At 40.0% G+C, this 120224-nt stretch overlaps 2 protein-coding genes across 2 annotated transcripts; both read right to left on the reverse strand.

Moving 5' to 3' along the window:
* Positions 1-22090: 22090 nt before the first annotated feature.
* Rfx6 (regulatory factor X6) lies at positions 22091-76179 on the reverse strand. The gene is made up of 19 exons (XM_032888719.1): positions 75972-76179; positions 75560-75716; positions 72282-72405; positions 70515-70576; positions 56150-56227; positions 54912-54939; positions 44451-44558; positions 41384-41461; positions 41180-41293; positions 39356-39405; positions 37448-37607; positions 35136-35280; positions 33289-33398; positions 31755-31872; positions 30259-30381; positions 29224-29430; positions 27198-27710; positions 26130-26342; positions 22091-23006 (listed from the first exon to the last, which is right to left on the reverse strand). The coding sequence occupies exons 1-19, from the start codon at positions 76177-76179 to the stop codon at positions 22831-22833; spliced, it is 2772 nt and encodes a 923-aa protein (XP_032744610.1). The 3' UTR covers positions 22091-22830.
* A 6751-nt stretch (positions 76180-82930) lies between these two features.
* Positions 82931-83661, reverse strand: LOC116887271 (elongation factor 1-beta-like). Its single transcript, XM_032888841.1, has one exon. It carries the CDS (start codon positions 83644-83646, stop codon positions 82969-82971), a length of 678 nt encoding a protein of 225 aa, XP_032744732.1. The 5' UTR covers positions 83647-83661; the 3' UTR covers positions 82931-82968.
* Between the last annotated feature and the right edge of the window lie 36563 nt (positions 83662-120224).

Here is a 120224-nt window from a genome sequence, read left to right on the forward strand (position 1 = left end):
GAATTTGCTAGCATATAACATATTTTTTTGAGAAACTGCACACTTATCCATGTGACAAATTCTTTTTATGTATATCGTAGAGTTTTTCCATTCATTCATTTTTGCCCAAAATGTAACTTGCTCCCACTTCATTAGAATTGTGCTTATGTGCGTGTATTTCATGGTATAAAGGTATACCCACTTCTATATTTTTTTTCTTCCCAGGGTTATTCAACAAAGAGGACCCGAGAACTGTGTGCTCCATAGCTCCCCGAAGCCCCATGGAAAACCCTACCGCACCCGGCAATGCACAGCTCTGGTTAAACATTGTCCTAGGGTTTGCCCTGCTCCGTCTGTTGTTTTTACACTGAAGGCTCAGCCCAGGTTGGAGGCAGTATTGACTTTGTAATTAAACCATTTTACCGTCAGAATTTTGTAATCATTGCATTTAAAACCATCTGTTGTGTAAAAAGGTAAACTCTTCCCCCACCTCAAGGTACAGGGAAAAAAAAAAAAAAAGAAAAGAGAATTAGCAACCTTTATTTTTAACTTCTGAGTCCCAATTTTAGGACCTTGTTTGTCCAATAGAACCAGCAGGAGGAGGGAGAGGGGAAACAGTTCTCCCCTGGAGAAGAACCAGGGGTGGGGGCTGTCATAGAATTAAAATTAACTGTCGGTTCAAGCGTCTAGTTACCTGCAGCTCCTTTTCAAAGACACTTCCTTTTATCCTGTGTGTGCAGGGGCTCCTAAACATTAGTTTATTAAAGAAGGGATGTAATGATATTAAAGGCACATTTCGATGTTTCCCAACATTAGAAATATTTCTTGCATGTATTCTGTGGTCTCAAGAATCTAATAGGATGGGTTAGCTATAGAAACTCGTAGTGGTGAGTAAAGGGGACTGGCAAACAAAAGTAGAATGTTCGGGAAAGAAGAAACTACTTTTTAATGGACAACCAGTGCTTTATGAAATACACTGAGAGTCAGCAGGCCCTACCTCAGAGCTCAGAAAGAAGCTGCAAGTGAAAGGTGAGCAAACTCCATCCTCCCCACACTCTGACCCTGAGGCTGGATGTGTGAGCGTAGCACCCTGTCAGCCTTCCGGAACCGCTGCGCACAGACCAGCCCCTGTACCCGCTGTGCTGCTCCTTAGGCCCTGGGCGACCCTTTGAACTAGCAAAACCCAAGGCCCTGTCACTGATAATCACCGAAAGTTAAAGGGCTTGCATTTTGAGGTTGTTCAAAGTCTTCATGAAATAATGTCTTAAAGTGTCCGTAGCGAAGATGCAAAGCAAACTCTTAATTTCTATGGGGTCCGGTTGACCCTTTGGAAGACAAACACTGGAGGCATTAATCTTTAAGCTCCAGTGCACATCACTGACAAAAAAAAAATTGGTGCTTGATTTAATAGTCAACCTTACAAAGCAATCTTGTAGTTTCGATATGCATTATATATGTCTATTTCAGACAAGGAAAATTAAGAAAATAATTACCAATGATGATAAGAATCTCTCTCTCGACATAGCCAGAATACGGCAAATACAGAGGCGAATGCCAGCAGCAAACAACTGAACTGAGAACGGGACCCCCGTTGAAGGAATCAGAGAAAGGACTGAAAGAGCTTGAAGGGGCTCGAGACCCCATATGAACAACACTGCGAACCAACCAGAGCTTCCAGGGACTAAGCCACTACCTAAAGACTATACATGGACTGACCCTGGACTCTGACCTCATAGGTAGCAATGAATATCCTAGTAAGAGCACCAGGGAAGGGGAAGCCCTGGTCCTGCTAAGACTGAACCCCCAGTGAACTAGGCTGTTGGGGGGAGGGCGGCAATGGGGGGAGGATGGGGAGGGGAACACCCATAAAGAAGGGGAGGGGGAGGGGTTAGGGGGATGTTGGCCCGGAAACCAGGAAAGGGAATAACACTTGAAATGTAAGTAAGAAATACCCAATTTAATAAAGATGGAAAATTTTTTAAAAAATTCTCTCTCTCTCTCTCTCTCTCTCTCTCTCTCTCTCTCTCTCTCTTTCCTTTTTCCCCTCCTCCCCCTCCCTCCTTCTTTTTCTTCTTCTCCTTTTCTACTGAATAATTCGAGGACTCTCAGTAGAAGGACAGATCAGATATTCCTCCGACATCGGTCCACAATAGCTGACGGTAGCATGGGTAAGGTGTAAGGAAAAGAAGAGGGTGGGTAGCAATAGGTCAAAACTTCAGTTCTAGGCAGAAGCACAAAACCCCAGAAGACATGCCTTAATGTTAAGGGACCCAGTTTTAACTCTTCTTACCAGACATGTAAACACCTATCCTCAGTGTACAGTTCCCTCATTTGTAAAATGGAGATGAGACTGTCTACCAACTCATGGGCTACTAAGGTAATAACATAAAGCACACTGAGCACAGACCCAGGTACATAACAGACATTCAGTGGGCTTCCAGTGCACTGCTCAAGTGAGCACATATGCTTCTTATTTCTATTTTAAATTCACTTTTTATCATTTTAAATTAAGTATATGGACTACATATATGTGTGGGCATGTGCCCATATAGGCAATTGTCTGTGGAGGCCAGTGGCAGCAGATAATCCAAGAGTGGGAATTACAGACACTTTTAGTAAATCACATGTGTATACTCAAGTGGGCACACACACACACACACACACACACACACACACATATAATATATATATATTCAAGTGGGCGTACACACACATACATATATATATATGTATATATATATAGAAACAAACCTTTAAAGACAAGCAATTTTTTGCAAAATTTGTTTCTACTTATTGGAAAAAATGTATATTTTAAAATTAAAAATAATATAAACTGGTAAATATAAACTCAAACATATTTATTATAACAATTCTAAAATATATATAAACGTATTACATAAGCTCTAATGCAGAACCACACTAGAAAATTTATGAATCAGAACCCGTGGAACCATAGCTCCATCAAGTGCTTGAGCTTGAAGGAGATCTGCAGAGCACAGGAAAGGAAGGACGGAGGAGCGGGATTATCTTGGAAATACCTGGATTTCTATCAGAACTGTGCAGAACAACAAATTCTCTTTCACAGTTTATCGTCAGTTCAGAAAGCAACTCTTTCTGTATGCTGAATGTCACAGAGGGGGCCCTTATCTTTAGCATTATTAACTTACAATTCCTGTGAGCTAAAATGGCCTCTCGGGTGTACCAGTGCGTATGAGCCTGCTGCTAGCCTCCCGTCTGACCGTTCCTCCAAAAGGGAGAGATCTCTGGTGCATTCTTGGACCTCAAACAAATTGCTTCTCCTCAGTCTTGGAAGAGCACAAAAAGATTTCCTTACTTCTTAGGGGTTTTCGTTTATTTCCCGGGATTTCGTGTGCTCATATCTGAAATATCCTATCACTGGCCTTTGTCCAGTTCAGATCCTTTCCTCACTCTTATCAGCACGTGTGAAATGAATGTTATCAGATGGGAGAGCGCACGGGAACCCATCAGCTGTGCCTCACCCGCCACCCGATTGTTCTCTACCAGCTGTACTCTTCTCTTGCGAGATTGGCTCGCAAAGGTTGACTTTGATCTGACTTGACTCTGTTTGACAAAGCCGGTTGCAGACGCTCTTTGAGGGGACAGCGATTTCAGACAATGCAGCGTGCACAGAAACACGCGTTTCTAGGAGTCCTAGATATGAGGTGACTGCAACGGGAAGCATCTATTTACCTGAGTTCTAGCAGCTCTCTTGAGACGCACCAAATTTAGCAGCAACCACTGAGTGACGATTGTATGCTTTGGGATCTAAGAGTCACGCTTGTGGGTTTAGCTAGTAAGGCTGCTACTGAACTCAGAGGAGCAGTAAAAGTCGTGCTCCGGTTTATACCAAAACACCTTCAGCTGTTGAAAGAGAACAGAAGTAGAAACATGGCTGAAAGGGAAGTTGTGTAAAAATGTGATCTGAGGGGTTAGGGATTTAGCTCAGCGCAAGGCCCTGGGTTCGGTCCTCAGCTCCGGAAAAAGAAAATGTGATCTGAATCTTGAAATCCCATTCTGACTTTTGCTACAACATAGGCAGGGCATTCAGACTTTATGCCCTGGGACTATGGGAATGAAGAATACCAGTCTCGCGCATACGAACACATCCTGCAGGAGACACGTTCCAAGTGGCTATTCTAACGGTGCAGCTCACAGGATCTATAGACTCTGGGTCTGGTTAACTTTGTGGTGTGATGGGTTTTGGTTTGTCTTTTTTTTTCCCTATTAACATTTATAAAATCCTGAAAAAAGAAATGATGCCTTCAAAACTGAGTCTCTGAATTTGTCAGTGTCATGAGGATAAGTCACACGGGAGCTGGTGAATGGACAGGATAGTCAATAGCTGTCTAAGTAGAAATATATAATGACTATGTTCTGTAATCACGCGTTTTTCATACTGATTTGGAAGCCTTCGTCACTCTGCTTGTCGTTCAAATGTGAGGGCTTCCCACATCCTGAGTTTATTTATTTACCTCCACAGACACATTCTTAAAATATTTTCTTCTGTTTTTTTTTCCAATTTAAGTTTTACTTTGAGACAGTCCATTCAGTCTGCTATTTTTTGCAGCATCATCTGGAAAAGTTATTATGCACACGTCTTTTACTGGCCACTACGTACCATTGCTAAATGGTTTTTCAAAGGCTGGTATTCAGGCTTTGGCTTTCTCAGCTCTGACTAATGAGATTAAAACACAGCTTGCTAAGCAGGCTTTTCAAGGGGGCACTGACCAGTACCTGGTTATCAGCAAAATGTCAAGACTCCATAGGAGATATACGCCAACACAATTTAATGGCCAATTTTTTCTTTTTTTTTTTAAATCAGACATTTTTTATTTACATTTCAAATGTTATTCCCTTTCTCAGTTTCTCATTCATAAGCCCCCTATCCCATCCCCCTCCTCTTCTTCTATAAGGGGGTTCCCCCTCGCCAAACACCCCCTTCCCACCCACCCCCAACATTCCCCTGCACTGGGTGGTCCAGCCTTGGCAGGACCAAGGGCTTCTCCTCCCATTGGTGCCCAACAAGGTCATCCTCTGCTACATATGCAGCTGGAGCCATAGGTCTCTCCATGCATAGTCTTTGGGTAGTGGTTTAGTCCCTGGGAGCTCTGGTTGCAAGCCCTTTCAGCTCCTTCAATCCTTTCTCTAACTCCTCCAATGGAGAACCCATTCTCAGTTCAATGGTTTGCTGCTAGCACTCACTTCTGTATTTGACATGCTCTAGCTAAGCCTCTCAGGAGACAGCTATATCAGGTCCTGCCAGCATGTACTGCTTGGCTTCATCAATATTATCTAGTGTGGGAGGTTGGGTGGGGCAGGCTCCTTTAAGAAGGAAGCATCCGCACTTTGGTTGTCCTTCTTCTTGAGCTTCATGTGGTCTGTGGATTGCATCTTGGATAATTCAAGCTTTTGGGCTAATGTCCACTTATCAGTGAGTGCATACCATGTGCAGTTTTGGGATTGGGTTACCTCACTCAGGATGATTTTTCTAGCTCCATTTAATGGCCAATTTTTAACACAACATATAGTATACAATATTTTAGGTTTTTCAAATTATTGTAGCAGTTAATAGATTCACATCAATAGATCACTTAATAGATTCAGAAAATATTAAACACCCAGTCTCTTGTCATTCCCCACCATGGAAAATCACTACCAATAGTTTGGAGCTCAGTTACTCTCTCCTCGTTTATATTTATAACGAAGTATTTTTAAAGAAAAAACATATTATCACATAGTATTGTCGATTGTTTTCTCATACATCCCTACTTTTACCTATCTTTCTATATGTCTCACACGAAATTAAGTTTTAAAAACTCATACAGAGAAGAAATCCTTAGTTTTGTGTTCTGTTTGTTAGCAGAGGTTTCTGGGTAAATCCTAAGAGCTAGCAAATGTAATGAAAACAAAGAAAGATTGTTCAGTGATGATACAATACTCCTTAAATGATAATGCCCCGAAGGCCAAAAGAGTATGTCTCATTTTCACCATCATTCCTCCAACTGGGAAGTCCACGGGGTGGTAGTCCCCGCATGTCTGCATTCAACAAAGACTCGGTGTATGAAGTCCTGGGAGTAACTGCTGTCTGCATCGCCCTTCTTCTCACCCCACATGCTCTCCTTCTTTGTGCTTATCCAAGCTTCCAGTACTTTCTATGAATTTTATTTAATTTTAAAAGTTTTATATGCCTTTATGTTTTAATGTACCTTAAAAAGTCTTTCTGTGTACATTTCTAATTTCAGTATTTCCAATTCCTCTCAGAAATTGGTCGTCTTCACTCTAAAAAGACAACAGAACTTTTTGGGAGCCATTTTCATCTCATTTAACATCTTTTTTAAAACTAATAATTTGGACACGTATAGCTTGCTTGGATTTTTAAAAATGCAAATGTATATATCTATCTTGCCCTAAATTCTCTGTCTTGCCTGCTCTTGCCTCCTTCCTTTCTCCAACGGTAGTAACCAGGGCATAGGGTACCTGGAACATGTGGACTTTTATTTGATCAAAGCTAATGATCAACCAGGCCCAGAGGAAGATAGGTCAGCTGTCCTACCTGAGCTGCCGGATAGAATCTTTGTGCATTCTCCCCAATTGTGAGTCCATCTGTGTGATCACCACGAAGGGAAAAACTCTCCTGAAGTAGAGTGGCCAGTAGACCAGGAGCAGGACTTTTAAAATGAGTTCAGATGTGTATTGGTAGGAGTTGCCAGTCTATGATTAGAAATCTGTCCTTTGTTCATTCCTCTGACTCAATCAGAGCTACAGAATGCTCACCTATGTCTGTTTGCTCACTTCTCTATGATTTTCTTCTCCTACACCACCATTTTGATTCTATAATATTTCTGTTTACATTGTAAGCAAAGTGGGGCATATCCCAACTTTATGCCAAGAGACTTTAAAATGTGCTAATACACTCTACAGTATATCTGATGTATATATGTATATATGTGTATATATATATATATTCACTACTCTTGGCTTTTGGAATAAATATAAATGCAATTAAATTTTTATAAGAATGACATGGGGTGAATTTATTTCAGGATGCCCAGGGGGTTTGCTGTGTTAATTTGTTTCTCTGAGACTGTAAAGGAAATGTATAAAGATGATGGAGTTTCTATGAGTATATCTTTTGATTGTATGCTATTTAAGTGGTATTAATACTCCACTGCTCTCAAAAAGAGAGAAGTGTCATTAAGATTTTGGGTCATTTTGGTGGTACAAACTAATTTATTCCACATGTCTGACTCCTCGCCCTATTTCTGGATCCCAGGACACAGATCTTAGTCGCTTGTATTACAGTAAAGCACCAGAGAGGAAAATGAGGTCTATTAGTCAATGGCTGTTGCCTCTGGAAACTGTCTTCCCTTCTTAGATTGAAGGGGAATATCTAGTAGGACTTGGTGCTTAACAAAACTTGTTTGAGGCGTTGACTGATCTATTCATAAAAGAACTTAGAAAAGCTAGTGAACCATAAGGATAGTTGACAATGTGTCAGGTAGAGTGGATTGTCATAATAGTCAAATTTGTCAAAGGATAAAGGTGGGGGGAAGTCAGGAGATGTTTATCGATTTAAAGAAATGTGAGCATTTTAACAATACAGAGAAGTTAGAAGAGAGGAGCCTAAGGAGGTCATGTGCACTGGTAAGACTTTTAAAATAGCTATCTCCACACTCCGACCATTTATGTACATTCATGGAATTAAAAGGACAAACTCTTAAACCTTCAACCCATAACAACCAATACCAGGTCATGAGATTACAGAACACTTCGACACATTTCTAAGCTTTACTCAATCCTCTAAACATCAGCATCTCTCAGAGACTTTTAAAACATGGCTGTGTCTAATACACATACTTTGCAAGAGCAGTAAGTTTACTACTCATGATCATTAGACAGCTCACCTTAACGTCTACAAGTACAAGGGTGTTAGAATGGGTCTCGAAGATGAGCTGGAGATCAGCAATTAAGTGGGGGGGGGATGGGGGCTCCTGTATCTTTTACTGGGTAATAAAAAAAACCCTTCTAAATGTCTGTCAAGCCTGCTCGAATGTATCTGAGGCTTCTTGCCTTATCAGAACTTTCTGCTTTATCAAGATGGTGTTCTTTCTGTGTTCTCAGAGTCCTCTCTAATTCAGTTCAGATACACAGTGAATGTGATGGGACCTTCACTTGGATTTCATTGCAATCTCTGCCTTATGAAGATTTTTGTGGCCATGTCCCTCTGATAATGGGGTTTGTCTTTTAGATGAGAGCACTCAACTGTGAGGGGGGAGTGTGCAATCTGGTTACATTATTTTATTGCTGATGTAGCAATTAAGAGATAATCGATCCAATAAGGAAGTAGACGTGATGTGAGTTTCCACCTTCCCCCACCGATGTCCAGTTTTCATTTACTAGTTCCTGCACTGTACTGTTTCGTTTTCTCATGGGGACTTCAAAGAACAAAGCTCATCAACTGACAATGTTTCAAGTGTTGGTGGGTTGCAAGAAAATACGGTCTGCCCACAGCATGGCCAGAGGGTGTCAATGGTGGGGTTGATACTGCTCAAGATTTTAAAAAACATATTAAAGGGGATGAAGAGATGGCTCAGTGGTTAAGAGCACTGAATGCTCTTCCAGAGGTCCTGAGTTCAATTCCCAGCAACCACATGGTGGCTCACAACCATCTGTAATGAGACTTGATTCCCTTTTCTGGTGTGTCTGAAGTGTACTTCAGCTACAGTGTACTTATAATAAATGAATAAATAAATCTTTAAAAAAACATATTAATGACCACATAAATCCAAGAGTTCCAGAGTGAAAATACATTGGTAAGGGTGTGCCCCGAAGACCCATCAAGGCCCGTCTGTTTAAAATGGCTAGGCCTCTTATTGTACAAGTTTGTTCTTCTTCAGATATGGCTGCAGGAGTGCTCTGCTGCCTTCTGTAGCCGTTAACCAGTCAACAGCATCACATGTACCATTTCCCAATCTCCCCTCCTATCTACCATCACCTTCTTTAATGCTCATCGATTAAATATTCTCTAGGGTTTCTTTTTATTCCTTATTTTTACCCACTGTGTAGCCGAGGTCAGCTTCAATCCTGTCTCAACACCAACTGATGGTATTACTGACATATACCACCACACCTGGCTAGTGTTTTTATTTATTCATTCATTCATTCATTCATTCATTCATTCATTCATTCTACTTATTCACTTTGCATCCCACTGCTACTCTCCCACAATCCTTCCCTCTCCCTCTCCCCTTCTCCTCTGAGTGGGTAGCACACACATACACACACACACACACATACACACACACACACACACACACACACACACACACACACACACACACACACACACCACCCCACACCACCCCCAGTTATCTTAAGTTTCTGCAAGGCTAGATGCCTCTTTTCCCAGTGAGGCCAGACAAGGCATCCCGGCTAAAAGAACAGTTTTTTGGGACAGCCCCGTCTATGGTTGTTCAGGACCCACATGAAAGCCAAGCTGCACATCTGCTACATATGAGTGGGGAGGCCTAGGTCCAGCCCATGTATGTTCTTTGGTTGGTGATTCAGACTCTGAGAAACTCATGGGAGCAGATTAATTAACTCTGTTTGTCTTTCTGTACAGTTCCTATCCTTTGGGGGGCCAGAAATCCTCATATTCTTCCATAAAAGCCTCCAATTTCCATCCATTGTTTGGCTGTGGGTGTCGGCATCTGTCTGAGTCAGCTGCCGGGTGAAGCCTCTCAGAGGACAACATGCTGCTGTCTGCAAGCATAGCAGAGTATTAGTAGTAGTGTTAGGAAATTGTGCTTGTCCATGGGACTGGTCTCAAGTTGGGACAGTCATAAGAGGCCGACGGAAGAAGAAAAATGGGATGGAGAGGGAAGAGGAGGAGATGTGGGATCACACATGGGGAAGGACAGGAAGGACAGTTACATAGCCCACGAAAATGAATGCAAAGCTGCAACCAACAGGGGTGAGGAGGTGGGGGCATCTTCAGGATGAGACAGAGATCTGGGATAAGGGTGGTACCCAAGAATCAATAGAGATGGCCTTAGCTGTGACTCACTGCATTGAGGAAATGGAACTTGAAATAGCCACCTTCTGTAGCCAGAAAGGAACCCCAGTGGAGTGATTGACACAACAACCCACACACAAAACTTTCAAATTTATTCTATCTACACTAATGCAGGCACAGAAGAGGATGTAGTGATTGAGGAATGGCCCGCCAATAACTGGCCCAACTAGTATTGTTTTTTAAGTTATCATATTTATCGCAAATCATATCACAACTACAGTACTACAACTTATTCATCATTGATCAAGAAATTCAAGGGGTTGGGGATTTAGCTCAGTGGTAGAGCGCTTGCCTAGGAAGCGCAAGGCCCTGGGTTCGGTCCCCAGCTCTGAAAAAAAAACAAAAAAAAAAAAAAAAAAAAAAAAAAAAAAAAAAAAAGAAATTTAGTACCCAGAGAGCTTTTAGGAAATCAATACAGCTTTTATTTTACTTTAAGGCTTTGACCTATAATTTTCTTCTACTATATTAGAAACTTGAATATAAAATTGTCTCCAGCAAAAATAGTTCAAGCAAATGATTTATCTTCAAATAACTTGGACGAGTATTTGTCAAACATTGTTCGCTCTGACCTTCGACAGGAAGTTGGCTTTGATTCCTTGGAAAAGTGTAAGTGGGAGATGTGTCTGGATAGTTCTTTTATCTAAGGGAATGTGAGATGCTCATCTAACATTGAGAGCAGAAAGCAGATCAGTTGCTAGGCTATCGAGAAGTGTATTTGCATGGAGGGATGATTCCAAGGGATGAGCCGTATGTTTATAACCTCATCAATACTAACTGAACTTGAAACTCTGAATTGTGACATTGCTATTGACAGTGGGTCAAACGATGACCTCTATGGTGCCTGGATTGCAATAAGCATGCGTGCTTGTTGCTATGTACACTTGCTTACCGTGTAATTGCAAATGCTGCCCATTCTGTGTTGCACTAGTAGCCTTCTATTCACTCTATTACCATTGCTTCATAGATCTCGCTGTCTGCAAAGATATATGTGCAGTTAATTTGAACACAAAGAGATGTTTGTGTTTTGAATATCTTTTTGGGGGATTCAGTCCAACAAAGCTATTGATGATAATCATTTTAAAGTATCATATGGGGGGGGAGCTGGACTCTCAGAAGTACGGACAATCCTGAGAGCTCAGAGGAGACAACGACTTCTACTCACATTCTTGGCCCAAGAGGAACCCACCTAGTGCCCTCTGTGCCCTCTGGGCACAGGAACCTAGGAGCAGTCAGGGGCAGGACCCTTCCGGTTTCTGTCTGCACCCAGAGCTGAAAGCCAGTTGCCAGGAGCACCAACACATATGAGAGCAGAGGTAAGACAAACTCTTCTGCTCTAAGCAACTCACCTGGAGACTTCAGGACACACAAAGGCAGGAGCGTCTGGGACAGCCCCTTCCAGTTTCTGCCTACACCCCGAGCTGACCAGGTCTCACAGCTCACTGTACCAAGATCTGGCTGAAAGAAAACAGGTCTACAAAAATGCTGGCACACAGGCATGCAGGAGGGTCAAGCCACTGTCAGAGACAGCTAGACAGGCTAACACCAGAAACAATCTGATGGCAAGAGCCAAGCACAGGAACCTGAGCAACAGAAAACAAGACTACTTGGCATCATCAGAGCCCAGCTCTCCCACCAAAGCAAATACTGAATATCCAAACACACCAGAAAAGCAAGATCTGGATTTAAAATCACATCGCATGACGATGATAGAGGACTTTAAGAAGGACAAAAATAAGTTCCTTAAAGAAATACAGGACAACACAGGTAAACAAGTAGAAGCCCTTAAAGAGGAAACACAAAAATCCCTTAAAGGTTTATAAGAAAACACAATCAAATAGGTGAAGTAATTGAACAAAACAATCCAGGATCTAAAAATGGAGATAGAAACAATAAAGAAAACACAAAGGGAGACAACCCAAGTGATAGAAAACATAGGAAAGATATCAGGAGTCATAACTCAAGCATCACCAACAGAGTATAAGAGATAGAAGAGAGAATCTCAAGGGCAGAAGATACCATAGAAAACAATGATGCAATTGTCAACAACAATGTGAATCAAAAAAAGTTCCTAACCCAAAGCATTCGGGAAATCCAGAACACAATGAGAAGATCCATTCTAAGGATAATAGGTATATGTGAAAGTGAAGACTCCCATCTTAAAGGACCAGTAAATATCTTCAACAAAATTATAGAAGAAAATTTCCCTTATCTAAAAAAAGTGATACCAATAAACATACAAGAAGCCTACAGACCCCCAAATAGATTGAACCAGAAAAGAAATTTCTCCTGTCACATAACAGTCAAAACACCAAACGCACAAAACAAGGAAAAAATATTAAAAGCAGTAAGGTCAAGTAACATATAAAGGCAGACCTATCAGAATTACATCAGACTTCTCACCAGAGATTATGAAAGCCAGAAGATCCTGGGCAGATGTCATACAGACCCTAAGAGAATACAAATGTCAGCCTAGGCTACTATATCCAGCAAAACTCTCAATTAACATAGATGGAGAAACCAAGATATTTCATGACAAAACCAAATTTACACAATATCTTTCCACAAATCCAGCCCTACAAAGGATAATAGATGGAAAAATCCAACACAAGGAGGGAAACTACACCCTGGAAAAAGCAAGAAAGTAATCTCCTTGCAACAAAACCAAAAGAAGAGAGTCACACAAACATAATTCCACCTCTAACAGCAAAAATTACAGAAAACAACAATCACTATTCCTTAGTATCCCTTAACATCAACAGACTCAATTCCCCAATTAAAAAACATAGACTAACAGACTGGATACATAAAAGAGTACCCAGCATTTTTGCTGCATACAGGAAACACACCTCACAGACAAAGACAGACATTACCTCAGAATAAAAGGCTGGAAAACAATTTTCAAAGCAAATGGTCCCAAGAAACAAGCTGGAGTAGCCATCCTAAATCTAATAAAATCGACTTTCAACCAAAAGTTATCAAAAAAGATAAGGAAGGACACTTCATATTAATTAAAGGAAAAATCCACCAAGATGAACTCTCAATCCTAAATATCTATGCTTCAAATGCAAGGACAACTATATCCATAAAAGAAACCTTACAAAAGCTCAAAGCACACATTGCACCTCACACAATAATAATGGGAGACTTCAACACTCCACTCTCAGCAATGGACAGATCATGGAAACAGAAACTAAACAGAGACACAGAGAAGCTCACACCAAATGCATTTAACAGATATTTATAGAATATTTCATCCTAAAACAAAAGGATATACCTTCTTCTCAGCACCTCATGTTACCTTCTATAAAATTGACCATATGATCAGTCACAAAACAGGCCTCACCACATACAAGAAGGTTGAAATAATCCCATGCATCCTATTAGATCACCATGGACTAAGGCTGGTCTTCAATATCAAAAAAATGACAGGAAGCCCACATACACATGGAAGTTGAACAACACTCTACTTAATGATAACTTGGTCAAGAAAGAAATAAAGAAAGAAATTGAAAACTTTTTAGAATTTAATGAAAATGAAGGCACAACATCCCCAATGATAGGAGGAGGAGGAGGAGGAAGAGGAGGAGGAGGAGGAGGAGGAGGAGGAGGAGGAGGAGGAAGAATAAGGAGATCTCTTATTAGTGACTTAAAAGCATACCTGAAGCTGTAGAGAAAAAGAAAAGAGTAAGCATGCCCAAGGGAGTAGATAGCAAAATATGATCAAACTGGAGGCTGAAATCAATAAAACAGAAATAAAGAGAACATAAAGAATGAATGAAATAAAAAGTTGGTTCTTTGAAAAAAATGGAGAAGACAGACAACTCTTATCCAAGCTAAGTAAAAGGTGAAGGGAATATCCAAATTAACAAAGTCAGAAATGGCAGGGAGGGGGACATAACAACAGATGCTGAGAAAATCCAGAGAATCATAAGGACATACTTTAGAAATGTGTATTCCATTAACTTGGTAAATTTGAAAGAAATGGAATTTTCTTGATAGAAAACTTAAATCAAAATCAGATAAGCAATTTAAATAGATCCATAATCCCTAGTGAAATAGATGTAGTCATTAAAAGTCTTCCATCCAAGAAAAGACTGGGGCCAGATACTTTCAGTGCAGAATTATACCAGATTTTTAAGGGAGAGCTAAAACCAATCCTCCTCAAATTATTCCACAAAATAGAAATGGAGTAACATTGCTCAATTCATTTTATGAAGCCACAATGATCCTGACACTCGAAGCACATAATGTACAAAGAGAGAGAATTATAGACCAGTTTCCCTTATGATCATAGATGTAAAACCTCTCAATCAAATATTTGGAAACCAAATCTAAAAACAGGTCAAAAGATCATCCACCATGATCAAGTAAACACCCCAGAGATGCAGGATGGTTCAACATACAAAAATCAATCAATATAATCATATATATATATATATATATATATCACATTGTTATATCATTAGATGCAGAAAAAGAGTTTGACACAATCCAACACCTTTTCATAATAAAAGCTCTGGAGATATTAAGGATACAAAAGAAATGCCTAAACATAATAAGGGCAATTTACAGTAAGCCTATAGCCAACATCAAACTAAATGGAGAGAAACTCAAAGCAATCCCAGTAAAATTAGAAACAAAACAAGGCAGTCCACTCTTCCCCTGTCTATTCAATATAGCGTTTGAAGTTTTATCTAGAGCAGTGAGACCACTAAAGGAGATTAAAGAGATACAAAGGAAGAAGCTAAAGTATTGATGTTTGCAGATGATAAGATAATACACATCCAAAAAATTCCACCAGGGAATTCCTATAGCTGATAAATACTTTCAGTGAAGTAGCTGAATACAAGATTAACTCAAAAACATTCAATAGCCCTCCTAAGTATAAACAACAAATGGGTTGAGAAAGAAATCAAGGAAACCACAATCTTTACAGTAGCCACAAATAATATAAAACACCGTGGGGGTAACCCTAACCAAGCAAGTGCAAGTCTGGTGTGATAAAAACTTCAGGTCTTTGAGAAAAAGAAAATGAAAAGATATCAAAAGATGGAAAGAACTCCCATACTCATGGATCATTAGGGTCAACATAATAAAAATGACTATTCTGCCAGAAGCAATCTACATAGTCAATACAATCCCCATCAAAATTTCAACACAGCTTGTTTGCAGGCCTTGAAAGGACAACTTTCAACTTCATGTTAAAAAACCAAAAACCTAGGATAGTTAAAACAATCCTGGACAATAAAAGAACGTCTGGGAGTATCGCCATCCCTGATTTCAAGCTGTACTACAGAGCTTTATTAACAAAACCCCTGTGGTATTGGCATAAAAACAGATATATTGATCAATGGAATCAATTTAAATCCACACCCCTATGGATACCTGACTTTTGATAAAGAACCCTGTAATACACACTGGGGGGATAAAGACGACATTGTCAACAATTGGTATTGGTCACAGTGGATATTCACATGTAGAAGAATGCAAAGATCCATATTCATCACCCTGCACAAAATGCAACTCCAAATGGATCAAAGGCCTCAACCAAAGGCACATGCACATAGTCTGATAGAAGCAAAAGTGGGGAATAGCCTTGAACACATTGAGCAGGGGATAACTTTCTTAATAGAACATCAATAGTGCTCGCAGTAAGATCGACAATTAGTAAATAGGACCCCATCAAACTGAAAAGCTTCTGTAAGACGGAGGACACCATCAATCAGGAAAATAGCATAGATTTTATGAATGGAGGGGGGAACAGTGGACCTGAGAGCAGGAAGGATCATGTTTGTGGGGGAAGTGTGGTGGAGTGAGTACAGGATGAGGCAGGTGAAAATGGGGAGCATGTGGGGAGTGGTTGAAAATACAGTGCAGTGGAAACTTCCTGCAATCTATGCAGGTGACTCTAGTGAAGGTTCCTCATAATGGGGGAAACAGAGTTTTTAGTGGTCATCCCTTGTAGCCCGGCAAGTTCCAGTGATGGGACTGGGTTGCATTCAGTTGAGTTACTGGCTAAGAGGGTCCCATGGAAATCCCCAAACAAACCTAGCCTAATGCAAGGTTTGTTCTCCTCAAACAACAAGGGTTGTTCTCCTCAAAGTGATAACGCAACCCCATTTCACAGGACAATATCCATACAAGTCCCTGATCAGAGAGAAGTTGAGCTGATGCATACATGGAGCCTTCACTCCTACGTTCCAGTCTCTTTTGTATGGGAAGGAATTACATAAGGTACTGAAAAAGAAATGTGGACGTCAATCCAGCCACAAAACTTTAGACTTAAAATATGTCTTGCATGCAAAATATGTTAGGGCAATGGTTGCAGAGCTTATAGAAGTGGCTTTACCTATCTCTGATTTGACTTAAGGCCCATTTCATGAGAAGGAACTCATTCACGACACTGCTTGGGTAACCAAAAACCAAAGACTGCATAGCCCAGAGACCTAGGGTCAAAACAACTGTGTGGAACTCTGTCATGTTTTAATTGCTGTGTATAAATGACACGTGTATATAAAAATACCATAATGAAATATTTTGTTTCATATGTTAAACTAAAAATTAACAGAAATAAAGTAGTCTATGTATTTGTCCTACTCTGAAATCGTTTTTGCATCAACTTGGGCTTTATTTCTTACTAAGCACCCAGGAATTCACTTCTGTGCCATTGAAGAGATGTGTCTGGGACTTTGGGGAGCTGTTTTTCTTGGGGTTTGGCCATACTTTACCAATGCGATCTGCTCCCTACTGCAGCCTTGTTGACTCTCAACTGAAATAAACCCAATACAAGCTCCACGGGCATCACACTGGGTCCCGCTGACTAGCTTGGAGAGGAAAGGGAGTGGTTGGGGAGGGGGAACACCCTTATAGAAGAAGGAGGAGGGGGATGGGATGGGGGCTTATGGATGGGAAACTGGGAAAGGGAATAACATTTGAAATGTAAATTTAAAAAATCCAATAAAAAAGAAATTTAAAAAAAGAATAAAATTCAGGTTTAATTCGTTTTGAAAAAGAGAAAAGGAACAACCACTCATTTCCTAGCTGCTTTTCCCTTGTAGTTCCCAGAGAATGGCCACATGTCAGAAACACAGCTGTGCCAGGAGCTGTTTCTTCTGGGTGAAGAAGGCTTTCTCTGAGGGTCTATAATCTCCAGGCAAGCGACTACTCAGCTTCCTAGGAGAACACAGCGAGTACCACTTTCACGTAGTCTCTAGACTCTTAACAGTTTCCTCAAACAACAGAAAGTCAAAATGAATGCTATGAATTGTACAGGCGTCCGCACGATAAATAATAAATGAAAAACAGTATTATGTATCAGGTGGCACAAATGCATCACCGTGTACACAAATACAAAAGCAAGAGGTCACCTTGTAACCTGAAACTTGGGAATGGTTTTCTATCCCATAGAGGTCATGTGCACAGCATTAATAAGCTAAAGTACACACATCCAAATGATAAATGTTGATTAACAAACTCCCCACAAAGCTCATATTTGCTGCAGTGTGTTTAAAGATGCTTGAAGGCTGTAAATTTCTGGCCCTCGTGGTGACTATTGATTGGTAAGAACAACACCCTTGTTTTGAGCTAATAAAAAGGAATAGTTTCTCTTTACTTTAGAGCGGATATCATATTCAGTAGTTAATTTTTCACTTTTGCAAATGTGTCCACTGGCTCCTTGAAGGTCCTACAACAATCTTAAGAAAAGATGTGAGGGGTTGGGGATTTAGCTCAGTGGTAGAGCGCTTGCCTAGCAAGCGCAAGGTCCTGGGTTCGGTCCCCAGGAAAATATGAAACCATAGTATTATATGAGAGATCTTGGTTTGGGCCTCTTTATCTTCGGTTACCTTCCGTTTTAGGATTAAAATCGTACCAACAATGTAACAAGACATCCTTTGAATGCACTAACATTTATTTTGCTTCTTTGCTACTTAGGTTTGTTTTTGCAAAGAGGTACACTAAGACTGAATTTGTGGATACACAATAGAGAGTACAGGGGATGGAGAGGGAGCTCAGGTGGTTAGCGCATGCCAGGAAACATGAGGACCAGGGTCGACTTCCAGCACCCACATAAAAGATGGTGGTGTGAATCTGCAATCCTGGTGTCGAGAGGCAGGCAGCTGGTCTAGCCAATAAGGGAACTGAAGGTTTAAAGAGAGAGTCAAAAAAATCAAACTGGAAGGCAATATAAAAAGACATCCAACTTCAAATTCTACTCTCACATGTACACTCAAACATACATGAGCATCTTTACACACACACACACACACACACACACACACACACACAGGTACACATAATACAAATCAGACATGCACACACACAAAGAATACATGATTTTACGAAAAATTGCTTACATTGGCTGAAATTATTATTTTTGAGATTTACTTGGACAAGACTGTGAATGCCAGAGACCCCAGCACTCAGGATGCTGAACCAAGAGGACCGTGATGTAAACGCCAGCACAGGCAACTTCGTGAAGGACTATCTCAAAACAAAGGAGTGTGCTGGAAAAGCTTTTATCAAGACAGACAAGGTAAAACTCTTTTTAAACATTAAATACCTTAAAATTAGTGGCCACATTCCTCCTATGACGACTTACGACATGTTTTCAGCCATTTGTCCTTAAAATGAGAAAGGGAATGAAAATATTTTCATTTGATTTGGCCAATGTGATTTTGGAACAGACAGATCATGCTTTTTGCCATTTATAAACCTGGGGATTTATTTTAAAGTTTGAATAAGATAATATAATGACATTTCATATCTATTCATCATTTCTTTTTTTTCCTAAAGAACAAAATGTTCCATGTGCCATAATCAACATTGTTTACCTTTCTATAAAGTCTTTGCTGAAATTTCTATAAACTTACCCTGTATTATACATCTGCCGCCACAATGTTTTGTTAACAAGAGCTCAGAGCTATTGTGGTGATTATGTGGAAACTAGTATCTCTCTGTGTTAAATAAAAATTGAAGTTCTGTAAGATCCCTTTCCATGGGGTTTAAGCATATCACTCTCAAGTGATTCCTGCTTAAAACAACAAAAACAACTTGGGAACTTTAGATTTTGAGTTTCACAATTTATTTATGTCAAATGTTTTCTCTTTCTCTTTTACTTTGCTCCTCTTTCTTTTCCTTAGTTTGTGCGTTTTAGAGTCATAGAGGAGAACACATATCTTGACTTTCAAGAACTACACATTGCAAGGTGCCGGAAGGACATTTAGAGATGTAGGTCAGAAGCAGAGCTCTTTCTTCTCTTGTGCAAAGCCCCAAGTTCGATCCCCAGCACTTAGGTGAAGGCACCTAGGATGAGTAAGCCTGAAAGTTCTTATCACTGATGATGATATCTGCTTGATCAGACACATGTACTTAGATGGACTGAGGTCGATGTGTTTATAAAGAGACCTTCTCATGTGGTATCCCTTTAACGTCCTCAGCTTTCATCGTTTCTGTACGTTATCAGTTAAGAATAAAATTAAGAAAAATGTAGTAGAATTTGTGTTTATCCTATTGTAGATTGTATGGGACAGATTTCATTTGAAATGATGCATCTGCCTAAATCTCACGCTGACCCACTTTATTTGCAGAGGGCTCACACACCGTGGTGGGTTGAACGTACCACTGAGGCAACTGTATCTTAGACAGCTCAACGGACACTACATACAGGAAGGGCTTAGGGCTGGTTGATGCCATGGGCCCAGGAGACCCAGCCAGTGTACCATACTGGTCAGGATGACACTAATGCTGTTCCATTGCTTTGTTGCATGCCTGGAGACCTGTCCTGTCAGCGTCCCATGGGAGGTGCCCACACATGGGTGCCAACTGGAGCCCCTCTCACAACTTAGCTTCTCCCCAGACCTCCCATCTCCACCTGCTTGTTTCTTGGGACTGTGTTGTTAGAGTCTCCGATTCTATGGAGATTATTGAATTGGTTAGAGGCTTGTCTGGTATAGAGATCTATTAGCAGGCGAAGTTTGAGGGGCAGGAATCTCACAGTCTACCAGTTTACTTTTTTATGCATCCGTAGAAGGGTTCTTTTTTTTTTTTTTTTTTTTGAAGTCAGTCTGTTCTTTCATGTAAATCTATCCCGCACATTGCCATATAATCACAGCCTTGCTCCCTAACACCAGTTACTGGTGCACTCGCCACTCAACACATCATGGCGACTCTATTTTCATAGCTCTCATTGGGTACATAACTCTCATTGGATGGGGCTTTCAGCATCTCCAGGAGTCTCCTCTCTTAAAGCAGGAACAGAGAATGAGTTTTTGGCATCCCAACTACCTCTGAAACTTGTCTTTAAAGTACAAATCTACCAATATTTCATTAGAAAATATACATACTTGGGTGCATCTAACTTGAGCGATCTCTGTTTTTCCTACTAGAAAACTACCCAGAGAGAGGAAAAATAAGCCAGGTCCATTATGATCTGTGATTTGGTATTAAAGACAAAGCTGGATTTTTGGCAGATACGTTGCTTGTTCTTGATCTTAAATTTATCTTAAGATGTTCGCTGAGTCAATTGGAACATTTTACCTGCCTTTAACAGTGGCCACAGTCATGTACAATTTGAAAAGAAAATTCCTGTAAGTCAAAAGATACATGAGGTATTCAAAAACAAAACCTTGGCTTTATAGCCTTAATTTAATGTAAGCAATAGCTCGAACGGCTACGTCTTCATGATGAATGCTACACAAGCTGCACAAGGTTCACTTGAAGATCACACAATTACATTGTATTTAAAATTAACAAAAATGTATTCCAAAATACCTTGAGCATCCAGTCTTTAGACCTATGAGGGAGCAACTCTTAAATGATGAGTGCGACCAAGGATAGAGAAGTATGCCATCTAATGGTCCCCTGCCAGGAAAGATTCAAAGCAGTTATATAAAGCAGAACCATCTTGTGTAAATACAAATAGTCAAGATTGGGAAATACTCTCACTCATGTAACAACATGAACTCCAAGCCCATTCTCCGGGACAAAGGGAAAGTTAGTCACGTGTTTCCTCTTGAAGTCAACATCAGCCAGGAGCACATGAAGCCCAGCACTACTTCTCACTGTCTTTTGGGTTTATATACACTCCTTGGTCGACTACTTGATACCTTGCAAATAAGCCTAGAGAACAATCATACACTACATTGTCTGAGAGTGTGTTCATACATCTTGGAAAACACTATTATACTTACGTCTCCTATATCTCCTTCTATACTCATCTGCTGGGAGATTACATGAAATAGTCTTTCAAATAATTCTCAGGTTAAAGGTTCCCCTAGCCAGTCTGTCTGTCCCCACACCAAGCTGCTACATGCTCCTGGAACGTCATTTATTTATTCCATGCAGTTTCTCTCCCCTCGAATCTTTAAGCTTTAATTTCCCATCACCCCACCCCTTCGTTTCCACACAGGAGTGCTTTATTGGACAGGGTCACCTTCATCTTTGCATCCCCATGTTATGTAACAGCATCTGACAATGCTAAACAGGCCTGGAAATTTTGCTTCCTAAAGCTCAAATTTTGTGTTCAAATGCTTCTTAATGCTGTTATTGCATTCCAAGCCTATGGTTTCATCCTTCTTTGCAGTCATACCAAATTATTAGTGAAAGGAATAGGACACTTCATTTCATATTCCTTGTGATTTGCTAATACTGCCAACTTTCTCTGCTCATCTGTTAGATCATACTGTACACTGCTAGGTGGGCACAGAACTTAGAGATTCTTGTATAGTTAACGGAAGTCTTCTAGGATAGGCCATCAATCTTAGAGCTACAACACATGGAAGAGAAAAATAAACAGATGTAAATAGAGGGTGCTGTCGGTTGTGTTAGCTTCCGTGTAATTCACTCTGAACCAGTCTCTGCACCAGATTATCCCCGGACATTATTCCTTTCCAATTTATTAGAAAAATACTCAATAAACAAGTGCTTTTAAAAAACAAAAAAGTTAAACAACTAAACCTAATTTATTGACATTTATAGTCAGGAGTCTGATATAAAACACTCTTGAATTATAGTATCTTAAGCAGCAAGCTTTATTTATTTTTTTCATTTCATATCCATTGTACTTTGGCCTGAAGTCTTCACATTCTTCAGAAACAGAATCAATCCCCAAAGCAATCACAGCCTTGAGAATGTTTCCGCACACTCCTTTTATTTCCTCTTATCATTTTAAATAAAGAAGGAAAGCGTTTATCATTTCTTTTCAGTTACATAGAATAAGAACACTGCTATGTAACAGAAATCACCACACTAGTGCACAGGGATAGAAGGTCAAGTCACTTGGATCTAGGCTACATACGAGAAAGTCTTGACCTTGTAAACATTCTCACAGGAGGTAGAACTTAGACATTTGACTTTGGTCAAAAGGTGATAGTAAACAATGATTATAAATTAAAGATTTTGTGAAGGCATCGAATACACTTTTCTTCTTTTAGAAACCAAAGGTGAAGGAAAATAGAGAATTTTCAATAAGTTAGAAAGTGAAATATTACATCTTTGTAGTGTCTGCATCTTTAAATTTCCATTGGTTTCATTTGATAGTCTTTGAAATTACGATTAATAATGGCTTCACATTTTTGCCTAATTGTGTGCAACACAAGTATTTCCATTCACTCTGGAGTTGTCCAGCACAGCAGTGAACTGAAAATAACATTCAGCCACTCCACCTTCCACCGTCTCTTCTCTCATGGCAGCTGGGGGTGGACAATGACACCAATGCAGTAGAGCCTTGAGTTTCGTCTGCATTCTGCATTGTTCATTTAAGTGCCTCCAGCTGCTGTCCCCATAAACACAGTGTTGATGGGAGGTAAAGAGGACACCATTTCTCTGTCACTTGCTCCATTGGAATCCAGATTATCTTGCACTGGATACTGACCGGAAGTTCCATACATACACTGGGATGAAGAGGAAGGAATCTGGGTTTGCAAGTTGGAAGCTACAAGGGAAAACACAAACCATTAAAAACCAATGGATGCATTCCGTTCAAAGGCCATGCATTTTGAACCTTTCATGGTTTGGGCATCTAGCACATATAAGGTGTTTTCAATGCAAGTGTGCATGATTCACCAGAACAATAATATTTCCTTTGATTTTCCCACTTGTTGTACTCCTATGTATTATTTCTACATATTTCACAGAGAAGACAAATATTATATTACATTTTGACACTAAAAGATGTCTTCACTACTTCTACCTCCTGTTCGCACCTCTGATCACCATCTCTCCCTAGACCCATATGGCAGCCTCAGTCTCTCACCCTTGCTTCAGTCTTTCACCCCTTGAAGAGCTAGAAAGACGATGCTGACCTGTAAAGCAGTTCTATTCTTCTGTCAGATGACCATGACTTATACTCTAGGAACAAAATCCAGTCTTCTTGCTGTGGTTCACAAAATTCTACACAAACTGACTTTTGAAATTTACTCTCATATGCTTAGCTTCGCAAGGCCCATTGATTTTTCTTTCTGCTCAATTTTTCCCCCTGAATTCAGAGGCCCCGTAATGACTGTTTCTTCTGTCTAGATCTTCTTCGTCTGACTTTCAGTGTTTCTGGATTCCCCAGCTCTCAATTCAAATGTCTCCACCTCAGGATTCCATTCCCGACCTCTGCCTCAGAGAGCTCCCACTTTGCCAGTCACCACTTTACATATTTCAAAAAAAAAAAAAACTTTAAATTATCTTTTTTTTAACTTGAATATTTCTTATATACATTTCGAGTGTTATTCCCTTTCCCGGTTTCCGGGCCAACATCCCCCTCCCCCTCCCCTTCCTTATGGGTGTTCCCCTCCCCACCCTCCCCCCATTGCCGCCCTCCCCCCAACAGTCTAGTTCACTGGGGGTTCAGTATTAGCAGGACCCAGGGCTTCCCCTTCCACTGGTGCTCTTACTAGGATATTCATTGCTACCTATGAGGTCAGAGTCCAGGGTCAGTCCATGTATAGTCTTTAGGTAGTGGCTTAGTCCCTGGAAGCTCTGGTTGCTTGGCATTTAAATTATCTTTTAATAAACTGTCTTAGTTGAGTGTTTCAAGTAATGGGTTTATAGCGTCTTCAGTACATATAGTCCTTACACTTGTTCTGATTTGTTCCCATCCCCCACTGACTTCCCCATAGTCAGTTCCCTCTCCAGCCTGTTCCTCCTTCCCCAATTAGTTCCATCACATGTATTCCATTACTATATATTTCCATGTCTATTAAAAGCTCTTCCTCCTTTCTCATGATCCTTCATGACCTACATGCACACACATATATAAATGCATCTCTCTACATATATATATACATATATAGATATACATATATATATAATGTTTCACATATGAGAGAAAGCATGTGGTAGTTACCTTTCTAATGAAGTTATCTTTGTAATGTATTCATTTGTATGTTCATTACTCTTCCCCTCCGAGAACATAAACCTTCTCCAAGAAGTAACTCTGTCCTGATTACCTCGGTATCCTCATACCCACAATCTTATACACAGTTGCTTTAAAAAGCCTTCCTTAACAGGTTCAAACGGTCTACTTCCTTCTTGCATGGTTGATGCCTTCTCTTGTCAAGGCAACGAGCTCTCTGTCTCCAAGGATCAGGCTTCCTAACTGAATGAGCACTGAATGAGTCCAGGCCCCACTGGGATTATTCACTTGTTCTCTTTCCTTTCACTCTGATGCCCAGTTTGCAATCTGCTCATTAGCCAGCTCTGACAGCTAAAGCTTAGAAGCCACCATACTTCCAAGCCATGTTCCATCAACGCTTCCATTATCTCTACGAGTAAACAGAACTAATAGTAACAATAGCAACACGGTACATTTTAGTCTGATGGTGAGGACACTTCCTGAAGTGGAATTTTCTGCTTCATTAGAGTAACCTAGAAGCAATGACTATTAGCAGATAGCAGGAGATGAGCTACTAGACTGCTCAGGTGCGTTTGTGATGGCCACAGGAAGGGAAGAAGTACTTCCTATTGAGTTATTGGAAAAGTACACTGAGTGATGAGAGATGGAATGTATTTCATTTTCTCGGTGCTTCTATTGGGATCACGTGTCTTTCACTGACACTAGTATAAAAATAAATTCCAGATTTATTTCAGGCGTCTCATGTAAACATCAACACTCTCTTTTGATATGTGTTGGTTGCAAACTTTCTTGGCGATACTTCGTTATTAGTTTTCCAAACTAAATGTAAACATGGCTTCAGGGTCAATACCTATGCTATCAGAAATAACTTGTTAACGTCGACTAAATGTATGTATAGATTTAAGGTTGTTAGCTTGGTGCTAGAAGTCAAACCCTGGGCTTCGAGTATGACAGGCAAGGAAATGTTTTGCTGCCAGAGTCATACCTGAAGCCCCTAGATTTATTTGGATTTGTGCTTCCCTCATCGATTTGCTAAGTTCCTCTGTGCAGCCAACTAGGCAGTGCATCCAGTCCCTGCGTAGATGAGGCTAAGATTGGAAGAAGCAGGTAGAAGACTTCCTAGCAGGCTCATGTTGACTTGAATTACATGCTATATATAACGATTAAAAGTAGCGACAGTTACTGCAAGGCTATTCAATCCCACTTTACAATTGAGAAGATACTAGCTGCCACCATTACAGGATTTCTGTTTGCTACTGTAAGCATTCAGAGTGGTACGGGGTGCTAATGGTGATGATGGGGTCCAAAGATCACTCTTGACACTTTCTAGTGAGTCCAATGATGGTTGTGAAAAAAAATGAGGAAAATGTGTCATTTTTCTTCTCAGATAGTTCACTATCATTTCAAATGCCTTTGACAAGCTGTAGTAAACTTTTTATACATAGTACATATAAGTTGTTATTTCTGGAAGAAATAGCAGATCTTAAAGAGGGTGTGTACTTAATCATGTCAAAGAATGCGAAGTGGAGATGTATTCTTTACTCAAGCACAAAAACAAACATAAAATGATGATAAAATCACTTTAGGGCCATGCATGCCTAGTTCACTGAACATCTCCCTACCCCCACCTCACCCCTCCCCAGCCAGGTCATTCTGCATAGCTAAAGCTCATGGCTTCTTAAAATGCTTCCAAAGACTAGGAAAACAATTTACCCACTACAGGAGTCCGACATGTGACAGGAGAGGATGTGTGTGCATAAAACAAGTTGCTCTGCTTCCGGCCGCTGTCATCTAAAATGTTAAGTGGATCATGGATGTCACTGTAGGGAGGCAGGGAGCGAACACTGCTGATGACCGAAACGTGTTGGTTCACCATTGAGCCGAGCCTATGTGCCTCTGGGTAGTTTATATTGTTTCCATAGTACCCTGGAATGGAACAGGTTGAAAATGTTCTATTTGCTTTCTGCTGAATCACCCCAGGAAAGGCAAAAGAAACAACATCGCTGGGTAAAAATATTAAATAGTCAGGATGATTTCTATTAGCTCAAGACTTGAACTCACGCCTTATTTTATAGCATGGTTAAAATTAACTATAGTAGTTGTTAGATAAAAGGTAACTGGCATATTCTTCATTTTGAAACTGACTATATGTTTTTCATATTTTCTATAACTAAATTTATAAAGTATATCTATGAAGAAAGGTATAAGTACTGCTAGCCCTTTAAACTGCAATATTTCTCAAACAAAATTTCTCCTCACAAAGCCATGTTCATGGAAAAATTCAGGCCTACACCTAGGAGAACGTCTTTTTAAAAGTTTAATAAATCCAACGGTCTTTCGATCTCCTTAACTTCAGGGTTTTTAGGGTTTTTTTTTTTTTTTTTTTTTTTGGTTGGTTGGTTGGTTTTTTTTTTTTTTTTTTTTGCTTTCTTTTTTTTTTACAGAATTAAATAATATGGGTTTTAGAGCCAATCTTTGAAATATACTGTTAATTCTCTGGAAGACATAATCTCCATTGAAAAAAAATTTTTTCAAAGGACAGGTTCTTTTTTAATGTATCTAGCATAAGGTTTGACTGTTTAAAAATCAGGTATAAAAAAACCTTTAATAAAACCACAAGAATTAAGGACTGTGTCGGGGTGTGGCTCTACAGCAGCTAAGATTCTGGGATATTTTACATTTTTTACTGTATATTATGAAGCTCAGCAGGTGACACTCAACGTCAGATTTTTGCTTTGCTGCCTTCTCAAGAGCCAAAAACCCACTTTAGAGGTTACATACCATTAGGAGAATTAGAAGGTAAGGCTGCTCCTTGGCAGCTGCCAGTTCCTGCGTTACTGAGGAAATTGAAGCTCCCTGTGTTCAAAAACTGCATGCTGTGTGGCTCTTGTGTTGGGGGGGATGGCCCATAACCGGAAGGCGGCCTGGAATTATATGGAGACCCAGCACAGCTGCCCCCGAAGAAGTCTCTAGAAAGCTGCTGTTCCGTCCAAGCCATGCATCGCCCGTTCTCTGCACGGTGAGCATAGAGACTTGACGCAGGGTGAGACTGTGCCCTAAACACAGTCTGATAGTTAGAGTTGGTCCCGTAAAAGTCGTGGTTGGCTGGAGGGAGGGTAGGATAAATCGGTTCTGCGTACGTCGGACAGTGCGTTGGAGCTGAGAGAGCTGTGCCCACGCTCGAGGGTCTGCCTGCCATTGGCCCTTGGTTAATAACACTTCCTCTGCTTGCTATGGCTGGAGAAATAGGTGGCGTCATCAGATGGCCAGTACTTTGTGAGAGCTCTATTTGACCTGGAAAAGAGAGTGAGACCATCCTATGAGTAACACAGTAAGACAGGGGATCATGTCTTTTAAAGTATTCGAATGATTTATTAATGCACCCTTTGTTACAGCTAAGCGACCCCTCCCTTGTATAAATAACTGGCGAATATATGTGCACACAAGTTTACAACACTGCTATTTCACAGCAGTGGTAATCTGGAGTCAGTTATAGGGAAATCCGGGGTTGTTTCAGTTTCCCTCAGGGGTTGGGGGAGATTCAGGAGGATGGGGAAGAGCTGCGAGAGGAGAGGGGCTGTAAAGAGGGGGAAGCACGTGATCAAAATATATTGTATAAACTATTTTAATAAATAACTCACAAGTAGGAAGGGAAATGCACTATGAGGCCGACACTGTACCATAACAAACAAACGATCACAGTGCCGTCGTTTCACAGTCAGCTGAACACAGCACACGAACACCACAGGTGAGCACGGATTCACTCGCGTCTTCCACGCCCTGGGCCTATGGCTTTCAACTGGGATAATCAGGCCACAGCATCGTGTGTCTGCTTTTGTTTTTAACATTCTGTGTGCCCAACAAATTAATCTATAAAATGAGACTGTGGTAACAGTCCAGTAGCCAACACTATATTCGAAATATTCTCTGACCTCTTGTCCAAACCACTGCAGATTTATTTTGCTGCAAAGCATAAAATCACCACATCATTATTCTAAAGTGGCTGGAAGAGAAATTGCACTGAAGCCAAAGTCAAATACGCAACCCATTTTCTAACATTTCTTTCTTGTTATTTTGTTTGTTTGGCCTGCATGTACATCTGGCTACTCCATGCATGCCTGATGCTGGAGGAGGAGGAGGAGGAGGAGGAGGAGGAGGAGGAGGAGGAGGAGGAGGAGGAGGAGGAGGAGGAGGAGGAGGAGGAGGAGGAGGAGGAGGAGGAGGAGGAGGAGGAGGAGGAGGAGGAGGAGGAGAGAAGAGGAGAGGAGGAGGGAGGAGGGAGGATGTGAGTGCTGAGTGCTGGGAATCAAACCCAGGTCCTTTGTAAGAGGAAGTGCTCTTAACCACTAAGCCAATGCTGTGCCCAGCAACAGTTTTTACCGGGGTTTTGCTGTCCAACCCAGCCTGGTTGGAACTCATGACCTTCTTAGCTCAGTCTCGAGTGCTGGGCTTACAGATCTGTGCCACCATGCCTGGAAAGCTGTCCGCCTTTTATCTTATAGGTATCTTAGGGATTTTATGCATAGCTAAGATACGTTTTATTCTATTAAAATGAAGAGACCTAGTCATATTTGAAATGAGCTGCCATCCATCTGTGTGTGGGATAACCATTTGTAATGGTATAAATATGAATGATAAAGGCAAAAATCATGAATAGAAACCCATAAGTTTAAAATATTTTTTAGTCAGCTAAAATAGTTTCCTCCGTGGCATTCCTGGAAGTTAGCAGTGTTGAGAGAAATGAGGGGGTGGGTCTTCCGTGAAGTACTGGAAAGTCTGTGAAGGCGCTCTCTGCCCCCCCCCATACCTGAGAGAGGCATGGTCTCCGTGTTCTCCGCTGGGAATGAGTGCAGAGCAGGGGGTACGGCCAAAGGCTGGCTGGAAGGCAGGGGAGCATAGGAGGCCTCCTCGTGGCTCTCGTTCTTCACAGCGTCACCGGAAACTGAGCTGCCCTTATTTCGGTTGGCCAGAAAGCATGAGCTCGGGGAAGCCGTGAAGGCAGCTTTACTCGCCTCTGCAAAGATTATTTTAAAGGGACACAGACGAGTTACAAAACCCTCCTTGTTGACAAGCCCAAGCCAAAGACACTGAACGTGGCTCCTGGTTGAGTAACGAATCTGGAAACTCCTGCATCATGTTTTCCATAGGAAACAGGCTGGAGGCTTTGATGGTTCGTGATGGTGCTGGGTTTATTAGTTCAGGGTTTGTGGGGAGGTACATCTCTGAAGAGCAGTGAACAATCCACTCTGGGAGAAACAGTCTTCGGAATGCACGCTTCTAACCAGAAATGGGCTAGCCTCTTTTTCACTAGACTCTTGTATTTCTTTCTTTTTTTTAATATTTTGTTTATTTAATGTGTATGAGTACATTGTAGCTGTCTTGAGATACACCAGAATCTGTTACAGATGGTTGTGAGCCATCATGTGGTGGCTGGGAATTGAACTCAGGACCTCTGCAAGAGCAGTCAGTGCTCTTAACCACTGAGCCATCTCTCCAGCCCCACTCTTGTATTGTATTTCTACATATGTTGCCTTGAGTTAGAATGATATGTGGAAAGAGTATGGCAGACTTCTTTTTAACTTCATTGAAATTAAAGAACATAGGTTCTTCAAGAAATTAAGAACATACGTTGTATAAATTTCGAGTTTCCATTGAGGAACTTTTACTGCTGTGTCTAAATGGAGGGGAGAGGGCGCTCCCCATCAGTATTCAGACATGATACTAATGGTCCTGAGCGAGGAGGAAAACTGAGACGTCTATGAAGTCCACTGTGTACCTGCAGTTCCTTAAGCTTAGACCTAAACAAAGAGATACAGAAAGTATTTACGGCCATTTCACTTACCCGAGTTCTTCATATACTTGTCCAGTAAATTCTGTAGCTCCTGCTCTTTATCATTGTTAAACTGAGTCTCCATAGCCAGGAGAATGTATTCATCCAGAAGCATCCGGATCAAATGGAAAGAACCTAGTTCATAGAAGAGGGGGCATGTACAGGAGAAAAGAGGGGAGGGAGAAAGGAAAGGAAAAGGAAGAAACCTTATCTCTGTGACCATCTCACCTCACTTTACAAGGAACAACTGAGATAAACAAACACGTGTTGGACTTTCAATGACCTGCTAAGACCAACATGCTTAACTTGGGTCTCTAATCTTTCTGTGTACCTCCTGCCCAGCTCCCTGTGTGCACTGTCCTGCCGGCCCTTTGGCCACTAATTACATCAAAGGGAAATTCGGATGAAAGTGAGACAGGCTTTATGTTTTAAGAGGGCACACGGCAGGGCATGATAAGCTCTAAGCAGGGGAGAATGAGCTCTCTTCTGCTTGATTCCTATTTACTTTGTACTAAATAATTAGACAGCAGCCAACACTGTCTGAAAGTTTTATCAAATAAGGTGTCTCTTTAGCCTGAACCATATTTGATTTAAAAATAAAAGCAAATGAGTCATTTTCCTATGAAAGGTGAACTGGAAAGTCTAACCTTCTTTGAACCGTTCAATGGATTTCCCAACGAAAGTCTTTTTTTCATGCTAAAGTTGGGCTTGGATGCTCTGAATTTTTAGAAACTTGAAACATAAGGACAGCTATTCTATTAAAATAAATTATAAAAATTTAAAACGAAGTTTAATAATTCATTTCTTGTTGACCTTTCAGCCCATTTTTCGACTTTAATTCGATTGAACACTAAAAACTGAGTTGACACTAATACTTGCATAGTATTATGGAAAATTCTTAAAATGCAATTTGATATCTATAGGGTTGGTATTGTAATTCAGAATTAGCAAGTTGAAAATGTTCAGGGCAAAGTAGATATGCAATTTTTGCAAAAGTGAAATTAGTCCAATTTACTTTGTTTAGAGATCAGGCAAGTCAGTTCAGAAACTGTGCCTGTGCCTTCCAAGTTGCACATTGGTTCCTCAAGCTTAGCTATCTGGGTATCCTGGAGAGATGTACATGATGGCCACACTATACCTAGAACAGTTCCTCAGGAGACTGTCTCAACTACTGGCTTTTATTTGCTTGTTTTATACAGAAAATCTAGGCAAGCACTTCTACTCGTGTTTTCTATAAACTTTTCATATGCATCATCTCTTCAAACACTTGTGCTCTGTGTACGGAACATTCCTCAGACTGGTTTTAGGTAACGCCTCAACCACAGAAACAGTGTTAATGCTACCGGAAGTCTGATGGGCAAAGGTAGCTCATAACTACCGTTCTCAATGTGGCTGGTACCCAGATACATTTTGAGAAGGAACGAGTGAGTAGTAAGCGGTTCAAAGTGGACAACGAGGGAATGAATGAAGTCACTGAGAAATCAGTCATTGTAAAGCACACTGGATACCAAAACTCGATGCGTTGTTCAGGGTCAGATTATGCATTACGCGGGCACCAAAAAAGCTCCATTTGAGCAGGAAGTCTTGAGCCCTCTTCTTCAGAGATCTTCCGTTCTGTTTGCTCATCTAAAATTCAAAGATGAAACGGAAGCTGTGAAATCTGTCTTCTCACTGCACATGCGCCCTGATCAGGTGACGAGGTAGAGAAACTGACACGCAGATAGATGATATCACTTCATACTTACTTCATCAAATAAAGTGATTTGTCCGGGGATTTTTTTTTTTAACTTCAGCCTGTGGTTGTGTTCATTCTAATTTGTCATTTTAAAGGTACTGCATCTCTATTCCTTATACCTTAGTGTCCTATTAAAATTAGACTTTAAGTTGAAATAATTTACAGGCTATTTTTATCTTCTTTTTTAAAATAAAGCTTTAAGAAAGACAGAAAGTAATGTATGAAGCGAGGGTGGTTCTTTTCTGTAAATGATTAACTGGCTTCCCTGGCCCTGAGAGTATGTTTTCCTTCCAGAACAAAAAGTCCCCAGACTATAACCAGTTTCCTTGATATGGAGTGGCTTGGGCCAGCCAGCGAGGGGCATATTTGTTCTCAATGCCTCTCTTCATGATGGATGACTTGAAGGTTAACTGAAAGAGTTGAAGAAACCAAATAGAAAACCTAAAATTGTGACCTTGCAGAATCAGAATTTCTAATGCGCAAGATCAGGGTTCCAGTCAGTCTTAAGGCAATTTGCTCTTTTGGAAAGACTCAAATCTTTTCAGTTTCTAAGTTTGTTTTTAACCTAAATTCTCTCACACAGGTGTAACTTTAAACATTGATACAGGAAACAACAGCATCCAGTAGCCTTATATTACGAAAAGAAAACAGCCTTATGTCTAGTGCTTTCAAACCAGTCATGTTCCCAATTTTGATGTTTTGATCATTCAATTTTATAAAGTTTCAAACTCTTTACAAAGCATTTTAAAAATTTCAAATTAACTTATATGCTATTAAATATCATTATGGCATTGTTAAACAAAATATATTATTTCTACAGTTGAGTTCCCTGTAATCCTCCCAAGTCTCCTACCTCTTTTTCTCACTTGTCTTTTTCCCACCTCGTTCTTTCCATCCCCTGTTTTCACCCACTTCGTGGCCTCCTTTCTTGGCTTTCTGGACAATTATATGTGATGCACATGCATTTTCAGGCCCAAGCTCATGCATGAAGAAGAACACATGGAATTGCTTTTTTGATCTTGGATTGCCTCACTTAATACCATGCCTTCCAAATCCACCCATTTTACAACAAATTTCATTTTCCTTTACAGATGGAAAAAAATTCCACTCCGTATATGTACCACATTTTCACTACCTATTCATTTCTCAGTGGCCATCTAGGTCGGCCCCATTTTCTTGCTATCACAAAGACACGAAACATGGTTTAAAATGCACTGTCTGAACCTTTCTACAGCCGTCAAAAGATTACATCCAGGTTAACATTTTTCTCTTAAAAGTATTTTCTGAATTGTTCATAAAAGTAATACCTTAATAACTCTCTGTTCTACCACAGTATCCAACCATTCAATAAAAGCTTCCACTGTCGCATTCTTCTTAAGGAGATCCTTCAGCTCTTGGAACACAATGATGGAGTCATCTACCATGTCAAAAACAAGAGGAGGATGAGGGGGAAGAGGAAGAGGAAGAGGAGAAGGAGGAGGAGGGAAAGAGGTGGGAGGAGAGGGAGGAGGTATTGGAGGAGGAAGAAGGGGAGGGAAAGAGAAGGGGGAGTAGAAGGGGAGGAGAAGGGGAGGAAGAGGAAGGAGTAGAGAGAACAAACAGTAGTAAAGGAAGGGTGTCAGTGTGAGTGGGAAAGAGAAGAGCAGTTAATCAGGGGAAATACTAACAACAAACATCATATACATATGTGAAAATCTTACGGTAAACCTTGCTATTACGAGCAATCAGCGGTTGGCAATTAAAAATTAAAATATATTCCAACCACTTTGAACCCAAGATACAACCTTGAACTATCAAACATTAGTGACCTTATGACATAAAGGGGAAATGGAGATGGATAACTGTGTGGAATTAGTTAATGTTTTATCCTGATAGTGGTAACAAAAATACTTAATATAATAATCAGGATACTTGTCTTGGGATAGGCTGAAATATAGGCTTATACTTTAAATATGCACATTTGACATGTTTTTGATGGGGTAATTAATATAATGAATATTTCTTTTTAATTCATTACTTTCATTTGAAGAAAGTAACTCATTAGATGAGGCAAAGCTAACGAGGCTCGTTGGTTTTCTGCCTCTGAAAGACTCTTTATCTTGTACAGATTAAGTTCAGCACTGAAGAACTGAGCCATTTACATAGATAGCGACCTTAATAAAATTGAAGGGGACAGACTAGGATTATCACTGAAGAGTTTGAGGTCTTCTAAGCCACAAGATGTAGCATAGCATTTCTCCCAATAGAAATGAGGCTCGATGCTGAACTCCAAGAACAAGTCGTTGCCTGAGCCATATCCTATGGAGAGGGTAGTTCTGTCAGGCGGCAGAACGGGATGGGAAAGCAGTCTGCTGCTGCCCCTCGATATTGACTATAGCTGTGTAGTCACACACGTGGGCTATGCTAACTGCCAAGCAGCCTAACTCTGAATCGAATCTCTGCTTTTAATAGCATTGTATTGACACAGTCTTCATATGTTTCACGTGCTGTACAATGACAGAAACATAGAACACATACAAATGTGTTCATATGATGTAACAGTGGAAAATTTTTCAGAAAACTCAAAGCTGTTTGTCTTGCTTCTGGGTTAATGTGGTTATTTATTTCTAGACAGTGAAATAATCAGTTATTTTTCTTTTCTTCAATATTTCCCACAGTAAGTATACCTTTTCAAAGAGAGCATTTTTTTAATTAAAAATGTCTCTGAAAGAGTTTCTTCAATAACTGTGATTTTGCTGTCAGAGACCTTCAGTATCACCTAGCGCAATGGTTCTCAACCTTTCTAATATGGTGGCCCTTTAGTACAGCTTTTCATGTTGCAATGACCCCCCTAACCATAAAATTATTTTCATTGCTACTTCATAGCTATAATTTGTTATTGATATGAATTGTAGAGCAAATCTCTGATATGCAGGATAGCCAAGATGCAACCCTGTGAAAAGGTCACAAAAGGGGTCACAGCCTACCTGCAGGTTGAGAACCTCTGATCTAGAGACAGTTTTGGTTGTTACAACTTTTCTCATAGCACCTAGTACAGAGACGAATGATGCCCTTAAATATCCTACAATGCTTCGCATAACCTCCCAGTTCCGTTACCTACCAAGGTCAGGAGGGTCAAAGTTAGGAGATTCTATTGTTGGCTAAGCAGACTCACATTCGCTGTAGATGTCGGATTCCGTGTCTGCGCTGTTGGATATGGTAAGAAGGGCCTGAGATCCAATGCTATTTAAGTCAACCTTTTCAATATCAGATACCATGGCGTTCACCACATGCTGGTCAAAGAGAGCTGGTCTGGCAATCTGCACATAGACAAAAAAGACACTGAACTGTTTTAAAGAAAACTTTAGCTCCAATAAAAATAGTTTCTTGAAGAAAGACAGCCATAAATAACTTCTCTTGAGTGCGTCTGTGCATAAATACATGTTTGTATTTATGTATATGCGTGTGTGTGTGTGTGTGTGTGTGTGTGTGTGTAGGTCTGTGGTCTATATTGGGTGTCTTCCTCAGACTGTCCCCACACTGTTTTTTGAGACAGTGTCTCACTGAACCTGGAACTCACTGATTCAACCAGCCTGGCTGGCCAGAAAGCCCCTGGGATCCATGTCTCTCAGTCTTTGCCACACCAGCTTTCCAGGTGTGAGCTTGGCTCCTGTGTGGGTGTTGGTCCTCTAGTCTGTGTGACGAATACTTTATTGGCTGAATCATCTCCTCTGTCAAACCCCTTACTCATTTTAAGATAACTGAAACACATGATTGTTTGTGAGACAGATTTGAAATCTCTTTTAAGATTTAGAAAAGGAAAACCATATTTTTGATCTATCATCACAAAGCAAGGAATATTAAAGTGTCTATTTAAAAATAACATTTTAAAGCTGGGTGGTGGTGACCTGTGCCATTAATCTCAGCACTCAGGAGGCAGATCAAGTCTAGCCTGGTCTATGAAGCAAGTTCCAGGGCAGCCAGGGCTACACACACACACACACACACACACACACACACACACACACACACACACACAGCAAGATATCTGATATGCAACCCTGAAAAACCAAAGCAAACAAACAGAAAAGAAAAAGAAGAAAGAAAAAAGATAGAAAAGAAAAGAAAATGCAACATTTAAAATATGTTATATTTCTTCAGCACCAAAACTAGATAAGATTGATGAAGCTAGAAAATGCATGCGGAAGGGACCGGATATAGATCTCTCCTGAGAGACACATCCAGAGCATGTCCAATACAGAGGTCAATGCTAGCAGCAAACCACTGAACTGAGAACAGGACCTCCTGGGGGAATTAGAGGAAGCATTGAAAGAGTTGAAGGATCTTACAACCCCCTAAGAACAACAATGCCAACCAACCAGAGCTTCCAGGAACTGAACCACTAACGAAAGACTATACATGGACTGACCCAAGGCTCCAACCGCATATGTAGCAGAGGATAGTCTTGTTGGGCACCAGTGGAAGGGGAAGCCCTTGGTCCTGCCAAGGTTGGACCCCCAGTGCAGGGGAATGTGGGATATATGGGGGGAATACCTGTATGGGGGGAAAGGGGGAGGGGATGAGGGCTTATGGACAGGAAACTGGGGAGGGGAATAACATTTGAAATGTAAGTAAAGAAATATATCTAATAAAATTTTTTTTAAATAAGAAAATATGTTATATTCTTATCTGGACCTGTGACTAGGTCTTTGTTGTTTTGTTTTGTTTTGTTTTTATTCAGGACACAGAGGCCAACAGTATGGCACAGTAATAACTGTGTGTGGTATTTTCTGTGTTTGCTGCTCTGTCTGATAGTGACTGTCAGTAGCAGTTTCAAGTGCAGAAGACATGGAGGTTTGAGAACTTTAAATATCACACAGACAGGCTAGAGAGATGGCTTGGAGGGTAAGGGCACAGACTGCTCTTCCAGAGGGTCTGAGTCTGGTGCCCAGGACCCAATGTCAGTCAGTTTACAACCACCTGTGACTCCATCCCCAAGAGTACCCAATGTGCACGTGCTCCCATACAGATGAGAACACACACATCCCATTTAGAAGCTATATCTAAAAGAGGAACCAGACAGCCTTGCTACTCACAACTTTAACTTGTACCGGACAGTACAATCCTTTTGAGATTGCAATATCGTTATTTTTTTTTAATTTTTGAAATAAATTGGAATCACAGAAACTTTGCAAAACTAACGTAGAATTTCAGAATTCTTTCCACCCAGCTTCTTATCACACTATACAGCATACTATCCACACCGCGTCCTTTTCCAACTAGGAGATGAATGTTTGTACTGTGTAGTTAGAAGATGTAGGCCTACAGATTGAATTCTGTGTCTACGCGTCCTCTCAGGGCTAGCATCTGCGCTAGGTTACCTGTTACATCTAGATCTTGTGCACTGTGTTTCCTTCACATTGTGAAAGACCCTTAATCAGAAGAGTCCTTTTGGGTGACTCGGATTCTCAGCTGACCCCCCCATACCTGAGCAAGATGCAAGAAAGACGTCTGTCGCTTCAGAGAAGATACGAATCTTCGCAAAATGGGGATTTTCTTGTCAATGAGGGCTTCGGGCAAGTTTTCCAAAGATGAGACAACCCACTGTTCCCAATTTTTAGCAAAATTTCTTATATCTGCTAATAAGCTGCAAAGGAAACCCTGGGTTAAGTGCTACATTGCTCAAAAAAATGTACTGAAAATGCACATTTCATTAGTTCGCCTATGCTTCCAAATGCATGAAGTCAAGGCCAAAACAGAATCAACCTGGGGCTGCTCTATATGATCTTAAATGCAATGCCCAAGTTTCTAAAACTCCAGTTTTCTTATCTATTAAATGGGAGTAAGAATGGGTTTCATTTGATTATTTTGAGAATTCTAACAAATAACTCATGGAAAAGACCCTGATTTGAGCCTAGCACAAAGGTAGCAAGCCATAAATACCATATTATGATTCATAGTTACTTTCTGTGAAATACATTTCTTGGAAAGTATGTCAGCTTTGCCTTCCATATTTCAACTCCCTGGATGATATTACCCTGACAATATATTATATTTAGTATCAGTTTTATTAATACATTAGTATCATCTACATTTTATTCGAGAGGTGACCAGAAACATGCAACTTACACTCAACTTAGAAAATTGCAAATTGTGGCAGAAGTGAATATAAGAGAGTATTTGTCTCATAGCAGCAGTCTGAGTACAGTCGCCGTGGTTTGTGTGTGGGCAGTGGTGATAAGACCGAGGGGAAAGACTAAGCAAAGCTCCTCTAGGTCAAACCGTGGGGTTTAGACTCGGGGACATTAATAAAGTTTCTCTCTACTTCAGGTTCCCTGCTTGGTAATTTTGGGATTATGATGTCTACTCTTGAAAAATATTTCGGTGTTTACTTATCAGTTAATGAAAAAGAATTGAGTGCATGCTGGGAAGGTTTGTCATGGAGGGTGAAGAGCCAGTCTTACTGATGTGGGAATGTCCTTGGGGGAAGGGCTGTAAGGTTAATATTATGCTTTCAGTTTTTCAAGTGTGCATAGTCACATGATTAAATATATGATTTAATTCATCTCAGCTACTACTACTGTTTAAGCAGTCATGTGACCAGCTGCTGACCACTAAATTAGTTTATCAATTTGACTGTGACACTGAATCCTTGTTTATAAGTAATTGCGAATACAGAGTGGATGTGTACAGTACACTGGGGATTATTAAAGGAAACCATTGACCAGATCATGGCCAACTATTATATAAAGAAAGAAAATAATCCCATGAAATTTTGTCAAAGGTGGATATTTTTATCAAGCAACATGCGTTGGAGCACTCTGTCAAGGCATAATGTGGCTGTTGCCTCTGTTTTAAAAGAACTTACATTATTATTAGACTGTTTTTAAGAGAAAATTTTGCTCATTTCCCTCCAAAGTTCTATGTTTTCGCCCAAGAGAAAAGGCTGCGTGAGAAATCTTCCCATACATTTTAAATACATATTTAAAAATCTTTGCTCTTGCTGAAAGGTCATAATTTCACTACACCTGACTGATTACTTCCTGATTGTGCAGAATAAGTTAGTCATAAACGTATAGTAATTAAGGATTCTCCCATTGGCTATCTCACGTGTCCACCATCTAATCTCCGCTGAAGAAATCCAGGAGCCACTCGAGGTCAATCATGACCATGGAGGTCAACACTAAAGGGACTTTAGGTTTTGCTTTTACCCATTTTATCCACTGATGCTCAAATACAGAGCCCATGACACACTCCTTCCAGGTGAGAGAAAGCTACAAAAAAATGTATTTTTGATGAAAGGAGGAGTTCCAAGCCAATGGTTTGCATCAACAGTGTATGAGGTAAAACCATCGTTCTTACGGGGGACTGTCCTGCTTCGTCAGCTGAACATACCTTTCAGGCATTTCTTGCATGGTTGCAGGAATGAGGACATCTGTAAGAACCTTAACCAAAGCAAAACAGGGTTAACATAAAACTTTAGAAATGATTGTGATTGGCGTTCTGGGAGAACAAGGTTTGTGCTTCACCATCCAGGCAGAGTTGGGAACTGAACCAGGGCCTCCAATATGCTAGGACAGCACTCTGCCTGATGAACTGCATCCTTAACACCAGAAATGATTATTTCCAATGCCAGGGACAGACACTATTTGTCGATTATTTCTACTTGTTTCCTTCCTAGAGAGTAACATGTTTCCTTTCTGAATGTTAGCTTTTTTTTTTTCTCCAAACCGAGTGCGAGTGTCTGTGAGCACATGAGACAGTAAATTAACACCCCTGGCGTGAATTGCCCATGCTAATTAGCCTTGCTAATCACACAGCTTTCTGGACTAGACATCGGGTACTTTCTGTAAGTGAATGAAGACCTCACAGATGCTCAGTTTACAGTTATGTTTGCTGTGTCCTCTGCTTCTCTCTGGCTCTATTTATGAGGAAGAGAACTAAATGTACCTAGTGATACTTAAAATCAGGACATTGATACACTGGACTAAAATAAAAAAAAATAATTTGTGTGTGGGGTGGACGTGAAAGCCGTTTCTCAGAAGACCTGAGTGGTAGCCCCAACATTGTTGCTGTGATGGTAACAGCCGTGTACCTGAGCCCAGGTCTTTCCTGTGTTCATTCAGAGCTACCTCTCACCTCCTAACAACTGCTTTTTGTAAGTGGTAAGAATTACAATCACATTTAGTGCAAACTGAACCTTTCTTTGTAAATACTGGCCTTTATTCAATTATAGCAAAAACAAAACTTGACAGTCCTTGCTCTCCCTTGTCATTCAGTGTGAGCTCGAAGGCAGAAATACCCTGCACTTAGCTCTGCGTTCTCTCTCACTCTGTTGCTACTGAACAGGGGAAGAAAGCGTGATTCCTCGTTTCTCACTCTCCAGTCAAGTGGTCAGACGCTTGCAACGTTGCCTCTGAGTGATGTAGCTGGTTGCTTCCTCTAGCTTTCTGCAAAGCTGAGAATGCAGAAACAGCTAATTTGCCCAACGGGTTTGAGCTTTCTCGCCAACTCAGATGATGGTTTCAAACTGTACTTTCCTTGTGACAATCTGGCAGGTAAATGCATGCTCATTTAAAGAGCCCATATTGCATTATCATTCTACCCTCCTGTCTGGGCCTTCTGACTGCTCAGCTGAGGAAGATACTCTCCCCATTCCCACTAAATGTTTGCCTGGGCCAACCTGGTCCTCTTTCCCAGGATCACTTCTTGTAACCATCTTAAAAGACATCTATAGGGGTTGTACAGAATTGAGTTTAGCTCAGTAGGTTTTAGGGGTTGCCTGAGCAAATTCTGCTAGGCCCCTGGGTTAGATCCCCAACTCGAAAAAAAGAAAAAGAAAAAAAAAAAATGACATCTATAGACTGTCTTATTTTTAGATAGTTCTTAAAACAGAAATTGAGTATTAATTAATGTACATAAACTAGAAGTTTTAAAGGTGTTAATTCTGAGGGTGTCTAATTCTGCTATTCCCTGAGAAATTAGATGTCATATTATATAAATCTGAATAGACCTCACAGAGACAACAAGAATTAATGAATTTTTTTCACATATTAGCTACCATGTCTTATTTTAGATAGTTCTTAGCTGTAAACAGAAATTGGGCTGGTTTTGTTTACTATAAGGTGTTTTTTAAGTAATTATAAATAAGTTACAAGCATTAAGAGTGTTATTTAAATATATAAATTATTTATGCCTAAGACACCCCAGAAGGCTTACCTTATACAGAATTGAGTCACAAACACAGAAAATGTCAATGATTACAGGATTTTCAAGCAGGGGAAGGAGGTGGTCTGGCATTCCTTGCCAAAAGTGCAGTAGGAAATGCTGGATCTGGTCGTAGAGCAAAGAGCACAATGAGCTTCTCAGGAACAGGATGCGAAGGTCTAGGTAATGTCGTAGAGAGGCACGCAGTTGACTCACCTCCTCAAAGTTCCCGTTGATGGCGTTGTCGAGTATGCACTGGCAGTGAGTCTTATACATCATTATGAGAGTGTCAACCTGTGTCACGGAAGAAAGAGCTTGACCAAAGAGTCTCCTGGTGTTTGCTATCTGATCAACCCACACTTTAAAGCTCCTGTTGTATACCAGGCAGAGGACCTGGTGCAGAGGTCAAACCATTGTCTCAAGGACCTTGCTCCCCAGTGAAGGAAAAGACAAGGAAACTGGTGACCTGACACCTTATGACTTGATAGGATGCTCTCTGGTTGTAATAAGAACATTTTAAAATCTAGTAGCAAGGGAACTAAAGCAACGTCTTAATTTTCTGTATAAGAAAAAGTGTTTTATTTGGAAATGAATATAAGATATTAGCATGCATCATTTTCGTGGTTGTCGTTTTGGAGACAAGGTTTCTCTATGTAGCCCTGGCCAACCTGGAGTTCACTCTATTGACCAAGGTGGCTTCAGACTCAGAGATCTGCCTGCTTCTTCCAGGCAAGTGCTAGAATTAAAGGTGCCCTACCACATAGCTGGCCTAAAATACATCAACTCTTGGCTTCTGGGAGCAGTGTGGTGTAGTGGTTTCAGGTTTTGGGTCAGCAGTCACCTTGTAAGTTCTAAATGAATTAACATATACTAAGTGATTAGCAGACATTAAAAAAGATGAACTCTTTGAATCACAACAGCAGCATCTACCGTGGTGTAGTCATTGCCTGCCCTAACATTTTCCATTTCCCCCCTTATTCTGGGGACAGCATCTGTCTTTGTGGTCTAGTTTGCCACTAGATAATGATGACATACAAACTATCAGTCTCTTTCCAAGGAATTAGGCTGACTTAGGATATCTCCAGCCGACTGCTTTTATCAAAACAAATGAAACTTGCTCTACACTTTAGGCAAAGTTATTATTTTTAGATAGATCACCAAAGCAAACCTTTAATATGAGACTAAGGACAGCAAAAAGGATGGGAAGGAAGTTATAACACTGCCAAAACGTAATGTTTTGATACTGTTACAGAATTTGAAGGGGACCAGTAGGATGAGGGAATGGGAAAAGGTGTAGGGAAATTGGGAAAAATATGATCAAAGTAAGTTATATACATGTATTAAAATTCAATTGATTGTTTTATTCAATTAACATAAAGTAATAAAAAGTAACCCTTTGAGCATCAAAATCTACTGACATAAGTATAAAACTCTAGTTCACAAGTCACTATATATACTTTTTCAAATCTGCCACTTTATACACAGTTCATCAGAAACTTTAGATCCTATCATTAGTATTTCTTCTCCTTATTTGACATTTGCAGGCCTTATGACATTAAACTTTAATTGTAGTATACTCGTGTTCTTCAGAAACACTATTTGATTTGATTTTCTGAGAATAGATACCATTTGAGAGAGTGCCAGAGAGAGGCAAGGCTCAGCTCAACTGCAGACAGTGAACATGGAGGCGAGTTGACCACCACCTTGAGTGCGGACAGCAGGATGACAGAGCAGCCCTTGCCCCAACTCTGTGGCACAGTTATTTACTGAGATTGGCTTCACGTTGAGCATGTCCCAGTCTCTCTGCCTTAGTGAAAAGGGTGCTTCAAGTCCTTTACTTTAGATCCAAACTCTTTCCAAGAGCCAATTGGCCACCTGTGGATCCTGGCAACTGTAGGAAGGTAAAGGGGCTAAGTTGTCCTCAGGAAAACTGGTGTCAGTCCCTGGAAAAACATCCAGGGGGGATGAACTTAGAAACGAGGGCTCTCACAATCATCTCTGATACCTGAGTGAGAAATGATCTGTCAGTGTGAAAGGTTAGAATTCCTTGGAGGCCGGCAGAGAATCGAAAGGAAACCATTGGTGTAGGTTCCTCACCATTCTATTTTTCTTTGTCACTTTTCTCCCTCTCTGGCTCTCACCAGGCAGATTTATGCAGTAAACGTCTTCATGGCATGTATGTATGCAAACAGCCCTATCCACAGAGGTTAACCAATACCTCCAAGAAAGGAAGACCCATTGATTTGCACCACTCTCCCCACAAGCTGCCACATGTTAACATTTACTGGCACTTTCTCTAGTATGAAGTCACTATAACTATGAAGAAAACAGTATGTTAACCTTAAGTACTGTAGTTGGAGGAGAGAATAGAAGGAAATGGATGTATTCAATGTGAAAATTAACTTCACTACGTGACCTATTCTTATCTAGTGAGGGCCATCTGTCATCCAAATGTGTCCTATGGTTACTCTGCACCTCTACTTATATATCAATAGCTTAAAATTCATTTTTCTATTTTTATTTCCTCTTTCTGCAAAATTGCTAAAATAATTCAGTTTGGTTTACAACGTTCCTGTGTTTGCATCTTAAAATATAAATTGTGTCAAAATCACTTTTATTCGATCTGAGTATAATGAGCTTTACTTGAAGGAAACATATAAAGATTATTAAATTCTGATTCAATAGTGGTATATGCTAATAAATGACAGTAATTCCCCAACAAATGACTCTAGAAGTGCAGAAATAGAAGGAGGTTTAGTGTAAGACTTTATTAAAGAAGCTTTGGGAATTAATATTGAGGAATATCCAATGAAAATGCATCTCCCTTTTGTTATCTTGTATAACACTTACATTTAATTAGTGTTCCCTCTCAGTGCTAGGAACGGGTTTTATCCTAGAGAAATACTTGGCAATATTTATTGAAATAACAATTGAATTAAAACCAACCAAAACTATAAAGCTTACCATTGAAAAGCAGAATGCAACTCCAGTCACACTCTAGTACTTTTTTTACCCTCTATTTTGAATTTTAAATAAAAATAATCTTTAGCCCTTGGGATTTATTTTACTACCTTCTGATTACGCACTATTATAGACATGGTAAATAATTAATTGGAAAGTGCTTAATCAATGTTAGTAAACATTAGTCTCTCCTATAAATCAATCAATTCTGTATGATAATGCAGATTTCTGATTGCTTCCTGCAAGTGCCATAAGATTCCAAACAAAAGGAGATATGGAGTCAACATATCAGAAAATCGATAGAGAAGTGTCGAATTGATACCTTATCCTTAGCAATGCATCCTGGGTACACAAGATGTTGAGCGCTGGGGAATTCTGGAAGAAGGGTTCCTGTTTTTGAGCTGAGTGAGTATTTACGAGTAAAGCCACCCTATAATTAAGAGAGGCACAAAAAGAAATGTCAAATTCCAAATTTGGTAATGAAACAGAAATGCACATTGAGAGTTTTGTTTTGAATATTTGTCAGTTCTTAACAACTTTTAGAGTAAATTTCATATGTATTAATGGTGTATTTTTAGAAGATCTACACCTGGAATTGCTAAAATTATTTTAGCTACGAAGTCAAGGATTGCTGGATCCCAACTCTGCATTTGCTAATAATAAATCAAGATGGTGACAAGTAGAACCAGTTGTTCAGTCTCAGGTGGGTTAACTACTGCTAGGATTTTACTAGAATCTAAGTCATTTGGTCTCCAAATCATTCATCTGTACTTGTCTCTGTCAGAGTCCCGCACACAGAATTTGGGTGTTTGTCATTCCTTTGCATTTCCAGAAGAAAGCAGTTTTCAGCAAATTAGAAGGAGAGCGCAAATACATATTTGTAATGATGCATAGTGCTGCAGAACTGGCACCTTAGGAAACCTGCATGGGAAGAGAGAGTGCTTTTTTACAACGAACCTGAAGCCTCCTCAAATGTCTCACAGGACAGAACTGATTGCCCCAGTTCCAGAAACAGACTTTAACCAACTTTTCAAGAGCAGTTAATCCTTGGGAGGAAGAAACAGAAAAACTAGGAATTCAAGAACAGCCTCTCCTCTACAGAGAGCCTGAGGCAACCTGGACTACCTGAGACACCGTCTCAGAAAACAAAACCAAAAACTGAAAGAAAAAAGTTTAAATAAACAAGTTTGTAACCAAAAGTTTGAGTTAGAAATAAAATTGTAAATGTGGCAAACAATAGGAAGATTGGAATTCATCCTTCCTTCTAGCTTCCCACACTTCTAGGTTTCTCATGTCCCCTTGTTTATCTAAGTCATATTGAATATGTTTACTAGACTAAGGATTGATTATTGGCCTACATAAGTGGGGCTTTCTCCCTGTCTTATCAGTTCCAGGCTTTCTGTCCTTCTAGACTTTCACAGTAAAGCAGGAAAAAAGCTGGGAAGACCTTTGAGTCCTTAACAAATATTTTAAAGACCACTGGTTGTATAAGGAAACATTCTGTATAAGCATTTAAACTAACTTTATGTTAATACAAAAATCAAATATTCATAATTGCTATAAATTTTAGCTCTCATCTATATTTTCAAGCATGTGAAGTGTTAAGTAAAAATTTAAAACTAGTCAAGAACTATTATATGACTTAATCCTCGTATGCTGTTATACCTACAAGTAGCTCTCAATCCACTCTATTTAATTAGACTTCATCATTCAAGATCTGTTTCAAAAATTTTCTCTGTTTTGGGTTTGCCATATATGAACACTGCCAGTGAACCAACAAAGATACTCTAAGCCAAAAAAAAAAAAATGCTGACTTATAAAAATAAAGAATTTGGTTTCTAAGAAAAGGCCAAGTTATAGCCTCAGTGTAAAGCCTAACCATCAAAACTTCTAGAAAAAAAAAAACATAAGCATTACTCTGGAAGTTCCTTGGAGTCTATGGAAGTGACCTTAGCTGAGACTCCTAGCAGCTGGGGAATTCCAGTGGAGGGTGGGGAACATCAACCCAACCGTAAAACCTTTGACCCAAAATTTGTCTTGCCTACAAGATGCAGAGGGATTAAGACGGAGCAGAGATTGTGGGAATGGCCAACTAATGATTGGCCCAATTTGAGACCTATCCCATTTGAGAGAGCGAACGCCTGACATTATTAGTGATTCTCTGCTATGCTTGCAGATACCCTGCTAGCCCAGAAGAACTATCTCCTAAGAGGTTTCATCCAGCAGTAGATGGAAAACAGATGCAAAGACTCACAGCCAAACATCCATCAGTCAGTGCTCAGGGAGTCTTGTGGAAGAGTAGGGGACAGGATTGAACAAGCAGAAGGAGTCAAGGACGCCACAAGAAGACTTACAGAGTCAACTAACCTGGGCCCATGAGAGCTCACAGAGACTGAATCACCAACCAAAGAGCATGCAGGGGCTGGACCTAGGACTCCTATACATTTGTAGCAGACATGCAGCTTGGTCTCCATGTGCTTCCCCTAACAACTGGAGCTGAGGTTGTCTCTGACTCAGTTGCCTACCCTTGGATCCCCTTCCCTTAGCTGGACTGCCTGGGCCTCAATTGAAGAGGATGTACCTTGATGTTCCAGGGTAAGGCACTTGAGTGGTTTCCCCTTCTCTGGGAAGAAGAGGGGGTAATAGGGGAGGGACTTGAGAGGGCAGGACTGAGAGGAGAGGACATGGGTAGGGTTCAATCAGGATATGAAAGAAAGAACGAAAGAAAGAAAGAAAGAAAGAAAGAAAGAAAGAAAGAAAGAAAGAAAGAAAGAAAGAAAGAAAGGGACTTTCTGAATAGGACTTCATTTGTCAAGGAGTTAAGATCAACTGGGGACATCATAAAATGAAAAAGCATCTATTGTTCTAGGAAACAATCAACCAAGTGAGGTGGAAAGCTCGTAGGCAGTGGGGTCAGGAGCTACTGTTGTTTTGCTAAATGGACTTAAGGTGTCTGCCAGTTGTCTTCTAAATAAGTATGGTTTTTTTTGAAGATTTTTATTTATTTTACATATGTGAGTACACTGTAGAGTGAGTACACTAGAAGAAGGTTTCAGATCCCATTACAGATGGTTGTGGCTGCTGGGAATTGAACTCAGGACTTCTGGAAGAACAGTTGGAGCTCTTAGCCACTAAGCCATCTCTCCAGTCCCTAAATAAGTGTGCTTACAGTTATGCTTCTTTCCGTTCTGGTTAGAGAAGAATTTTTGCAATGAGCAGTAGTATCTACAGAGACTCACGACTGATCAACTTGCAGAAACTAACTGGTCCTGCCCCAGGCTCAAGAACCATGAAAGATACAGGAGAAAGATGCTAAGAGATAGGGGAAAGAATCAAGTGTTGTGAAATGCTGTCTTCTAGGCATGGCAGACCTGCACATGACTGAGTCTTTCTATATTCCATCATGGTGTTGAGAAGGACTCACAAGGCCCTGTCTTTACCTGAATATTTGTAAATACTATATAGTTGGTGTTATGTATGGTTGGGGCCACAAGTCTCTGCCCCTTTCTACAGCCATATCTATAGGTAATTAGTGGTTTTTAGGAATAAATGAGATATTTTCTTCAGTGGCAAGCCACTAATAAATTGTTCAGCACCCTGTAAAGAACCCAAGATCCTAAGGAACTCCAATTAAACTCATTGGCTCACTAAAAGATAAACACAAAGACACAAAAGTAGACGAACAACTAGAGAAAAAGACAAAGTGCATCGTCCGGTATGGAAGGGAGACATCAGAGAATAATAAGGTAAGAATGATTTTCCATTGAATAAGAATCCCTACTTACACAAAAGATAAATGTGAAAAGTTTAAAAGATGAAAGTTATAAAGGATAGCATATGTTATTAAAACCACTCAATTCCATATTGCTCCAAAAACAAAGTCAAGCATTAATAAAACTGCTTTCTTATAGAAACCAACACAGCTACAAAACTGTGGCCTATAATCTGTCCTGCCTGAAAAATATGCTAGAGCAATGGGGACACCAAACTTGTGGAAGTACCCAACCAATGTCTGGTTTGACTGAGGCCCACTCTATGAGAAAGAACCCATAACCAACACTGCTTGGGTAACTAAGAACTAGAGACTTGTAGCCAAAAAGACCTAGGACAAAACTAAACACTACTAGTCTGATAAAAAAGTATCAATAAATGACTCCTAATAATATTCTGCTACACTCATAGATCAGTGATGTATTCAGTCAGAGAAGCTTCCTCAGGTAGCAGAGGGCAACAGGTACAAAGACCCTCAGCTAGACATTATGCAGAGAGACAGAGACAGAAAGAGAAGAAGAGTCTCTAATGGGAGGTCCCCATCAATTCCCTCCTGTCAGAGTTCAGGAAATCTCATGAAAGAGAAAGTTAGAAGATTGTAAGGCCCAGAGTGGGTAGAAGACACCAGAAGAACAAGGCTCTCTGAATTTCAACTATGCAAGGTACAAAAGATCTCACAAAGAGTGAAGAGGCCAGCACAGGGCCTGCATGGGTCTACTCCAGCTCCTCTGAGTGTATTTAAGTATAATCATTTGCTTAGTCTTTCTGCGAGACTCTTGACTTAGAGAACAGTGTGTCTCTAACTCTTGGGTCTGTTCTTGGGTCTCTTCTTCCTGTTGGGTTGTAATGTCCAACTTCAGTATGATAGTTTTTGCTCTATCTTATTATATTTTATTTTGGCATATTTGGTTGTTGTCTCTTGGAAGCCTGTTCTTTTTAAATGAGAGACAGAAAGGGAGTGATTCCAGAGGGAAAGGCAAATAGAAAGGAACTGAGACTAGTAGGATGAGGGGAAACTATACTTATAATATAGTGTGTGAGAAAATATTCTATTTTAAATAAAAGGAGGTTAAAAGTATTAAAAACTGGTTTCTAACAAAAGCGATAAAATGTATTTCTTCACCAGGACAATATAATTATGTTTTATTTTATTGCAAAGGATTAAAGGTTTCTGAGAAGTTCTCCACGATTTTGAAATTTAAAACATGTATTTATAAACCAAAATTTTAAGTCAATGTAAATTCATAAGATTACAAACTAATTGTGCTTTCTGCCCTATTTCTGAGGTTTTTAATTGTTGTTCAGCTTGCATTGTGGCTTTGCAAAGCTACGTAGGATAGATAATAAATATACTTATCATCCTGACTAAGACATGAGACACTCCCTATGATAAAACAGCCTTTGCAGCCATCCTTATTTAAGCTACCTTTTCTTTCCTTTCCTTTCCACTAGAAAAAAAAATCAATCATCTGGGTGTGTCCTAGATCACCACTATTCATACTTTAAACTTTGTTTCCTATAAATAGATTCTGAATCAATATTTATTGTTTAAAATTGGTACCATACATAATGTATCCTATATTGATGTCCTCTATAATCCACTCACTATGGTTTCAAAATTACTCACATTCTAAAGACAGTTCCCTCATTCCCATTAAATCACAATAGATATTTAAATTATTTTCCAGCATTTAGATACAATGGATAAACAATGTTGAAATGAACATTCTTCTATGTGCCTCTCTGTTCTGTGAGAATTTCTTTAAGAATTCTATTAAATATGGTACCTTTGACTTTATCAGATATTGTCTCTTCTAATATTCAAGGGTGTTTTTTTCATATTCCTAACTACAGCATTTCTTCAGACCCTGTGAAAAGTTACTTATAATAGTTCTAATAATTTTGCATTTCCTTTTTCTTTTCTGTTTTTTTTTTCAAGACTAGAATTCTATGTGCAACCCTAGCTGCCCTGGAACTCACTCAGTAGATCAAGCAAACTTTAAAATACCAAGTGCTGGCTGTGATCATATGTGTACATCACCAGGCCTGGCTTTCATTTTCCTACAAATATTTGTATTGAGTAATTTTTATTGACAAAGATAGTATTCAAAATATTATTTTTTCATTTAGTATGGATACTAGCCATCCAGAATGGGTGTCTTGAACATCAATATTTTATAGTAGTCATTCTTGTTATTGTTATATGAATATATTATCCTTGGTTATATGTCTTTTTAAAAGATTTTAAATTTTTTTATTTAATTATGTGCATGTGTGTGGTTATATGTAAATGAATGCAGGTGACTGTGGAGACCTGAAAAGGTGTGAGCCACCTGATGTCAATTCTGGGAACCAAGAATTGGGGTCCTCTGGAAGGGCAGGAAATAGTCTTAAACTTTGAGACATCTGGTCAACCTCACTCTGTTACATTTCTAATGCATCACATTTTTTACACATCATGGAACAGTGCTGCTCAGCAGAACTTCTGTGGTGTTAATGTTCTGTAAATTCTATCTAAAATAGTAACCATTCACTGCATATAATTTTTAATCAATTGAAATATAGTATGACTACAAATTTCGATTTTTAATTTTTAATGACATTTTATGATTAGTAGCTACCGTACCCCAGAATATACTTATAAATACTATCTCTATCTAGAGAAATCAAAAATCCTAGATGAAAACACAATGCTGTCAATTGCTAAATGTACATAGTATTAAAGTAACTCCTAATGACTTATCTCTGTACACATAGATTAGTGTGACTCTCATTATTTATCAGAAAAGTTTCTTTTGTATTAGATAGTTATCAGTATAGAGACCTACAACTGGCCAATGTGCAGAGCATGAAAATCTGTGGAGTACTCAGCTTTCATTAGGACATCTATATCACACCTCTTTTCTTCCAGGCTTAAGGGCCATCCTGATATAGCATGTAGAAAGATTGCAAGTGACAGATGTCATGCACATCGATAGCGAAACAGTATTTGCTAGAAATGTTAGTTCCTTCACACAAATAAACTCACAACTTCTGTGACTGCCAATCAAAGATCCCAGCATGTGCTGGAGAGGAACCCATAAAGCCCCACCCTAGCTCAGGAGCTATTTGTAATTGGTGGTATCTGGGGGAAAACGAGTCAGTCTCTGATGGGAGGCCACCTGGGAAAACCTACCCAAGTTTTATTTGAAGAAGAGAAAGCGGAGTACATTTTATCAAAAAACAATCTATGCATGTGTGAAGTTCTCAAACAGTAAAAGAAGAAAAAGCAAGTAAACAAGGAGAACTAACAACAACCAAAACTATAGGTTTGAGATGAAATAAACTACAAAACTACTATCATCATGTCTTTCTCTCTGGCACATGAAGTGTGTAAGAGATCAATATGTTAAGATTATTTTAAGATCATTATCAAACGTATTAGTAGAAAAGCAAAACAACAGTAACAACAAAAATAACTGTTTTTCTCTTGAGGAAGCATCAAAGCAGGCTTTGTGTAGACAGAATAATTTGTGGTACCTTTTGCTTTGATAACCCAACTTCCTCTAGTAAGAACTTGAAACGAGTCTTTGAAAAATATCTTTGTCCCTTTTTTTACTGTAGTCAACCCTAACCACTCACTCAATCTTTATTTATACTAGAGAATTTTTTCAGCTACTGAATCTCTATTGCATTTTTTCTGTTTATAGTTGAGTCCATATCAGATACTTGTAAGATTTTGGTATCTATTAGATATGTCCTTTTACGGAGTCTTCTGGTTTATACTTCTCTTAACTATTACTTTCTATATAGTCTATATAAAGTTTATACTTATTTTGATTGATTTCAAAAATTAATTACCATGGAGGTATCTATTAGAATATATATATAAAGAATGACATAATATCTAGTGGACCTAACCAGTAGTATCTCTTATAATTTTAATTTTTGATATATTTGTGCTTTTTAAAAATTATGACTACTCTTTAAAACTCCTGCAGGCTCCTGTCATCCAAACTCTGTAATTTCCTATATAATTCCCATTCATAGTTTTCTAAGACTCTGTTTCCACAGTTCTCAACAGAAAATCCATGAGAAATGAAGAAATTATTTGAATTTTTCTACTTCTCCCAGAAAGACATGTAACTAATATGTGTCTTTCAAAAGAGTTCTACATACAGTGGGCACCTAGGGACATTAGGACTGCATTCCCAACCCTGGGAATGGTGCTTGAGGACAGCTGATTTTCCTTTTTTTTTTTTTTTTTTTTGACAAATGTATTTTTATTTAGAATTTAAGATTTTAAAGCACATAATAGTTTTTGATTGTTATATAAAGAGATGGAGTGAAGATACATACAATGAGAGACAAACAAACAAACAGACTAGAAGATGATTATATGTCTCATATATGGAGGGAACCACTGTCACTATTTTGTTGTGGATGTGCAGTGCCTTAAATAACTAGCACATATATTTGTCATAGCCATGAGTTAGCACACTTTTTTTTTATTTTTATCACTTAATGTACTCTTAAAACACAACCTACTCCACACTTATACAATTGTTATTAATGCAAAGAAATATGGTAATTCAAAACAGTCTGAGGAACTCTGAAGTAGACCTTTATTATACTGATAAATTTGAACCTCATGTTTTAAACAATATGCTTAATGTCAGCCTATTAACAAGTAATGAAAACAGTGAAATATTGACAGTGCCCATGACCTTCCTAAAGCTCCTCCAACCCATTTTTCCCAAGTTGCTTCACAGCTGGTGACCTGACAGAGAAACAGCGTGTTAAGGAAGCTACCTCAGCCCACTGTCAGAGAGTTTGCAACATCCGTCTGATTTGTCTCTCCATGTTCTAGTTTGAATGGAAGACGTGCACCTTCATTCTCATGTCTTAGGATGATGAGTACATGAAATTTTATTATTTATTATACATGTCTTTGCAAAGCTTTAAGCACTTCAAAATGTAAAGGAAAACAAACACTGGACACACAGAAGCTAAACAACAATTAAAATGAAAAAGAAAAGATGGAGAAGTTAATAAACATAGCGGTTTATAAATTTTGATTGTCTTAAATTTTTAATTCATAAATATATGCTTTAGATTCCACACATATATCTAGATACTACCTTGTCCTCTAGAACCTGTAGTATTATAAATATGTAAATTAGTTGCTTTGACGGTGGATTTAAAAAAGCAGAACCCCACCTGATGTTTATGCCCATGAATCTCTCAGCCTTGTTTGCTTTGGCTGTAAATCACCAGGATTGGCAGCTACTCAATCTATGTCAGAATTATAAATATTCAAATAACATAGTATACATGGATAGTATACATAGATTTGCACTGATTATATTTTGTCCTTAACAAATAGGAATTGTTGATCACCTTAAGCACAAAAATAATTTTGAATTTTTCAACTTTGTGGTGCAAATATCTTATCACTTTAAAAATCACTTTAAGGGTTGGGGATTTAGCTCAAGCGTAGAGCGCTTGCCTAGCAAGTGCAAGGCCCTGGGTTCGGTCCCCAGCTCCGAAAAAAAGAAAAGAAAAAAAAATCACTTTAAGCAAATGGGGGTTCCACTCAGTGGTAGAAACTGCCTGAGTTCAGCCCTCTGCCTGCAAAAGGTTACTCAACTCTGAGCTTTTGGAAAGTTCTTTCATGGTCAGTCATCATCACAAAAATGTATGACTATTGGTGCAGGTGCTTATAGAAAATACATAGCCCATATAACACGCCAAGAAAAGTTTATTAAAAATTTTATTGGCTAAATGTCGATTAGTAACATAGTTTCCTAAGGAGGAACAAGTAGATCTCAGATGTATTTTCCTTTTACTGTGTGAGCTAAAATGTGCTGTACACAGGGCAAGTCACTGAATGCATCAAAGCTCAATGGTCATCTCATCAGACTGGAAGAACACCTGAGTGAAATCACTGACAACCCCTTTGACCTAATCTTAAATGAGCCAACGTGCATTTCTAAGTCAATATTTTTGCAGTTTCATCATTGTTTATTTAATAAAAGCTATTATTTCATTGATAAAAAAAGGCAATCTGGAGTTTATTGTGTAATTAACCATTAACTGTTTTAAAAGTACTGGAAAGAAACTGGTCATTTCAGAGGGTTGGGGCCTTTTATTATTTCTTACCATAATATGCTTGTATTATTCCATTAAATTAATGGAGTTACACTTTAGCTTGAGTTACTCTTTACCACACAACACATTGTCATGAGCCTTGAGTTCTATGGCACCTTGTTTTAATGATTAGTTAAGCTGAAGATAATGAAGGTCTTATCATGTGCCTAATCAGCCATGCCGTCCCTAATGGTAGTATAACTCATTTAGATAAAGTCAGTTTACCGATCTGTTCTTTAAGGAGAGGTTGGAGAGAAAGCCAAGGGGAAAAGATTCATATAGTGAGTTGCATGCATGTATAAGTGCATGTGTGGTTGCAAGCATGCATGCATGAGTGCCTGTATGTATATGTGTACATGTGTGTGTACACATGTGCTTGTGCAAGTGTGTGTATGTAAGCATGTGTGCCTGTGTGTGTTTGTGTGTGTTTGTGTGTGTGTGTGGTGTGTGTGTGTGTGTGTGTGTGTGTGTGTGTGTGTGTGTGTACACAGAGTAGCTGAACAAAGAGCAGGGCTGTACAGCATTCAGGCTTCTTGACAATTATGAAAGCTTTTCCCTGAATCAGTATATAGTTCAATTACCAATTCTTTCTATATTCTCTACTTAAGCTTTTCTAGTCATTGAAGTAGAAGTTTTTAGGTCAGTAGAGGCCTACTTTCCAATTTCTACATATATGGCATTAAACCACTGAAAATTGTCTTCCAAACAAACAGGAAGTGGTTGAGCAGGTCCATGCAAAGATTCTCACTCAAAGTCTGGCCTAACTGTATTTGGAGTTCTTGTTTTTAACCAGCTCCCAATAAATAACATTTGCTTTCATACTTAGGTAAAAAGAACTTTCTGACCTTTTAAGACACAAAGCAGATGTGAAGAGCGTTCTTACCTCATTCTTCAGTTTGCTCCCCGAAAACCTTAAAAACCATAAACTTCTCATTAGTTTGAAAGAAATGAACATTAAAGCAAGACAACCCAGAGAACATTAGAAGTAGTCTGTTTCATAACATCATTACTGTTCAAATATCTATAAAATGGTTTGGGAGAAGAAATTAAAATAGAAGATAATCTTGGGAAATTGAATAAGATTTGAGACAAGCAGAAACACTATACTAAAGTTTTGTATGTGTCCTAGCCTGTATTTACATTTTCTTATGGGTATTCACTAGTAACATATTACTGTAAATATCCAAATTAATCTCAAGTGACTAATTCTCCCTAAAGATATTTTGCTATTAAATTTAGTTACTCTAAGAGTTAATAAATAAGTCTCCATAACCACACCATGAGGAAATCTCAGGTGAAGTTTTAATTAGTCTGTTCCAACATTCTTCTAAAACTTGTGTTCCACCTGGTTTTATTGATTATAATCCCACATATTAATATCCTGCTCCTGATAGTTCATGGCAGTTAAAACAATGTGCTCTTTATAGTAACATGGATTTTTATCACAGAGACTCAAATGCACCATCATATCAGACTGTCTTAATAAATAATATGGTACTCAAAGATTATGTTTAGCAATTATTATAATAACCTTTTTGTATTGTTTAAGGTATTATTCAAATATACAGATTTTTAAAACTACTATCTTAAAAAATCACAATTTTAAATTTATTTTTATTGAAAATAAACTCAACTCTTTGAGTAATTGAAAATATTTAAAAAGTTTATTTATTTTTATGTTATTTGTATGTTTATGGCTGCATGTATGTCTGAGTGTCATGGAGGCCATAGACAGCATTGGATCTTCCAGAACTGGAGTTTTGGGTGGTTATGAGAGGATGTGAGTCCTTTGCAAGAACAAGTCTTCTTAACCCTTGAGCCGTCTTCCCCAGCCCCTGAGTAAGTGTAAACTTAAAGGCAATTCTCCTTCCTTGGATTCTTCTCCTCATCTCTTGGGGGACCCTTGCTCACCATTACTTTCTCATTAACCATTAAAATTATATAGTTTACCAAGTAATCTAGACTATATTGTGATAATGTTCATACTATACTGACATTAGGTTTGATAATTAGAAGAAAACATTTTCATAGTGAAAAAAACTAACAAAGCAATTTATCGAATAGATATCACGTATACTTAAAGAAATTCAGAAATGAATGTTTACTATGTCATCACCCTACCTTGTCAAGCCCTTTCCAGAGTAAACGGAGTGGTAATAGGCGCTGCTTTCTTTGATGCCAATCCCATAGTAATGATACCTACGTTAAGATAAGAACCATTTCTGAATTAATGAAAGAGAAGCAAAACTTAGGAATAACTGCACTAACCCATTAAGTCCTGCCACCCACAGAAAACCATCCCTGTGAGGTACCACTGCCCATCTTCCTGCCATGCTTTCCCATCTATGTGCACTTAAAGTCACGAAGTAGATAAAACTAAAATATGACGACACTTCTATTGGACCCAAGACTAACTGTACTTTAAGATGTCACTTTTTGGCATTACCGTATGAGTTTAAAGTGGGTAGAACAATGGCAGACACACACTTCAAGCCATTCTTATGACATTAGTAATTAAAGAAAAAGAACTTGGTATAGTTGTTCTATTCCTAAAATTTTGCATGACCTAGAAAAGATGTACATATAAGAGCTTTAGGTAGCATGTCAAAATACTTAAAAATATAAATAAATAAATGAGTTGGCTTCATAGGCTATTCCTGTGCTATTACATTTCTAGTGCATGCCCATAATGACCTAGCAATCAGACTTTGGGATTCTTAGACTCATGGAGGTCCAGGTGAGAGCATGGTAGTGGGGAATGACCACCATTCCATCACTTATCAGTTTTGCTCTGTTCACTGTGAGGGACGGGTACTGCACATCCCAGATCCTTCCACCACTCTCACATTTCCCATAGCCACTCTTTAGCTCAGGGTCATATGCACAGGGAGGGTATGGATGATTGGTAGGGTAAGGTGGCCTCCCGTGTATGATTAGGAGAAGCTCCCCAGAGCTCAAGGGAAAACAGAAAGGTCATGGCTCCAGGGCCCAAAGGGAAAGATGTAGTCTTTGGATGAGGGCATTCACTAGGGCTATGGACTATCTGACAACTGAGGGATCAGAGCTTCCAAGCACAAAGATTGTGGCAGCAAGTTTGTCGCTAGTGACTCAATGTCGCTTGAGTTATACATTGGTTTTAAAACTAACACACGTGCACGCACGCATGTGCACTCACACACACACACACACACACACACACAGTGTTATATGTTTTAAAAAAGGAAGAATGATATTTTGTAAGCCTGAAAAGAAGATTTACGCTATTAGTTTTGGTCAAAGGAAAACAGTATCCTATGAGCCTGAACAGAAGACTGCCATAACTATTCCACCTTTATAGATGGTAAAAGCTATACGATATGATATGAGGCAAGAGGATCTCTAAGGTGTATTAAAACAAGAACGGAGATGGAAAAATAGGAAATGTCAGAAAGCTCAAAAATACTGAACTGGCTTTACTTGCCTATAGTAAAAGAAAGAAACTTAACTAGTGAAGACCCAATCAAAGGAAATGCAGTGATAGAAATGATCAAACAGTAAATAACAAATAATAAACAGTATCAGCCGGTCTTAAACTATGGGTAAACTAGCAGATTTATATGCATTTGGGCAGATAAAGTAGCAGAATGCAGATTATGAGCTTAGAGGTTTGAAGTAAGTATCAATATTTCCTTTTTTAAACTTTAACACTAAGATACTGGTACAATGTCACTGCATTAGAAGAAATAGTGGTGGTGTCTAACGTTGAGAGGCTCTTTTTAAATGGAAAAATATTGTAATTCCGTCTTCTTTTGCTCTCCAAACTCTGTAGTTTAAACAACTACACTTGCTAAAACAGTATATGCTAAGTGTCATTTCAACCATCGATAAACTTCTCTTTGTTTCTCATTTCTAACCCCCCTTTTCAGCCTGTAATAAAATAATTCTATCCCATGGTAAAGTGGTCTGCTATTGCAGTAAATCTCCAACCCCAACAAGCCCAAGCAAAGAACACATAACTCAGTTATAATATTTATAAGCTGCGTGCCTAGATTGGGCAGATTCACCACTACACTGCTCTGTTCCCCAGCTATGAGATCCCTTGCTACTTGTGGCTTCTCCAGGCCACATTGTTCTGCTCCATCTTCCTTCCACCCTTCTCAGGCTTCCTCTGTCTCCTCCATCCCCTTGTCTCCCTCTCCAAAACCTCCAGCCCCACCTTTCCCTTCTACTGCCCAAGCACAGGCTCTCGCCTTTATTTAACCAACTAAGATGGGGGAAAGGTACACATGAAATCACCTGTGAATGTTATCCACTCCTCCTTGGGGCAGCACCAATTAGCATAAAAATACAAACAGCACCAGGGTAAAATACAACAGTTTGCCACACAATTTATAAAGAACTACACTGCCTTCAAAGGTGACAGGCAGCCAGGTAATTCCAAGAGGTAGCCATGAGTTCAATAAATACCAAAGCATGTCTATCATGTCTGGCCACTGGGACAGTTGTCAGAATCATGATGAACGAAATAGACACGAAAAGTAAGGCCAGCTCTTCACCCCAGTTCATGGCCTCCTGAGCTAGATGCCTGCTAGACCTGTTGTAGTGATCACACCAATGGACACGGAGGAAAGTATATTTCCAGGTTTTAAACTTACCTGCATTGGGAATTGGGGGGATTTGGGTGGACAAGGAACAGGGAGGGGAAGAAGGGAACATGATCAGGGCTTAGGGGAGGGAGGAACAGGACTGAAGCCCTGAGGGCCAGCGGAAAGAGTGGAAACAGACAACCTCAGGAGGTAGGAGGAGGGGGGACCCTCTAGAATGTACCAGAGACCTGGGAGATGAGAGTCTCTCAGGACTCAAAGGGAGGAACCATAGATGAAATGCCCTACAGTGGGGAGAGGGAACTTTTAAAGTCCACCTCCAGTAGAGAGACAGGACATCAAGTAGAGGGATGGGGTTGCCGTCCCACAGTCAAAAACACTGACCCAGAATTATTCCTGTCTGAAAGAACTGTAGGGTCAAAAATGGAGGAGAGCCTGAGGAAAAGGAGGTCCAGTGACAGGCCCAAAGTGGGATCCAGCTTAGGGGGAGGCCCCAAGGCCTGAAACTATTACTGATGCTATGGTGTGCTTACAAACAGAAGCCCAGCATGGCTGCCTCCCCCCCGAAAGGCCCAACCAGCAACTGAAGGAGTCAGATGCAGATATTTACACCCAACCAAGGGACAGAAGCTGGGGACCCCTGTGGTCGAATTAGGGAAAACCTGGAAGAAGCTAAGGAGGAGAGCAGCCCTAGAGGAAAACCAGAAGTCTCAACTAACCCGGACCCCCAAGATTGCTCTGACACGGAGCCACCAACCTGGTAGCACACACCAGCTGATATGAGGCCCCCAACACTTATACAGCAGAGGATTGCCTGGTCTGGGTGGAGGTCTGGGGGGATGGGGGTTGGGGGTGGAGACATCTTTTTGGAGAGGAAGGAGGGGGAAGGTATGAGATCTGGAACAGTCAGAGGGCAGACCAGGAGGGAGATAAAGGCTGGACTGTAGAAAAAGATTAAAAACTTAAAAATGCAATATTAAAAAAATTATCTGACAGTTGCATTAATTGCAATTAACTATAGTTGCATTCATTATTTTAAATTGCAGCATCCTTCAAGACCTTCACTAGTGTGGCTTTGTAATTTGTTTTCTTATTTATGTCATTAAGATTGTTATCATATACACTTACCAGTAACTTATTTTTAGAAAATGATTTCATTATTGTCGTTTATTACCAATGCATGTTAATTACAATTAGAGTATGAAAGTTTACAAACTCGAATTCAAAGTCAAGGCCTTGTGTACTTTATTCACTAGTCAAATGTAACTGACATATCAACCCAGACACCAGGATTCTGACCTGGTATCACAATGCAGTCTCATGAGCTTGCCTGGTGATAGGGAATCATTGAGAGAGTCTTCTTCAAATGCTTTTCCTCCGTGTGCTAGATTGTGAAGATCCAGAGCCAGATAGGGGAGGGACTCAGACCCTGGGGAGTCACCAGTCTTGGAGCAGAAGAGCATGCAAAGGAACTCCCTTGTCTGGCCTCAGTGGGAAAGGATGTGCCTAAGTCTCTAGAGACTTTATGCCCCAGGGAAGGGAGGTGGGAGTTGAGATAAGAATGGATGGGTGAGGGGCTAAGTAGGTGAGAGGTGTGGGAGGGTGGGTGGGTGGGGAGCACTCTGTCATAGGCAAAGGGGAGAAGGGATGGGGTAGAGAACTCTTAAGAGAAGGGGGGACGCGTAAGGGGGGCAACATTTAAAATGTAAATAAATAAAACAATTTTTAAAAGGAAGAAAGGCAACTCTGAGTTGACACATGCTGCACCAGTTGAAGACGGTGACAGCAAACGGTAATAGTAGTTGCCTACTGCTACTGTAAGGGACTTCGTACATGCATGATTTCAAGTGACCACAGTCTGTAATGTATTATCCCAACTTCATAACAAAGCTTGAAAAAGAAATCTGTGATTTTCAAAACAACTCTGAGATTCCACCTCACACCAGTCAGAACTACTAAGATCAAACACTCAGGTGACAGCAGATGCTGGCGAGGATGTGGAGAACACTCCTCCATTGTTGGTGGGACTGCAAGCTGCTATAACCACTATGGAAATCAGTCTGGAGATTCCTCAGAAAATTGGACATTGCACTACCCGAGGACCCAGCTATACCTCTCCTGGTCATATACCCAAAAGATGCCCCAACATATAACAAGGACACCTGCTCCACTATATGCATAGCAGCCTTATTTATAATAGCCAGAAACTGGAAAGAACCCAGATGTTCTTCAACAGAGGAATGGATACAGAACATGTGGTACACTTAAAAACAATGACTTGATGAAATTCTTAGGCAAATGGATGGAACTAGAAAATATCATCCTGAGTGAGGTAACCCAGTCACAAAAGAACATACATGGTATGCGCTCACTGATAAGTGGGTATTAGCCCAAAAGCTCAGATTACCCAAGAAACAATTCACAGACCATATGAAGCTCAAGAAGAAGGAAGACCAAAATGTAGATGTCTCAGTCCTTCTTAGAAGGGGGAACAAAATACTCTTGGGAGGAAATACAGGGAAAAAGAGTGGAGCAGAGACTGAAGGGAAGGCCATCCAGAGACTGCCCCACCTGGGGATCCACCCCATATGCAGCCACCAAACCCAGTCACTATCGTTGATGCCAAGAAGTGCATGCTGACAGGAGCCAGATATGGATGTGTCCTGAGAGGCTGTGCCAGAGCCCTACTGATTTAGATGAGGGTGCTTGCAGATAACCATCAGGCTGACCATGGGGACCCCAGTGGGGAAGTTAGGGCAAGGACTATAGGAGCTGAAGGGGTTTGCAACCTTGTTGAAGAACAACAATGTCAACCAACCACTGCTGCCTCCCCACCCCAGCTCCCAGGAACTAAACCACCAACCAAAGAGTACACATGGAGGGACCCATGGCTCCAGTCACATACATAGCAAAGAATGGCATTGTCTGGCATCAACAGGAGGAACAACCCTTGGTCGTGTGAAGGCTCATTTCCCCAGTGTAGGGGCACATCAGAGTGTTGAGGTAGGAGTGGGTGGGTGGGAGGGGGAGCATCCTCATAGAAGCAGGGGGAAGGGGAATGGAATAGGATGGTTTCTGGAGGGGAACTGGGAAAGGGGCTAACATTTGAAATGTAAATACAGAAAATATCCAATAAAAAAATCTGTGATTTATGTTATATTTTATTTATTTTTATATGTATGGGCACATGGGGTGTGTGTGTGTGTGTGTGTGTGTGTTGTGATGTGACTATGAGTGCCTCTGTGTGGAGACCAGGACAACTTTAAGGAGTCAGTTTTCTTCTTCCACCATGAGATCTTAAGACCAAGCTCAAATAATCAGGTTTGGGCGCCAAGTGCTTTTACCCAATTTGCCATCTTACCAACCCTGTGGTTTATTTAAAGGCTATTGCTTATTTAACAGCTGTATGGGTTGAAGGCAACATTTAAGGTCACCGTTTCTCAGGGCAACTCTGTCCTTCAACAGCGTACGTATGTTGCCTTCATCCCTGAAATGCAGAAGATACAACTAATTTTTTTTTAATCTCAAGCTTACTCCCGTTTAGAAATTTCTAAGCCGCCTTTCCTGTTCTGGTCTGAGTGAAACAAGCTTGTGGGCCAGTGACACCCAGGAATTAAGGGGTTTTGGAACCCAAGAGGTCGCAGATGGCTGCTTCGAGGCTGTCATCCTGCCACAAAATGAATAGATTGAATTGCACCACAAACAATATGGATATCATTTGGACTACCATGAGAAAAAGAGAAAGAAAGAGGGTCAGGAGGCCCATGAACATTCAAAGAAGGCAAAAAAAAAAAAAAAAAAAAAAGATTGGCCTGAAGGCTAAGCTCTACCATAAACAGTGCCATGCTGAGAAAATGCAGATGAAAAAGACCATTAAGATGCATGGAAAGAGAAACACCAAGCAGAAGGATGATGAGAAGACTCCACGGGGAGCAGTCCCTGCCTACCTGCTGGACAGAGAGAGGCAGTTGAGAGCAAAAGTACTTTCCAACCTGATTAAGCAGAAATGAAAAGAAATTGGGAAGTCCCGCTACCCAAAGTTGGTGCCCAAGGAGAAACAGAGGTATTGAAAGTTATTCGAATAGGAAAAAGAAAAAAGAAGGCATGGGAGAGAATGGTTACAAAAGTCTGCTTTGTTGGTGATGGTTTTACAAGAAAACCACCTAAATATGAAAGAAAGGTTCATTAGGCCAATGGGTCTACGTCTCAACAAAACCCAAGTTATACACCCTGAGCTGAAAGCTACCTTTTGCCTGCCTATGCTCGGTATGAAAAAGGATCCACCATCCCCATTATACACAACCCTGGGTGTGATCACCAGAGGTACAGTCACTGAAGTGAATGTGAGAGAGCTGGGCCTTGGGACACAGGAGGCAAGGCGATTTGGGGGAAGTGTGCCCAAGTTATCAACAATCCTGAAAATGACGGGTGCATAAATGCAGTCTTTCTGGTTTGACAGTGACATCATACAAGTCATTCCACTCACTACCAAAGACTACCCACTGTCAGGAAAACACCATCACTGTGATCTTTCTGAACTACCAAGCAACCTTACCTGATGTGCAGTCATCGAGAAGTATTTATTGAATTGTAAAGGAAAATAAAACACTGCCCAATTTTTAAAAAACAAGAGAGAGAGAAAGAAATTCTTAAGCCTATAAATATAATTTGAATAATGGGCATTGATACACACTAGGAGTCATCATGAGTTAGAGTAGCACAAATAGTCCATGTGAATCCCTCAGACCTGCAGCATTGATCGGGCTGTCTCATAGTTGACCTTCCACGTGTAAATAAAGCCTTCTAGCTTGCAAGCTTCCTGTAACACGGAGTCAATAAACTCGTCAAATAATTGAATAGATGGAAAAAGTTTTAAGACTAACAATGTGTCATAAAAGAAACTCTATAACTAACCTGTCGATTAAGGTCAAGCAGATATAATCACGTATGTGTGATTGGCACAATCCAAAATTTGGCAAAGCTCAAAATATTTTATCACCTATGAAATATAGAAATCTACTCACTCCTTTCAGCCAGTCAGAAGCACTTTGTAAACTTAACTGTTTCTGCCTGGCTTACTAGCTCCCCATAAAGAGCTTGTGATGGCTCCAGACATCGTTTTCTTGATCCCTCCACTAGGAATAGATATATCTTTCTTCCTTCCTGGGAGAGGATTGTTTCTTAGTCAACACTGAGGCATATTGTTGGTGAGTGAAACTGCCTACTCTCTGAGACAAAAACTAATCCCTCTGTCCACCGAATTCCATTCTTGGCCATTTACCCATTGTAGCCTTAGCCCTGCAATCATCAGTATCTCTGTCAGTGGCTTAAGCACTAAGATTTGAAGATCTCCTTGGGCATTTATCAATGTTTGTGTCCTACAGATTCGAAAACCAATAAAACATAAACTTGAATCCAGTAGTTTGGTTTTTTTAGTAAACGCCTGACATGGTGAATTTCCATGTCACCAATGAAACGCTTGAGCAAAGCCAAAACTGAATGTTTAAATCCTTTAGAGCACCGATGTGAGGTCAGCAAGTTTAGAAAGGAAGCTGTGGGCCACACAGACCTCAGGATTTCACTCTGTCCACCGCTGTGCTCCAGTGTCTCGTACCAAGCTTCTTTGGGAGCAAATAAACCAATCTTTTCCCCTTAAGCTTCCTTTTGGTCTAACAAAGCACCCGTTATCATCTTCGTGATGATTTAGCGTCTTTCAGAAAAGAGCAGAGATAGTGCACGAGCGGCCCTGTCTTCCTAGAGTTAAACATAAACCCCGTAAAACTGGGAGGAGCGAGTTCACGCAGGGTGTGTGCGGATTCTTCGTCTCCGCTGTAGCATTTTTCAATGTTTGTCATTAATAGATTTTGCTAAAATAAACCTCGCTAGGAAATGTTTCCAGGAACATTACAACGAAGTAACATATGCTAATACATGGTGAACGAGAATGAAATTTGTTTCACTGTTTTGACTTAGTTATAATCTCTGCCTGCTGCCTGTTTCGTGGGCCATTCTGCAGATCACGGTTCTCTAACACTAAAATTCTGAGTAGGATTAATTATGTTGTCTAGAAAAAAAAAGTTTATCGCAAAATTAGTCTTTCTGATTTTCTAACAATATTGTTTCTATTCATTAGCACCACTGTCTTCTGCTTTACGCTTTATGTTAAGTGATTGATCTCATTTATAAATTATGAACACAAAGGAATGATTAATTAATCCATGGGCTCATAAGTTAACTATAACAGATTCTTAGTAGACTAAGTGAAACTATTACATTTCTCCTTCGTGGCCAGCACGTTGACATTCTGTCCAGCACTTTTCCTCATCAGCTAACCAGAATCCACCTATGCTCGCACTTCCTCTTTTCCTCGCCGCTTCTCATACAGAATTCCCGAAACATATGTTCCCACTGAGCGGGTGGCCCCGATGTTGGCTGTTTACACTGCACAAATGATAACCGATAAGGAAATGATAGGGTTAAGCTGCCCGCGGACTTGCAATAACTTGCCGTGATAAGAGCAGCTGTCATATCAGTTTTTATTAACCCACTAAATCACCACTAATAAATAAGATAATAGCTTTTGCCCATCACGTCTGAAAACCAAGATTTGGTTGATCAAAGTCTACCAGAAATTAAAATGTAACTTTGATTCAGACGGTGTACCTTGTACATGTGTATGTATTAAAGAGCTCACTTATGACATCTCTTACATGTGTATGTATTAAAGAGCACACGTATGACATCTCTTACATGTGTATGTATTAAAGAGCTCACTTATGACATCTCTTACATGTGTATGTATTAAAGAGCACACGTATGACATCTCTTACATGTGTATGTGTTAAAGAGCACACTTATGACATCTCTTACACTATTCATCTATTTTGAGCAAAGACACATACCGGCTTTTTTGTTTCATTTGTATCCTCAAAGGCTAGCAACTATTGAGACTGTCAATATAATGCTTATTAATATGAATAGTGAAAATCCTTTGGCGATACATAACTTACCCCTTATATATCTCATAAGACTCTATACCTCCAAAACTCTTTAGAACCATGCTTTGTACCTCAATTCTAATGGAATGTATCAATCATCCCCGAAATACTCATAATCGTGAAATGTACATGATTTATTCTGTGATACCTAGAGAATTTCATTTTTTGAAAACTTAAATTTAAAAATGTGAAAGAAACTGCAGCTCTATGCATCTTTTGGCATCAAAGAAAGGAGAAGAAGAAACATGAAGATGAAGTCGCTTTCTGTCTCGGTATCTACTTATACACAGACTATGTTATCGAGGTTGGAAAAATAAGGCTGAAGAAACAGAAATGATGTTGACTTGATTTGTAGAGCTTGCTATCACTTTGTCACCCCTTGTCACATGGATCATAGCTTCCCAACCTGTAGAGTCCACGTATTGCTATGAAGTGGAAAGAGACTTGATTCCATGAATCCCAAGTACATTTGAGGTCAGTTTCAGAAACTGTGACACCCACTTCCTGTCCGGAACCCAGAAGAGCTGTTTAGACCCATCATTGCCAAGCACCAATTCCATTTGACATCCCAAACAAAATATTTAAAATTTGATTACTCTATGAAAATATGGCAGAATTGAGAACTTACTCAACACTACAAGAAAATTGATTAAAATTCTGGAAGGAAGAATGGTCTCCTGATTTTTCTAAGTAAGATTACTTCCTTGGTATTTCTGTCTCAGTTGTCCATGTTTGTAATCGTCATAAAATATTTTTTTATAAAATTGAAACCCATGAAATGCTCAACACCTAGCAGAAATAATCGTTGGAAGATAATGGTTTTACCTCGAAGATGCTTAGGGTTAAAATTAGAAGGCATGGAGTTCATTGGTTGTGCAAATTTGCTTTCATACAAAATATATATCACTAAAATTAGTGATTAAATATTAATAAAACATTACTGTCTTTGAGGAAGAATGTAATAGTAGCTACTCTTAAAAACTGCTTGAACAGTACAAAATTAATAAAAATTTGAATTTACAAAGATGAAAACAATATAAAGTTTAATTAATTGTTTTGGTAATTTGATTGATAAGAAACAAGCGGTTTTCTTACTTCTACTACTTGATAAAGCATATACTTTAGAGTCCGTTGAAACTTGGTATGAACACCAGTGTTGTTAGGATTGTATCCTTGTGGACTTACTCACAATAACCTTCTAACTATAGTTTCCTTATTTATAAAAAAATGCAATTCCTATCTTGTATCATTATTGAAAGGATTAGATCTAAGAAATGGGGGGGGTGTATATGTGTATGTGTGGTGTGTGTGTGTGTGGTGGTGTGTGTGTGTTTGTGTGGTGTGTGTGTGTATGTGTGGTGTGTGTGTGTGTGTGGTGTGTGTGTGTGTGTGTGTGGTGTGTGTGTGTGTGTGTGTGTGTATGGTTATGGTGTGTGTGTGTGTGTGTGTGTGTGATGTGTGGTGTGTGTGTTGGTGTGTGGTGTGGGGGTGTGAGTGTGTGTGTGTGTGTTGTGTGTGTGTTTGTGTGGTGTGTGTGTGTTTGTGTGTGGTGTGTGTGTACAATTCAATAGACAATAACTTCATTGCATTGTTGATTTTTGATGTTTTCAGTCAGAATTTTCTCTTATAAAAAGAGTATCATCATAAGGTGGAAGGTGTACTTGACTGTCCATTAATATTATTTAAATGTTATTTCATTCTCAAAATAATGTTATAAGGTATCACAGCCCACTCTTCTGATAAAGGTTGAGTGATCTGGCCATTCTCATACACTTACATATGGAAGCATAGAATTCAGCCTGATGTGTTCAACTTTAACTCATGTCCCAATCATCAGGCATGATGTCTTAGATGTACTGTCTTCCAAAATAAAATCTGAAGATGTCTTTTAGAAGCAAAAATATGTATGCCACGTGAATACGAATAATCATATCGGGATATTACCATTTCTAACATGATCTCGCTTTATCTTTTGACATACTTTGTTTACACAGTGGGCGCTATTTCTACTCACAATATAAAAATGCCCAAAAGGGTGATGGCCATGTCATAAAACTCAAATGGTATACCAATAAGGCAGAAAAACAATTTGGTATATCAAATCGTTAGACCTTGATCATGTCAATGGCTCTTAATTATCAAATAAGTTGCCAGAAGTCACCAAATGTTGCTATATCAACGTAAGGACAGGAGTGTGGCTGTGTCACAAGGGCCAGAGTTAATGATTCATCTCTAATCCTAAAGGCTTCTTCTGGGATTAATTGACCTTCTCTGCAGCCTGCCCACCCACCCTCTTCTAGATTCTGTCAAGAGGATTGCTTATGTTGCTTTGCCTCTCTGCCCTCTATCTTTCTACTTCAAACACTGTCTGATCTCACCTCTACCTTCACAGTATAGTGCTTTAGAAATCATCAAACCGGACTGAGCCAAGCTTGACAAAAAGCTGACTTAGTTAGAAGGAAAAGGCTCTTTCCCCAGTGTGGTATTTTACTCTTCTTTCACAGGCCACAGTATTTTTTAAATTACTTAAAATCAGCAAAGTAAGTATTGATTGATAATAAAGTATGTGTGAGACAACAGGAAGGACTGAAAATGAAGGAGAAAAAGTATCTGACCTCAAAATAATATCTGTTTAGGAAGGAGCTAAATTAATATCATATTTAGACAGATTCTGATCAACAGCTATGAGAGTGCAAAGAACCTACCCAAAATAACAGAATAAGAGAACATTCAAAAGAGAAGCTTCATAACGCATACCTTTAAGTGACTAAGATTTCAAAATACATACAAAGGCAAGAACGTCCTCAGCAGGGGAAACTAACATAGAAGAAAGACATTTGGATGATTCAAAAGGGAATGGGGTAATAATTTCAGGACAGACATAGCAATATATTAACAACTGAGAGATAAACAATAAGGGAGAAAAACAGATTGAAACTAAGTCATAATACACTTTGTCAAGGTAAGAAACTGTCTTTAAGAGTAGAAATTGTGAAGTAGTGAGAAGATGTATATGGTGATGTGAGACAAACAGAATTCAATTCCCAGCACTCAGATGGGGGAGAATTGACTCCCAAAGATATCCTCTGACCTCCCCATGTGTGCCATGCATGGTACACATATAAGTACATAGACATGCACACACACACACACACACACACACAGAGAGAGAGAGAGAGAGAGAGAGAGAGAGAGAGAGAGAGAATAAATACATACATACTTTTGAAAGAGCTGAAATCGTGAGCCTATATAAGTCCCTAAGCATGGGAGAGAAAGGACGGAGTAGAACTTCAGAAATTCAGTGTGGAAACTCTGTATTGAATGACTAGAGAGTCAAGTTGACACTTTAAAACTGAGAATAAAGAAAGATAACTTGAGGAGAATTCAAAAATTAGAAGTTAATTTTTTGCAAGTGACCAGAGCTGGCCAGTGAAAGGCAGCTGCTGTACGAGGAGGAAACATCTGAACTGTGGTTAGCTTTGAACAGAAATGTGCAAACTATGCATGGGATTTTAAAAACTCATTATGAACAAAGCAAAATATCTTCTCAAAATTTTATATGGATTACACACTGAATTTTTTTCTATACCGAGTTAAGCAAAACTTTATTGAAATTAATTTCACTTGTTGATTTCTACTCTTTTGCTATGATTAGCAGGAAAATTTAAACTAAGATAAGGCTACCTTGTGGGTCAGCACTGTACTGGAATCCAGGAGACTGCCTGCAAGCTAGAAAGATGGCGGCGGGGTTATGGGGGGGGGGGGGCTGTGAAGTGACTCGGAACCCATAGGTCAAGGTTCTGTGTCGAAGAGGGAAGTTGTCGGAAGGAGCAAGTGCTAGGCAGTAGGCAAAAGCCGAGTAATCATAGAAACAGGCTATTTGGGATGTACCCAGAAACAGAAGCATTCTGGCAGAGTAAGGTACCTATCACTGGGAACAGTGACTGATTGTTGCAGTTTGTTACAGTTTCCTCTCCAACCCGAATCGGCCAGTACAAAGAAAATGCAACTCAATTAATATGAAAACAATCTAGCGTCTAGATTGGGCAGATCCACCCTACACTGTCCTATTCCTAGCTCCCAAATCCCTCATCCCTTGCACCTTTTATTTGCCAGGTCTCCAGCTTCTCCTTCTCCCAGGACAACTCTCTCCTCGCTTCTTTCCTTTCTCCTCCCCTGACTCCTCCCCTCTCGCTCCCGACTCCTCCCTCTGCCCAAATCTCAAGCTCTTGCCTTTATTTTACAAATTCAGAGAGAACTCCAAGGCAAACCACAACTGATAACTAGTCTTTCAAGGAACAGCAAAGAGAAGATAAACAAAAAATGGTGGAGGATATGTCAGGTCTGACCTGATTTTTTTTTCAATATGGAAGATCTGATTCTGTTCAAAAATGAAAGCGTGGACAGATGAACCACTGGTGAGCATGGGTTAATGGTGATCTACAGAGAGTTATGAAAGAATATCCAAGAACGTCAAAGGGCATGACTCATACAGCCCATTCTATGTTTACATGGATATAGAGAGAGATTACTTGACTAAAATGACCATCTGGATGACAACAGTTGAGGAACTTGAAGCATGCCAGGGCTCCCCTTGTGGTACTGACCTTATCCTTTAGGAGATGTTGTCAGTCTCCTTGCTCATTAAAGTTTGTCTTGTACATATTTTGTTTAAGACATTGGTGGCTTTGCCAAGACTATTCACTTCACGTACTTCAGGAGGAAGCATGATAAATATTATGAGTAGTCTTTGTAAATTTTGCTTTCTAAATAATATATATGTGTTAGTTCTTATAGTTTATTAGCATATACCACATTAAGAAGAAAATATGAAATTCCATTCACTAAGACAATGTTACTTTATGTCTATAATTATAAAGGAGAAACCTATTATTCTGTTCTTACTTTGAATGCCCTCTTGTTCCAAGTCTTCTTGTTGTCAGGAGGGGAAACTTTTGGCGAATCGTCTAAAAAGAAAGACAGGATTTAGAATATGTGTAGTTCTAATGCAAAGCACTCGTATCCTAATTCAAGAAAGTAAATGGAAAACTAAAAGGAGCAAAGTAATATGCATGTATTGATAAGAAATACATCAATTATCATAGTTACTTTATTTATGCCAAAGAAGGATTGTTTAGATTCCTTTGTAATAATTCCAACCAGAGGTTTACCCGTATTAAATAGCCATCACCATTCTGAAGACATCCTTGGATCTTAAGAGAGCTCCGTGGACAATCTGATGGGTTAATTACTTCTACTTTAATTGGATGTCCAAGATGCTCTGATTCCCACTTAGGGGTAGGCTCAGAAAAATGATACTGCTATTATGGACATCGGAAGCTGTTTCATCTAGCTTTAGAGGGTATACGAAGCCTTGAGGAGATTGTTTATCAGCAAGTGTCGCCATAAGCTAATCACAGGCATGGCTAGATCCTAGGCCCCTCAAGAAACATGCTCTACAACACGCTGTCTCTGTAAGAAAACATGTTTTCAAAATAATCAACTACTTCCTGGTATTATTTTATTTTATATGGATAGGTGTTTTGACAGCGTGTTTGTCTGTGTACAGGCATGCAGTGCCCACGGAGGCCAGAAGAGGCATGAGATGCCCTGGAACTGGAGTTACAGGGTTTATTTGGAAGAGCAGTCAGTTCTTTTAACCACGGAGGGAGTTCTCTTGCCCCCAAAATAAGCTGCTTCTTTGAGGGTATGGCATTGGTCTACTTTTTAAGTGAACCAATGTCTACAAATCCAGCACTCAACAGAATGAGCAGGGGGATCGCAAGTTCAAGGCCAACCCGAGCCAGATAATGAGTTTAAGGTCAGCCTGGGGTATATCCCTATTACATATCTGTATATCAATCACCTGCCTCCGTCCTCTCCCAGAAAACCCAAAGACTCATTAACACTCATTAATTTCTGAACAATGAGTCTTTATAGGTTAGGATTTGGACTTTGGAAGTGTAATGCTTGAAAGCCAAACTCCATACAGTTCTAAGACGTCCTAGATTCCTGGACAACAGATGACTGGAAGACGTTTCAAAGATGAAGGCCTTACCAAGCAATTGATATTGTTCTCTAGTTCTCAAAAGGATATCAACATATATAAGCCATCCAGGGTCAGATTTATAGATTCCCACCCTAATGATAGAAATCCAAAACACAGAAGTACAACCAATCCCATTATAAAAAATATGTTAATTCTGTGGTATGGACATAATCAAACTAAGGCAAAGACTAAGAACAACTACTTAAGTGATAGTGTAAAGACTAAGAACAACTACTTAAGTAGTAGAATGAAAATCTGTCAAAAACTCAAATATTTGGTCTATATAAATAATAAGAAAAGCCTGCATTTATGGGTTCACCTTCATTTGCTTTCCTTTCCATATATAGTTTATACCAATCTCTTGAATTTACCCTCTTTGAAGAAACATGCTACTTTTTTGTGGAACTTGCCTTGAGCTCACATTAGATCTGGCAGGCAGTGATCTGTGACTCAGAAAGAAAAATCAAGATATACACATGTAGCGCTTCCAAACATAGATTTCATTTCTACCTGAAAAGCAAATGTCTTAACATTGTCTAAGAGAACTCATTTAGGTAAATTTAGTTACACATGGTTTCCCCAATGTTAGCTATAAGGCAGTATAGCCAATATGTGTCATATACCTTTCCAAAGGTGGCTGCACAGGCTGGTTCCAGTTTCTCTTTCCTGCAGAAATCTAAATAGTGAGCATAAAGAATGCACCGTGGGAGGCAAACTCCTTCACATATGATGTAGTTGTCTTCAAGCCTGAGAGAAAAGGCCAAGAATTAGGTCAAACTTTTTCACTATTACCTCCCCGCCCCCTCAATGACCTAACGCTAGTTCTGAAAACAGACTATATAAAAGTGAGTTAATGAGTACATATACATGGGACTTTCTTTGTTCTGGTTGCTATTTAAAAATAATACCAGGATGAAATAAGCAAAAAGTTATGTGCTATACGTCTCAAAATTGCTAAGAGAAGAATTTGCATGTGATTTCCATTAAACCACCATAAACTGATGTTTGTGTCAAGGAGTGAATAGATATACACTCCTTACACCATTGTCACTATCCAATGTTTAAATAATCAAAACATGCCAATGGCCTTTAAAAATGTCTACGAAGATTATAATAAGTGTTCATTCATTTCCTAGGTAAGGAAATTCTCTTGATGATACCATTTCACTTGGCAAGCCCTAGAACAATGTCTGGGAGTCAGAAGCAGTAGGATGATCTTAAGTAGGAGCAGACACCCCCCCACACACAGATCTGGAGAAGCAAGTGATAATTTCTTGAAGAGGACCATCTCTAGGAGAATGGTAGGTAATCCATAAGCACTAAGGGCCTTGGTTCTACAGTTCAGGGAATAAATTCTGTCAACAACCAATAGAGAAACAAGCGTTGAAAGGTCTAGTGTGAACTCTCAGGACCAACTAATAATTTCTTCATTTCTACTTGGTGTGAGTATGAACTTAGTATGACAAGGTGTGAGTATGACAAGGTGACCTGTCTAGACTCCTGACCCACGGGAGCTCTGGGACAGTATGTTTATGTTGTAAGCAAGCACATACTTGTAAGCACATGAACACAATCATAAGGGTTAATGTTAGAAGAGTAAAATCCACAGCGAACACCTGTCAGTACAATTACAATGTGATGTTAATGTGGAAACCACTCCTTCCGGGCCATCAGTTCAAATACCAGGTCTTACTTCTGTCTAAGTCTCCAATGCTCAGTAGTTTACTCGTTGATCTAGGACTATGAATGGTGAGATTAAAGATGCTGTTTTTAGAACATCTTCAGTTTGGAAGGGCTGCCGGGCTTCGGCCTGTCAAAGCTCACACACCCTTACTTCATCCGCAAACTACTGAACAACCGAAGGTAGTGTATTTGTTTGGAAAAGATACCAGGGTAAACTCACTTCACTGAAGCTGCAATGATAACGGTCTATTCCTACTCTTACACCTTTTTACTGTGATTACACCTATATTCATCTAAATTATCAGATATAACCAAGGCAATGTCTATAAAAGCCTCCATATACATAACATATACAATCCCAACTCTGTAGTATAGATATGACTATATAAGCTTTGAAAATCTGGGTAGATTTCCACTTAATTTCAACTATATGTAATGTGTTAAATAATCTGTGTTCCAATCATCTGAATGACAATCTAGAAGCCAAAGCTTCTAGATTCTGTTCCCTTCTTTTTCAAGATTTTTAGCAAATTATTTTTATTAAAGTGTACTTACATATTAATTTCGTGTTTAATAAAACATAATCATTTACAACACAAAAGCAATGCAGTATGCAGCATTATTCAGAATAAAACTGGATGAAGTCCTTTAAGACTTTACATACAGACTCTCGATGCACTCAAAATAAAAGTTAGGGGACCTATTCCTTGAAATTCAAACATTAATTTTTTTTAATTAAAAAGATTCAAACCAACTAGGATATAGTATTTCAAAACAAATAAATTCACCTATTTAAAATTGAATAGCTAACTGACAATAAGAGCTGGAGTTAATATCATATTTTGCTTTGATTTTCAGTTCTAATTTTTAACACTCCAACCACAATTCTATAGCCTCATGGATTTCTCAAAATCTAAGGAATTTGGGGTTTAAAAAGATGTATAACATTCATTTGCTTCAGAAGATTGGTAAAATGAGCTCTATAGTCTTCAAAAATGAACAATCTTATGAGAAAGAAACAGCTATTTAAATTTTTCAGTTTAAAGGTAGGAATACATTACCCACAGTCCATTTATTTGGGTAGTTGTTTTTATATTTTTTGTTTTATCTTCAAAGCACTGAGTTAAGCTTAGGCATGTGTATGGTATGAATTTTGACAAATTCAAGATTGTTTATAAGTACTCAATTTGAACTGGAAACCTGAGAGTGATCTTTCAAAATCCTTTAAAATAAATTCAAAATTAAACAGTTTTTCAAACTGTCCTGGTGACAGTAGTTGTTTCCTAAATATTGCAGGTAATTTCTCAATTATTTACAGTTTTGGGGTGTTTTCAACTAGTAATCATCACACCACACTTTATCAGTTAAAATGTAATTTTACAGGCATTTTTATTTTCTATTTCAGACACTGAAAGGGTTCAAGCATATACTTTCAGAACCTCAGGCTATAAAAATTAGAACTTAATATTTAAATAAACAAAAATAAAGTTTACAAGCATTTATAGATCCTATTTTTCTAATTCTTAGATAATAATAAATTAGAGAGAGAGAGAGAGAGAGAGAGAGAGAGAGAGAGAGAAATTTGTGGTCCCTAATGCTTCACATTATGCAAGGGTTCTTAATGACACGTTCTTATTTATATATCTCTTCCTTTTGTAGCAAGTATTACAAAACACACTTCATATGTAGACCTGCTGATAATTTCTCAGTTTTAAAAGATTTGGGGCAAAAAGCCAATTTGTGATGTTTTATTATAGTAAATCATGTATGCTATATGCTGTAAAAACTAAATATTATTTACTCAGGACAGCTTGAGTGATTTTTTTTCCCGTTTTATTCTTCTAACTCAATCCATCTGTTTTCTGACTGACACAGTAACTGCCCTCTTACGGATTAAATAGAGTTAAGAGCCTTCCATTTTTTTGTTCTGAAGAATCATATCTCGAAAGCATAAAAATATCAAAGAAATGCATTTTATGCTAACTAAACAATCACAGAAAAATTCATCACAGCTTACATGTGAAGAACCCGTGGTTTAAGTCAAAAATGTATCCCGTTTTTCATCAGGGTCAGAATAGGTCTCTGTGCGCATAAGCAGTGCAAGAAAATAGATGCATTTCTCGTGGGTCTTTTAAACTTGTGGAAGTTTTAATGAGAAGCAAGTTGGGGAAAGCCAGGGTCCTAGAGACACGGGCTGGTGGACCCAGGGCCAGCTTACCACTGCAGGGTGAGCTGAGTCTGCTTCTTCTTGTCCTTCATGATCTGGGTGATGCTCTTCTTCTGAGAGAGCTGTGGGTCGGTGGCTTTGGTCTTGCTTTCCTGAGTGTCTGCATCGTCTTCCTCCGAGGAAAAGTTGCCATTGTTTAAATGCATTTCTGAGGGCGAGTTTTCGGAGTGACAAAGAACAAGAGAACACGCAATCAGTCCAGTGACCTCCACACCTGCCTGCTTTGCACCCAAGGAGGAGCAAGGCAGGAGTTGAGCAAAGCCCTCAGAGTTAACAGTTTTCCTGGTGAAATAACATGGTTCCGAGAGAGCACTCTACTTTCTGTGTGTTCAGAGTGTGTTTTCTCTTTTATGGTTGGCATCCTTAGGACTCAGCACCGCGGCAGGGCGAATGGAGCACTCACCTGATTTAACTCCAACCTGCAGCCCGAGATCCCCGCCTTTCTCCTCGCTGCTCCGGGCGCTGGCCACCAGGTAAGCGCTCTCCTCGGAGTAGACCAGCAAGCCCTTGCCGAGCAGCTGAGCGCCGCACTCCTCGGCGATCTCGGAGGGAAGTTGGGGCGAAGGCTGCTCCTGCACGAAGGTTTCCTCCAGTTCCCGGACCTTAGCCATCCTTCCCACCGCCGGGACCTCGGCACCCGGAGCCTGGCGGAGCTCGGTGTGGAGCCCGGAGCCCGGGGCGGGGCGGGGCGGGGCGGGGCGGGGCGGGGCTGGGGAACCTGTGGCCGCTGAGCAGGCTCCGGAGCCCCCGGTGGCGGAGAGGGGACCGGGTGGACAGACACCGCACAGATGGCGGGGTGGAGGAGGGCGGAGGCGACGCTGTCTTTTTCCAAGTGTCCGGGTCTGGGCAGAAGCTTCCCACTTCCACGTTGGCTGTCAAACACGCGGAGCGCTTTCCTCTTCTGTTCTCTCTTGCCTCGTTCTAGACCCAGGACCACTTCTCTACTGCAAACTTCCTGAAGAATCCTACAAAGCTCAACTCTCCTCTCTAGTGGGACAAGCAGCTTCAACTGTCCCTATGAACTCTCGGGAGACTTAACCCAGGCACCTGCCAGGTCAGCCTTGGCTTGAGTATAGGATGGAAGGAAATAAAACCCAGAGTAACCTTCAGCCAGTCTTTGTACAGCCTGGGTCAGATGTATCCCCAGAATAATGCGAGAATTGAGGAGCACCCTTCTCAGTGGCTGGAAGACAGAGACACTGCTTTGTATTTTGGATACTTAGGCCTCACACCCCCTCTAAATTCTCGAGATTAGAGGAAAAGACGGGTCCCCGTTCATACTTGTATGTGCACCCCTTACAGTTCCTCATTTCATGTCCAGCAGTAGAACAGGAATGTTTGCTGAAATTTAATATTTTCAGTCCCAAATGCAAAACACGAGCTTGTCTCAAAGTGAGTTGGGCTTTCTATAAAGAAGGGTGCCGGGTGGAGATTTGGGATCCTACTGCCTGGCTGGTTCGCAGCTTTCCTCATTCTACTCCCTGTGCTTTTGACAAACAGGTCCTCCTCATAAAGGAGGGATCCTGCCTTGGTTTCCACTGCTCCATCGCAGCCAACCCTGTATCTTCTTTGGGGGGATTAGAAAAGGATATCACCTTTGAGTTTAGCATGAAATGACATTAAACCGAAGTCACGCAGAGAAAGCAAAATGAGACCCAGAGTGGCAGATGACTAAAAGGGACCATTACAGGAGCAATCCAACAGAGAGAGCAGCCTTTCCCAGGGCAGCTCAAACTGTGCGGCTGCTTCCGCTCTCAGCAGCACTTGCTGGAAAAGACATCACTTCTTTCAGGGCTCATCTCGTCGGCTTCCTCTGGTTGCTGGACAGAGACCGTAGCCACACACTTTGCCACACACTCATTGTTCTCTACCTTTGGATAACTTGATATCTATCAGTCTTCTCTACCTAGTCCTCTGAAAGCCTCTGAGGCTGCTTCACATGTGGGGCTTTTCACTGTAGAGCTCACGTGTACAGTGTACTACTTTTACAGAGACACACTCAGGGGTACTCTGTAATGGAGTCCTCTTTGTGTTCACAGCAGGACTCTATCCTCTCATGTCACACAACCACAAGAAAAAAATGTTCAGAAAATGACTAGGATTTCTTCTTTAGTTTCAAAATACAGCCTACTTGATATCCGGGAGCTGTGTTTGTGTATGCGACTCATATAGATCCTTAGTGAATATTTGCCAATTGAAACATTTTTTGGCTGTATTTTTTTTTTAAACAAACCGTCTCTCTTATAAAACACCACTGAGGTTCTTTGTGCTTCTCTTCAAAATTAGGGACCATAAGTAGGCATGTAACAGTAAAGGTATTAAATCGGTGATCAATAATCCTCCAACATTAAACATTCCAAGGCAAGGGTGGCTTCAGTAGTAAATTGCACCCAAAGTTTGAAGAATTGATGTTAACCCACTCTGCAGGGGCAAGTCTGCCGTCATTCTGAACGAGCATGCGTGTGATTATGATAGCCTTCATTTCCACGGGGACGTGTTTTAGGATCCCCAGTGTGAAACTGTAGGTGGTAACAATCATGGAACCAAAGCCAATCTGTCCTCCTTTATTTTATGTGCTGGTGTGGCCTTTGTTTGTCTTTCACTGTGGGGGTCAAGAGGAAGTAAAACAACAGCAAGAGGATCCAAAGCCCAAGTCCTGCAGTACCCCAACATTCCATTCCATACCCCAACATTCCATTCCATACCCCAACATTCCACATTCCATCCCATACCCCAACATTCCATCCCATACCCCAACATTCCATCCCATACCCCAACATTCCACCTCATACCCCAACATTCCACCTCACCCCAACATTCTCCCACCTCATACCCCAACATTCCCTCATACCCAACATTTCCCTCATACCCCAACATTCCATTCCATCCCCAACATTCCACCTCATACCCCAACATTCCATTCCATACCCCAACATTCCATCCCATACCCCAACATTCCATCCCAACATTCCACCCCAACAACATTCCACCATACATTCCATCCCATACCCCAACATTCCCATACCCCAACATTCCACCTCATACCCCAACATTCCACCTCATACCCCAACATTCTACCTCATACCCCAACATTCCACCTCATACCCAACATTCCACCTCATACCCCACATTCTACCTCATACCCAGAAAGCGGGTTACATACCCAGTGCTACTCGTCACACAAGCCAGCACACCCTCAAGCATTCTCCATCCATTACACTTCTTGCAGAAACTCTTGTCCACAGGGGTAAGAGATCACTCAGTCAGCCTTTGAACATGAACTTGCACGATGCCTCCCTAGTGAAACTTCAGGTCTGCAGTTTCAGACGCCGCTACACTCCCAGTCTCTTTTCTTTGTTCTGTGGCTTCCGGCTTCTTGAACTAAACTAATACCTGTTTCCTTGGTTCCCAACCTGCAGTTGGCCATTGTGGATCTAATTCTGCATATAATAGTGTGTGTTAATCCAATAAACCTTCTTATAATAGTGTGTATGCTATTGATTCTGTTCCTCTGGAAAACACACATTGTTTGTTTGTTTGTTTGTTTGTTTGTTTGTTTGTTTGTTTGTTTGTGGACAAGGGCAGAAAGACTACCCAGTGAGAAAAGAAAACCTGGCTTCATGAAATTCATATGCAAATGGATGGAACTAGAAAATATCATCCTGAATGAGGTAACCCAATCACAAAAAAACACATACGCTATGTATTCACTGATAAGTGGATATTAGTCCAAAAGCTTGGATTACCCAAGATACAATTCACAGACCACATGAAACTCAAGAAGGACGACCAAAATGTGGATGCTTCAGTCCTTCTTAGAAGGGGGAACAAAAGTATTCACAGGAGGAAATATGAAGACAAAGTTTGGAGCAGAGACTGAAGGAACGGCCATTCAGAGCCTGCCCAACCTAAGGATCTAGCCCATATACATACAGCCACCAAACTCAGACAATATCGCTGATGCCAAGAAGTGCATGCTGACAGGAGCCTGATACAGCTGTCTCCTGAGAGGCTTTGCCAGAGCATGACAGATACAGAGGCAAATGCTAGCAGCAAACCATTGAACTGAGAATGGGGTCCCCTTTGGAGGAGCTGGAGAAAGGATTGAAGGAGCTGAGGGTTTGCAACGCCATAAGAGCAACAATACCAACCAACCAGAACTCCCAGGGACTAAACCACCATCCAAAGAGTACACATGGACAGATCCATGGCTCCAGTTGCGTATGTAGCAGAGGATGGCCTTGTTGGACACCAATGGGAGGAGAAGCCCTTGGTTCTGCCAAGGCTGGATCCCCCAGTGTAGGGGAATGTCAGGGCAGGGAGGCAGGAAGGGGTGGGTGGTTTGGTGGGGGAACACCCTCATAGAACAGGGAGGGAGAATGGGATGGCAGTTTATGGACAGGAAACCGGGAAAAGGGATATCATTTGAATGTAAATTTAAAAAATATCCAATAAATTGTAAAAAAAAAAAAAAAGAAAGAAAGAAAGAAAAGAAAAAACCTTTTCAATTAACATTGCTGAAACACTATAAAAGAGTAAATGTAGACCCCTACTTCATGCAATACACGAAAATCAAGTTAGACTAAAGGTCTATGAGTAAGATCCATAAATGCACAGCTCGTGGAAACCTTAGCATGCGTCTCCCTGGTTTAGACCCAGGCTTCTTAGATACAACGAGATGGAAGCAGCTAAAATAAATAAATAAAATAAAATAAAAAATAAAGAGGGAGACCAATTGAATTCCTTCAGAATATGTACACCTGAAAACTACCAGAAAGGTAGACAAATTAGTATACACGATGGGAAAATATTTTAAAAATCATCCCAAAGGTTCTAATATCCATAATACATAAAAACCGTTTACAGCTCCACAATCAAAATGGCCTTATGTTTACAACGAGCAAAGGAAGAGGATGCAGAGTTGGGTGAGCAGAGGAGGAGAAGTGGAGATGAGAGGGGGTTAATATGATCAAAATGCATTGCATACAATTTTTAGAGAACTAGGAACAATTTCAAAGCTCTCCTACAAATGAGTAGAAGGTTTAAGCAGACATTTGTATGTAATATAGAAACAGAGATGGAGATGGAGATGGATAGACAGATAGATAGACAGATTAGAGATAGAGATAACAATGGTGTAAAGAGATGTTGCACACTGTTCAAATTAGGAGAGTGCAAATCAAACCCACAGGAAGGTGCCACCTTAAACAATCTTATAAATACAAAGCACAGAAAACAACTGTTGGTGAGTTTGTGAAATAATTGGAATTGTCCTCCACCGCTGTAGAAAAATAAAACAGGTGAAAAAAAGAAAAACCAGTTGAATGCATGGTCCAGTAATTTCATTCCTAGATTCTCATTCTGCTCAAGTAAATGCAAACTCAAGTAAAAAGTGTTCAGTACGGTATTATAGATGGTGCTCCAAAGGGTGATGAAATACAAACACCTTATCAATCGTTAGATAACAGGGACTAAATCACCAACCGAAGAGTACGCATGGAGGGAGATATGGCTGCATGGCCTTATCTGACATGGATGGGAGGGGAGGCCCTTGGTCCTATAGAGACTCATGCCCAACAGAGGGGAACGCTAGGGCGGTGAGGCAGGAGTGGATCGGTTGGTTGGCAGAGCTCCTTCATGGAACCAGGGGGAAGGGATATGGGATGTTGGATTTGCAGAGTCCCCTCTGGGAAAGTGGGAAGTGGGATAACATTTGAAATGTAAATAAATAAGATAACCAATAGAAAATATATATAAACAATTACTAGAGAGGATATTTCACTTCATTATCATTACATATTAAGCACAGGTCAAACTAAGATGAAGAAATAAATTAATGTAAAATTCTATGAAAAAAAAAGAAATTCGATGTGGCACAGCACCCAAGGGAATAGTAGTCAATCATAAAAAAATGAAGTACTAATATATGGTATAAATTATATGCAATCTTTAAGGACATTATGCAAATTTACATACAAAAGCAACATATTGTTACCTTCACAGGAAATAATCAGAGCAAGACAAAAAAGTAAATCAATGTTCCTGTTGGGAGAAGAAGGAGGGAGACATTAGGAGTTACTCTTCACTGGACACAGGCTTACATAGTGGCGATGGCTGAGTACTGTTGACACACAAGAAACTATAATTGTACACTTTAAAATGGTTTAACTGGGGAATTTTGTCTCAATAACAAGAACTACTTTCCAGGGGCAGAGCAAATGACAGGCTTTTAGCTTGACACCTAACTTCATGGCCAAAGCCTTCTTATGATTCGTACTCATAAAAAACAAATCATATCCAAGCAGCACAGAGCGAGAGGAGGAAGACCTGAGGCACCCATAGACCTGCCCTTCAGCATACAGCAGAGGGAGGTTAAAGATATCCGTGTACCACCATGCCACACAGCAGTGGATGTCACCCAGGGGCCCACCACCCCTGTGGCCAGCCTGCAGCAGTAGCCACCACAATGTAAGAGTATGTGATGGTCAGATTGGAAAGAAAGAGTAGAGCAGCTTGGACATTATGAAGAGAGATGGAACTGGACCTCCACGGTGGAGAGGAGCAGCCTGGTTTGAGTGGCCAGCCCCGGCACACGGGACTACGGTAAGGTCCCAGCCAGAGCTACTGCTGAGAACCATGTCTGGGTCTGTGGCTACACAGCTTCAGGGGTCAGTGTCGATGTCTGTAGCTTATGTTACCCCCAGAGAGCATGGGGATGTCCCTGGTGTGGGCAGTGCTGGAGACCACATGGATATCCAGCTTCCCAGTAATGGGGGTAACAGTAAATTGTCGACAGAAAGTCTCAACTGCTCGACTGCAATAGTCAGTTCTATTATCTGTTTTAATCTGATTTGGAACACCCAGCACAGAGAAACAGCTTAATCAATGAGTATTACATTTTTACTTGTTTCTTCTGTTAAAACAGTTGCAACAAGAAAGCCCAAGAAGGTGTCAATGGTCACAAATAAATATTTTAATTTTCCAAAACCAGAAATATGGGTGACATTCATTTGCCATAATTGGTTAGGTACAAGTCCTCGAGGACTAACACCATTATGTGATACAGGTATAAATTGAGGACATTCAGGACGAGTCTTTACAGTTTGACTTGCACATTCTCTAGAAATACCAAATTGTTGTATCAATCCATCACTATTCTGATGATGTAAAGGATGAGATTGTATGACTAAGTGTTCCTGGGTAAGGCCCATAATCTGCCTGGCGTACAAATCTGCTGTGGCATTGCCTCACTAAGGGTCCAGGCAATCCAGTATGAGCCCTTAAATGTCCTTTGAAGTTAAGAAACAGTACATCCTCCTAAATTAAGTTATATTTATACAAAGAATTGCAAAAAAATTATCTTTCAAGCTTTTATTTACGTGCACAGACTTAAGTATGATTTAGATTTTGTTAAAAGCAGCCACATCCATGGACTGTACGTAGTCCTCGAAAGCAGTAATCCGCTCTTTCAGCATATCTGTTCCAACCTTATCATCTTCAACTACACACTGTATTTGAAGCTTTTTAATTCCGTATCCCACTGGAACCAATTTAGAGGAGCCCCACACCAAGCCGTCCGCTTGAATGCTTCGGACCCACTCCTCTGGTTTCCTCATGTCTGTGTCATCGTCCAAAGGCTTCACATCCAAACAAGATGGAAGATTCCGCAACAACTGCAGGCTTTTAGCTTTCTTTGATTCACACTGAGCAAGGCGTCCTTCTCGTAGCCTCTTTGCATCTTCACTTTCCTCCTCATCGTCAGATCTGAAGAGATCGATGTCATCACCGTCCTTAGCATCTGCTGCTCCACTTCCTGTGGTGTCTGCCACGCTGGCAGGGCCATACTTGCCCAAAGATATCTTCACTCCCGGCAAGCTGGCCTTTTCTTTCTCGTACGATTTGATGTGATTATACCAACGCAGAGCATGACACAGGGCAGCCGGTGGTGGACCAGAGATTGCTTCAAATACTGCCACGTCGGCTTGTGATGGCACATACCCCTCAATGTAGCTCTTGTCTGCCAGGTAATCATTGAGCACCTGGAGGCCAGCAGGGGTTTTCAGGCCTCCGAAACCCATGGCGTCGGTTGTAACCAGGAGCCGAACAAGAGCGGAGGAAAAGAGCGCTAGAAGCCCGTGGCCAGCGCTGAGGGAAAAGGAAGAATTGCAAAATTTGAGAATTAGCAGTATCTAAAAAAGGAACAGTTTCAAGCAATTGTAAACCATGAGCTATATATTGGCTATCAGTATACAAATTAAAAGCTTGATTTTTCAATAATCTGGGCTGAAGCAAGGGGAAACTCAAGAGAATAAACTTGTGATCCAATGATATATGCTGTCTTCCCATTAGATGAGCCATCTGTAAGTACAATAAGTGCATTTTTTATGGACCTGCATGCATAAATTTACAGTAAATACAAAAGCATGCATAGAGGCAAATTGTAACAACTTGTCTTTTGGATAATAAATACCAATTTTGCCTGGAAAAAAATGAGATAGGCCAAATATCAGCATTCTGGAATTTAATTGCTGTTTGGAATAAGGAATAAATATTTCATCAAGTTCTTCCCCAAAATACTTTCTTGATTCTATCGTACAACCCTGTATTAGCACAGCAACAGTTTCACAATGGGATGTTAAAGCTTTCTTTGGAGATGAAGAAAGATGAATCCACATGAATGGTCCCTTTAGCCAAAGGACTGCTGTGGGTGCAAACAGCCAACAATTGATCATAGTCTATATAATGTATCTGTTGTTGGCTAATAGCTTCCTCCACTCTCTCCAAAGCTATTTGTTCCTCATCAGTTAATTGTTGAGGGGAGCCAGGATTTGCATCCCCCTTGAGAATATCAGAGGTTTAAGCTCTCCTGTGGTAAGCTTAAGATAAGGTCTTAACCAAATAGCATCTCCTAACAACTTTTGAAAATCATTTAAAGTAAATAAATTATCTTTTCTTATTTAAACTTTCTGTGACACAATGTGTTTAAGATATAACTGATGTCCCAAATATTGAAAAGGATGCTGTCTTTGAATCTTTTCTGGAGCAACAACCACTCCCCAAAATTTTAAAGCTCATTGTATAAGAGCAAAGTCTTGTAGTAAAACTCCTTCAGAGGGATCAGCTAATAAAATATCCATATAGCGAGTAATATACGCTGGAAAATTCTAAGTCCTAACTTCTTGTATTGAAACAGTGGCAAAATTTTTGGCATACTATAGGGCTACTAGCCATTCCTTGAGGCAAAACTTTCCAATGATATCTATCTCTTCAAGGGTTCTTTAAACTTACAAGCAGACATGCTAAATGCAAACCTTTTACAGTCATGAAGATGCAAAGGAATAGTATAAAAACAATCCTCCAAATGCATAATCGTTCTATCTGCGTTTCCTGGAACGGCAGCTACAGTAGGAAAGCCTCATCAACCCTTCAAAAACCCTGCAGCAATCTGCACCTGCCTGATTTTTTCTTAATTGCAAATATGTGTGTGTTAAAATCCCGAGCCTGTGCTCGAACTGTGAACTGCAGCCAATGGAACACCGGCAGCTTAACTGTAATTTCCCTTGCAATACCAGAGCACAACCATAACTTTGGAAAGCAAACCTCAACCTCCAACAATCCAGTCTCTCCGAAATCAACACCAAGTGCATCACTCCCATGCTATAAAGTTTGGCTGACAATCCCTGCACAGGAACGCGCGATGGGGCAGGCTCTAATACCTCAACAGAGAGACATCACCCTAAATCCTGTCTTTCATAGGTCTGGATTCTAGGATAAGAATTACATAAAATACTGCCCAAGTTAGACATATCTTTAGAGACATGTTTACCTGGTTTGGCTCATGCCCCATGTTGTTCTAAATGACTCCAACCCTGAGTTACCAGTTTTAAGCTAACTTTCTGTTACCAATGTTACAATTTTTTAATCATACCCAACAACTTATAAGCCAATATTCTATAACCAAGACATGTAGAGCATATTTATGTATTTAAAACCAGTTAGAAACAAACATGAAGTGGCCGCACATTTACTTATTTAAACCAGACAAAATTCTTACTCTTTCTAGCTGTAATTTCAAGGGAGGAGCACCTTGTCACCGGCTGACCCCAATAATCACAGTCACAGAGATTTTTACAGAAAAATAGCCATCAGCTCTCTTGTCGTAGAAGCTGAGAAGCTGCTGGCACCTTTAAAAGTGGCTTGTGAGGACACTCACCCCCTGCCAATGCTTGTCCTGCTACACTAGACTCCTAGATACTGGTGCAGGGCTGTAAAGACCAATTAAAACTGCTTTTTATTTTATTTTATTATTATTTTATTTTACTTTATTTTGAATGAGTTAAAACTAAATCAAGGGGAGAACAACCAGCAGATAAAGTTTTAACCATTTTTTCTTTTGAACATGAAACACAGAACAACATTCAAACAAGGAGACAAAAATACAGACATAAACTGACAGACACAGAGAGATTGGTGCACTGGGGACAGACAATAGACAGAGAGGGGAGAGAACTAGATGATGTCCCCACCAAAGGGACCCAGATATCCTACCTAAGGAACCCAGAACTAGAAATAAGCATTTCTCCAATAGGAGCCAAAAAGGAGGCAGGATATCTCCCGACCTCCTTCTGTCTCTAGGAGAGCTCTGAAAAAGCTTACACTCATTTTCCTTCTCTTTTGCAAAAGCATCCTGGGAGAGTCAGGGGGGGCTGCTGTTCTCACACATTCTCTCTCATGTCTAAGGTGTAAACTGTCTCTAGTCAGGGTCCAAAGACTAAAACCATCTATGAGAATTATCTTCTCATCACTTTACCATCACCTTGTCCCTTTTTACAATGGTTGTCACCGCTGGCCCAAATCTTTTACTTTCCTTTGTGCGCATTTCCCGTGGTGTCCTTCCCTGTTCCCCACTTACTGGAGTTCCAACATTGAGGCGCCATCTGACCAAGCCAGTTCAGTCAGTCAACGGGTTCTCCAGCACGGGAGCGAGGATTAAAAAGAAAAAAAGACAATTAGACAACACTGTAGCATGACCCCAGCCAGTTCTGAGGTTGAGGTGGGTTTATTTTTCCCCCAGTCTGCTTTTATACCATTTTAATTACATGCAAGTAATAAGATCAGTTCTAGGTTAAGGGAACAAGCAAGACACTCAAAGTCCCGTGATCGCTGTTTCTAAGGGCTTATCAGGATGACCAAGATTCCCGAGCCTTCTTCCTTGTTCTAGCCCAAAGACATATTCTAGCTTGAAACCTTTTCTTTGTTCTAGCTCAAAATCAGATTTCTGCCTGAGCCTACTTCCCTGTCCTGACCCAATATCAAATTCCTGCCAAGTGACCCCAGAAGCTCTCCACACCGCCCCTTTGCTCCCCACCAGCTGAGGCAGTCAGGACAGTTGACCCCGTAAGACATAAGAGACGATGAGTTGGTCCTGCCTCTTACAGGTAGAGGCGAAACTGTCATTGGGCGAGAAGAAAGGGAGGCGGGAACAAAGTTTTAGAGAAGGAGGGGGAGAAGGAAAAAGGAGGGAGAGGCAACGTGGAGGCAGACATAAATGATCCATCGCCATGCATCTCAACATAGATACAGGTTGTTATGAATATTTCTTAAGGGATGGATTTCTTTTTTTTTATCTTTATTAAATTGGGTATTTCTTATTTACATTTCAATTGTTATTCCCCTTCCCAGTTTCCGGACCAACATCCCCCTAACCCCTCCCCCTCCCCTTCTTTATGGGTTTCCCCTCCCCATCCTTCCCCCATTACCGCCCTTCCCCCAACAATCACGTTCACTGGGGGTTCAGTCTTAGCAGGACCAAGGGCTTCCCCTTCCACTGGTGATCTTACTAGGATATTCATTGCTACCTATGAGGTCAGAGTCCAGGGTCAGTCCATGTATAGTCTTTAGGTAGTGGCTTAGTCCCTGGAAGTCTGGTTGCTTGGCATTGTTGTTCATATGGGGTCTCGAGCCCCTTCAAGCTCTTCCAGTTCTTTCTCTGATTCCTTCAACGGGGGTCCTGTTCTCAGTTCAGTGGTTTGCTGCTGGCATTCGCCTCTGTATTTGCTGTATTCTGGCTGTGTCTCTCAGGAGCGAGCTACATCCGGCTCCTGTCGGCCTGCACTTCTTTGCTTCATCCATCTTGTCTAATTGGGTGGCTGTATATGTATGGGCCACATGTGGGGCAGGCTCTGAATGGGTGTTCCTTCTGCCTCTGTTCTAAATTTTGCCTCCCTATTCCCTTTGAGTATTTCTTATGTACATTTCGAGTGTTATTCCCTTTCCTGTTTCGGGCAAACATCCCTTCCCTCCCCCCTTCCTTATGGGTGTTCCCCTCCCCACCTCCCCCATTGCCGCTCCCCCATCCATCAGTCTAGTTCACTGGGGTTCAGTCTTAGCAGGACCCAGGGCTTCCCTTCCACTGGTGATCTTACTAGGATATTCATTGCACCTATGAGGTCAGAGTCCAGTGTCAGTCCATGTATAGTCTTTAGGTAGTGGCTTAGTCCCTGGAAGCTCTGGTTGCTTGGCATTGTTGTACATCTGGGGTCTCAAGCCCCTTCAAGCTCTTCCAGTTCATTCTCTGATTCCTTCAAAGGGGGTCCCGTTCTCAGTTCAGTGGTTTGCTGCTGGCATTCTTGTGTTGCTGTATTCTGGCTGTGTCTCTCAGGATCCTTGCCAAGGATATTCTTATTCCCCTTTTAAAGAAGGAGTGAAGAATTCGTATTTCGGCCAAGGGATGGATTTCTATAGGTCAGTTTATCTTATCTAGGTGGGCGATTTATATCGTTATCATTTGGCTGTGAGTTTATTGTGCGGATGTATTGTGGATTGGGAATTTAACATATAAATTTGATTGTTAAATTACAGTTTAGTGAGTCCTGATTTCACTGGGGAGTTGGAAGTTATACCTTAACGGCAGGGGTTTGTCGCTGGGAGTGTCCGCAAAGTCCCTGGCAGGGAGCCATGATAGGCCAGCCCTATCAGTCTTCTAGAGCCCTGATTTTACCAGGTAGCTGGAACCAGAGAGTTTGCAGCTAGCAGAGAGTCGCCAGGAGAGATACTAACCAGAGATAAATTATAGTAAGTTCCATATGGCCTCCAGTGTAGGCACTAACTCTAGGGACCAGCGTGGCAAGGCGCCACACTGGAACGACTCAGGCCCTGCCCGGGTCTGAGAGTACCTGGGGGCAGCCTGCTTCTTTAGCAATGGTTGTTTGGAAAATGATTTAATTTAGGTTTGGTTTATTTGTTTTAAAAATGGTATAAAGATTTAATGCTTTATTAAGTCTTTCAGGATACCCATATTCTCTTAACGTGGGCTCCATAGGAATTTTGAGTTAAAATCCTGGTTAGACTAGCTGCCTGCTTTTTAAAGACAGGAAATGTGATTAAATTGGTTTATATGGAAGGAGAGAGTCCAGAGTTTATCAGAATCACTGGGGTTATCCACAGTTTAGAACTAGGATAGGGAACATTAATCACTGACTCCAAGTAAAGAGTGGTGATATTTTCCGGTTATAAATGTTATTTAAAAATAGAAGTCTGTGCACCAGGCAGAGTGAATACAGACATACATTATAGAAGTTATTAATAAATAAAAGTCTGACAGTCCAGGTAGAGAACTTAACAGATAGATGTATATTAGGCTAAAATCCTGGTTTGACAAGTTACTTCCTTCTTATTGGTATTGGTATTGATAAAAGTGTGATTAAATTGTTTTATGAATTACCCCACTGATGCCATATAGCTCATCGATGCCAGCTAGTGAGGGTTTGTGATTATTTTTAAAATTACCACAGCTGGAGGCTCATATTCTCTTACCGTGGGCTCCACAGGAATTTTGAGTTGATTTCCTGACATGACAGATTAAAAATGCCTAACAGGCTCGCACAATCTTGTTTAGCTACTTCAGCTTTTTAAATTGTTTTAATTTTCATAATGGGTGTGATTTTGAGTCTTATGGTTATATTATTTCTCTGGGAGATAGTACCAGATACAAACGTTTCTGGTTACAGACTAAAGAAAAGGAAAAGGTTTTGGGGAAAAGGTTTTGTCTTTGTGTTTTCTAAAAGGGTGATTAGGCTTTGGACACCTTCCAGAGTTTTATTGATCAGATTTGATACAGGTAGAAAAAAACTAGATTCAAGAGAATCAAACAAAAAGATATCTTAATGATACTAAAATTTTGTTTTGAGATTTATGTATTGCAGAATGCACAGCTTGGTGAAGCTCGTCCTCAGAATACTGAAGTGGCCTGCTTGGATTCCTCATCTCAGGAACTTTCAGCCAGGTCTGGTCAGTACAGACATCAGACTACAATAATCATTGGATAACCTTCTTAAGGTTGAACAATTCCCCTATTTTCCCTCCCCCTCCCCCTAAGATATCTCAATGCCCACGTACACCTTGAAAAAGTTATCAAAGAGTCATCACCCAATTCCCTAAACGTTGGGAAGCTGAAAGTGGTTGTTCTAAGGTTGTCTTTCTAGAGAATTTAGAAATGGTCATAGGGGTTGGGGATTTAGCTCAGTGATAGAGGGCTTGCCTAGCAAGCACAAGGCCCTGGGTTCGGTCCTTAGCTCCAAAAAAAGAAAGAAAGAAAGAAAGAAAGAAAGAAAGAAAGAAAGAAAGAAAGAAAGAAAGAAAGAAAGAAATGGTCATAATTTAACAGGGAAGAATTAGCTAGAATTGACTGTACAGTCATAATCTCATTTGGTAGAAATCCTTATACTTGTTACTAAGATAAGGTTATAATCTTTTACATTGGTACAGAATTTATTTGACATAAGTTTAGATTTTCTTTGATATGAATTTCTTATGGGTTTAAAATTAATACTGTTAGTCTCATATATAAGCCTTGTGCCTATACAACTCCTTTAAGTATACAAGGCTTAGACCCAGTCCTTTACTGCTATTAAAAAACTAATCTGAGATGATTAAACATGTGAGTTAAGGGCCAGATAGCAAATTCATGGCTCTAAGTTTAATGTTAGAGTGCTTTTAAGATAACTTATTAAGTTAGGGAATGGACAACAGTTCAGCTATATATATATGGTTTTCAAAAATATCAGAAATCCACAAAATGTGATATTTATTGTTATTTATCATTTGTTGAGATATATCTGCTCCTAACATCTCCCATTTGGTGGATTAAAAGAAGAAACTAAACATCTCTACCTCCAGTTGAGATAGTACACTGTGGCTAGGTAGCCTCCGGGCAGAAATTGCCTATTTCTTCTACAGACTAAATACTGTCCAGAAAAGGACACACTGCAGAAGAGTCAACTAACAATCTCTGCTGAGCCAGAATGATCAGCCCTTCATAATTCTATGTTTCAAAAATCTGTCAGATGATGCTAGGCCAGAAGGCTGAAGACTTGCTCTCATGTGTTGCTATCAGGGGACTGTGCAAATAGACAATAGTCTCGTCAGCATGTCTTAGTTCAGGAAGTCATGTTAGACTTCCTATATTTTCAGATAATATTGGTTGTTCTCAGATTTCTGACAGGGTTGGAACTAGTCAAAGATTCATAGCCTACCCAGGCTGTTTAACTTTGAGAATACATATTTAATTGGATAGTTACCAGATAGTATACAAGCCAGCCAGGACATAACATAGATTTTAAGCTTTCCTTAAGCTAGAATGGAAAACTAAATGTTCTGCTTAACCGATAAAATGTTGGACTAGGTGTTAGATTTATTTTATACTTTATAAATTACAAAATAATTATAGTTGTGCTCAGTTTACAATTGAGAGAAAAGTTTTTTTTTTTTAATTAAACAGAAAGGATGAAGTGTAGGTTGGTGTCATTATGCAGGTGAAGGCAGACACAAGATAAAACGAGGCCTGTCATTGGACAAGAAGGAAGAGAGGCGGGAACAAAGTTTTAGAGGAGGAGAGGGAGGAGGAGGAAGTAGGGAGGCAATATGGAGGCAGACGTAAATGATCCTCACCATGCATCTCTACAAAAATACAGGTTATGAATATTTCTTTTTGTTTGTTTGCTTTTTGTTTTTTTTTATTGGATACATTTCTTTATTTATATTTCAAATGTTATTTCCTTTCAAAGATTTTATTTGTTTTATTTATATGGGCACACTATATCTGTCTTCAGACACACCAGAAGAGGACATCAGATCCCATTACAGATGGCTGTGAGCCACCATGTGGTTGCTGGGAATTGAACTCAGGACCTCTGGAAGAGCAGTCAATTCTCTTAACCACTGAGCCATCTCTTCAGTTCTGAATATTTCTTAAGGGATGGATTTCTATAGGTCAGTTTATCTTATCTAGATGGGCGATTTATATCTTTATCATTTGTTGTGAGTTTATTGTGCGGATGTATTGTGGATTGAGAAATTAACATATAAATCTGATTGCTAAATTACAACTTACTGAGTCATGATTTTACCGGGTAGGTGGGACCTCATACTTTAACTACCGGGGCTGGTTGCTGGGAGTGTGGGCAGAGCATGGCAGGGAGCCATGATAGGCCAACCGCTGCTGGACTTCAAGATCCCTGATTTTACCGCATAGCCGGAACCGGAGAGTTCGCAGCTAGTAGAGAGCTGGTGGGAGAGATACTAGCCAGAGATAAATCATGGTTAGTTCCATATGGCCTCTGGTGCCAGAACTAACTCTAGGGACCAGTGGGACAAGGTACCTCACTGGAGTGGCTGGCGGACTGCCTGGGTCTGAAAGTACTTGAGGGCAGTGTGGAGCCACTGAGATAAAAGTAGCCCACAGTGCCATGTGGCCCAATGGTGCCGGCACCGTGCGGGATAAAAGGTTCAGACTTTTTAATAGTTACCACAGCAGCAGGCAGGCTGCTGCATACAGGGAGAGTTACCCCTGCACCTATCTGGGCAGCACAGAAGAGCTGGCCTTGGTGGAGAGAGTGAAGGTCAGCCGGCCCCCAAGGTGAGAGTACAGAAGAGATGGCCCTCGCACTTGCTACTAGTCTGGGTTGAGGTGTCGTGGGTGTGGAAATGATACATCACCACCACCACCATCATCACCACCACCATCGCCACCACCACCACCTGCAGTATCCAGTGGAGACCTAGCCCTGGGTCATGAGATCCAGAGAGCTGGCCCTAACTTCTCACTGGCTGTAGCACTCAGGAGACCAGAGACTGGACCCTGGACCTCACCAGTCCAATGCGTGTGAGAACAGAAGGGCTGGCCCAGCCTGACAGGCTGCAGCACGTGGTAGAATAGGCCCTCTCACCTTGCCTGGGCAGCAACCTGGAGGCATGGGTGTGGGTGAGTTGGTCCTGCTTTCTGCCGATGTCTGCATTGGGTGGCTTAGCCAGAGCAGCCCTGGAGAGCTCTGGTGGTATAGTTCAGTGGGCTGACTACTTCAGCTATTGCCCAGGCCCAGATCTCCATGACACAGGGCAACAACAGGATCACTGAGAGGAGTTCCGATCAGGATCCAATATTGATGGTGTCACAGAACCAAACCAATGACTCACTGCAATGAAGATGGACTATGCGACATACTGTGACAATGCTACAGCTTTCCCCGTGAGATGCTTTCTATGCTTTGTTATTGTTATAGGTATTGTTGCTGCTGCTCTGTGTGTGTGTGTGTGTGTGTGTGTGTGTGTGTGTGTGTGTGTGTGTGTGTGTGTGTGTTATTGGGGGGCACACACTGCAAGGGCAAAGGGCAGATATGAGGGGATAGGGAGATGAGTGGGACCCACTCATGATGTGAAACCCATAAAAAACAATAAAAAGTTTTTTTTAAAAGAAAACTACTTTGAAAAAAGGAAAGCCATATTATAAAGAAATAGCTAGTGAATCTGCTACATTCTGACCAAGTAGGAATTACTATTTCATGTGGAAAGGAAATGTACAAAGCTTGAAAAAAATCCCATTCTTGGATGGTAAAATATGAGCTGTCCTAGGAGATAATTTAGTGCGTTTGAGACCCTCACTTGGTTTGGTGTTTTACACACACACACACACACACACACACACACACACACACACGTTGTAATATGCACATGGGCAGCTTGGGTGGTTTTTTTAACCTTTACGCATTATGCATACACACCCCACTCAAAACAGTGTAAGCAGCATCTATCTTCAACCCCCCAACCTGCTAGCTACGTTGGGCTACACTCACTCCCAACTCTGAGCAGTGGCACAAGTGTCCGTGCTCTTAGCAATGATCAGATTTAGACACTGTCTAGTGAGTGTATTCTCAGCATTGCTGGCGATGAAGAGTAGAAGAGCCGTTCTGACCTGAAGTGGTTTTGGGTACAGCAAGGCAAACTGTGCCTTAGTGCAATATTTAAGGGAGAACCCCCTAGTTACCATCTAATGCCTATGCAAAATGGGCATGTATATGTTTAAAATCAGACATATTGTGAAAAACTACATCTATCAATCAAAGTAGACAACAATTCAAAGTGCATCACTTAGTAACCAGCCCCTCGTCTTGACCCTAATAAATGGAAGCCCTGAAAATCACCCAAATCCCTTGAGTATCTTCGCTCATGTCTCCCACTGTCAGTCTTAACAATGTATTTTCCTTTAATCTGTACTGTCTCTTAGCTCCAAGTAAAAGTGTCTTGCTTCCTTTACAAATCTATGTGGGGCCCATGTAAAACCAGATACACTAAATCTATAGAGAAGAGTGGGGGCATAGCCTTGAGCTCATTAGTGCAGGAGACAACTTCTGAAATAGAATAGCCTTAGCTCAGGCACTAAGTTCAACCACTAATAAATGGGACCTCATGACGTTGAAAAGCTTCCGTAATGCACAGGACACTGTCAATAGGACAAAACGGCAGCTTACAGATTGGGAAAAGATCTTCACCAACTCTACATCTGACAGAGGGCTAACACCCAAAATATGTAAAGAACTCAAGAAGTCAGACACAGACAACCCAAATAATCCAACTTAAAAATGGGGTACAGTCAATGGAACAGAATTGAAGACCCTGAAATGAACCCACACACCTATGGGCACTTGATTTTGACAAAGGAGCCAAAACCATCCAATGGAAAAAAGATATTTTCAGCAAATGGTGCTGGTTCAACTGAGGGTTGTTTTTAAGACATGTAGAAGAATGCAGATCTGATCCATGCTTATCACCCCAGTACAAAGTGCTTAAGTCCAAGTGGATAAAGGACTCCACATCAAACCAGATACACTCAAACTAATAGAAGATAAACTAGGGAAGCATTTGGAACACATGGGCACTGGAAAAAATTTCCTGAACAAAACACCAATGGCTTATGCTTTAAGATCAAGAATCGACAAATGGGATCTCATAAAACTGCAAAGATTCTGTAAGGCAAAGGACACTGTGGTTAGGACAAAACGACAACCACTGAGCCAACAGATTGGGAAAAGATCTTTTCCAATCCCATTTCAACAGATAATTACTGAGGGACATTATATCCAAAATATACAAAAGAACTCAATTTTTGTTTCTAGTTGATGACCGAAATGAAGGGAGACAAATAACCCTATTAAAAAAATGTGTGTTCTACAGAGCTAAACAAAGAATTCACAGCTGAGGAATACTCAATGGTGAGAAACACCTAAAAGAAATGTTCAACATCGTTAGTCATCAGGGAAATGCAAATCAAAACAACCCTGAGATTTCACCTCACACCAGTGAGAATGGCTAAGAATCAAAAACTCAGGTGACAGCAAATGCTGACGAGGATGTGGAGAAAGGGGAACACTCCTCCATTGTTGGTGGGGTTGCAGACTGCTACAACCATTCTGGAAATCAGTCTGGAGGTTCCTCAGAAAATTGGACATTGAACTGCCTGAGGATCCAGCTATACCTCTCCTGGGCATATACCCAAGAGATGCCCCAACATATAAAAAGACACGCGTGCTCCACTATGTTCATGCAGCCTTATTTATAATTTCTCTTTGTCAGAAGCTGGAAAGAACCCAGATGCCCTTCAACAGAGGAATGGATACAGAAAATGTGGTTCATCTACACAATGGAATATTACTTCAGCTATCAAAAAATCAATGACTTTAGTGAAATTCAATTTAATGCATTACAAATGGTTTGAACTGGAAAATATCATCCTGAGTGAGCTCACATAATCACAGAAAGACATACCATGGTTTGTACTCATTGATAAGTGGCTATTAGCCCAAATTTCGAATTACCCTAGATGCCTAGAACAAATGAAACTCAAGACGGATGATCAAAAAGTGAATGCATATATAATCAATCAAAGGAGAGGATGAGAGACACAGCCAGAATACAGCAAATACAGAGGCGTATGCCAGCAGGAAACCACTGAACTGAGAACAGGACCCCTGTTGAAGGAATCAGAGAAATAAACTGGAAATCTTGAAGGAGCCTCGAGACCCCTATGTACAGCAATGCCAACCAAATTAGAGCTTCCAGGGACTAAGCCACTACCTAAAGACTATACATGGACTGACCCTGGACTCTGACCTCAATCAGGTAGCAATGAATATCCTAGTAAGAGCACCAGTGGAAAAGGGAAGCCCTTTAAATAAATGTCCTTTCTTCTTAAAAAAAAGTTGGATCATAAAATGACTGAACCCCAGTGAACTAGGACTGTTGGGAGAGGGCAATGGGGGGGGAGGGGATTGGGAGGAACACCCCACTAAGGAAGGGAGGGGGGGATGTTTGCCTCAGAAACCGGAAAGGGAATAACACTGTCAAATGTCAATATGAAATACTCCCAACCTTTTTTATAATAATAAAAAAAAAATATTGAAAAAAAAAAATATCTGAAAATAAGGTAAAAAAAAAAAAAAATGGGGGCTACAGAGCTAAACAGACAATCCTCAACAGAGGACTCTCTAATGGCCAAGAAACACTTCTTAAATGGTCAATGCTTTCAGTCATCAGGGAAACGCAAATCAAAATGACTCTGAGATTGCACCTTGCACTCATCACGTGAACGGGTGTTTTGTCTGCGTGCGTGTTTTTGAACCGTCTGCATGTAGTCCTCACAGAGATAGAAGAGGGCAACAGATCCCCTGGACTTGAGCCATGTGGGTGTGTGGGGGCGCGGGGGTAGAACTTAAGTCTTCTGCAAGAATGGACAGTAATTTACTCATTGAACCCCCTCTCCAGATAGAGAGTTTGTTTTAAAACAATGTAGGGCGTAAGAATGTGTCACAATCTGTGCCATAGTCTAGAAATGTAGAGACCTTGTAAATAATGCATTCAGCCAGACTACAACTGAGCACTGTGCTTATTTAGAAGGGCAGAGTAGGGCTGGAGGGGAATAGTGATCATATTTCTTCTTTGTGTTCCTGGTCTTTCACACCATTCATTTATACGACGATATGCTGCACGCAGAACACTGAAATAAGCATCACAGAGGCCGGCACACCAGAGACTATTCCTGACATGGGAGGGAACACATATTGAAAATTCTCCAAGGCACAGTCAACAATTTCCCTGCTAACATACATACTGCAGCATGTTGCCAATATTGGCTGCACGCTAGTTTTGCATTCTTTTTTTTTAAAGATTTATTTTGTGTATGTGAGTACATTGTCGCCGTCTTCAGACACAAAGGAAGGCATCAGATCTCATTACAGATGGTTTCGAGCCACCATGTGGTTGCTGGGATTTGAACTCAGGGCCTCTGGAAGAGCAGCCATTGCTCTTAACCACTGAGCCATCTCTCCAGCCCTATTTTTGCATTCTTAATCTAACATGTAACCTGATGTCAGGAAGTTACTGAGTCATTCATTCTCTAGGTACTTGTGTCCATTTCCAAGGATAATTACTGAGCTATTAACTGGACATTTCATGTAGAACATGACACGTAGAAAATTCTCAGTTATTTTAGTTGATTTTTGTGAGATCAGTTATTTAATAATTATTATATAGTCTACCTATATTTTGTTTTCTGTTAGTTATCTATAACAGCACAAAGTGAAGTTTTAACAGTGTGATAGCCACAGGTATAAGCTATATAAAAGTGATAGAATCTACTTTTAATTATTTACGTGATGGCTGTTTGCTACATATGCAATATGTAAGCTGTGTCTTAAAAAAGATAAATCAGGTAAATAAGCATTCCAAGCTAAAATAAGAAGAACTATTAATTAGAAACAGAGATGGAAATGATAACATTGACATTGATGCTTACAAGAAAACAAAGCACTGTGATTAACCCTTCAATGCAAAGACCAATTAATCAGTTTCCTAAACGATGCAGTACCAAAACTGTGGGTTTTGATCTATAATTCAAGCTTTGTTAAATTTTAACAATGTATCTTTCAGTATTGATTGGATGTGTTACAATATTAAAATGCTGCAAGAGGGGTTGGGGATTAGCTCAGCGGAAGAGCGCTTGCCTAGCGAGCGCAAGGCCCTGGGTTCGGTCCCCAGCTCCGAAAAATAAAATAAAATAAAATAAAATAAAATGCTGCAAGATAAACCAGAAAATATGAAATATTGACTATCACATGTCATCTTTTTAAAAATTAAAGAGCATGCAGAATTTAAAAAACTATTATAACAATTATATTAACACAGAAAGCAAATAGCTACATATGATTAAATTTTTCTATGTTGATCTATTTATAATTTCTCTTTGTCCAGATTTCCGGAAACAAATAGCTGACAAGCAGGACAGCATAAAAGCAGATATAAAACCACAATAAATATAAGCCTATTTATGAACTTGAAATAAATGTAAACTATGATTTCATTTATGAAGTGAATAAATAAAATCTTCAATTATAAAGCTTAGTTATTAGAAATATTAATTTATAATTTAATCACATTACAAGTGTATTTATTTATAACTATGAATTAAACTTGAAGGGACACTTGAGAGACAGAACAGAACGGCTAACCATTCTTTTTTAGAGATAATAGGTATAATCATCAAGGCCATTATCTGACTTACTGGTTGATCATATGAGGAAAATTAAGCTAACAGAAAATTATTGTATGACGAGTTTCCATTAAATAGTCGATGGATTGCCAACTGCCTTCAGTAATCACTTAGAGCTACAAAGGAGAGGATTGAGGAAGACAGTAAAGTAACGGAAACTGCAGTCACTGATACAGGAAGTGATAAAGTAAAGTAAGGATTTAATAGAGTGAGGGTCACATAACGGTGGCTTCTGTTTTGACCCTGTTCCGGTATAATGATAATTACAAGCCTGTGGAAAGTAAAAGTAATTTTATAGCACCAACAGTAGACACATTGTTGAATTCCAATCATGAAGACCTGTGTAAATACGAATGTACATCACACATAATAAAGTTCTGAATTTTCACTTAAAAGTTAGAATCACATTTCCTTCCCCTAGCTGGGCTGCCTTGTCTGGTCTCAATGAGAGGATATGCTCAGTCCTGCTGTGACTTGATAGTACTAGATGGGGCCTCATCTTAGAGGAGAGAATGGAGGAGGGAGTGTGAGGGTAGGACTGGAAGGAGAAGAAAGAGGGGGCCTTCAATCAACCTGCAAATTAATGGGGGAAAATGTAAGCTTGGCATCAGAAGCAATTTGTGATGCTTTGAAAAAGTTGTGAAAACCACCTTAAATAAATGTTCTTTCTTCTTAAAAAAAAAAAAGTTGATATCATAAAATGACTATTTCAAGTTAATAACCTTTTCTCACTTTGTTAAGCTTCATTGCATCAGGGACTGGACTGGAAGGTTGTAATGTCTCTGTAGTTTTATCCACTGAGAAGCAAATGTAGGATATACCTTGTATGCATACTCTGCCCTGAAGGAGTAAGAGTCTGTCAGAGGTAGCCTGTAGTGTTTGCACTCAGAAGACCTATGAGCTTGCTGAGGAAGAAGGCTGAATTATCTTCCCAACCAAACAACCTCCTCAATAAGAGAGTTCCTGACCTCCAATATGGTCACAATGCTCCCATCTACCTTTTGTATAGTTCTGAGATGTAGCAGAAACACAATAAATATGGATGGGTTTGTGGACACTAAGAGAAAAGGAGATTGTTGGGGCAATGTATCTTCTATATCTGAATGTAAATTCTAGATCTGAAGAGAATAACCAAGAAAAATTTATAGGAGCAGAATTTGGTGGGCTATGCCCAGAGCTGAGCCAGTCCCACAGCTCCCTGCACCCAAATCCTGTAGGGGAAAGAGCTGAACTCTCTGAAGTTTGGACAATCCTGAGAGCTCAGAAGAGACAACTACTTCTGCCCACATTACTGACCCAAGAAGAACTGACCTAGTGCCCTCTGTGCCCTCTGGGCACAGGGACCTAGGAGCAGTCAGGGACAGGATGCTTCAGGTTTCTGCCTGCATTGAGAGCTAAAAGTCAGTTGCCAGGAGTGCCTACACACATGAGAGCAGAGGTAAGACCAAATCTTCTGCACCAAGCAACCCACCTGGAGGCTTCAGGTCACACAAACCCAGGAGCAGCTCTCTGTTCCCAGATCCAGCTGAAAGAAAACAGGTCTACAGGAGCTGACACACAGGCCTATGGGAGGGTCAAGCCACTGTCAGAAACAGAGACAGGCTAACACCAAAGACAACCTGATGGTGAGAGGCAAGGAGAGGAGCCTAAGCAACAGAAAACAAGAATACTTGGCATCATCAGAACCCAATTCTCCCACCAAAGAAAATACTGGATATCCCGACACACCAGAAAAGAAAGACTTGGGTTTAAAAGCACATCTCATGATGAAGATAGAGGACCTTGAGAAGGACATGAATAACTCCCTTTAAAAAAATACAGGACAACACAGGTAAACAAGTAGAAGTCCTTAAAGAGGAAGCACAAGGGGGTGGAGATTTAGCTCAGTGGTAGAGCGCTTGCCTAGGAAGCGCAAGGCCCGGGGTTTGGTCCCCAGCTCCGAAAAAAAGAAAAGGAAAAAAAAAAAAAAAAAAAAAAGAGGAAGCACAAAAATCCCTTAAAGAACTACAGGAAAACACAACTGAACAGGTGAAGGGATTGAAAAAAACATCCAGGATTTTAAAATGGAAATAGAAACAATAAAGAAAGTACAAAGGGAGACAAGCCTGGAGATAGAAAACCTAGGAAAGAGATCAGGAGTCATAGACTCAAGCATCACCAGCAGAATACAAGAGATAGAAGAGAGAATCTCAGGGGTAGAAGATACCATAGAAAACATTAACACAGCTGACAAAGATAATATAAAACGCAAAAGCGCCTAACCAAAAACATCTAGAAAATCCAGGACACAATGAGAAGATCAAACCTAAACATAATAGGTATAGAAGAGAGTGAAGACTCCAAACTTAAAAAGCCACTAAATATCTTCAATAAAATTATAAAAGAAAACTTCCCTAACCTAAAGAAAGAGATGCCCATAAACATACAAGAAGCCTTCAGAACTCCAAATAGATTGGGCCAGAAGAGAAATTCCTCCCATCACATAATAGTCAAAACACAAAATGCACAAAACAAAGAATATTAAAAGCAGTAAGAAAAAAGGTCAAGTGACATATAAAGGCAGACCTATAAGAATTACATCAGACTTCTCACCAGAGACTATGAAAGCCAGAAGATCCTAGGCAGATGTCATACAGACCCTAAGAGAATACAAATGCCAGTCTAGGCTACTATATCCAGCAAACCTCTCAATTAACATAGATGGACAAACCAAGATATTCCATGACAAAACCAAATTTAATGGTATCTTTCCACAAACCCAGTCCTACAAAGAATAAGAGATGAAAAACTCCAACACAAGGAGGGAAACTACACCCCAGAAAAGACAAGTAAGTAATCTTTCAACTAACACAAAAGAAGATAGTCACACAAGCATAATTCCAACTCTAACAACAAAAATAACAGGAAAAATAATCATTGGTCCCTAATTTCTCTCAACTCCAATGGACTCAATTCCCCTAAGAAAAAGAGATAGACTAACAGACATGATATGTAAAGAGGACCCAGCATTTTGGTGCATACAGGAAACACACTTCAGAGACAAAGACAGACACTACCTCAGGATAAAAGGATGGAAACAACTCTCCAAGCAAATGGTACAATGAGAAAAAGCTGGCGTAGTCATTATAATATTGAATAAAATCTACTTTCAACCAAAAGTTATCAAAAAAGATAAGGAAGGACACTTCATATTCATCAAAGGAAAAATCCACCAAGATGAACTCTCAATCCTAAATATCTATGCTCCAAATACAAGGGCACCTACATACATAAAAGAAACCTTACTAAAGTTCAAAGCACACATTGCACCTCACACAATAACAGTGGGAGACTTCAACACCCCACTTTCATCAATGGACAGATGATGGAAACAGAAATTAAATGGAAACATAGAGAAACTAACAGAAGTTATGCACCAAATGGATTTAACAGATATTTATAGAACATTTCATCCTAAAACAAAAGAATATACCTTCTTCTCAGAAACTCATGGTACCTTCTCCAAAATTCACCATATAATCCGTCACAAAATAGGCCTCAACACATACAAGAAGATTGAAATAATACCATGCATCCTGTCAGTTCACCATGGACTAAGACTGGTCTTCAATAACAACAAAAACAACAGAAAGCCCACATACACATAGAAACTGATCGATGCTCTACTCAGTGATAACTTGGTCAAGGAAGAAATAAAGAAAGAAATTAAAGACTTTTTAGAATGTAATGAAAATGAAGGCACAACATACCCAAACTTATGGGACACAATGAAAGCAGGGCTAAGAGGAAAACTCATAGCTCTGAGTGCCTCCAAAAAGAAACTGGAGAGAGCATACACTAGCACTTTGATAGCACAGCTAAAATGTTTAGAGCAGAAAGAAGCAAATACACGCAAGAGGAGTAGACAGCAGGTAATAATCAAACTCAAGGCTGAAATCAACCATGTATAAAGAAAAAGGACTATACAAAGAATCAACAAAACCAGGAGCTGGTTCTTTGAGAAAATCAACAAGATAGATAAACCGTTAGCCAGACTGACCAGAGGCCATAGAGAGTGTATCCAAATTAACAAAATCAGAAATGAAAAGGGCGACATAACAACAAAAACTGAGGAAATTCAAAAATCATCAGATCCTACTACAAAAGCCCATATTCAACAAAACTGGAAAATCTGGAGGGAATGGGCAATTTTCTAGATAGATATCAGGTACCAAAGTTAAATCAGGATTAGATAAACCATCTAAACAATCCCTTAACTCCTAAAGAAATAGAAGCAGTTATTAAAAGAGCCCAGAACCAGAAGAGTTTAGTGCAGAATTCTATCAGACCTTCATAGAAGACCTCATACCAATGCTGTCGAAACTATTTCACGAAATAGAAACAGAAGGAGCACTACCCAATTCCTTCTATGAAGCCACAGTTATGCTTATACCTAAACCACACAAAGACCCAACAAAGAAAGAGAACTTCAGAACAATTTCCCTTATGAATATTGATGCAAAATACTCAATAAAATCCTCTCAAACCAAATCCAAGAACACCATTGAACTGAGAATGGGGTTCCCATTGGAGGAGTTAGAGAAAGGATTGAAAGAGCTGAAGGGGTTTGCAACCCTATAAGAACAATAATACCAACCAACCAGAGCTCCCTTGGGGTAAACCACTACCCGAAGAGTACACATGGACAGACCCATGGCTCCAGCTGCATATGTAACAGAGGATGGCCTTGTTGGGCACCAATGGGAGGAGAAGCCCTTGGTCCTGCCAAGGCTGGACCCTCCAGTGTAGGGGAATGTCAGGGCGGGGAGGCAGGAAGAGGTAGTGGTTGGGGAGGGGAAACACCCTCATAGAAGAAGGGGGAGGGGGGTTGGAATAGCAGGCTTATGGATGGGAAACCAGGAAACGGAATAACATCTGAAATGTAAATAAAAAAATCCAATACAAAAAACTGAGTTCAACAATTAATTAAAAGATTTATACATCATGATTAAAAAGAGCTCATTATTGAAAAACCAAGATGTTTTAATCTTCTTTTAAAAAGTCAATTCTTAAGCTGATTGTACAAAGCCAAAGGCCTTAGTAAATGTAGAAAGAGCACATTTGTCATAATTCAGTACCCATTTGTGAAAAGTGTTCAGTTAATTAGGGAAGATGGAAGTGTAATGGGGCTCATAAAGGAAACTGTTACATAAAGAATAGCTGAAAATAAGTTGAGACAGTTATAGCTACTGCGTCACAAAATAGTGCATCGATGAAGTTGGTACTTGCTAAATGGTGATGAGGACGACAGCAATAATAGTGATGGGAGCACGGTGATGATGGTGGTGATGGTGATCGGATTGTATTAAGTAAATGTTCTTAGGATTTAGTTATTGACAAGTGTGTCCATAACCAAATGAAATAGGGCGAAGATATTTTCTCATTCAGAAATTTCTGGTGAGCTAATGTAATACTTTTTTTCCTCTCTCTAGAACTGAAGTAGTTGTCATTCTTGAGGCCCCCATACCTACCAAGTATTATAATAAAAGCCAATTTCAAAACAATCTCATTCCTTCTAGGATTCAGCAGATATTGAGCACTTAGTGTAAACCAAGCTTGTGAGATTTATCAGTGAATAAATAGAAAAAGATCTCGTCCTTTAGGATCTTTCATTCTGATGAAAACAGTGAGTACTTTAACACCATCATGAGCTTAAAAATTATAACACGGTAAAAGAACAAACCTATGGAAAAGTCAAACAGTGCAAGACAGAGGCTGGGGAGAGAGCATAGTGAGTGAAGTGTTTGCACCACAAGCAGGAAGACTGGATTAGAGCTCCAGAACACACATTTTAAAAAAAGATGTCTATGGTGGTTCATGCTTCTAATCCCTATGTGGAGAAGTCAAAGTCTAAGGCTCCTCTGGCTGGCTAGCCTACCCTACTTGGCAAGCTCCAGGGCAGTGAGAGACCCTGTCTCAAAAAACAAAGTGGATGGAGCCTAAGAATGAAAAGTAGCCTAAATGGGATCAAGAGTGCTAGGATTGGACATGCTAGGGAATACAGATAAACAGTAACTTTCAATAAAGAAACCAAGGTAGGCATCGTTAAGATGAGTCTCAAGTGGATACCTAAGAACAGTAAAGAAGTTAGCAAAGGGTGATAGAGAAGAGTATTCTTGGCACAGGAGGCTGTCTGAAGCAATAGTGTGTTGTCTTAGTTAGGGTCTTATTGCTGTGCACAGACACCATGACCAATGGAAGTTTTATAAAGGACATTTAATTGGGGCTGGCTTACAGGTTCAGAGGTTCAGTCCATTATCATCAAGGTGGAAGCATGGCAGCATCCAGGCAGGTATGGTGCAGGAGGAGCTGAGTTCTACATCTTCACCCAAAGGAAGCCAGGAACAGACTGAGCATCCTCAGGCAGCTAGGAGGAGGATCTCCAAGCCCACACCACAGTGACACACTTCCTCCAACAAGGCCACACCTTCTAATAGTGCCACTCCCTGGGCAAGCATATGCAAACCATCATGTGTGTCAAATGTTGTCTACAACAGCAGGTGGCCAGTTTTTGGGAGATGGTAAACAAAGTTGAAATTAGCAAGAATAAAGCTAGAGAAATAGTAGAAACCCGATTGGTCAGGCTTATCAGTCCTAGAGGTCCACTGTAAGAACTTCAGAATTTCATAGTTTTGGACCAAGAAAGGGCAAGATGCAAATTACATTCCAATCCTTTCATTGCTGTGCCAAGAATGGGTTGCGAAACGATATACATTTTGGGTGTTGCTGTTCAATAATTAATGCCAAACTGCAATCTTATGTTTTTTTTTTAATATTTTTAGCTACCTCTTAGATTCATGAGTCAGCACTACAAGCAAATGTTAGTTGGGCATCCCCTCTGCTCCACGTAGCATTCACTAAGGCACGTAGTGGCGTTTTCCTGATGGGAGGTCTGCTTTGGATAATCTGAACTGGCTTCATTCTCGTCTCTAACTTTCTTTAAGGTTCACTCGGGACAACTGAAGCACCAAGAAGGACATCTGCATCACAGTAATCATCAGGTTGGGTCCCAGGGAACATGCTCCAAGAATCAGCTGCAGAAGCTGCTCCCTTTAATACCTAAGCCTGGAAATTGCCGTACGGTCACTTCAACGATATTAGAGAGGCAAAACAATTACAGAGAACCCCAGGATTGGAGAAGAAAGGTTGTAGACCCCTATGCACAGAGATGATGGACTATAGTACTGCCATGAACTACCTTATAATCCACCCTCTGGCTAACATTATTCCCAGTTAAATATATCCATTCATTTCCTGTGGTGGTTTGAGTGAGAATGGCCTTCATAAGGTCTTGTATTTGAATACTTGGCCTCTAGTTGATAGAACTGTTTGGGAAGGATTAGGAGGTATGGCCTTGTTGAAGGAGAAATGTCACTTGGAATAGGCTTTGAAGTTTTTAATAAACTCATTCTATCCTCAGTTACCTCAATGCCTCCTACTTGTGGATCAAAATGTAAGCGTTCAGCTACTGCTCTAGCCCTGTGCCTAACTTCCTGCATACTGTCGTGCTGTCCATGATAGTCATAGACTCTAACACTTGGGTGAACTTCAAATTAAATTATTTTATGAGTGGTGTTGGTCAAGTTGCTTTACCACAATAATATAAAAGTAACTAAGAAATCCCTTAAATCCTTATATATAACATCCTTATACATAAATTTCATCCAGGTTGAAGTTTAAGGCCTAGAATGTAGATATGTAGACTATATTCTTGCTCAGTCCTTAAACGGTGATATGTTTATCTAATAAAAGCAGAAAATTTTCTTTGATAACATAATGAATGCTCTCAAATAAACTTTACAAATGACAATTTTGGTTTCTTTCTTTTTTTTCTTCTCACAAACCCTCTCAGTTATAAGACTTTCTAGTGTCTCTTTTTAAGAAATGGTCTCACTATACAATCCAGACTGGCCATGAGAGACCAGATCTTCTGGGTTCAGACTTCATCTTAGAGAAACTGACTTAAGGTTGAACTAACAGGTCAGTACCTAGCACCAGTTTCTAGGTTACCCCCAACAAGACTGCATCTAGCACCAGTTTCCAGGTTATCACCCCAAAAAACAAGACCTGCATCTAGCACCAGTTTCCAGGTTATTCCCCAACAAATCTGCACCCCAAGGTTACAAACCTGCCCTTGGCACTTAACCTTCTAACAGCCACCAATCAGGAGAAAAAGAGAAGTTAAGTTTATGGTTTGGCTCCCAGGACCAGTCAATTATGTTAAAGGCCATAATTGTCCCCCAATCAGATGAATATCAGACCATATACCTTCTTCCTGCCTCTATAAATTCTTGCCTAAAACTAGGCTCAGGACTCCACCTTCCTGCTGTGTCAGGGTTGGTGGGGAGTTCAAGCTCAAGCTTGAATAATTAAATGCAAATACATTTAATTCAGCTCCTTGGTGGTCTTTAGGGGCTTATGAAAGTTTCCTGGCACAGGAGCCTTGGAATTAGAATCTTTCTGTTCCAAGCTAATAAGTAAGTCTTAGGATTATAAAATAGGATTATAAATAAATACCATATCTATGCTTATTTATAGTGTTTTTAAAAGTCTATTATATACAATACTTAGCCTTACAGATAGATAGATGATATATAGATAGATAGATAGATAGATAGATAGATAGATAGATAGATGAAGTCTTCAACCTTCAAAAAACAAAATTTCCAGCAGATAGAGGCTACTAAAAAGGCCACAACTTGACCAAATGCAAAGGATGTGACTGCAGAGTGCCCATCCCCTAGTCAGATACCTGTAACATAACCCTTACACACAAGAAACAAAGCAACTTGGTATCTTCAAAACCCACTTCCTTCACCACAGCAAGTCCTGAATACCCAACACACCAGAAAAGCAAGATTCTGGTTTAAAGTCACATCCCATGATGATGTTAGAGGACTTTAAGAAAGACATAAATAACTAGCTTAAAAAAATACAGGAGAACACAGGTAAACAGGTAGAAGTTCTTAAAGAGGAAACACAAAAATCCCTTAAAGAATTACAGGGAAACACAACCAAACAGGTAAAGGAATTGAACAAGACCATACAGGATATAGAAATGGAAATAAAAACAATAAAGAGATCACAAAGGAAGAAAACCCTGGAGATAAAACACCTAGGAAAGAGAGTGAGGGTCATAGCTACAAGCATCACCAACAGAATACAAGAGATAAAACAAAAGAATCTCAGGGGTAAAAGACACCATAGAAAACATTGACACAACAGTCAAAGAAAATGCAAAACACAAAATGCTCCTAACCCAAAACATCCAGGAAGTACAGGACACAATGAGAAGATCAAACCTATGGATAACAGGTATAAAAGAGAGCAAGGATTTCCAACTTAAAGGGCCAGTAAATATCTTCAACAAAATTATTAAAGAAAGCGTCCCTAACCTAAAGAAAGAGATGCCCATAAACATACAAGAAGCCTACAGAACTCCAAATAGATTGGGCCAGAAGAGAAATTCCTCCCAACACATAACAATCAAAACACGAAATGCACAAAACAAAGAAAGAATATTAAAAGCAGTAAGGAAAAAAGGTCAAATAACATATAAAGGCAGACCTGTCAGAATTACACCAGACTTCTCGACAGAGACTATGAAAGCTAGAAGATCCTGGGTAATTGTTATACAGACCCTAAGAGAACACACATGCCAGCCCAGACTACTATATCTAGCAAAACTCTCAATTACCATAGATGGACAAACCAAGATATTTCATGACAAAACCAAATTTACACAATATATTTCTATAAATCCAACCCTACAAAGGATAATATATGGAAAACTCCAACACAAGGAGAAAATTACACACTAGAAAAAGTAAGAAAGTAATTTTCTTTCAACCCACCCAAAAAAAGAGAGCCACACAAACATAATTCCACCTCAAACAACAAAAATAACAGGAAACAACAATTATTGGTACCTAATATTTCTCAACATCCATGGGCTCAATTCCCCAATAAAAAGACACAGACTACCACTAGATATGTAAACAGGACCCAACATTTTGCTGCATACAGGAAACATACCTCAGAGACAAAAACAGGCACTTCCTTGAGTAAAAGGTAGGGAAAAGTTTTTCCAAGCAAATGGTCCCAAGATACAAGCTGGAGTAGCCATTCTAACCAAAAGTTACCAAAGAAGATAAGAATAGACACTTCATACTCATCAAAGGAAAAATCCACCAAGATGAACTCTCCGTTTTCAATATCTGTCCTCCAAATAGAAGGGCAGCCATATTCATAAAAGAAACTTTACTAAAGCTGAAATCACATATTATACCTCACACAATAGTAGTGGATGATTTCAACACCTCACTCTCATCAATGGACAGATCATGGAAACAGGAACTAAACAAAGACACAGAGAAACTAACAGAAGTTATAAACCAAATAGATTGAACAGATATCTATAGAACACGTCATCCTAAAACAAAAGAATATAACTTCTTCTCAGCACCTCATGGTACCTTCTCCAAAACTGACTATATAATCAGTCACAAAAAAGACCTCAACAGATATAAGAAGATAGAAATAATCCCATGCATCCTACCAGATCACCATGGATCCAAGAACACATCAAAATGATCATTCATCATGATCAAGTAGGCTTCAACCCAGGGATGCAGGGATGGTACAATATTTGGAAATCCATCAACATAATCCACTATGTAAACAAACTCAAAGAAAAAATTCACATGATCATCTCATTAGATGCTGAGAAAGCATTTGACAACATTCACACCCCTTCATGTTAAAAGTCTTGGAAAGATCAGGAATTCAAGGCCCATACCTAAAATAGTAAAAGCAACATACAGCAAAACAGTAGCCAACAGCAGGCTTAATGGAGAGCAACTTTAAGCAATCCCACTAAAATAAGGGACTAGACGAGGCTGCCCACTCTCTTCCTACCTATTCAACTAGTACTTGAAGTCCTAACCAGAGCAATTAGACAATAAAAAGAGATCAAAGGGATACAAATTGAAAAAGAATAAGTCAAAATATCACTATTTGTAGATGATATGATAGTATACTTAAGTGACCCCAAAAATTGCATCAGAGAACTAAACCTGATAAACTACTTTAACAAAGTGGCTGAATATAAAATTAACTCAATCAAAACAGTAGCCTTCCTCTACTCAAAGGATAAACAGGCTTAGAAAAAAATTAGGGAAAAGACACTCTTCACAAATGACATAAAATCCCTTGGTGTGACCTGAACCAAGCAAGCTAAAGATCTATATGACAAAAATTTCAAGTCTCTGAAGAAAGAAATTGAAGACCTCAGAAGATGGAAATATCTCCCATGATTATGGATTGGCAGGATTAATATAGTAAAAATGGACATCTTGCCAAAAGCAATCTACAAATTCAATGCAATCCCTATCAAAATCCCTAGTCAATTCTTCAGAGAGTCAGAAAGAGCAATTTGCAAATTCATTTAGAATAACAAAAAAAACCAGGATAGCGAAAACTCTTCTCAACAATAAAAGAACTTCTGGGGGAATCATCATCCCTAACCACCAGCTATATTATAGAGCAATAGTGACTGTATCATACTGGTATAGAAACAGACAGGTAGATCAACAGAATAGAATTGAAGATCAAAAAATGAGCCCACATACCTATAGTAACTTGATCTTTGACAAAAGAGCTAAAACCATCCAGTGGTAAAATGGTGCTGGTTCAACTGGAGGTCAGCATGTAGAAGAATGCAAATTGGTCCATTCTTATACCCTTATACAAAGCTCAAGTCCAAATGGATCAAGGACCTCCACATAGAACCAGATACACTGAAACTAATAGAGGAAGTAGGTAAGAGCCTAGAACACATGGACACAGGGGAAATTTTCCTGAACAGAACACCAATGGCTTATGCTCTCAAATCAAGAATCAACAAATGGGACCTCATAAAATTGCAAAGCTTCTGTAAGGCAAAGGACACTCTAACTAGGACAAAATGGCAACCAACAGATTGAGAAAAGATCTTTACCATTCCTACATCCGATAGAGGGCTAATATCCAATATATACAAAGAACTCGAAAAGTTAGCCTCCAGAGAATCAAATAACCCCTTTAAAAAATGGGCTGCAGAGCTAAACCAAGAATTCTCAACTGTGGAATATCCAATGGCCGAGAAGCACCTAAAGAAATGTTCAACATCCTTAGTCAAAACAACCCTGAGATTCCACCTCACACCAGTCAGAATGGCTAAGATCAAAAACTCAGGTGACAGCAGATGTTGGCCAGGATGTGAAGAAAGAGGAACACTTCTCCATTTTTGGTGGGATTGTAAGCTGGTACAACCACTGTGGAAGTCAGTCTAGCAGTTCCTCAGAAAATTAGACATAGTACTACCTGAAGACCAAGCTATACCACTCCTGGGCATATACCCAAAACATGCCTCAACATATAGCAAGGATACAAGCTCCACTATGTTCATAGCAGCCTTATTTATAATAGCCAGATGCTGGAAAGAACCCAGATGTCTTTCAACAGAGGAATGGATACATAAAGTATGGTACACTTACACAATGCAATATTACTCGGCTATTAAAAACAATGACTTCATGAAATTTCTAGGCAAATGGATGGAACTAGAAAATATCATCCTGAGTGTGGTAATTCAGTCACAAAAGAACACACATGGTATGCACTTACTGATAAGTGGATATCAGCCCAAAGGTTGGACTACCCAAGATACAATCCACAAAGCTCAAGAAGAAGGAAGACCAAAGTGTGGATATTTCAGAACTTCTTAGATAAGGAGAACAAAAGTACTCACAAGAGGAAATATGGAGACAAAGTTTGGAGCAGAGACCGAAGGAAAGGCCATCCAGAGATTGCCCCACCTGGGGGATTCATCTCAAGTACAGATGCTAAACCCAGACAATATTTCGGATGCCAAGAAGTGCATGCTGACAGAAGCCTGATATAGCTGTCTCCTGAGAGGCTCTGCCAGAGCATGAAAAATACAAAGGTTGATCCTTGAAGCCAACCATTGGACTGAGAGCAGGGTCCCCACTGGAGGAGTTAGAGAAAGGACTGAAAGAGCTAAAGGGGTTTGTAACCCCATAAGAAGAACAATATCAACCAACCAGATATGCCAGAGCTCCCAAGGACTAAACCACCACCCCAAGTATACACAGGGATGGATCTATGGCTCCATCCGCACATGTAACAGGGGATGGCCTTCTGAGGCATCAGTGTGAGGAGAGGCCCTTGGTTCTGTCAAGGCTCAATGCCCCAGTGTAGGTGAATGTCAGGGCGGGGAGGTGGGAGGGAGTGGGTGGGTGAGCGTGGGAGCATCCTCATAGAAGCAGAGGGGGGGAGGGATGGAATATCGGGTTTCTGGGGGTGGGACTGGTAAAGGGGATAACATTTAAAATGTAAATAAAAAATATCCAATAAAAATATAAAGAGCACATGTTAATATTGACAGTAATGAGACTGTAGTTCTTTCACTGAAATTTTTTTTTTAATTGAAAATTTTTATAGTGCGGAGTAGCCAGTAGGTGGGGATATTGATCAATATTTTTCTAGGTTATTACAAAGCTTGCTCCTGAATGCGAACGAACATGTGTCCTATTATTACACGGCACAATTTGCTTCAAGGAAATTTTTAAAACTTACAACTTTCTAGAGTAATTTTATAAAAAAAAAATGCATAAAGATTCAACCTAGAATGTGAACATCGGCGCGCAGATGAAACCTCACAGTGTACAGTCACTGCTGTAGCTGCGACGGTGCGTTCTAAATCAATATCTCCTTATCACTGCTGGCAACGCTCATTGAAAGCGAATTACAACAGACGAGTAACAATTAAGTGCCCCAGTGTCAAAAACGCAATAACAGAGAGCCTTAGTTAGTTTTCGCCTTCTTCCTGATCGTACTTAGGGAGCAACTGCTGCTGAAGGGCACTTAGGAGACTGCCACACTTGCTGTCTTCGCAAATGTCCCAGGGGATCACCATTATTAGAGTCTGGCTGTCAAAGGAGCTGAGAAATTGAATTGTTTGGCTCAATTCACCCACCTAGGAGATAATGGAGGCAGAACCTGAACCCAACATCAGCTGATCTCATGCTTTATCTTTATTTGCCTAAGAAGATATCGAAATATGTTTGCTGAGTTTTCAAAAAAAGAAACCAAGGTAAATATACATTCACCCACATTTACTCTAAGCACTGAGCATAATAGCTAAGCCAAGAAGTCAGCCTTAGTGCCCAAAAACAAATATATACCAATAAATGGAAAACGTGTCGCATTCACACCAGTAACTATTTGTTAACCACAAGGAGAATGAAAATTTGTCATTTTCAACAAAATGTGTAGAGCTAGGGGACTTTGTGAGAATGAAATAAGACAGACACAAAAAGACAGAGTCTATATATTTTGTTACTCATGTGGGAGGTAACAAAAGTTGACCTGAATATGGAGGGAAGACTAGTACATAAAGAGGCTTAATCTTATAAGTACATGGGTTGCATGGCGTGTGTGTGTGTTAAAATAGCACATAGACCTTCATTCATGTGCAATTAATACAAGCTAATAGGATGTGCATTCGTCCTGACCTCTATTTAAAATAAATGATAGCCAGTGTGTATTTTGCAATTAGAGTTACTTGAGAACACATAGGAGTTAAGTAAAATTAAAAAATCACTTCTCCTCCAGTAAAACAAATACAGCGCTTACCCATCTTGTCATGTGACCTTAGTTTCATTTTTGAAGTTTTGTTAAGATACATGGAAGTTGCCTGTATAATGACACAAGAATAATATTTTTGCTGACTTGCTTGGGAAGTTCTCTCTTTAAACAATCATTTTTAACTTAAACAGAAAACAATTTTTCCAGTGCTTTGGAAGAAAACAGATATGATAGTCCAGGATGGTTATATAGGTCCAGCCTGTTGGAAAATATTTTTGTACCTGTGTCTAACAAATTACTTGGATATAAAGTTTATATTTTCAAAAAGTCCTTCAAATCTCTGAAAAAATTATGTAGACACTTAGTACTGTAAACTCTCATCTTTGAACTGCCTTTTGCACCGCATAGATGTGTATGTTGTGTTGTAATTTTTAATTGATTCTAAAAGGTTTTTAATTTCCATTTTTTATTTCTTCCTTGACCCAGTTATGGTTCGACATAACATTTAGCTTCCATGAGTTTTCCTTCCTTCTGTCATTTTTATGGTTGCTATGTACCTTTATTGCATGGTGCTCAGAGAGAGTTTAGGATTCATTTCCATTTTTCTATGTATGTTGAGACTTGTTTTATGTTCTAATTTATGGTTGATATTAGGAGAATATTTATTGGGCTGCTGGGAAGAATGTGTAGCCCTTAGTGTATGGATGGAGTAATCTTTTAGGTCCAGATGCTTTATTGTGTCATTAAACGCAGACTTCCTCTGTTGAGTTGTTTTCAAGATGACCTATCTATTGTTGAGATAGGATATTGAAGTTAAACACTACTACTGTGTGTGGCCAGTCTGTGGTTTTAGAACTAATAGTATTTCTTTTATGAAATCGGGTGCCCTTGTGTTTCATACATATATGCTTAGTGTTGTATAATCCCTGTTGGTGAATTTTTTCATTTACTTAGTGTAAAATGTTCTTCCTATCTCTTCTGACTAATTTTATTTTAAAACCCGGTTTCATCAGATATTAGAATAGCTCTCCTTGGTGTCTTAGTTGCATTTGCTTAGGATTCCTTTTCCATCCTCTTATTTTGAGGTGGTATCTGTCATTGATGGTGAAAGATAGTTCTTGGAGAGCAAAAAAAAAATACCTCTTGTGATGGTTTGAATAGGCATGTCCCCCTCCCCCATAGACTCATGTGTTTGAAAGCTTGGCCCAAAGGGAGGGGCACTATTAGGAAGTGTGGCCTTGTTAGAGTAGGTGTGGCCATGTTGGAAGAAGTGCACCACTGGGTAGGCAGGTTTTGAGATCTGATATATGTTCAAGCTACACGCGGTATGATATACTCCTTGCTGCCTGCAGATCCAGATGCAGAACTCTCAGCTCCTCCTCCAATAGCATGGATGCCTGGATGCTTCCCTCCATGATGACAGTGGACTGAACCTCTGAAACTGTAAGCCAGCCCCAATTAAATGTTTCCCTTTATAAAAATTGTGTTGGTCAGGTGTCAATGAAACTAAGATACCTGTTTTCTAACCCAACTTAGTTTATCTATTTATTGGGAATTGGGACCATTAATATCAGAGTTACTGTTGAATGATATGTGTTAATTCCTGTCATTTTGTTCATTTTGTGATGTTTTCTCGGGTCTTTTTTGATTACCTTTCCTGGCATTGTTTAATTGTTCCCTGTGGCCTCATGGATGTATCTATACTTCTCTTCAAGATAAATTATTTTCTAGTTTCCTATACAGAGCTGTTTTCCAGTTATAAGCTCCTTTACCACATTTGTGTCACAGAAAATTTTCATTTCTCTCTCAATTTTAAAAGCTACTTTTGCTGGGTATAATGATCTAGGTTGGCAGCTGTGACCTTTGGGGACTTCAAATACATCTTTCCAGGCCTTTCTGGCTTTTGAGGCTTCTGTCAAATAATCAGATGTTTTTCTAAAGGGTCTGCTTTTACAAGAGACCTGAATTTTCTCTCCTATGTTTTTCAGTACCTGTAGCTAAGGTTTCAGCTATATCTTTGAGAATTTCTTTTCGGCTTTTATGTGTTTGGTGTTTGATAGGTCTCTTGTACCTGTATGGGTGTCTATTTTACAAGGTTTGAGAGAATTTCTTCTCTCATGTTACTGAATATTCTCCATTCCTTCACTAAGGTATGATTCTTCTTCTATGACCATAATTTGGAAGTTATATCTTTACATGGTGTGCCCAAACTCTTCCGTGTTTTGTTCATTTTTTTTTTAATGTTTCATTGACCTTTATTGGATGATCCAATTTTTCAACTTTGAACCTGAGTCTACGTTTTCAACATGATCCATTTTGTCAGTGAGACTTCCCACTGGAATTTTTGCTTCTTGAATTTACTTTCTAATTTCTGGAATTTTTACTTTACTTACTGAAATTTCCACTTCCAGAATCATTTCAGTGTTGCTTTTATACAATTGTAAAATATTATTAATATTCTGTGTATATTAATTAATGCTGGAAAATACTGTTACGTCAGTTATTCCCTAACACACTATTTTCCAACTAAAGACATTTATAAGCCTTAAAGCACTACAGCTGGGCAGATCCCAACCTTCTAAACTATCCTTTCTGCTTCCCCTGCCAAAATCCCCATGAGAATTTGCGTCTGTTTCATCTATGCTGCTCCTGCTTTATCAGCCCAGCCCTCAGTGGCCACATTCCCAGAATCCCCTAGCTACCCCAAGGTGACTCCTTTCTTGGCTGTGATCCTCTGGACTGGAGCTCTGCCTACCTCTCTTCTGCCCATCTATAGGTTGTCAGCAACTTTAGGAACCAATCAAGGATAACTTGGGGATGGGGGGAGAGGGGGACGACAAGGTTTACACAACAAAAGCTGATGAATTCACTAATCTTGGGTAAATGGATCTTGGGATACAGTATTTAGCATTTGAATACACAGCAAGACCAGACCAACCCCAACATACAACAATTCAGGCTTTGTTTTCATGACTTGGATTAACTTCCTTATTTCACTATCTCCTCTTTGACTTGTTTGTACAGCATCATAATCATTCGATTGAATTCTTTGTAAGTTCGTCCATGTGATTTTTTTCATTAGAAGCTGTTATTATAGGATTTGCATTTGAAGGGAGGAGACATGTTATTTTTGGCTTTTTGGCTTATTTTTATTCGCTCATATGGAGTTCATTTGTTGGTGTAATGTTTCAGTTTTTGTTCACGTCACCTTTCTTCTTTCACCAGAGGTATTTACAGTGTTGAGGAGGGGACTAATTCATGACAGAGCTGGGATTTCAATTTCCTCTGTTTGTCTGGTGTTACTATCCTTGGTCTTCTACTTGTCTGTCACAGCCTGATGCCTTTCTGAATAAAGATTTCCCTGCTAGTGTGGTCTGGTTCTGGGTCTTAAGGTCACATAGGGGAACCGGATGGCAACTGACAGGGTTCTGAGTTAGCAGATAATTGGGTAGCTGAAGAGAAGGCTGGGACTTGAGGCATGCCACAGGCATGCCATAAAGAACAGACAAGTACTCTAACTAATCAGCTATCTCTGCACTCCAAAGTCTGTCTTACTGTATGTGTATATTTTGCTTGACAGAGTCTCACTTTGTAGTCTTGTTGACCCAGAACTAATATGTAGACCAGGCTAGTTTGAACTCACAGACCCAGAACTAATATGTAGACCAGGCTAACTTTGAACTCACAGACCCAGAACTAATACATAGACCAAGCTAGCTTTGAACTCACAGACCCAGAACTAATACATAGACCAGGCTAGCTTTGAACTCACAGACCCAGAACTAATACATAGACCAGGCTAGCTTTGAACTCACAGACCCAGAACTAATACATAGACCAGGCTAGCTTTGAACTCACAGACACAGAACTAATACTTAGACCAGGCTAGCTTTGAACTCACAGACCCAGAACTAATACTTAGACCAGGCTAGCTTTGAACTCACAGAGATACGCCTTCTCTTGTCACCCAAGTCCTGGAATCAAAGGCAGGCATCACTGTGTCTGTCTGAGTCTCTGTTTTTAAATAAGAAAATACTCAAAACAGGCATTGCCAACATAATCATCAAAAATGAACATACACTGAGGTTCACATAAAAAAAATGAACATACAATTGTGATATGACTTCATATCGCTGACAGGAGAGAAAAAAACCACTGGAATCTGAAAGACCTCTGGAGAGGACCTTTCCCTCAGGAGGAGACCCAAGCGCCCAATGACCGAGCCGAGGCCACTCGGATGCAATCAGCAAGAGGGTTTATTGGAAAACACAGGTACCTTCGGGCACACAGTCTCTTGCGCGCCCAGCAGCTCCAGCATGGGGCTTTTATAGGGTTTGGGGAAGCAGAAGCGGGCGTACAGAAGCAGATGCATAGTTACGGGGATTGGTGGATTCAAACGAGGCACATAGACATGTTCACATATGATTGGCTATTTCACATGATGAGGTAATAAGGTATAGCTACACACATTGGCAGGTTTGGGGCGTCCTGAATGTCGGGGGCCGGGGGCTTATCTCTTCCTGCCAGGTGGCCTGTGAGTCAGATCCGGTACTCCTGGTCTGTTCTGCATTCCTTTCCTTTTATGGTCTGTTACTTCTAGCGGCAGGGCGGGCTGCCTGGACTTGCTTTTCACAGTGTTTAGTCCTGAGTTTGTGAATTTTGAAACTTACTCTTTTAACTTCATATTTTTAAACCTTAAATCTGTATAATTTTCCTTTCAGAATCCTCATGCGTTTCTGGAAGGCTTACACGGTTTCAGGTTTGCACGGTTGCACTGAATGTAGTTTACCCGTCACCATTTTATTGAGCACAGTGTATTAAGGCTTAAAGTACATCAGTTTCTATCTCAGGAACAGATCCAAATAATATTCACAAATGTTCGCTAAACACATTGAAAGAAAATTCACAGTTATTATTTTAATGATCCCAATTAGAAAACACCTTAATATCAATAAATATCCCAACTGAAAGCAAATTATAATTTTTCCGTGTAATTCCATACAGTAGTGAAAAATTAACTACAGTTTCTGCTACAAAATGGATAGATCTCACACTTACAGTTCAAAACCAAGAAAAAAGAAAAAGCAGACACTTTGAGAGTCCATTTGTATGAAGTTAGAACCCGGACAGAGCCACTTGTGATAAAAGTCACAAGGGCAGATGCTTTGCCGGATAACAGGTCATGATAGGTATAAGGGCAGTTTCTAGGCTGCTACCAACATTCTCTAGCTTGGTCTAAATGTATATATATATTGGATTTGTAAGAATTAATAAAGCTGTAGCCTTAACATTTGTGCTCTTACCTGTGTATATATTGTATTTCAGTAAAAGAGCTAATAACAAATGTCCAACTTGGTACAACACAGGGAAAGGGTAAACAAGATGAACGGCAAATATGAAGGGGAAAATAGGGAGAAGTGCCAGACGGCTACATAAGGAAAAAAATAACCTGTGGTATGCGTTTGCTCACTGTGAAGTTGATAGCCAAGGATATTATAAGCCAAGGTTAAATGTGTGTGTGAAACACACACACACACACACACACACACACACACACACACACAGAGAGAGAGAGAGACAGAGAGAGAGAGACAGAGAGAGAGAGAGACAGAGAGAGAGAGAGAGAGAGACAGAGACAGAGAGAGAGAGACAGAGAGAGAGACAGAGACAGAGAGAGGGAGACAGAGAGAGGGAGACAGAGAGAGGGAGACAGAGAGAGGGAGACAGAGAGAGGGAGACAGAGAGAGGGAGACTTATATGTGCCAGGAAAGGGGTGAAGGGAGAAGACGCTGGGGAGCACAGTGAATTGAATGTGTCAGCAAGTCAGCACACTGAAATAATTTCAAAATAAAAGTGCTCTGTATGTAAAGGAATTGATGTGTCGAATATAGTCAGAGAACTTAGAAATTGTTTTACAACATTTATCTGATTTTATTTTGAAACTTTCACGCATAAGTACTATATTTATACCATTTACACCATACTCTTTCATTCTCTGCCCTCTCCTTAATTGTCCTAGGTAGTTTTGTTTGTTTGTTTGTTTGTTTTCTGTCTGTTTGTTTATTAAGTGGATAAATGCTAGAGTCATATGAGAAGAAAAACTTCAGTTAGGAAAATGCCTCCAAGGGTTGGGGATTTAGCTCAGTGGTAGAGCGCTTGCCTAGCAAGTGCAAGGCCCTGGGTTCAGTCCCCAGCTCTGAAAAAAAGAAGAAAAAAAATGCCTCCATCAGATCTGCAATAGGCATATATGTGGGGGCATTTTTTTTTGACGACTGATAAGGAAGGACCAGCCCAGGATGGTACCATCCCTGGGTAAGTGGTCCTGGTGTATATAAGACAGGTAAGGGCAAGCCTGCAGGAACAAGCCAGTAAGCAACTTTCCTCCATTACCTCTGCTTTAGTTCCTCCCTCCAGGTTCCTGTCTTGATTTTGTGCCCTGGCTCTGCTTCAGCAAAATGAAATGTTCCTTCACAAGTCTGCTTTAGCAAAATGTCCTTTCGCTTGTGTCTGCTTCAGGAAAACACCCCTTCATGTGTTTGCCCTAGTTTCCACTTCAGGGGAGGGCACCTATGCATTGGGGGAGGGCACTCTCAGTTGAGCCCCTGAACCATCTAAACTGCCCAAAGCCTGAGAAGTGGGAGACTTGTCACACAGAAATAATAACCTGACTGACTCAGTCATTACTTAGTTGAACCAGATGCTTCTATTTTATTTACAAACAAAAAAATCCTTTTTAGAAAAGACAAACTACCAGCATCTTAAATAATAGTTAATACAACGCTAATCTAAAATTTGAATTATTTTCCTATGTCTCTAGTATGTCAAATTAAATGGTCCATCAGATTTTCATTAGACACCTCTATTACTAGCATTTTCTCATTCACCCAAATCATATCTCTTTAATGTTTTGTTTACCTTCTATCTCCTGGAAGACTTTTTTTTTTGGTTTGTTTGTTTTAAGCAGAGTAAAGTGTTTTCATTTACTTTGTGGTTCCAGAAACTGCTTTCATCACCTTTTACATACTAAAAAAATTATAGCGACTTTCTTTAATTAACCACAGAAAAATAAGCTATAAAAATATATACTAAGTA

Source organism: Rattus rattus, chromosome 18 (assembly GCF_011064425.1).
Source record: "Rattus rattus isolate New Zealand chromosome 18, Rrattus_CSIRO_v1, whole genome shotgun sequence".
Taxonomy (NCBI): domain Eukaryota; kingdom Metazoa; phylum Chordata; class Mammalia; order Rodentia; family Muridae; genus Rattus; species Rattus rattus.

Bases quoted from the DNA above. Each gene is read 5' to 3' on its own strand.
- Rfx6 (XM_032888719.1), bottom strand. From the start codon at position 76,179: ATGGCTAAGGTCCGGGAACTGGAGGAAACCTTCGTGCAGGAGCAGCCT. The intron at 41,294-41,383 runs GTGAGTCAACTG...CTCTACGACCAG, and splicing joins TCAACGGGAACTTTGAGGAG to ATCCAGCATTTCCTACTGCA. The intron at 26,343-27,197 runs GTATGTAACCTC...GTTCCATTCCAG, and splicing joins ACCTTCTAATTCTCCTAATG to GGTACTATGGAAACAATATA.
- LOC116887271 (XM_032888841.1), bottom strand. From the start codon at position 83,646: ATGGGTTTCGGAGGCCTGAAAACCCCTGCTGGCCTCCAGGTGCTCAAT.